We start from the raw sequence: 144,179 nt of genomic DNA, 5'->3' as shown, positions 1-144,179 counted from the left end.
GTTTGTGGGATCTTGTTTCAAGTTGGTTTGTGTTAGACCGTGAACTGTCACGTTATCGTTTTGTTGTGCTTATTATCACTGAAGATAATAAAGTTCAGTATGTTCGTCTGCAACGCTGCGCCTTGGTCTTCATCTCTGTTAGACGATCGTGACAATTGTGGAGGCCAGGTCATCTGCAGCACACCATCAATCTCCTTCTTGGTCAAATAGCCCTTATACAGCCTAGAGGTGTGTTGGGTCATTGTCCTGTTGAAAATCAAATGATAGTCCCACTAAGCCCAAACAGGATGGGATGGCGTATCGCTGCAGAATGCTGTGGTAGCCATGCTGGTTAAGTGTGCCTTGAATTTTAAATAAATCACAGACAGTGCCACCAGAAAAGCACCGCCACACCATAACACCTCCTCCTCCACACTTTGAGGTGGGAACTACACATGCGGAGATCATCCGTTTACCTACCCTGTGTCTCACAAAGACACAGCGGTTGGAACCAAAAATCTCAAATTTGGACTCTAGACCAAAGGACACATTTCCACCGGTCTAATGTCCATTGCTCATGTTTCTTGGCCCAAGCAGGTCTCTTCTTCTTATTGTGTCCTTTAGTAGTGGTTTCTTTGCAGCAATCGGACCATGAAGGCCTGATTCACACAGTCCCCTCTGAACAGCTGATGTTGAGATGTGTCTGTGAAGCATTTATTTGGGCTGCAATTTCTGAGGCTAATAACTCTAATGAACTTATCCTCTGCAGCAGAGGTAATTCTGGGACTTCCATTCCTGTGGCGGTCCTCATGAGAGACAGTTTCATCATAGCGCTTGATGGTTTTTGCGACTGCACTTGAAGAAACGTTCAAAGTTATTGAAATGTTCCGTATTGACTAACCTTCATGTCTTAAAGTAATGATGGGCTGTCTTTCTCTTTGCTTATTTGAGCTGTTCTTGCCATAATATGGACTTGGTCTTTTACCAAATAGGGCTATTGTCTGTATACCCCCGCCCCCCTACCTTGTCACAACACAACTGATTGGCTCAAATGCATTAAGAAGGAAACAAATTACACAAATTAACTTTTAAGAAGGCACACCTGTTAATTGAAATGCATTCCAGGTGACTACCTCATGAAGCTGGTTGAGAGAATGCCAAGAGTGTGCAAAGCTGTCATCAAGGCAAAGGGTGGCTATTTGAAGAATCTCAAATATAAAATATATTTTGATTTGTTTAACACTTTTGTGCTTACTACATGATTCCATATGTGTTATTTCATAGTTTTGATGTCTTAAGTGTTATTCTACAATGTAATTTTTTTTTTTAAATGAGTAGGTGTGTCCAAACTTTTGACTGGTAGTGTATATACTCACATAATATAAATGAATGTTTATTATGAACCATGAATCAGGCTGGGAACGAGACTACCATGTAATCAATATGTAAAAATAAAAGAATGCAACTGACTATTGGTAATTACATTTAAAAGGTGAGATAAACCTAAAGAGAAAATCAATTATGGAGTTACTGTATAACATATTCAAGTGTCAAGAAGAAATAAAACCACAATTCTGTTGTGAAATGAGGTGATGTTATGTCATTCCTGAATGAAAAAAATAAGAATCTATAAAACTCTGCAATATAGTGTTTATACCATCTCAACCTTTTTTGCACCCATTGAACTTAAACATTAAACCCAATCCAGCTGTGTTGTTCTCATCAGAGACTACAAGAGAAGAGATCTACAAGCAGTGTACCACACAGCTATGCCTTTTCATGTGGTAGAATGCTGCATTTGTAATGTGCTACAAGATGGTGCATCTAATTTATTAGCACATTACACATTCAAATCAGGTTTTCTACGCTGGAGTCATGGCAGTTAACCTGTTTGAAATCATCTCCAATAACCATGTTGTTTCATGTGGTTAATCTTCTATGTGGGTAGCCAAGCACAAGAGCAGTCTATTTGTTAAAGAGATAATTTATCCTATTGGTTAGACATCCAGTCTCTGGGGCAACAAAACGGCATCGTAGATGGTTTTATGTTGGTGTTCTCTGTTGTGTGTCCATGTAAATAGCCAGTTTTTTGTATTTTTCGTATATATTTCCCTATCACACTTTTCATCCTTCTACTAAATATACTTTCCTGCAACCCGCCTCACTCAATGTGGAATGGATTCTATTATTTACTCACCTTTATCTAGAATCTCCAGTTAAAACTAGCTAGCCAGCTAACTAGCTACTTGCTATTAGCCACCGTTAGCGGTTTTCACCCAGAACATCAGATTTTCTGCCGGAATAACTGAATCATGGACCTTAACACCGGATCGCAACTAGCTAGCCGCAACCGAATGGATGTTGCTGTAGGCTAATCACCACTGCCCCCGAAGCAAGCACCAGTTAGCCTTGAACTAGCCTCGAGCCAGGCCCATATCCCAGCTATCTACCTCTTTGTCTACTGGACGGGAGTAGCTAGCTAACTAGATACTTGCTATTAGCCACCGTTAGCGGTTTTTCACCATTGTCCGTGGCCTGCACTACCTACCAGCCAGCTCTAGCCTGGACTATTATCGGCCAGTCTGCACTGTCTGCACAGCGTGTTATCGACCCAGAACATATCAGATTTTCTGCCGGAATCACTAAATCACTGGACCTTTAACACTGGATCATCGCAACTAGCTAGCTGCAACCAAATGGATGTTGTTGTTGGATAATCATCATTGAGCTAGCCTTGAGCTAGCCTCGAGTCAGGCACATCTCCCGGCTATCTACCTCTCTGTCAACCGGATGGGACCTCCTAGAGTCGACACGGAGCCCCCGTCGATCCATCACGACTGGTCTGCCGACGTAATCGTCTGTGGTTTCAACAGGCTTCCTGTTGCAACGACTACGAAGATCCATCTGCTAGCCCCGGCCCGCTAGCACACGCAAACAACAGCCGTGCTTCCTGCTCGCTGTGCTGTAGCACCAATTCGAACTGCTCTCGGACTCACATATTGCTGTTCACTGGACCTTATGATCACTCAGCTGCACAGCTGATGCCTGCTGGACTGTTCCTTTACACAGTACCCTGTCCTGTTTATCTGTTTAGCCTCAGCCCAAACTTTCATCGACATTAGCAGTTGTTGTCTTAGCTCTCTCTAATAACACCTGTGATTGCTTTATGCCTCTCTCCCATGTCAATATGCCTTGCCTATTGCTGATCCAGTTAGTTCTTATTATACAATTTCACTGTAGAACCCCAAGTCCCTCTCAAACTGCCTCAAATAGTTCCTTTGATCCACCCCCCATACACGCCGAGACCGGCTCAATCGGTGCCTCCAGTGATGCTATCTCTTTCATTGTTACCTAACGCTTAGGTTTACCTCCACTACTCATATCCTTCCATATCCTTGTCTGTACATAATGCCCTGAATCTATTCTACAACGCCCGGAAATCTGCCCCCTTTATTTTCTGTACCCAACGCACTAGAATACCAGTTCTTAAAGCCTTTAGCCGTATCCTTATTCTAGTTCTCCTCTGTTCCTCTGGTGATGTAGAGGCTAACCCAGGCCCTGCAGCCCCCAGTATCACTCCTACTCCCCAGGAGCTATCATTTGTTGACTTTTGTAACCGTAAAAGCCTTGGTTTTCTGCACGTTAACATCAGAAGCCTCCTTCCTAAGTTTGAGTTATTCACTGCGTTAGCACACTCTGCCAACCCTGATGTTCTAGCAGTGTCTGAATCCTGGCCTAGGAAGACCACCAAAAATGCAGAAATGTCCATCCCCATCTACAACATTTTCCATCTAGATAGAACTGCCAACGGGGGTGGAGTTGCAATCTACTGTAGAGATAGCCTGCAGAGCTCTATCATACTATCCAGGTCTGTGCCCAAACAGTTTGAGCTCCTACTTCTAAAAATCCACCTTTCCAGAAATAAGTCTCTCACTGTTGCCGCTTGCTACAGACCCCCCTCAGCCTCCAGCTGTGCCCTGGACACCATATGTGAATTGATTGCCCCCCATCTATCCTCAGAGTTCGTACTGCTTGGTGACCTAAACTGGGATATGCTTAACACCCCGGCCATCCTACAATCCAAACTAGATGCCCTCAATCTCACACAAATTATCAAGGAACCTACCAGGTACAACCCTAAATCCGTAAACATGGGCACCCTCATAGATATCATCCTGACTAACTTACCCTCTAAATACACCTCTGCTGTCTTCAACCAGGATCTCAGCGATCACTGCCTTATTCCCTGCATCCGTAACAGGTCAGCGGTCAAACGACCACCCCTCATCACTGTCAAACGCTCCCTAAAACACTTTAGCGAGCAGGCCTTCCTGGATGGATATCGATCTCATTCCGTCAGTAGAGGATCCCTGGTTGTTCTTTAAAAGTGCTTTCCTCTCAATCTTAAATAAGCATGCCCCATTCAAAAAATGCAGAACTAAGAACAGATATAGCCCCTGGTTCTCCTCAGACTTGACTGCCCTTGACCAGCACAAAAACATCCTGTGGCGTACTGCATTAGCATCGAAAAGCCCCCGCGATATGCAACTTTTCAGGGAAGTTAGGAACCAATATACACAAGCAGTTAGGAAAGCAAAGGCTAGCTTTTTCAAACAGAAATTTGCATCCTGTAGCACTAACTCCAATAAGTTTTGGGACACTGTAAAGTCCATGGAGAATAAGAGCACCTCCTCCCAGCTGCCCACTGCACTGAGGCTAGGAAACACTATCACCACCGATAAATCTACAATAATCGAGAATTTCAACAAGCATTTTGCTACGGCTGGCCATGCTTTCCACCTGGCTACCACTACCCCGGCCACCAGCTCTGCACCCTCCGCTGCAACTTGCCCATGCCCCCCCTGCTTCTCCTTCACACAAATTCAGACAGCTGATGTTCTGAAAGAGCTGCAAAATCTGGACCCCTACAAATCATCTGGGCTAGACAATCTGGACCCTTTCTTTCTAAAAATAGCCGCTGAAATTGTCGCAACCCCTATTACTAGCCTGTTCAACCTCTCTTTCGTAACGTCTGAGATCCCCAGAGATTGGAAAGCTGCCGCGGTCATCCCCCTCTTCAAAGGGGGTGACACTCTAGATCCAAACTGTTACAGACCTATATCCATCCTGCCCTGCCTTTCGAAAGTTTTCGAAAGCCAAGTTAACAAACAGATCACCGACCATTTCGAATCCCACCGTACCTTCTCCGCTATGCAATCCGGTTTCCGAGCTGGTCATGGGTGCACCTCAGCCACGCTCAAGGTCCTAAACGATATTATAACCGTGATCGATAATAGACAGTACTGTGCAGCCGTCTTCATCGACCTGGCCAAGGCTTTCGACTCTGTCAACCACCGCATTCTTATTGGCAGATTAAATAGCCTTGGTTTCTCAAATGACTGCCTCGCCTGGTTCACCAACTACTTCTCAGATAGAGTTCAATGTGTCAAATCGGAGGGCCTGTTGTCTGGACCTATGGCAGTCTCTATGGGGGTGCCACAGGGTTCAATTCTTGGGCCGACTCTTTTCTCAGTGTATATCAATGATGTCGCTCTTGCTGCTGGTGACTCTCAGATCCACCTCTACGCAGACGACACCATTTTGTATACATCTGGCCCTTCATTGGACACTGTGTTAACAAACCTCCAAATGAGATTCAATGCCATACAACAGTCCTTCCGTAGCCTCCAACTGCTCTTAAACACTAGTAAAACTAAATGCATGCTCTTCAATCGAACGCTGCTGGACCCCTACAAATCATCTGGGCTAGACAATCTGGACCCTTTCTTTCTAAAAATAGCCGCTGAAATTGTCGCAATCCCTATTACTAGCCTGTTCAACCTCTCTTTCGTAACGTCTGAGATCCCCAGAGATTGGAAAGCTGCCGCGGTCATCCCCCTCTTCAAAGGGGGTGACACTCTAGATCCAAACTGTAACAGACCTATATCCATCCTGCCCTGCCTTTCGAAAGTTTTCGAAAGCCAAGTTAACAAACAGATCACCGACCATTTCGAATCCCACCGTACCTTCTCCGCTATGCAATCCGGTTTCCGAGCTGGTCATGGGTGCACCTCAGCCACGCTCAAGGTCCTAAACGATATTATAACTGTGATCGATAATAGACAGTACTGTGCAGCCGTCTTCATCGACCTGGCCAAGGCTTTCGACTCTGTCAACCACCGCATTCTTATTGGCAGATTAAATAGCCTTGGTTTCTCAAATGACTGCCTCGCCTGGTTCACCAACTACTTCTCAGATAGAGTTCAATGTGTCAAATCGGAGGGCCTGTTGTCTGGACCTATGGCAGTCTCTATGGGGGTGCCACAGGGTTCAATTCTTGGGCCGACTCTTTTCTCAGTGTATATCAATGATGTCGCTCTTGCTGCTGGTGACTCTCAGATCCACCTCTACGCAGACGACACCATTTTGTATACATCTGGCCCTTCATTGGACACTGTGTTAACAAACCTCCAAATGAGATTCAATGCCATACAACACTCCTTCCGTAGCCTCCAACTGCTCTTAAACACTAGTAAAACTAAATGCATGCTCTTCAATCGAACGCTGCTGGCACCCGCCCACCCGACTAGAATCAATACTCTCGACGGGTCTGACCTAGAGTATGTGGACAACTACAAATACCTAGGTGTCTGGTTAGACTGTAAACTCTCCTTACAGACTCACATTAAGCATCTCCAATCCTAAATTAAATCTAGAATCGGCTTCCTATTTCACAACAAAGCCTCCTTCACTCATGCTGCCAAACATGCCCTCGTAAAACTGTCTATCCTACCGATCCTTGACTTCGGCGATGTCATTTACAAAATAGCCTCCAACACTCAGCAAATTGGATATAGTCTATCACAGTGCCATCCGTTTTGTCACCAAATCCCCATTTACTATCCACCACTGTGACCTGTACGCTCTTGTTGGCTGGTCCTCACTACATATTCGTCGCCAAACCCACTGGCTCCAGGCCATCTATAAATCACTGCTAGGCAAATCTCCGCCTTATCTTAGCTCATTGGTCACCATAGCAACACCCACCCGTAGTATGCGCTCCAGCAGGTATATCTCACTGGTCATCCCCAAAGCCAACACCTCCTTTGGCCGCCATTCCTTCCAGTTCTCTGCTGCCAATGACTGGAACGAACTACAAAAATCTCTGAAGCTGGAGACTCTTATCTCCCTCACTAACTTTAAGCATCAGTTGTCAGAGCACCTTACCGATCACTGCACCTGTACACAGCCCTTCTGAAATTAGCCCACTCAACTACCTCATCCCCATATTGTTATTTATTTTGCTCATTTGCACCCCAGTATCTCTGTTTGCACATCATCTCTTGCACATCTATCATTCCAGTGTTAATACTAATTGTAATTATTTTGCATTATGGCCTATTTATTGCCTTACCTTCATAACTTGCTACATTTGCACACACTGTATATATATTTTCAGTTGTATTTTTGACTTAATGTTTTGTTTACCCCATATGTAACTCTGTGTTGTTGTTTTTATCGTACTGCTTTGCTTTATCTTGGCCAGGTCGCAGTTGTAAATGAGAACTTGTTCTCAACTGGCTTACCTGGTTAAATAAAGGTTAAATAAAAAAATTATAAAAATAAAAAAATAAGAGAGGTGGGTTTTATTTTTATGTTTTCTGAATGTTCCTGTCTGCTTTTGCCACAGTACCACCAATGAGGTGCTTTTATGGAGGCGTAGGTTAATGTTTAATGGCATTGTAATAGTTACACATTGAGAGCTATTGCCTACATGGTGCTATGTACTGCTCAACTTGCTCAGAGGACCGTGAGAAACCCACTGGCAACCAGTCTGTTCCAGAGGCCTGAGAGACACCAAGGTAAGAGAAGGATCTGATCTTGTACTATTTGGGTGATGGACAGCTCAAAAAAATGCTATAAAGTGTGAGGACATGGAATAATTCAGTCTGATTGGTTTGTGTATTTTCATCAACTGCACCTGTGCTGCATAAGCTAAATGAAGTGTCCAGAGATGTTACATGCATTGAACGCTGTTGCTTTGAAAGGCTGAGGAATTTGCATGGCAGTAAATACATAGCACTGAAGGAAGGTATTATCTTGCTGAGAAATTCCAGTCTTTTGTGTTGCTGGTTAAATTGTGTTGGCCGCAGGCAGCACAAGCTTCACAGAGAGATGTGCTGCATTATGGTGTGCTCACGTATATTGTAGCTACAGTTCTGCAGTGAGGTAGGGTTTGATGCAGGCAACACATCAGCGCTTTGTAACAATGAACAGGTCTCTCTGTTACTGGGGAACAGTCAAGTCAATAAATTCTTCAGTGTCAATATATTTACCAAATGTCCTTAACTAAATTGCTAATAGTGGCAGTCAGTCCTTGTAAAAATTCTGCATCTCAAAGTGGAAATATTCTTCCTTAACAATGATGGGTAATTAGTAGCTTGTGATATGACATTTGTAAAATTAAATGTGTGTGGAAACATAATGTGTTACTATGTTATGTAAAGCATTGTAGATTACAATATTTAACTATGGGGATTGTGTATGTGAGTTGTGAGCATGTGCAATGGTGATAGTTATGGTCAGCTAGAACGGGTCAGATCTTTTGGCAACACTAGATGGGCAGGTTTGTGCGTGGGTGACTGTGCAGTGTTGCCCACTGTAACTGAGATGTGTCTGTATGTGAATTTATCATTCTAGATTCAACAGTAACTCACCTACACCTGGTGCTAGTATCTACTGATGAATGTGACACACTGGGGTGTTAATACACTGGGGTGTTAATTCAGTGATAAAGAGCATATCATTTTCATCGACTGTTGTTGTTAAAGTATCAAATCTGCTCTGTTATTCAACACAGACACAGACATGCGCCATAAATGTTGTTTATTGCATGTTGCTTATAAAATCTTAATTAAGAAAAATGCTTATCACATGTTGCTTATTATATGCTGCTGATTGAAATGATATAAATCAATCAAAATAATATAATTTATTCGCAATTCAAAAGTAATGCTGACCAATGTTCTTCAAAGAGAAACACAGTAAACCACACAAAAAACAACACATGTTACAGAATGGGCACAGAACAAAATTATTCTTAGTTTTTTTTATCTAATCTCTTGTTGGTCAGCCTTGGATAGTATGGGTTATGACTGGTGGATTTGTAAAAGTCACACTTGGAGAGTGCCTGTTTTTTCTCATCTTACTTTGGCCTACTTATTCTCTCTGCTATTATTACTTATACTAAGTGTACAAAACACCTTCCTAATATTGAGTTGCACCCCCTTTTACCCTCAGAATAGCCTCGATTTGTCATGGCATGGACTCTACAAGGTGTCAAAAGTGTTCCACAGGGATGCTGGCCTATGTTGACTCCAATACTTCCCACAGTTGTGTCAAGTTGGCTGGATGTCCTTTGGGTGGTGGACCATTCTTGATGCACACGGAAAACTGTTGAGCGTGAAAACCCCAGCAGCGTTGCAGTTCTTGACACACTCAAACCGGTGTGCCTGGCACCTACTACCATACCCTGTTCAAAGGTGCTTACATATTTTTCACCCTCTGAATGGGACACATACACAATCCATGTCTCAATTGTCTCAAGGCTTAACCTGTCTCGTCCCTTCATCTACAATCTTTGATGTGAATTTAAAAAGTGACATCAATAAGGGATCATAGCTTTCACCTAGATTCACCTGGTCAGTCTATGTCATGCAAAGAGCATCAAGGGGGGGACTGTAAGATTTAGACTTATGGAATACCAGGAAATACATTTGGAGATAGTTTTGGATACTAAAGTAAAGATTCCTAAAATCAAGAAGTTGCTGCCGTCAAGAAATTGTTGCAGCTCTATACAGTACTGTATGTCCAATATCTGTACAGAACAGTGCAAGCTCTGGAACATTCTCATTAAGGACATCAAAAGGCTCTTATCTGAATTGAAATTGCCAAACAGCTAGATAAAAAACAAACAACAAAAAAACACATGCAGATCTCCTTTTCAAAAGGTAGAGACTACCCTCTCACCCCATGGCACATCTGTGTGACTGTACAATACAGTATATATATATTTAACTTTCTTATCGCAACATGTCAAAGCTTGCTATTAGCGTTACTCCAAGGTCAGAATCAAACGTTATTAAACATTCTGCTGACTGGTATCAGTAATAAATATGCCTGTTTTTATTACATGTTTTAGTAAAGTGAACCTTGCCCTCAGTAGGTGGACCTCTAAGGTTACGTTTACACAGGCAGCCAAATTCAGATCTTTTGTCAATAATAGGTCTTCTGACCAATCAGATCAGATCTTTAGAAAATAATTGGGCAAGGAAATCAGAGTTGGGATGCCTGCGTAAACCCAGTCTCAGATTTCAACAAAATAAACTATACTGAACAAAAATATAAACGCAACATGCAACAATATCAACGATTTTACTGAGTTACAGTTCATACAATGAAATCAGCCAATTGAAATAAATTCATTAGTCCCTAATTTATGGATTTCACATAAATGGGCAGGGGCACAGCCAGTAAGAATTAGTTTTTTTCAGACAAAAGGGCTTTATTACAGACAGAAATAGTCCTCAGGTTCATCAGCTGTCCAGGTGGCTGGTCTCAGACGATCCTGCAGGCGAAGAAGCCGGATTAGGAGGTCCTGAGCTGGCGTGGTTTCATGTGATCTGCGGTTGTGAGACCGTTTGGACGTACTGCCAAATTCTCTAAAACGACGTTGGAGGTGGCTTATGGTAGAGAAATTCAACATTCAATTCTCTGACAACAGATCTGGTGGACATTCCTGCAGTCAGCATGCCAATTACAAGCTCCCTCAAAACTTGAGAAATCTGTGGCATTGTGTTGTGTGACAAAACTGCACATTTTAGAGTTGCCTTTTATTGTCCCCAGCACAAGGTGCACCTGTGTAATGATCATGCTGTTTAATAAGCTTCTTGATATACCACATCTGTCAGGTGGATGGATTATCTTGGCAAAGGAGAAATGCTCACTAACAGGGATGTAAACAAATTTGTGCATATGGAACATTTATGGCATCTTTTATTTCACCTCATGAAACATGGGACCAACACTTTACATGCTGCGTTTATACTTTTGTTCAGTGTAGTTAGGAGAAAAGTGTATCTTGTTGGGTTGATATACTGAAAGGAGTACTATTGCGTTTACTCTCTAGATAAGGTTAGGACACACTGTTGAATAGTAGTAGTATTAGTATTTATTAGGATCCCCAATTAGCTGCTGCCGAGGAAAACAGAACTCAAAACACAACAAATAAAATACATAATATACTGTACATTGCACTACTTTTACATAATTTAGCAGATGCTCCCGTCTATAGCGACCCACAGCTAGTGCATTCATCTCAAGATATCCAGGCGAGACAACCAAGTATCACATATCATTACATAGTACAATACATAATAGAATACAAAATACATAAAGGTATCTGTGTCTCTTCACAGTCCCCGTCATGCCGTAAGGAGTTATTTTATCTGGTTTTGAATCTGGTTTTATTGCTAGCTTGAGTTACCTGGGGTGACAGAGTTTCATGTAGTCATGGCTCTATTTAATACTGTGCGTTTCCCAGCCTCTGTTCTGGACCTGGGGACTGTGAAAAGACCGCTGGTTGCATATTTTGTGTGGTACAGATGAGTGTCCAAACTGTGTGCCAACTTCTTCAACAGACAGATAGGTACCTTCAACACATCAACACGTCTCACAAAGAGCAATAGTGATGCAGTCAATCTCTCCTCAACTTTGAGCCAGGAGTTATTGACATGCATGTTACTGACATTCGCCCTCCGTGTACATCTAAGTGCAATAGATGCTGCTTTGTTCTGCATCAACTGCAGTTTGCCTATGTCCTTCTTTGCCACACTTGACCACACAGCTGGGCAGTAGTCCAGGTGTGACAAAAATAAGGCCTGTAGGACCTGTCTGGTTGACTGAGATGTGAAGAAAGCAGAGCAACGCCTTATCATGGACATACCTCTTCTCATTTTAGCAACCATTGAGTCTATATGACATCTTGCCATCTAGGGTTACACCCAGCAGTTTAGTCTCCTCAACTTGCTCAATCATCACATTATTCAATAATAGACCTAGATGAGGTTTAGGGTTGAGTGAGTGATTTGTTCCAAAAACGCTTTTAGGTTTTGAGATATTTAGCACCAGCCTATTGCTAGTTACCCATTCTAAAACTGACTGGAGCTCTATGTTAAGGGTGTCAGTTATATATTTTACACAGGTCAGTGGAAGGTCATTAGTAAAAACAGAAAACAATAATGGCCCAAGCCTTCTGCCCTGCGGTACACCACACTCAACCAAATTTGCATTAGATGGACTTCCATTAAATAAAACCCTATGTGCTCTATTAGCTAGTTAACTCTCAATCTATGATAAGGCAGAGGATGTAAATCCATAACACTTAAGTTTTGTTAACAATAGGTTATTATCAATGATATCAAAAGCCGCACTGAAGTCTAACAAAACAGCTCCCACAATCTTATTATTATAAATTTCTTTTAGCCAATCAACAGTCATTTGTGACAGTGAGGAGTGAGGTGAGTAGTAATGGCATGGTTTCATATCTGAACAGAATGTAAGAATTCATCAACAACTCACATTGTATAGTTGTGATGCACTGTCTTTTGTCTTTGCTCATGTGTTTTGCGATTTTGAGAGTACATTTGTGTGGGGGTGTTTCTATGTGTTTATACTTGTCTAACTCCCTTCAATTGAGATTGACTGTAATATGATGTCCTGTGTTTCCCTGACAGAAAGATGGTCCATAAGTCCATAGTTGTGGGTCTGGTGGTGCTGCTGGTGGCAGCCGTAAGCACGTTTGTGGGTGTCTTCTTTGGGCTGGGGAGCAGGTCGACCTCAAATAACCATTCCTACTCCAGGGCTGCCGTGGCAGCCGATGCTGGCCCATGCTCAGAAATCGGCAGGTAAAAACTCACACAAACACATACAGTATATGCAGTACTAGTCTCAAACATTGCCACACCAAGGAATTACTCATTTAAATGTTTTTGTAGACATCCAGATACAATGATCCCTGTTTCAAGGCATGCTGTTCCAAACAGGCCTAATAGCAGAAACCAAGTTTTTCTTGGTCAGAACATACAAATATGCTCCTGCTTCTGAGTCTATTTATGTTCATCCATCATCTCAAATCCTTCCCATTTTGTCATCATAATTCATTCTGTCTGTGTAAACTTCCTGCTGTCTCTTTATGAACTAGTGCATTTGTATGCAAATCAGGGCCACTGAATATAAACTTTTGTCTGCGTGGGTGTGTCTGTAAATTTCAGAGACACATTGCAGAAAGGTGGCTCTGCAGTGGATGCATCTATTGCTGCCTTGCTGTGTGTGGGGCTGATGAACGCCCACAGCATGGGCATTGGAGGAGGACTCTTCTTCACTATCTATGATGCTAAAACTGGTACAGTCTGAGCCCTAATCATTGTATTAAACCTGTAACATATTTATTGATGTCAACAAATCCAACAATGACACCTGAACTAAAAACAGGAAATGTAAAAACTTGGTGTGATGTTGTAAAGTTGATTTTGACTTCCTTCAAAGGAAAGGTAGAGACCATTAATTCCAGGGAGACGGCTCCCGCCAACGCAACAGAGGACATGTTTGGGAATAGCACCCAGTTAGCTAAGAAAGGTAATGTTTTACCAGTTACCTAACACCAGAAAATGGATGAAAGATGTACGTTTACGACGAGAGATGGCCTTGCGATAGAGTCAAAAGATACAGAGATAAGAGCGGTACAGTAACGTTTGGCAGTAGGGTTTGGCAGGAGGGTTTGGCAGTAACATTTGGCAGTAACGTTTGGCAGGAGGGTTGTCCATCGCCATACCAGGGGAGATCCGTGGGTACGAGCTGGCACACCATCGCCATGGAAATTTGCCATGGAGAGAGCTGTTCCAGCCTGCAATCCAGTTGGCACGGAAGGGCTTTCCTTTGGGCAGGGCTTTGGCCACTGCTATCTCCAAGAACAGAGAAACCATCACTGGTGACACAGCTTTATGGTGAGAATGCCAAGAAGGGAGACATGATATGGAGTGGTGATCTGAGTTACTGTACAGAGGGTCAAGTTTTCACATGAGGAGATACTTTACCTCCCCTTTTAAGATTATTTTCGCCCTTATTCCCAAACATGAGAGCTCAGTGTCTCATATGTTGTCTCTGACATCTCTGTTTTTGGTCTCTCTTTCAGTGAGGTGTTTTGTGACAAAAATGGTGCCATCCTGAAGGAAAACGACATCATCACCTTTACTAAACTCGCTGACACCTATGAAACAATAGCAAATGAGGGGCCTAATGCTTTTTACGAAGGCCCACTGGCAGAGAACCTTGTGAGGGACATTCAGTCAGCAGGTTGGCATCGCCCTTATTTCTACCAAATATTAACAAACTGCAATTTTGATTGAATTTCATTCAGGGTCTGCTGGCTGTACATGTTAACAGAAACAGTGCCTTATTGTCTGTTTACCGGTATGTGTTTCAGATGGTATCATCACACTTGATGACCTAAAGAACTACAAGCCTTTTTTGGATGAGAGTCCTCTCAATGCTAGTGTGGGGGAGTACATAATGTATGTGCCCAATGCCCCAGCCAGTGGCCCTGTCCTGTCCCTCATACTCAACATCCTGGATGGTAAGCCTTCAGCCTGATGACACAGAGTTGCATTCAAGATCAAACTGTGGCCGTTTTTTTTAAGGAGTTTTGGAAAACTATTTGAGTCACATTTGGTCACCCTGTCACTCTCGTGCTATGGTACAAGTGTATAAGAGAGGTGGCAGCTGCTCCAGATAGAACTAATTAAGAACCAAAGATAATCGTTTTCCCAGCCATCACACCCGAGGCGCCCTGCTCTGCAGGCCTGGTACCTCGTCAGCACTGTTAACTTCGGAAAATGATGCTGAACTGTTCATTTACATTATAGCAGCCCTGGTCTATCTCATCCAATTACTGTATGCACCATATCTCTCTCTTGACAATGCATATTCAGATAGATAACCACCTTCTGTTCGGTGGTGGTGGTGCAGCTGACTGACCAGTAGTTGGGGTGTACATCTCCTCTTCTCATCCCCAGCTCTGTTTCAGCTTCACATTAATGCCTGGGGGTCTATTGGATATCTAGTCCATAGAGTTTCTCCTCCAGACTTCCTCTCTCTGCTTGTTCCCAGTACAGTAGCTATATAATATGACAGTGTCTGTCAGGGGATTAGATGGAAACTTTATTCCAGAGTATTTAAACTCCCTAATTAAACTAAACCATCGCTTCCTGTGGCTCCTCTGCCTGGCCACCCCACTTACTGTGTCTCTCTGCCTCTACTGCAAACACTAATCTGACCGATTTACCTCTAATTGGACACAGACGAGTGGTGGGGGAATCACATAACACTAGCATGCCAGGGCCCGCTCAAGCCCTTCATCCTGACAGTTCACCATGACTTCTGCTACTGCCTGTCAGCTGAAATTCATCAAACAATTCCATTCAGTTACAGTTCTCTCTCGTTTCTCCCATCCTCTACAGCTGTGAACTAAAACAGTTCTAACACTGATAGTCTGGACCTGGGAAACAGAATGAACAGAACTTTTAAATTGATAGTAAAACCCTTTGAATGTCCACTTCACCTGATCAAATTGAATGTACTGTATTATTGTTTAATAACTGTAATGATGGTGGCTATGGCTACCCTGTTTTCAGGATACAACTTCACCTCAGACAGTGTCTCCAGCACTGAGAAGAAGGTCCTCACGTACCACCGCATGGTCGAGGCCTTCCGATTCGCTTATGCCAAGCGAAGCATGCTGGGAGATCCAAGCTTCCTCAGCATCTCTGATGTAAGTCTCACCCCCATCTTCCCCAGAGTTTATATTCAATAGTTCTCTCAATCACTTACTAATCATATTCAATCAACGGCTCATAGTACTGTATGTATTAGAATGTCATGGGTCAATAAGTTCATGTTCATTGGAGACAGAGTAAATATGGATATGAGTTCAGGTAGGCCTCCGAGCTACAGCAAAAAAATAAAAAGGTAAGAGGGATGCTCGACAACAATGACAAAAAAAATCAAACAAAAGGGCTTGCCAAGAAAAACTTCAAAAAGGACTCATTCGAAGTAGAAAGGAGTTTGAGCACTCAACAAAAAAGGAATTCATTTATTTTTCTCAGCATTAATCCATTGGATGAGCAGTTACAGGTGACTGACGTTTCAACGTCAAGCTAACGTCTTCTTTAGAGTGACCCGACAATTGCACTCAACTCCTATTTATAGCCTAGTGGCCTATTGAGACACAACAATGTGAAATTAAACATAAGTGTCAATGGCTAATAATAGCACAAAATAATAATAACAAATATCAGGTGTCTCGTCGATTAATAGGCCATACCAAAATAAACAAAGTATTTACATAGGTGATATTTGTTATGGGGATGTAGCTCAGTTGGTAGAGCATGGCGTTTGCAACGCCAGGGTTGTGGGTTCGATAAAATAATGTATGTGCTAACTGTAAGTCGCTCTGGATAAGAGCGTCTGCTAAATGACTAAAATGTAAATGTAATATTTGGGTGTCTGTGAAAATGGCAGCAGAGAGACCCAAGAAATCATGGCAACATTCTAGAAACGAGGACAATGAAAAATCATAGTTTAGCCCCTATTCCTGCACCACAGGAAATGCAGATGAGCGTCGTGATTTACATAGATTCACTGAAAACCCACACTAACACACGGTTATATTAAAAGTTTTGCACTTTTAAAGTAGCCTACATTTGGCCAGCTAATAGCCTAACCACCGATCAAGCAACATTACGTACTTAATGTTCAAATCCTGTTTTCTTGGTAAGCCATTTTATTAAATATGGATATGCTCAGATAAGAGTTGATTGGATTATTGATTGAAATGGACTTCAGTCTTCCAAGAAACACTATTTGTACAGCTGCTATGTTGACATTTCTGTAAACCAGTACAGCTTCATCATTCTAGACTGTTCTAAATGGTTGCTTTTATTAATGGGCATTCATTTGAATGGCAGAGACTCATTTTCCTGTCCCCTCTTCTCTTCAGCTCATCCACAACATGACCTCAGATTACTTTGCCGATTCCCTCCGTCAGAAGATAACAGACGATACCACCCATCACATGAACTACTATGAGGCAGAGTACTTTGTCCCCGAGAACCACGGGACAGCACATCTGTCTGTGGTGGCAGAGGACGGGAGTGCAGTGGCAGCCACCAGCACCATCAACCAACTGTAGGAATCAAGTTCCAGTTAAACATTTGATTAGAAAAATGAACTGGAGCTAGTCCTCATTGTCATTATTTCCTATTTCCTTGCTAGTTTTGGCTCCAAAGTCATGTCGCGCTCTACAGGAATCCTCCTCAACAATCAGATGGATGACTTCAGCTCACCCCTCATCACAAATGGCTTTGGAGTGCCTCCTTCACCAAACAACTTCATCAGACCAGGTGAGGGCTACATCTGACTACAGACGCCACACTTTTCAGTTCACCACCCGGCTCTGATAGCCAGAAATTGGTACTTGATGGTGGGTATGGATGGGCCTAACTCCCTTGTTATCTCTCCCCAGGTAAGAGGCCCTTGTCTTCTATGTGTCCAGCCATTCTCTTTGACAAGGGGAGCAAGGAAGTCAAGATGGTGGTGGGGGGCTCAGGAGGAACAAAGATCACCACGGCAACTGCCACGGTAAACCAGGCTGCAATGCCCTTTCGTTGCTGTGTGAAAATACTCATACTTTTGTCATCTGTGACTGAATTGTTGGCTGTTTATTCTGCAGGTGATTCTCAACACGCTGTTCTTTAACTATGACCTGAAGAAAGCTGTGGCAGATCCTAGAATCCACAACCAGCTGAGTCCCAACACCACACTGGGAGAGCCTGGGTTTGACGAGGTAGGTTAGATGATTGATGACAGTGAATTCACATACCCTACAGTGCATAAAAAGGAGTGTCACAATGAGTATGCTTTCCTTACAGAGGGTGATGGCAGGTCTGGCTTTGAAGAACCATGAGACAGAGTTCCTGACAGCCACAGGGGCTGTGGTTCAGGTAGTGGTGCGCCAGGGGGACCAGCTCCATGCTGAATCCGACCCCAGGAAATGGGGCTACGCTGCTGGGTACTGAGACCAACCACAGACCCCTGCTCCCACGAACTGAGGCCAACCACACACCTCTGCTCCCACAGACAGGCTGGCTGATTGGGCTTCTGATTCAGATGAAAGCCACCTCTACAATAGGGCTGTGACAATACCAGTTTCGCAATATTCACAAAGAAGACCTCTCTTTGGTCCTTTAAAAACCTGTTGTATGTAAAATATTGTGTGCTGTAGCTTGGAAAATATATACGTGACTTTGGATGACAACATAGCCCTAATGTTGGAAACAAACATGATTGTTTTTCTAAAGAAGTTAATCCGCTTCGTGTTTTGTTTTCTTGCCACAATACTAACAAGTATTGCGATACTGGTATAGTCCTGGCCCTACTCTACAGACTATATTTCAAACCAGGAGAAACACATTCAGATTCCTGTCATCGCAGCAATGACCTACGACCTACAGTATGACCTTAGTCCTCTCTGGTAAACCAGGGTCACCTTTCTCCCCTCATTGGTGTCATAAGAAAGTGGAGAGAAGCTACCATCCAACGTCTCCCATCTCATCCTGTTTTTGATGACCAAGTGCCTCAGTCTGAGATCCAGATGCTGAGATAGAGCTATTCATTCTCCACTCTGCTTTACTTAGATTATTATGCAGTACCGTCTGTACCATCTCAATATTTCTTATTCAAAGTACCTCTATTCAATGTTTTACCTTTCACTGCAATGGATTTTCAGTCAGAATAGGAAGGTAATTTGACTGGTGCTTTCATTGAGATAGATTATTAAAAACACAGTTTGCCTTAAACCAAATGTTATTTTCTGTAAAATTATTATTATTTGTGTTGCTTTTGAGAAGACTTGCTATTCAAGATCAATAATTCACAAGCCATACCCAAAGAACAGTTGTATGATGTAATTTTTACATGACCGCAACAATCTTATAAACATTGACCAACAATGAAAACACAGGAAGACAGAAACAAAGTTTCAAATAATAAAAAGAGGGCTTACTTCAGGGTTCAATTGTTCTCATGACACGACTGCAAAGTGCAATGTTTGTTTGCATTTGTTAATTTATGTTGGTCAAATACACCATGTAGGCTATACAAATAAATAGAAAGTATTCAGACCCCTTCCCTTTTTCCACATTGTTACGTTAAAGCCTTATACTAAAATTGATTAAATAAAACATTTTCCTCAATCTACACACAATACCCCATAATAACAAAGCGAAAAACAGGTTTGTGTAAATGTTTGAAAATGTTTTTGTTTTTTTAACAAACAGAAATACCATATTTACATAAGTATTCAGACCCTTTGCTATGAGACTAGAAATTGAGCTCAGGTGCATCCTGTTTCCATTGATCATCCTTGAGATGTTTCTACAACCTGATTGGGAGTCCACCTGTGGTAAATTCAATTGATTGGACATGATTTGGAAAGGCACACACCTGTCTATATAAAGGTCCCACAGTTGACAGTGCATGTCAGAGCAAAAACCCAGTCATGAGGTCGAAGGAATTGTCCGTAGAGCTCCGAGACAGGATTGTGTTGAGGCACAGATCTGGGGATGGGTACCAAAACATTTCTGCAGCATTGAAGGTCCCCAAGAACAGTGGCCTCCATCATTCTTAAATGGAAGAAGTTTGGATCCACCAAGACTCTCCCTAGAGCTGAGATGGGAGAACCTTCCAGAAGGACAACAATCTCTGCACCACTCCACCAATCAGGCCTTTATGGTAGAGTGGCCAGATGGAAGCCACTCCTCAGTAAAAGGCACATGACAGCCCACTTGGAATTAGCCAAAAGTCACCAAAGGACTCTGACCATGAGAAACAAGATTCTCTGGTCTGATGAAAACAAGAAGAAACTATTTGGTGTGAATACCAAGGGTCACATCTGGAGGAAACCTGTCACCACCCCTACGGTGAAGCATGGTGGTGGCAGCATCATGCTGTGGGGATGTTTTTCAGCGGCAGGGACTGGGAGACTAGTCAGGTTTGAGGGAAAGATCAATGTTTCGGCATCACATTGCCTATACCATGTCAACATATTTATTGATGATAATCTTTTACCTTGTAAGTCTGAGTGTTACAACTTTTTTTACACAATTGTTTTTTAAAAATATATACAGTGCTATGAAAAGGTATTTGCCCCCTTTCTAATTGTCTCTACTTTTGCATATTTGTGATACTGAATGCTATCAGATCTTCAACCAAAACCTAATATTAAAGAAAGGGAACATAAGTGGACAAATAACAATTACATATTTATTTCATAAACAAAGTTATGCAACACCCAATTCCCCTGTGTGAAAAAGTAATTGCCCCCTTACTCAATAACTGGTTGTGCCACCTTTAGCTGCAATGACTCCAACCAAATGCTTCCTGTAGTTGTTGATCAGTCTCTCACGTCGCTGTGGAGGAATTTTGGCCCACTCTTCCATGCAGAACTGCTTTAACTCAGTGACGTGTGAGTTTTCAAGCATGAACTGCTAGTTTCAAGTCCTGCCACAACATCTCAATTGGGATTAGGTCTGGACTTTGACTAGGCCATTCCAAAAACATCCAATTTGATTATTTTTAGCAATTTTCATGTAGACTTGATTGTGTGTTTTGGATCATTGTCTTGCTGCATGATCCAGCTGCGCTTCAGCTTCAGCTCACAGACGGATGGTCTGACATTCTCCTGTAGAATTCTCTGATACAGAGCAGAATTCATGGTTCCTTCTATTAAGGCAAGTCGTCCAGGTCCTGAGGCAGCAAAGCATCCCCAAACCATCACACCACCACCACCATGCTTGACCTTTGGTATGATGTTCTTACTGTGGAATGCAAAGTTTGGTTTTCGCCAGGCATTACTGGAACCATGTCCTCCAAAAAGTTATACTTTTGAATCATCTGTCCATAGAACGTTCTTCCAAGAGTCTTGATGATCATCCAGGTGCTTTTTGGCAAACTTGAGTCAACTTTTTGGACAAGATGGGTCCCATTATGCCTGGCGAAAACCAAACACTGCATTCCACAGTAAGAACATCATACCAAAGGTCAAGTATGGTGGTGGTGTGATGGTTTGGGGATGCTTTGCTGCCTCAGGACCTGGACGACTTGCCTTAATAGAAGGAACCATGAATTCTGCTCTGTATCAGAATTCTACAGGAGAATGTCAGACCATCCGTCTGTGAGCTGAAGCGCATCTGGGTCATGCAGCAAGACAATGATCCAAAACACACAATCAAGTCTACATGAAAATTGCTAAAAAGCAACACATTTGAAGTTTTGGAATGGTCTAGTCAAAGTCCAGACCTAATCCCAATTGAGATGTTGTGGCAGGACTTGAAACTAGCAGTTCATGCTTGAAAACCCACACGTCACTGAGTTAAAGCAGTTCTGCATGGAAGAGTGGGCCAAAATTCCTCCACAGCGACGTGAGAGACTGATCAACAACTACAGGAAGCATTTGGTTGGAGTCATTGCAGCTAAAGGTGGCACAACCAGTTAGAGTGTAAGGGGGCAATTACTTTTCACACAGGGGAATTGGGTGTTGCATAACTCTGCATTACTGTTCATTAAATAAATGAAATAAATATGTAATTGTTGTGTTATTTGTTCACTTATGTTCCCTTTATCTAATATTAGGTTTTGGTTGAAGATCTGATAACATTCAGTATCACAAATATGCAAAAGTAGAGAAAATTAGAAAGGGGGCAAATACTTTTCCATAGCACTGTATTGTATGTGTTTACTTGATGCATGTTATTTGGACAGTAAACATGAAACCTTGATTTATATTCTACAAAATGATATTTGGAAATTATGTCATAGAGGATAACAAGAAAACTATTCTCAGTGACACTCAGGGGTATAGTGAATGCGTAACAGACCATATACTCTATAACCAAATATAGCAAACAAAAAGGGACAAGGTCTGTTAGAAAATATTGAACCTGTGTCTATTGTCTTTGGCGTCACGTTTTGGACATAGTACGTCAGACTATGGGCAAAGTGAAAATGGGAACAGCATGTGCTGCAGAGCTACACTATTGGACTCTAAAAATCATTTCCCACCAACAGAGTTCAGCAAAAGCGCATGACGTCAACAATACTGTCTCTTCTGACAGGATCATACCACATCTCTCACTGTATTATTAGAGGGAAAGGAACACAAAGCACTTAAACCTTTGGAAAGCAGGATACAAAACAGAGACAAAACTAATAGGCAAAGCTTTTAACAACTATTTTACAGCAACTATTTTACAGCTTTGGCATGCCCTGGACAGAGAACATGCTGTATTGGAGAGTTGATTAACTAAATTAAGCATTTCCACGAGTGTTCGAGATGGTCTGATTCACGAGAGCCTTACTATCATTCAGCTAAACCTGATGAAACACTCCGCCACATACCAAAGACTGAGCTCCTTTACGCCAAATGATCCCACATGAACACCAGACACCAGCACCTAACACTGGCTAGCAGATTTGCATGTTTTCATAATTCACATCTAGTGCCTTGGAGGATCCACTTCGGAGAATATTAATCTTTCATAAGCTCCACTATTGAAACACATCTCATTACTATTGCCTTTGTCTCCATCGGGGGGAAAAAGCTGTTCTCACTTCTTTTAGGGCAAACAGAATAAGTAGAACTAATTAGTATTAATCTCAGATACAACATGCTGAAAGTTAACACAGGTTGAAGTTTTAATAGACCTGGAGGGGGACCAATATAAATCTGTACATTTGTGACAACAGGCCCTGGTGAGGTCAATTAAATACATAAAAAGCTAACACAATACTCTCACTGCATCGACATCAGTGTACATTACTTTTCACATTTTGGTCATATGGGTCATTATAGCATTTGTAAGATTGCACACTATCACTATCTCACCAGTATTCATTCAGACCCTCTAACCAATTTACTTGCTATTTCAGATGTTGATTCTATTACAATGTACTGTGAAGGGGGCTGCAAAAAGCCTGTTTTATCTTAATTAATGTGTGAGTCAGAGTATTGCTACTACACTCCACAGAACGACTAATAAATTAACTCGGAGGATTGTGTTGTTACATGTTCTGCATGAATCTGACAGGTTCTTGTGGTCACAGCATGAGCCCCATGTTACCACAGGCTGACAGGCTGTACTAACCTTCTGTTCCCATGTCAGTTCCTTCAGGACCTCACTTGTGCTATATTGTATGTGTACTGTATGCGTCCTCAAGAACAAACATGTACTGTATGTACTTGGTTAAATTTGAAACTCCATCCATTTGAGTGCCAAAGTCAGAGGCCCCAAAAAAGCCCAAACTCTTTTGTCAAGAGGCACATTTGATTCTTCTTAAGGCTCATGGACTGTTGGTTTAGAAAAATAGTTAATATATAAAGATAACTATAAAAATAAATCTCACTAAAATGATGATGATCCCCTTGGACCCACTGCAGTGACCTGAGGCCTACTATTTGTCTGTAGACCTGAGTAAGGGCATACCTGGTCTTGGTAACCTCTTAGTGTCCTGGTTTTCTATTGGTCAGTAGCCAGCAGCTTTGCCCTGCTTCCTGCCGTCTGACACGGCTGTGATACATCTGTCCTCCTTGGCCACAGCATTGACCACATTAAAGAAGTATGGGTAGTCCATCACTCTGTGTCCAATTACCTTAAGGGCCTCTATCACAGACTGAAAGCACAGACAGACAGTTAGTCAGGGTGAAAATAAGCACCACTCGCAGTCCCTTACTCATCCCACTTCATGATTTGATTGCGATGAAGCAACACTTATTCAGTGTACATTTCTCAAATGGTCACTGCTCTCAGGCAGTCAATTGCAGTGACCTTTGCTGTCATTTTCATTGGTTAAGAACAGGGGAGAATTACCTTATCAAAGCCAGGCTCAAACGTCACGTTGTTGTTGCCGTCGACAAACACTACAGGAGCAGCAATGGCATCTTTCAAACTCATCCCCAACCAAAGGTGGTTCATGATTGACTGAAAGGAGAGTGAGAGAAAGAGAGCGAGATACGCATTTGATGAGGCCCTATGGATCCCTTTCTCAGTTTTTCAGATGGTGATGGGTTGAGAAGGAACGGTCAGACTTGTGAAATTGGTAGAAATTGAATCTAGACTCACCAGGGCCATGGCGGTGGTGATCATGCTGCCCCCTGATCCCCCAATTACAAGGGTATTTTTCCCAGAGCTGGAGCTCAGTATAGCTGGAGCCATTGAAGAGGGAGGTTGTTCACCTGTGAGAAATTAGATATAATCATTACACAGATATCACCCATAGACATATATAATAGGATATCACCCCATGAATACCAGTTAGAGGTTAGACCTAAGTGATACATTCATTTAATCTACCTGCACTGACTCCCTCTGCTCTAAAACAGAAGTCAGCCAGCTCGTTGTTAAGGATGATGCCTGTTCTAGGAGAGTAAATTGCTGCACCAAAACTGCAAGGAGAGAAAGGAAGACCGTTTTGTTAGCCGAGTCAGGAGTATACAACTCCAAAAGCTGCAGTGTTAGCTGGTTTGTTTGCCGTCAGGACTGTCGTCATATTCATATTTAGAAGGAGATTGTGTTCTAATACAGTAAACAGTGTTCTATTTAGAGGGATGTAGCTACTGTTCTGCAATGTTCTCTATCTAAGTGAGGGTAGAGATTCACATTTGGTTGATGGTGCTTGTGACAGAGACTGCAGATCCATCTTCAGCCAGGACTGACACGTGTGTGGTCCCAAAGCGGTCAGGGGAAGGTGTGATGTTGTAGTAGGAGTCGTTATATGTACGGTTTTTACTGATCATTACCCTGATCCGATCAGCAAAATCTGAGTCCACCATATACGATGCATCCTATATATAAAAATAAAAAAATCACCTATTAGTGAGTGAAAGTACAGAATACACTTAAAGAAAGGCAGTTCTCTCAGATCCTTACTTTTTTAGTGTTGAAGACAGGATCGCGGACGCGTCTCCTCTGTCCGTTAGCAAATTTAGCTGCCTCTATGTAGCGGTGATAGGTCAGGACTTTCTGGTCCCCCTCCATGGACCTGGAGGTGAAATGGAACCCTGGGAAAGGTCACAAACAGCCATTCAAATCTCTACTACCTGGTGAAGAGACATTTTGGAAAAGTTCAATGACTGTGAGCTACCACGATGACTTGAGAAAGTATTTTATTATGCACCTTTAATGATGTTGAGAATAAAGGCAAGCATGGCTCCCCCTGCTGGAGGTGGAGGGATGTGCATCTGGTAATCTCCCAGAGGAACAGTCCAGGCATCTTCCACTCTGACTCGGAATGACTTCAGATCCTCCATGGTTAGAGTCCCACCTAAAACATAATGGGGAGCAAAATATGTCTAACCAAGTTAGCACAGACAAGAAAATATAACAAGCTGGCGTTTTCATATACATTTTTGAGTCTCTCTCTCTCTCACACACACACAAACCTCACCCACCTGCTGCTTTTACATCTTGGATCAAGTCAAGTCCAATTTGGCCATTGTAAAAGGCATCCGCTCCTTGTTCTGCAATGGTTTCCATGGTTTCCGCCAGCTTAGGGAACTTCAATGTGTCCCCCATGCCCAGCACCGTTTTGTTCTTGTTGCAGAACACCTCACTGGAAGAGGGGAATGCATTAATTATACCATAGCAACCATAAACAGGGAAAAGACCAGAGAACAAACATAAACATGCACATGTAGCCAATGCCATAGCCTATTATATGGATGTAATGCGACTTCACTGGATTACAGGGATAGAACAGAGAATTAGCTACCGTCAACAAACAAACATTAGATCTCTGTTTACGACCTAATTTCATAAAAATCTCCCTTCCTAAGCAGCGTGTGCAAACCCATTAGCATCTCAAATGATCCCTGAGTATATGTGAATCCCCCTCTCCATCTGCTGGGGTGCCAAGGGCACTTTCTCTATGCAGATCCTGTGCTACTGCTTACACTTCTGTTCTGTAAGAGGAGGAGAGAGGGGAGGAGAGCGGGAGGGAGAGGAGCTAAGGGGAGACGACCCCCTTTGATGTTAATCCCAGGGCTGGGCTTTAGGAAAGCCTCTGCAGTCTGTCTGTGTATAATATCACACAACCATACGGATGAGAACTTGGTCTGAGCCAACGGATAAAGCAGAACGAGCTTATTATTAGCTTCATTGCTAGTGTAAAAGGACTGGATATCTGGACTTTTCTGACAGATACTTTGAAACAACTTTGCTGACTTTTCATTTGGACAAATGCCTGTTTGAGGTAGGAGTATGGTTAGAATGAAAACAAAATCGAACACATTTGAGTTCCTGTGTGTAAGTGTGAGATGTTGTACTACCAGAGTGATGTTGCTTTCACCCGGTTTTCTATGATTGGGATGTTAAGGAGGCGTCCCAGGTAGGGCGGCAGAGGGAATCCCTCTCTGGCCAGTCTAATGGTGGGCTCAAACAGCTTGGCCCAGGGCAGCTTCCCATACTGTCTGTGAACCACCTCATACCCACGCAACTCTCCAGGAACGCCAATCCATTGACTACCTACCAGGGGCCACAGAGACAGAAGAGGCGTAAAACACAAGCAAAAAGAGACGTGATGCCACAATCCAGGACAGAGAGCAAGAGTAGAAATGAAAGGGATACCGAAATGGGCTTGTGGTTTGTTCACATTTGATGTTAGAAAGGCTAAAAGACATTACTATTTTAGTGGTCTTGGAGTTATTTGAATCAGTTATTGTTGTCATGCAATGTTTACACATTCATACTGTATATTGATCCATCCATCAATCCATTCATTCATTAATTCCTCCATCGATTGGCAAGTCTACCTACCTGTGATAAATGTGAAAGATGTGGGACAGCCCTTCAGCAGGTCAGCTTTGAATAACTGTGGGACAGTCTCTCTCGAACTGAAGGTTTTCACCTTACCTGAGAATAGATAGATAGAGATGTAGAGGATACACAATTCCACCAAACATTATTGGCTGAACCCTGCACAGTACAGTAACACAGAAGCAAAAAACAGTAAAGAACATACTCACCAATTTCGTCCCTAACAGTGAATATAGAGCCTCCTCCCAGGCCCATGCTCTGAGGATTGACCAGTGAGGTGCACAACAGAGCTGCAATGGCGCCATCTACTGCCGACCCTCCTTGTAGCAGTATGTCTCTGGAAACACAGCACACATTGCACTCAGTATAACTTAAATGCTCCACTATAAAACAATACTTGACAGTATAACACTGACTGTGCGTGCATAGGCTACACACACACTTCAGTTTCCTGTAGTTGAGTAATTTTACTGTTGACCTGAGACTTATTTTAAGTTCTAGGGAAAGTCAGAATGACAAATCACATGCCAAGAGGCAAGTTTGGGCCATGCACAATGTCTCACCCCCAGAGTTCAGCCAACAGAGGAAACCGACTATTTCTGACTACCACTCATTATATCTAACACGTTACTTTTATATGGATCCCTGTTTTCACTTTGGTCGCTGGAGGATTTTCTTTTTTGACAAACAGAAGTTGTTTGATCAGGGTTACAATAAAGATGGTCATAATCACTGAGGATGACAAACATTTGCCAACTGATGAATTTGCCTGGGGGTCATTGAATGAAAAGAACAAGTTACTCTTTCAGATAGAAAGCAAAGAGGACCCAGTCAAATAATCTAATATACCTATATAACCTCTCTCTATGGGAGCAAAATTCAAAACACAATACTTTTCTCCTCAGTCTAAGAACACAAGTTCAAGTGAAGTATTCACTGGAATTCTGTTTCTACTGTTGTCTCGCCATTTCCTGTTAATGGAACAGTATTATTGGCATGGGCTCACTGGTGAAACAGATCCTACATCTACACAAGCAAACAAAACAATAAGAACACCGGCTCTTCCCATGATAAATACTGACTAAGTGAATCCAGGTGAAAGCCAGGACCCCTTATTGACATCTGGCAGGACATTTCCGGGTCATTAAAATAGGGTCACACAAATATTATGATACAGCTATTAAAAGCCTTGTGTCCTTTCTCCTTTCCTGTCTTTGTTAAACAACAATATAGGGGACAGTAGAGGGGATCTGCCATGGTGCCAACACACAGCTTGTTTGGTTTGTACATGTACACTCAGCGGGAATGTCCCGCCAGACAGAAGTATGTCCAACTATAAATGTCCTTAGATCCTCTCTCCTCCAGTCAGGTGGTGCATGTTGGGTAATCTGGACCCCTTGAGTGTCTTCATGCCTCATTGATTGCTAAAGATAAAGATAGTTTCACATGACTGAAGAAGGAAATGGATTGCTGAAGAGTGACAATTTTTGCAGCCGATAGTATTAGTATCTAGCTGCAGCACCGCAGCAACTTGTCACTAAAACCTATAATATCACCATTTACTGGCTGTGGTTAATCCTTACCACATACATGTGAACTCATTTATCCAGAGCAATTTAAAGCAGGGGTTCCCAAACTTTTTTTCTTCCAACTTACCTACCTCCCTTCCTTCTCTCTCTTTCCTTATCTCATTTCCTAGCTTCCTTTTCCTCCCTACCTCCCTTTCCTGTCCTGTCCTAGCTCCCTTTAACTGCTTCCTTACCTCCTTTTCTTTCCTATAATTATTTACTCACTCCCTCTCTTTTCCAACTTTCCTAGCTTCCTTTCCTCCTTTCCTAGGATTAACCACAGCCAGAGGAAAGGAAAGGATGAAAGGAAGTTAGGAAAGTGAGCTAGGAAAGGAGATATGGAAGGAGGAAAGGAAAGGAAGGTAGGGAAGGAGGAGAAGGGAGGTAGGGAAGGAAAGGAAGCGAGGTAAGGATGGAAAAGAAAGGGAGCTAGAAAGTGAGGAAAGGAAAAAAGGAAAGGAATCTAGGAAAGACATGGAAGAGTTCACATGTATGTGGTAGGGATTAACCATGGCCAGTAGATGGCGATAGTATTGGTTTTAGTGACAGGCTGGTTTTAGTCACATGTTGCTGCGTGCCTGCAGCTGGATGCATCTCGCCAAAAGGGGAAATATTATGACCTATAACACAGAAAAGCAAGGTGTGTGTGCTACCGCTACCTGCTCAGCTAACAAAGCTGCATGTTTTCTGTTGCTGGGGAGCTAACTTCAAGCTTGATTTCATGCTACTTATTTAGGGTCATGGTAGCCATCGCCCTCATTAACAAAATGGTAATGCCAAGTTGGGAATTATTTACATTTTAGTCATTTCAGACGCTCTTATCCAGAGCGACTTACAGTTAGTGCATACATTTTTCATACTGACCCCGGTGGGAATCGAACCCACAACCCTGGCGTTACAAGCGCCATGCTCTACCAACTGAGCTACAGGAGGCCTAGATTATATCAAAGGAATATAAAGCTCAAGCCACTGAGTACACGAAAAATGTCAGCGTGTTTAAAATACATGGGGAAAAGTCACCTGATAAAAAAACATGAATGTTTATTATAGGCATAAATGTTCTGAATTTACAGACATTGCCGTTGACTGGCACACTTGATTTTTTTTTTTGTAATACAAGTAAAGCTATAGTCTATAGATCATTTACAGTTGAAGTCACTTGGGTTCAAAGCAATGAATAGTTCTACAGCACATAATCTCCATGACAGCCTATGAAATCTCTTAATCTGCTTACTGTTCACAAGTCTACATTTTATATCTCACAGCACCTTGGCTACCGGTTGAAAATAAATAGTTTACACAGATTATAATCACTGCATTAAAGATTGAGTATCCCTGCTAAAATGAAATTTCAATTTATGTTGTACAGTACAGGATATTGAAGCTATAGAGATCAGTTGAGCCATTTTACCAAACACCTATTGATAAGTGAAAACTTCAAATAAGATGTTTAAAAGAAATCACAAACTGTACCTTCTTAGAAAAAAAGGTGCTATCTAGAACCTAAACGGGTTCTTCAGCTGTCCCAATAGGAGAACCCTTTGAATAACTATTCTTGGTTTCTGGTAGAACCCTTTTCGGTTCCATGTAAAACTCTGTTAAGGGTTCTACCTGGAACCAAAATGGGTTCTAACTGGAACCAAAAAGTATTATCCAATGGGGACAGCTGAAGAACCCCGTTGGAACCCTTTTTTCTAAGAGTGTATCTAAGCAAAGCGACCGTACTCTACTTTACCTGCCAATGTCTGAGCAAAGTTGAGAGTCCGTAGAAACCGCCGCGTTCTTGAAGGTGTCCTCGGAGCATCCTCGGTCGATAAATACATCGAAGACTATGCAGAGACAAATGGAAATTATAGCACCCAATAAACCGATACAGAGACAGCAACCAACCTGCCAGGGCTTATATTTGGCCATGCTTTCAGGAGAAAAACTTTTCTAAGAACAATTGTCCCAAAGAGCGCGTGGTACAGTAGCCATGCGCCCTCCTATTTATACACCAAATCCCCCCACATGAAAAAAAAAAAAATCAGTGCTCAAGAAGTTAAAGTGAACGTGGTTCTCTCTTGAGCCATGCCAGATACTAGATGACATTGTAGGGAATGTGGCATATTATACATTTAATAGGCTTATCATCCATGTTTTAAACCAGGGTGTTCAACCGGGGGTCCGCAGACGGAGGAGGGTCCTTGAAAAATATAAAAATATATATGAATATCGCTAGCAACAACAGAATAAACAACATTTGAATTACATATCTACAATAGAAAAGAGGAGAATATCTGATGTCAACTATTTCTTAACTACTAATATTGCGCAAATTACAGTAGGGTGGCTTGGGGCCAAACGCCCCCCTCCTCCTCCTCCTGTTATTCTCACATAATTGTTTCCTGTGTGTCACTACTCTTGCTCAACAAAAAATCTGTCTCATCTGAACTTTTTAAGTCACTACAACAAAATGATTTTGAGGTACATCCAACAAAACGATTTTGAGGTACATAGATCTAATATTTTGTCATTTAGAATAAGTTATATATACAGAACCAGTCAAAAGTTTGGACACATGTCACGGATACCCCCGGTACTGCTGCTCATTCCGTTCACCAGCTCCGGAGTTCTACGTCACCAGCCTTCTAGGCATCACTGACCTGGTTCATTACCACCCACCCCAGACTGTCTCATTACGCACACCTGGTTCCCATTCCCCCTGATTAGTAGGCGTGTGCCCTCTGTTCCCCATTGCCCTTCTCAATTATTGTAAATTATTGTATAATGTCCGTTGGTCTCGTGAGTACCGTGTATTGTGCTCTAGTTATTACGGGTCTCCTCCGGTGTATTGTTTAGAGGTTTACACCTCGCTTGGGTGGAGTAATAAAAAACCCTAATACGTCTTCCTGCGCCTGTCTTCTAATCATTATACAACTTGACAACACAGCTACTCATTCAAGGGTTTTCTTATTTTTTAAAAACTATTTTCTACATTGTAAAATAATAGTGAAGACATCAAAACTATGAAATAACACATATGGAATGACGTAGTAACCAAGAAAGTATTAAACAAATCAAAATATATTTTGGATTCTTCAAAGTAGCCACCCTTTGCCTTGATGACATCTTTGCACACTCTTGGCATTCTCTCAACCAGCTTCACCTGGAATGCTTTTCCAACAGTCTTAAAGGAGTTCCCACATATGCTGTTGGCTGCTTTTCCTTCACTCTGCGGTCCAACTCATCCCAAACCATCTCAATTGGGTTAAGATCGGGTGATTGTGGAGGCCAGGTCATCTGATGCAGCACTCCAGCACTCCATCACAAATTATAGTCCCACTAAACGCAAACCAGATGGGATGGCGTATCGCTGCAGAATGCTGTGGTAGCCATGCTGGTTAAGTGTGCCTTGAATTCTAAATAAATCACTGACAGTGTCCCCAGCAAAGCACCATCACACCTCCTCCTCCATTCTTCACGGTGGGAACCACACATGCGGAGATCATCTGTTTACCTACCCTGTGTCTCACAAAGACACAGCATTTGGAACCATAAATCTCCAATTTGGACTCCAGACCAAAGGACACATTTCCACCGGTCTAATGTCCATTGCTTGTGTTTCTTGGCTAAAGCACATCTCTTCTTCTTATTGGTGTCCTTTAGTAGTGGTTTCTTTGCAGCAATTCGACCATGAAGGCCTGATTCACACAGTTTCCTCTGAACAGTTGATGTTGAGATGTGTCTGTTACTTGAACTCTGTGAAGCATTTATTTGGGCTGCAACTTCTGAGGCTGGTAACTCTAATGAACTTATCCTCTACAGCAGAGGTAACTCTGGGTCTTTCATTCCTGTGGCGGTCCTCATGAGAGCCAGTTTCATCATAGCGCTTGATGGTTTTTGCGACTGCCTTGATAAGTTCCTTTCCTGAGGATGACTCACCCCTCACAGTTCTGGGGAATTTCAACCTCCCTACGTCTACATTTGACTAATTTCTCTCTTCCTCCTTCTTTCCACTCCTCTCCTCTTTTGACCTCACCCTCTCACCGTCCCCCCCTACTCACAAGGCAGGCAATACGCTTGACCTCATCTTTACTAGATGCTGTTCTTCTACTAATCTCACTGCAACTCCCCTCCAAGTCTCCGACCACTACTTTGTATCCTTTTCTCTCTCCCTCTCCTCCAACACTACTCACTCTGCCCCTACACAGATGGTAATGCGCCGTCGCAACCTTCGCTCTCTCTCTCCCACTACTCTCTCCTCTTCCATCCTATCATCTCTTCCCTCTGCTCAATCCTTCTCCCTCCAATCTCCTGATTCTGCCTCCTCAACCCTCCTCTCCTCCCTTTCTGCATGATTTGACTCTCTATGTCCCCTATCCTCCCGGCCGGCTCGGTCCTCCCCTCCAGCTCCGTGGCTTGATGACTCATTGCGAGCTCACAGAACAGAGCTCCGGGCAGCTGAGCGGAAATGGAAGAAAACTAGACTCCCTGCTGACCTGGCATCTTTTCACTCCCTCCTCTCTACATTTTCTTCATCTGTTTCTGCTGCTAAGGCCACTTTCTACCACTCTAAATTCCAAGCATCTGCCTCTAACCCTAGGAAGCTCTTTGCCACATTCTCCTCCCTGCTGAATTCCCCCCCCTCTGTGGATGACTTCGTCAACCATTTTGAAAAGAAGGTTGACGACATCCGATCCTCGTTTGTTAAGTCAAATGACACTGCTGGTCCTGCTCACACTGCCCTACCCTATGCTTTGACTTCTTTCTCCCCTCTCTCTCCAGATAAAATCTTGCGACTTGTGACGGCAGGCCGCCCAACAACCTGCCCGCTTGACCCTATCCCCTCCTCTCTTCTCCAGACCATCTCCGGTGACCTTCTCCCTTACCTCACCTCGCTGATCAACTCATCCTTGACCGCTGGCTATGTCCCTTCCGTCTTCAAGAGAGCGAGAGTTGCACCCCTTCTCAAAAAAACAACACTCGATCCCTCTGATGTCAACAACTACAGACCAGTATCCCTTCTTTCTTTTCTCTCCAAAACTATTGAGCGTGCCGTCTTTAGCCAACTCTCTTGCTATCTCTCTCAGAATGACCTTCTTGATCCAAACCAGTCAGGTTTCAAGACTGGTCATTCAACTGAGACTGCTCTTCTCTGTGTCACAGAGGCTCTCCGCACTGCTAAAGCTAACTCTCTCTCCTCTGCTCTTGTCCTTCTAGACCTGTCTGCTGCCTTTGATACTGTGAACCATCAGATCCTCCTCTCCACCCTCTCCGAGCTGGGCATCTCCGGCGCGGCTCACTCTTGGATTGCGTCCTACCTGACTGGTCGCTCCTACCAAGTGGCGTGGCGAGAAGCTGTCTCCGCACCACGTGCTCTCACCACTGGTGTCCCCCAGGGCTCAGTTCTAGGCCCTCTCCTATTCTCGCTATACACCAAGTCACTTGGCTCTGTCATATCCTCACATGGCCTCTCCTATCATTGCTACGCTGACGACACACAACTAATCTTCTCCTTTCCCCCTTCTGATAACCAGGTGGCGAATCGCATCTCTGCATGTCTGGCAGACATATCAGTATGGATGACGGATCACCACCTCAAGCTGAACCTCTGCAAGACGGAGCTGCTCTTCCTCCCGGGGAAGGACTGCCCGTTCCATGATCTCGCCATCACGGTTGACAACTCCATTGTGTCCTCCTCCCAGAGTGCGAAGAGCCTTGGCGTGACCCTGGACAACACCTTGTCGTTCTCCGCTAACATCAAGGCGGTGACCCGATCCTGTAGGTTCATGCTCTACAACATTCGGAGAGTACGACCCTGCCTTACACAGGAAGCGGCACAGGTCCTAATCCAGGCACTTGTCATCTCCCGTCTGGATTACTGCAACTCGCTGTTGGCTGGGCTCCCTGCCTGTGCCATTAAACCCCTACAACTCATCCAGAATGACGCAGCCCGTCTGGTGTTCAACCTTCCCAAGTTCTCTCACGTCACCCCGCTCCTCCGCACACTCCACTGGCTTCCAGTTGAAGCTTCGCATCTGCTACAAGTCCATGGTGCTTGCCTACGGAGCTGTGAGGGGAACGGCACCTCCGTACCTTCAGACTCTGATCAGTCCCTACACCCAAACGAGGGCACTGCGTTCATCCACCTCTGGCCTGCTGGCTCCCTACCTCTGCGGAAGCATAGTTCCCGCTCAGCCCAGTCAAAACTGTTCGCTGCTCTGGCACCCCAATGGTGGAACAAGCTCCCTCACGACGCCAGGACAGTGGTGTCACTCACCACCTTCCGGAGACATTTGAAACCCCACCTCTTTAAGGAATACCTGGGATAGGATAAAGTAATCCTTCAACCCCCCCCTTTACTCCAACCCCCCCAAAAAAAAATTACAAAAAAATTGTAAAGTGGTTGTCCCACTGGCTATAAGGTGAATGCACCTATTTGTAAGTCGCTCTGGATAAGAGCGTCTGCTAAATGACGTAAATGTAAATGTAAAAATGTATATTTCATAGTTTTGATGTCTTCACTATTATTCTACAATATAGAAAATAGTAAAAATAAAGAACAACCCTTGAATGAGTAGGTGTGTCCAAACTTTGACTGGTACTGAATGTAATCTAATGAAGTTAGAGCTATAAACCTTTTTATATATACCAGTAGGGGCGCCTTAAGATAAATTATCCACTTGGTTAGAGAGAATACATTTAATCAGTTTTTAATAAAGTAGTACAATTTAAAGTGAATATGTTTGGGGCAAAATGCTTTTACCTTTCTAGCTAATAGGCTATGTCTCTCAAATCTATTCATTTGAAAAATTACTTCACCTTGCCATTATCACTCACCTGATGATAAACTATTATTTTTGCTAATGTATGATAGGTGTCCCTGGGACGCCCGGTTTGCCTGCGAGGGGGTCCCTTGTCAAGAAAAGGTTGAAGAGCCCTGTTTCAAACATTTGAACTAGGCCTAATTGAAATAGTTGTAGTAAATAACTTAATGTAAAGAATAAATACAAAATAATTCTGCATTTTAGCAACTTTTTAAAGTTTCATTCATTGGTTGCTGAGTGCAACAAGTGCTCTCCAATTGCTATCTACATTTGTAATATGCTTACTATTGCTAGGCATCAGTTAGCCTCTGTTTGCTATTTTGTTCAGCAAGCAGTATATTATGTATGTACTTCGTATGTGCTGTACGTGCTTTGTGTGAACAGACTAAGAGAGTATATATATATACAGTGGGGAAAAAAGTATTTAGTCAGCCACCAATTGTGCAAGTTCTCCCACTTAAAAAGATGAGAGAGGCCTGTCATTTTCATCATAGGTACACGTCAACTATGACAGACAAATTGAGATTTTTTTTCTCCAGAAAATCACATTGTAGGATTTTTTATGAATTTATTTGCAAATTATGGTGGAAAATAAGTATTTGGTCACCTACAAACAAGCAAGATTTCTGGCTCTCACAGACCTGTAACTTCTACTTTAAGAGGCTCCTCTGTCCTCCACTCGTTACCTGTATTAATGGCACATGTTTGAACTTGTTATCAGTATAAAAGACACCTGTCCACAACCTCAAACCGTCACACTCCAAACTCCACTATGGTCAAGACCAAAGAGCTGTCAAGGGACAGCAGAAACAAAATTGTAGACCTGCACCAGGCTGGGAAGACTGAATCTGCAATAGGTAAGCAGCTTGGTTTGAAGAAATCAACTGTGGGAGCAATTATTAGGAAATGGAAGACATACAAGACCACTGATAATCTCCCTCGATCTGGGGCTCCACGCAAGATCTCACCCCGTGGGGTCAAAATGATCACAAGAACGGTGAGCAAAAATCCCAGAACCACACGGGGGGACCTAGTGAATGACCTGCAGAGAGCTGGGACCAAAGTAACAAAGCCTACCATCAGTAACACACTACGCCGCCAGGGACTCAAATCCTGCATTGCCAGACGTGTCCCCCTGCTTAAGCCAGTACATGTCCAGGCCCGTCTGAAGTTTGCTAGAGTGCATTTGGATGATCCAGAAGAGGATTGGGAGAATGTCATATGGTCAGATGAAACCAAAATAGAACTTTTTGGTAAAAACTCAACTCATCGTGTTTGGAGGACAAAAAATGCTGAGTTGCATCCAAAGAACACCATACCTACTGTGAAGCATGGGGGTGGAAACTTCATACTTTGGGGCTGTTTTTCTGCAAAGGGACCAGGACAACTGATCCGTGTAAAGGAAAGAATGAATGGGGCCATGTATCGTGAGATTTTGAGTGAAAACCTCCTTCCATCAGCAAGGGCATTGAAGATGAAACGTGGCTGGGTCTTTCAGCATGACAATGATCCCAAACACACCGCCCGGGCAACGAAGGAGTGGCTTCGTAGAAGCATTTCAAGGTCCTGGAGTGGCCTAGCCAGTCTCCAGATCTCAACCCCATAGAAAATCTTTGGAGGGAGTTGAAAGTCCGTGTTACCCAGCGACAGCCCCAAAACATCACTGCTCTAGAGGAGATCTGCATGGAGGAATGGGCCAAAATACCAGCAACAGTGTGTGAAAACCTTGTGAAGACTTACAGAAAACGTTTGACCTGTGTCATTGCCAACAAAGGGTATATAACAAAGTATTGAGAAACTTTTGTTATTGACCAAATACTTATTTTCCACCATAATTTGCAAATAAATTCATAAAAAATCCTACAATGTGATTTTCTGGAGAAAAAAAATCTCATTTTGTCTGTCATAGTTGACGTGTACCTATGATGAAAATTACAGGCCTCTCTCATCTTTTTAAGTGGGAGAACTTGCACAATTGGTGGCTGACTAAATACTTTTTTTCCCCACTGTATATATATTCCACACTATGAGGTTGGAATAATACAGTGAAATTGGGAGAATTGTCATAATGCACTTTTAGTGTAAGAGCTGTTTGAAAAGACCGCCTGACATTTCAGCTTGTTTGGCTGGGTGGGGTTTTGTATAAGTTAATAGACCACCTCTCTGCCAATAAAAGCTAGTTTTCAGGTTACATATCCCTTCCATTAGGCTCCTCCAATTAAGCCCCTGTCTCAGACCACTCCCAGACAGTCCTAGAAAAATTATTGCTTGAGAAATTGCATTTTGCTAAGAAGCTATTTTTGTTTCTTTTTGACCATTTTAATTAAAAAACAATAATTGTAAGGTACTTAATTGTTACCCAGAAATGATTTGATTGTAAGGTTCTGTATTCGTTTTCTTAGTTTTGATTGTAAGGTTCTGTATTCGTTTTCTTAGTTCACCTTTTGTTCTTGTACGTAGCCCTGTTTCTTTGTGTTCTTGTACATAGCCATGTTTCTTTGTGTTCTTGAACGTAGCCCTGTCTTTCATTTTTGTTCATTGATTTCACCTGTGTTAGTTACACACCTGGTCTCATCAGCTCCTTATTTAGTTCAATTCTTTCTGTTTGTGCCTTGTGAGGCATTGTTTGTTTTGACTCTACTAAGCCTTTTTATAGCTTGTTTGTGAGAACCAGTTATAGCTTTCAGTCCTAGTTTTTGATTCTCCTGCCTGTGACCACGATTCCTTCCTTTTGCGATGACGAATAAACACCTGCCACGCTCTGCGCGTGAATCTACACCTTTTTTCTCCCCGAGTATTCATTACATTGATATTGAGATACAAATGTCTGCATTGGACCTTTAATAGGACGTTGGGCCACCACTAGCCAGAACAACTTCAATGCACCTTGGCATAGATTCTACAATTGTCCGGGACTCTATTGGAGGGATGCGACACCATTCTTCCATGAGAAATTCATTTGGTGTTTTGTTGATGGTGGTGGAAAACGCTGTCTTAGAATCTCCCGTAAGGGTTCAATTGGGTTGAGATCTGGTGACTGAGACGGCCTTGACATATGATTTACATATTTTCATGCTCATCAAACCATTCAGTGACCACTCGTGCCCTGTGGATGGGTGCATTGTCATCCTATGGGGGCGTAGCCAAAGTAATGGCCTGCCCAGCATTTTTATTCATTACCCTAAGCGGATGTTAATTGCTTAATTAACTCAGGAATCGCACCTGCTTTCAATATACTTTGAATCCTTCATTTATGCAAGTGTTTCCATTATTTGGGCGGTTACCTGTGCTGTATTTCTCTGTTGGACGGCTCTTAATGGGATCTGGACAGCAGGGGGAGATGGTGTGTAGCTTTTTAATTGGAACATCCACAAGATGGTGATCTGCACCTTACAATTTAAGGCTGACATTTGTACATTGTGATTGTAGGAATTAGTTCAACAAAAATCACCCAATTGAAGTTAATATTGTAATTAATCTCCTACAATAGTATAATTACAAAGTGAATTGCCCCTGTGTTAACCTTGTATCATTAAAACCAGGGCATCTGCAAGCCCAATGCATTATTTATCATTCAAAAGAACACCCAGAGACTGGGTAGGAGTATGTGTTTTAGCAGAGAGACAAAGGTCTTTGTGATTCTATAAATAACGCTAGTTATTATTCTGTTCTCTTTGCGTCATTCCAAATCTCCACCAACCCCCCTTTCTTTCCCACCTCTCTTTCAGTTTTCAGGATTCAGTCCCCTTTCACGTCTTCCATTAATCGTAAATAATATACCACCTTCTCCTCTCTTCAACACTTCAAAATGTTGTTTGCTCTTTTGTTTTTCTGGGCATTTTGGATTTTAAAAAAAACGAGATGCCAACAAGCATTACTTTAGAGTGTACTTGGAAGCAGATAAACAGCCAAACAGATAAGTGAGCAAAAATCTGCTTTTTGTCCATTGAGGCAGAAATATAGTTCCGAAAGAAACCAATTGAGTCACTCCTGGAAAGAAAGAGAGAGAGGGGGAAAGATTAGAACACATGGCAGGGGAGAAACAGAGTACACAAAACAGAGTGAAATAAGTAACAAGCTATTGGAGGACTAAAAATGATTTTAAGTCGAAGTAAAAGTGAATGGTTCATTAAATTATAACTCATAATACTCTACAAAAGCAACTAAAACCCTCTAAGCTAATATGTAAATTATATTGCAGTGTTTATTATTTGTGAGCACATGCAGGCACTTAGTAATAATGTCACTTTCAGTTACAGTGTCTTTCCAACCCGTAGATATTTGCCTCTACCTGAGAAGCAGAGTATCAGATAAGAGTATTCATTCACTGTCTGTCCTCATTAAGTATGCCATCAGCTGCTGTTTGGTTAATTATTAAAGCAACTGATAAATTTTTCAGGGGTACCAAACTGTGCCAGGGCACCGGGTTAATGGGGGTGCAAGATGTGGTCAGAGATAAGAGACAGACAGCAGTGAGAGGGTTACATGGACAACAACGAACACCATTTCACACACCATCCACCACACATATCTCTATGTCCAATAACACACATACAGTGAGCTCCAAAAGTATTTGGAAAGTGACAATGTTGTTGTTTTGGCTCTGTACTCCAGCACTGAAATTATACAATGACTATAAGGTTAAAGTGCAGACTGTCATCTTTAATTTGAAGGTATTTTTATCCATATTGTGTGGATCGTTTAGAAATTACAACACTTTTTGTACATAGTCCTCCCATTTTAGGGGACCAAAAGTATTGGAACAAATAGAAATGAATGGTAAATAATGTATTGTGTCATTTTGGAGTTGCCAAATAAGAATATAATATGTTTCTAAACACGTCTACATTAATGTGGATGCTACTATGATTACGGATAATCCTGAATGAATCGTGAACAGTGCTGACTGAGAGTTTTGCAGACACACAAATATCATAACCCTAAAACATGCCATTACAATAACAGGGGAGGTTAGCATTTTTGGGGGGTTATGATAGTTGTGCGTCTGTAACTTTCTCACTCATCATTATTCACAATTCATTCAGGATTATCCGTAATCATAGTAGCATCCACATTAATGTAGAAGAGTTTAGAAACATACTTTATTGGGACCAAATACTTAACTTTTACTACTTCAATACACATATACTGTATTAATATTATTATTATTATACTTAGTGGAAATGTCTTAACAAATCTTTTTCTCAGAGTTTAAGTCCAACATAAAACATTTAAACTATAAATAGAAAGTCTCAATAATCCTATATAAACTTGTAAGCATCAAGCTAATCTGATAGGAAGCATGCTGTACTTGCCATTCCAAAAGAAAACACATGAAAAAAATAACGTGAAAAGAAAGCATGAAAAGATACAGTGGGGAGAACAAGTATTTGATACACTGCCGATTTTGCAGGTTTTCCTACTTACAAAGCATGTAGAGGTCTGTAATTTTTATCATAGGTACACTTCAACTGTGAGAGACGGAATCTAAAACAAACATCCAGAAAATCACATTGTATGATTTTTAAGTAATTAATTAGCATTTTATTGCATGACATAAGTATTTGATACATCAGAAAAGCAGAACTTAATATTTGGTACAGAAACCTTTGTTTGCAATTACAGAGATCATACGTTTCCTGTAGGTCTTGACCAGGTTTGCACACACTGCAGCAGGGATTTTGGCCCACTCCTCCATACAGACCTTCTCCAGATCCTTCAGGTTTCGGGGCTGTCGCTGGGCAATACAGACTTTCAGCTCTCTCCAAAGATTTTATATTGGGTTCAGGTCTAGAGACTGGCTAGGCCACTCCAGGACCTTGAGATGCTTCTTACGGAGCCACTCCTTAGTTGCCCTGGCTGTGTGTTTCGGGTCGTTGTCATGCTGCAAGACCCAGCCACGACCCATCTTCAATGCTCTTACTGAGGGAAGGAGGTTGTTGGCCAAGATCTCGCGATACATGGCCCCATCCATCCTCCCCTCAATACGGTGCAGTCGTCCTGTCCCCTTTGCAGAAAAGCATCCCCAAAGAATGATGTTTCCACCTCCATGCTTCACAGTTGGGATGGTGTTCTTGGGGTTGTACTCATCCTTCTTCTTCCTCCAAACACGGCGAGTGGAGTTTAGACCAAAAAGCTCTATCTTTGTCTCATCAGACCACATGACCTTCTCCCATTCCTCCTCTGGATCATCCAGATGGTCATTGGCAAACTTCAGACGGGCCTGGACATGCGCTGGCTTGAGCAGGGGGACCTTGCGTGCGCTGCAGGATTTTAATCCATGACGGCATAGTGTGTTACTAATGGTTTTCTTTGAGACTGTGGTCCCAGCTCTCTTCAGGTCATTGACCAGGTCCTGCCGTGTAGTTCTGGGCTGATCCCTCACCTTCCTCATGATCATTGATGCCCCACGAGGTGAGATCTTGCATGGAGCCCCAGACCGAGGGTGATTGACCGTCAACTTGAACTTCTTCCATTTTCTAATAATTGCGCCAACAGTTGTTGCCTTCTCACCAAGCTGCTTGCCTATTGTCCTGTAGCCCATCCCAGCCTTGTGCAGGTCTACAATTTTATCCCTGATGTCCTTACACAGCTCTCTGGTCTTGGCCATTGTGGAGAGGTTGGAGTCTGTTTGATTGAGTGTGTGGACAGGTGTCTTTTATACAGGTAACGAGTTCAAACAGGTGCAGTTAATACAGGTAATGAGTGGAGAACAGGAGGGCTTCTTAAAGAAAAACTAACAGGTCTTTGAGAGCTGGAATTCTTACTGGTTGGTAGGTGATCAAATACTTACAGTGGGGAAAAAAAGTATTTAGTCAGCCACCAATTGTGCAAGTTCTCCCATTTAAAAAGATGAGAGAGGCCTGTAATTTTCATCGTAGGTACACGTCAACTATGACAGACAAAATGAGAAAAGAAAATCCAGAAAATCACATTGTAGGATTTTTAATGAATTTATTTGCAAATTATGGTGGAAAATAAGTATTTGGTCAATAACAACAGTTTCTCAATACTTTGTTATATACCCTTTGTTGGCAATGACACAGGTCAAACGTTTTCTGTAAGTCTTCACAAGGTTTTCACACACTGTTGCTGGTATTTTGGCCCATTCCTCCATGCAGATCTCCTCTAGAGCAGTGATGTTTTGGGGCTGTCGCTGGGCAACACAGACTTTCAATTCCCTCCAAAGATTTTCTATGGGGTTGAGATCTGGGGGCTGGCTAGGCCACTCCAGGACCTTGAAATGCTTCTTACGAAGCCACTCCTTCGTTGCCCGGGCGGTGTGTTTGGGATCATTGTCATGCTGAAAGACCCAGCCACGTTTCATCTTCAATGCCCTTGCTGATGGAAGGAGGTTTTCACTCAAAATCTCATGATACATGGCCCCATTCATTATTTCCTTTATACGGATCAGTCGTCCTGGTCCCTTTGCAGAAAAACAGCCCCAAAGCATGATGTTTCCACCCCGATGCTTCACAGTAGGTATGGTGTTCTTTGGATGCAACTCAGCATTCTTTGTCCTCCAAACACGACGAGTTGAGTTTTTACCAAAAAGTTCTATTTTGGTTTCATCTGACCATATGACATTCTCCCAATCCTCTTCTGGATCATCCAAATGCACTCTAGCAAACTTCAGACGGGCCTGGACATGTACTGGCTTAAGCAAGGGGACACGTCTAGCACTGCAGGATTTGAGTCCCTGGCGGCGTAGTGTGTTACTGATGGTAGGCTTTGTTACTTTGGTCCCAGCTCTCTGCAGGTCATTCACTAGGTCCCCCTGTGTGGTTCTGGGATTTTTGCTCACCATTCTTGTGATAATTTTGACCCCCACGGGGTGAGATCTTGCGTGGAGCCCCAGATAGAGGGAGATTATCAGTGGTCTTGTATGTCTTCCATTTCCTAATAATTGCTCCCACAGTTGATTTCTTCAAACCAAGCTGCTTACCTATTGCAGATTCAGTCTTCCCAGCCTGGTGCAGGTCTACAATTTTGTTTCTGGTGTTCTTTGACAGCTCTTTGGTCTTGGCCATAGTGGAGTTTGGAGTGTGACTGTTTGAGGTTGTGGACAGGTGTCTTTTATACTGATAACAAGTTCAAACAGGTGCCATTAATACAGGTAACAAGTGGAGGACAGAGGAGCCTCTTAAAGAAGAAGTTACAGGTCTGTGAGAGCCAGAAATCTTGCTTGTTTGTAGGTGACCAAATACTTATTTTCCACCATAATTTGCAAATAAATTCATTAAAAATCCTACAATGTGATTTTCTGATTTTTTTTTCTCAATTTGTCTGTCATAGTTGACGTGTACCTATGATGAAAATTACAGGCCTCTCTCATCTTTTTAAGTGGGAGAACTTGCACAATTGGTGGCTGACTAAATACTTTTTTCCCCACTGTATGTCATGCAATAAAATGCTAATGAATTACTTAAAAATCATACAATGTGTTTTTCTGGATTTTTGTTTTAGATTCAGTCTCTCAGTTGAAGTGTACCTATGATAAAAATTACAGACCTCTACATGCTTTGTAAGTAGGAAAACCTGCAAAATCGGCAGTGTATCAAATACTTGTTCTCCCCACTGTATGTGTGAACACCTGGGAACAAATCCCGTGAAAAATGTAAAAAAAAACGTTCTATTTTCACGAGTCAGACACAGGGTTTTCAGACACATTTGTGACGTTTCACATGAATTTTTCAAATGTGAACAAATCACATGTGAAAAATACAGACATGAGTTTTTGAACATTTCACATGTAATATTATACATTTCACATGTGCTTTTGTAACTGGCAGGATTAGAACCTGGTTGTCCAATGGGAGAAGCTAATGGCTTGACCATTCGACCAAGAGGGGCAAAACTAATTTTGAAGTCGAAAATGGCCCTACCTATTCACGTGACCATGAGCAACCAAGTCCACTACACTTTCACATGTGTATTTTCACATTTTAATGTCAACTAGGGCTGTCAAACGATAACAAATGTAATCGAGGATATCGCAGGATTTGCTGTGATTAATCACGCTTAATTGCAAATTCATAATTTGCTAAAATGTAGCTGTAATTTACAATTGATTTTATACAAAAAGCATTACAAGGATATTGCCATTTTGATTTTGTCCAAAGTAACTGTTAGCAAAATCTGGTTAAAAAAACATCTGGTAAATTGTGCACTAAAATTACAAAATCTTAACTTGAGTTAACTCTGAGTTAACTCCGACGGCGCTAATTTGATCATGTTAAAAAGGGTAAATAAGGAGACAGAGGGCTAGCTTCTCTGTTCTTTTCACTGGGCTTCTTCCAACAGTCGCTGACAAACGTATGAAGAAGAGAGGTGTGTGCCTGCAGCAGTAACACTCGGAATGGCTCAGAAATGATTATTTTTAACGCACTTTAATTATTATACTCCGGTAGGCTGAATTACCTTTATACAGAATGGCATTACAGAATTTGCAATTCCATATGTGGAAACATTGCTACTGCAACATGTGAACTTGCAATTTCACGTGTGAAGTTGAGATTTTCACATGGAGTTTTCTTACATGTGAAACTGCAAATTTGATTTTTACATGTGATTGATTTTCACATGTGAACTTGCAATTCCACATGTGAAGGTGAGATTTTCATATGAGAAAGTATTTCACATGTGAAATCGCAGATCCGATTTTCACGTGGAAGTTTTAACATGTGAAACCACAAATTTCCCATGTGCAACTGCAATTCACATGTGAGAAAACATGTTTTTCTTCTCACATGTGAAAAGGTGGTGTTAACATGTGAACACTAAATGAAATAGGATGTAGGGCGGCAGGTAGCTTAGTAGGTAAGAGCGTTGTGCCAGTAACCGAAAGGTCGCTGGTTCTAGTCCCTGAGCCGACTAGGTGAAAAATCTGTCGATGTGCCCTTAAGCAAGGCACTTAACCCTAATTGCTCCTGTAAGTTGCTCTGGATAAGAGTGTCTGCTAAAATGTAATACTTGCAAAAATATGGTTTCACGTTAAATTTAAGGTCAACATGTGAAAATTAGATTTCACATGTGAAAATGCGATTTCACTTGTGAAATAACAAATGTGATGTGTTTTTTTGTAAGGGTGAACATGTCACGCCATAGGGAGATACAGCGAGCTCCAAAAGTATTGTCAGCTTTAAAAGACTGTCAGCTTTAATTTGAGGGTATTTTCATCCATAACAATGCTTCCAACAGTTGTGTCAAGTTGGCTGGATGTCCTTTGGGTGGTGGACCATTCTTGATGAACACAGGAAACTGTTGAGCGTGAAAAACCCAGCAGCATTGCAGTTCTTGACACAAGCCAGTGCGCCTGGCACCTACTACCATACCCCGTTCAAAGGCACTTAAATATTTTGTCGTGCCCATTCACCCTCTGAATGGCACACATACACAATCCATGTCTCAATTGTCTCAAGGCTTTAAAATCCTTCTTTAACCTGTCTTCTCCATCTACACTGATTGAAGTCATGGAAAGAGCAGGTGTTCATAATGTTTTGTACACTCAGTGTAGATTAACACAGTGGATAAAACAGACTGTTCTAAAATAAACTTGGATGTTTACTGAGCTGGAGACAGTTTCACGTTATTCAGTTTCTCTGTGTGTGGAATGTAAATGGGCCATATTGCAGCCTCAGGCTCATGTCCCCTGCTGCTGGAGCCCAACATTTTATTTAGTTATATTTTCGAGAGAGAGAGAGAGCGAGAACAGATTTGATTAAAATTACAATGTCTAAACATGTTATTATATTAAGTTTGAATACCTATAACTGCTCCTCCACAAAAATATCAGGCCTACATGCAATGCCTATAGAAAGTCTACAACCCCTTGAACTTTTTTCACATTTTGTTGCATTACAAAGTGTCTCAATCCACCGCATCAGCCGATGTCACACTTCCGCATCTGTGGTGAAAGGTGACAGAGCTAGAGCGGTGTTTGTCAGACCATGAGACATCCCGAAAATCGGTCTTCTCACAAAATTGTCTGTAGCGTCCAAATGGTTTGGCCTACAAACTATTATGAGAGACTCTAAAGATGAGACTCTCACGAACACGATGGTGTTCTTGTTTTGCTCTACGACCCCCACAACCGTCTTGGGACTCGTCTGAAGTCGGTAGAGCCGATCTGCCAACTTCTGTCTGTAACGTCCAAACAGTTTGGGCTACACACTAATATGTGTGTAGCCCAAACTCTGTGGCAAGGTGAGACTCTCCTGAACAGGTACGTGTCGGTTGTTTTGAAAAAATGAATGGAAGTATACTGTGCATTCAGAAAGTATTCAGACCCCTTGACTTTTTCCACATTTGTTACGTTACAACCTTACACTAAAATGGATTAAAATATTTTTTTCCTCATCAATCTGCACACAATACCCCATAATGACAAAGCGAAAACAGGTTTTTACAAATATTGGCTTATTTATAATGAAAAAAACAAAACAGAAATACCTTATTCACATAAGTATTCAGACCCTTTGCTATGAGACTCGAAATTGAGCTTAGGTGCATCCTGTTTCCATTGATCATCCTTGAGATGTTTCTCTAACTTGATTGGAGTCCACCTGTGGTAAATTCAATTGATTGGACATGATTTGGAAAGGCACACACCTGTCTATATAAGGTCCCACAGTTGACAGTGCATGTCAGAGCAAAAACAAAGCCATGAGGTCGAAGGAATTGTCCATAGAGCTCTGAGACAGGATTGTGTCGAGGCACAGATCTGGAAAGGGTACCAGAAAATGAATGCAGCATTAAAGGTCCCCAAGAACACAGTGGCCTCCATCATTCTTAAATGGAAGACTTTTGGAACCACCAAGACTCTTCCTAGAGCTAGCCGCCCGGCCAAACTGAGCAATCGGGGGAGAAGGGCCTTGGTCAGGGAGGTGACCAAGAACCCGATGGTCACTCTGACCCGATGGTCACTCTGACAGAGATGGGAAAACCTTCCAGAAGGACTATCATCTCTGCAGCGCTCCACCAATCAGGCCTTTATGGTAGAGTGGCAAGATGGAAGCCACTCCTCAGTAAAAGGCACATGACAGCCCGCTTGGGGTTTGCTAAAAGGTACCTAAAGGACTCTCAGACCATAAGAAACAAGTTTCTCTGGTTTGATGAAACCAAGATTGAACTCTTTGGCCTGAATGCCAGGAAACCTGGTACCATCCCTAGGGTGAAGCATGGTGGTGGCAGCATCATGCTGTGGGGATGTTTTTCAGCGGCAGGGACTGGGAGACTAGTAAGGATCAAGGGAAAGATTAATGGAGCAATGTACAAAGAGATCCTTGATGAAAACCAGCTCCAGAGCTCTCAGGACCTCAGACTGGGGCAAAGGTTCACCTTCCAACAGGACAACGACCATAAGCACACAGCCAAGACAACACAGGAGTGGCTTCAGGACAAGTCACTGTATGTCCTTGAGTGGCCCAGCCAGAGCCCGGACTTGAACCCGATCGAACATCTCTGGAGTGACATGAAAATAGCTGTGCAGCTGACAGAGCTTGAGAGGCTCTGCAGAGAAGAATGGGAGAAACTCTGCATATACAGGTGTGCCAAGCTTGTAGCATCATACCCAAGAAGACTCTAGGCTAGTATCGCTGCCAAAGGTGCTTCAACAAAGTAATGAGTAAAGGGTCTGAATACTTATGTAAATGTAATATTTCCGTTTTTTTATTTACTTTTTTTGCAAAAGTTTCTAAAAACCTATTTTTGCTTTGTCATTATGGGGTATTGTGTGTAGATTGATGAGAGAAAAAAACTATTTAATCAATTTTAGAATAAGGCTGTAACGTAACATAATGTGGAAAAAGTCAAGGGGTCTGAATGCAAAAATAAGTGGCAAAAATAAGGGGTTAAATACATGTCATTTTTTTTCTTCTGATCTTTCTTATATCTCTCAGATATAGGACAAACACTTCGGAACAAACTTCCTTTAGATTTGTTCTGTTGTTCCATGTAGTGAACCTGTTATTCAATGCGTTTGTATGGGCTAATAGCAGTAAGGCCAAATAAATTTCTTCATCAAACATTTTTATTATATATATTTTTTTACTGCCACCCCCGTGCTTCACGGTTGGGATGGTGTTCTTCGGCTTGCAAGTCGCTCCCTTTTCCTCCAAACATAACGATGGTCATTATGGCCAAACAGTTCTATTTTTCTTTCATCAGACCAGAGGACATTTCTCCAAAAAGTAAGATCTTTGTCCCTATGTGCAGTTGCAAACCGTAGTCTGTCTTTTTTATGGCCGTTTTGGAGCAGTGGCTTCTTCCTTGCTGAGCGGCCTTTCAGGTTATGTCGATATAGGACTCGTTTTACTGTGGATATAGATACTTTTGTACCTGTTTCCTCCAGCATCTTCACAAGGTCCTTTGCTGTTGTTCTGGGATTGATTTGCACTTTTCGCAACAAAGTGCGTTCATCTCTAGGAGACAGAACGCGTCTCCTTCCTGAGCGGTATGATGGCTGCGTTGTCCCATGGTGTTTATACTTGCGTACTATTGTTTGTACAGATGAACGTGGTACCTTCAGGCGTTTGGAAATTGCTCCCAAGGATGAACCAGACAGAAAAAAAAATCTGAGGTCTTGGCTGATTTCTTTTGATTTTTCCATGATGTCAAGCAAAGAGGCACTGAATTTGAAGGTAGGCCATGAAATACGTCCACAGGTACACCTCCAATTGACTCAAATGATGTCAATTAGCCTATCAGAAGTTTCTAAAGCCATGACATAATTTTCTGGAATTTTCCAAGCTGTTTAAAGGCACAGTCAACTTAGTGTATGTAAACTTCTGACCCTCTGGAATTGTGATATAGTCAATTATAAGTGAAATAATCTGTCTGTTAACAATTGTTGGAAAAATGACTTGTGTCATGCACAAAGTTGACGTCCTAAACGACTTGCCAAAACTATAGTTCATTAACAAGAAATTTGTGGAGTGGTTGAAAAACGATTTTTAATAACTCCAACCTACTTTCGTAGGCAAGAACCATGGTCTTGTCGTGGATGCAAGCTTCGACTGGAAGCCAGTGGAGTGTGCGGAGGAGCGGGGTGACATGGGAGAACTTGGGAAGTTTGAACACCAGGTGGGCTGCAGTGTTCTGGATAAGTTACAGGGGTTTGATGGCACAAGCGGGGAGCCCAGCTAACAGAGAGTTGCAGTAGTCTAGATGGGAGATGACAAGAGCCTGGATTAGGACTGCACACTCAAACACAGTTAGGAGGGAGAGGTTGTATGTCTAATTGGGTCTATATATAAAAATCCTTCACATATGTACTTCTGCCCTGAATCCCTGGACATCTGCTCTGAGAGTAAAGACCACGGGCATGCAGATGGGTCTGCAAGACTGTCACGTTTTACTGCAACTATCTGGCTACACTTTCAGCACTTACTATCACTAACATAGTTTTTCTTTCATTATGTAATGATGCAAACATAAACAGAAATAGGTTATACGTTTCTTATCTGAAGAACTGCTATTGATAAAGAGCTTCAGATCTACTGTCCCCCACCTATTGTATCTTCTGGTCTTAAATACTTATGGTCAAGAATGTATAGTGAATTCCATCATTTTCATCATTTTTACACACTCATACTGAGTAAATGGTGCTGTTCAAATGCACTTTACATTAAGGTGGCCTTTATAAAGGCTTTGCAAAAGTTGCAGACAGATAGTTTATAGAGTGTGTATTAATCAGTAATAAACAGTTATAACTCATTGATTGAATTATAACAGCCACATATAACTCCATTATTTTCAGCAAGCATAAACAATAACACAATATCAACCAATGATACACAAACCCTTCATAAAAGGTGAAGTGCTAAGTCATTTTACATATTGTATGCACTGTAAAAAAGATTCAGTCAAAATTGAGATTCAGTCAAAATTACTCGTTTTATCTAGCCAAGTCAACTAAATCTGTTGAGTTTACATTTTTTTAAGTTGAGTTGACTTCAACTCACTCAAAATGTCAAAACATATTAAATCAAGTTGAGTTACCAAAAAACGGTGTTTACCATGAAGTAAAATCAACTGAAGAAACATAACAGTTGTGGTGACAAAAGATGTCAAGTTAAGATAACTGCAACATATAAAATAGTCTTAACTTTTAAAATCAAGTTGCGTTAGCGAAAAACTAGGTGTTCACTCAACTTAGAAATTCAAAACCAAGAAGTCAAATCAACTGAAGCAACGAACAGCTGTATTGACAAGAAACTTCAAATTCAGATTACCAAAATTTACATTTAGGAAATTTAGCAGGCACTTTTATCCAGAGCGACGTCAACATTCAACGAAGTTAGATAAACAACCATGTTAAAAGGAACAAGTTAAACGTTTCTGTAATGGTTACAGAGCATGTCGTTGTAGTTAAAGTGGTCTGTTGGTTAGTTGACATTACTGAGTGCACTGCCAGTTTTGAAACTGCAGAAAATGCTCACACATGAGCAAAAGACATATGGGAGCATAATGTTCCCTACTGAAATCTCTATTATATTATTTCAAAGATTTCAGCCCAGTTCAGAAATGTGTAATTTTCAATGTAGTTGTTTTGGATGTTGACACAACTTAAAATTTGAAGGCAGCATTGTAACAAACTTTGGTAAGTTGAAACAACTAATAGTTTTGTTTTTCTGATGAGCAAATACTTGTCCTTTCCACTAAATAATTTGTCAAAACAACTTAAGTAGCTTTGTTAGCACAACTAAAACAATCAGTTGAAGCACATTGATTTGACTAAAAGTATCATGTTCACTCAACAAGCTATTAAATCCAAATGTGTCAGTTCCACTTACAGGTTGAAGTAACTTTAGATTAAGCTAACTCAACATGAAGTCCTGATTGGACTTGCCATTACATTTAAGGCAGCATTGTAACAAACTTTTGTAAGTTGAATCAACAAATATGTTTTTACAGTGTGGAGATTGGGTGAAGGTACAATGTTACATAAGACTTTCAGCTTGAGAGCATCTGTTTACCCTAGAGAGAAAGTAGAGGCAGGGGGAGCACACAGGGGGAGAGGCCAGCGAATGACAGAGGCAACTGTAAAAAGAGCAATCTGCCAACAGGAGAGGTAATAGCCTATTTAGACATTGTGAATGAAAATTAATATACAGTATATATATTTTTTTGGGGAGGCCATTGAGCAATAGGGTTTCACCAGCTCGATCATTTGAAAATGTTTAGTGTAGGCTAGGCTATACAGAATGTATGGAAAGCTGGGATATGGTTAGATAGGACTGGGGAGGGGGAGTTTGGCTCGGAATTTCATACAGGCTGTCAACTTTCTACTGTGGTAGGCTACAATGGCAATTCCCAATGGTCCTCGGAGAGATACTAGACAAAAGATGGAGCGGAGAGAAGAGACAATTCCTTCCCTGCAGTATGACTCATTTTGAAATTGAGAATATTGTGATGATATTAATGTATACTGAACAAAAAGACATTCCTGCAGTCAGCATGCCATCAAAACTGTGTTGTGTGACAAAACTGCACTTTTTAGAGTGTCCTGCACATTTTAGAGTGTTCTTTTATTGCCCCCAGCACAAGGTGCACCTGTGTAATGCTCATGCTGTTTAATCAGTTTCTTCATATGCCAGACCTGTCAGGTGGATGGATTATCTTGGCAAATGAGAAATGCTCACTAACATGGATGTAAACAAATTTGTGCACAACATTTGAGAGAAATAAGCTTTTTGGGCAAATGAAAAATTTCTGGGATTTTTTATTTCAGCTCATGATACTAGGGACCAACACTTTACATGTTGCGTTTATATTTTTGTTCAGTATATTTCACTTTGACATTAATAGGCCTTATGTATTTGTCCAAGAGATGCAGTCCCACTTAGGTCGCCTATAATCAATAACTGACCAAAATACTTGTACAGTGATTGTTCAGTGTTCTGCCAAGTCAGTGGAATAAAACCGATTTCGTACCCCTCTCACCTTTTATCTTGCCTCACATCATTTGATGGTCAACCTCACGGCTCCCCTGGTCGGGATGAATGATTAAGGCAGTGACAAATGTTGATGATATGCGGCTCTTTTACTGTTCATTATAATCTGTGGTGACGCGGAATTTAAAGATTTTTGCGCGAGGACAGTGCGCAGCACGGTTTATAGCAGGCAACTATAAATCCCCCTCCTAAGGCACTCAAATTCACTGATGCCTTATGCGCGTGTATACTATAGAAGCGACTGATTCGTCACTTTGCCTGACACGTAAGGACATCTTTATAATTGCGCGAGCAGGTGGCATTCAGAACTTTATAATTTCACAAGTGAGAGTGTGGGTGTGTGTTCTTAGTTTGCATTGTAGCCTAGGCTAGAGACACGCGAATAGGCTACTCAGAGGTGATCCAACAGGCTGCCCTGACTACACACTGGCTAAATGCTCAGCACCAGCACACAGGTGCATCTGTCTTCACAAGACCTTCAGTCTAGTCCTGGTATCTGCACACAGTAATACATTAAGGTAAAGGGAACGGCATCCGGCAATGAGCTCCTCTCTTCCCAAGAGCGAATCTACCACATCTCTGCTGAGAGCTTCGGCCGTGCCAGTGAGTCGGAGGTCCGAACATTCTGAGCATCATGGGTCGCGCAGCCACCGCAGTCACATTCATCAACCCGACGGAGGTAAAGATGTACCTGACGAGCCGTGTTGGACCGATGAGCGCGAGGCAAGAGCGCACAGACCCCTTTGTCAACCGAGGCATGCCGGTGGCAGGACAGACAGGAATGGCTATGATAAACGTGGACATTCCCACCAACAAAGCAGCCACTACGATGACGGCTACAGCCAGGAAGAAATTAGAGAGCGGATGGATCGGAGTGGGAAAGACCGCAGTAAGTCGTCTAGACACCCACACCACCACCACCACAACACCTCAAGAGGTGACCTGCCGCCGGCGCATCACCACGGCAACGCACGTCCGGGCCGGAGGTCCTCGCCAACTCCATCCTATACAAAAAAATCCGACGATACTGCGTACTTTTTTGAATCAAAGGACATAATATATACTGGGTCGTCCACGAGTTTAAACTGTGACCCACCGGCAACGTCCACGCCAGTGCCTGGCCACGTTACCAGCCGCACCTCCAAAAGACTCAGCACAGCTCCATCCGAACATGACTCCAATCTGCACCCGATAGTGAAATCAGTCTTCGGGCAGGTACGTAGTAGCCCCGTGTCTAGACAGAACTACAACACATGATTACTCTCGAACAAACATTCAAAGTCAGCACAAGGATTCAACAAGTAGACGGGATTAATAGTCAGTATGAATACATTTACCCGCATTGACAAAAAACGGCGCACGACAGAAGTTCCCTTTTTATTCAATATGAATTTATGTATTATTTTAATTCAAGGGTCATTTCGAATTGTCATTTTAGACAACCTTTATAGGCTACACTGTCACTATACTGTAAAACTGACTGTCTCTAACAAAATGCAAAAATATTCAACTTAATTTTTACCGTTGTCCCGCTAATACATTGGCTTAAACCGCACTCTTATGCACGAATAAACGGGTAGGTGTTTTGTTGTGTAACAAAAATATGGGGAAAAACACGTTTAAAGGTCCAATGCAGCTGTTAATTAAAAAAAAAAATCCATATAAAATAATTTCTGGGTAACAATTAAGTACATTACTGTGATTGTTTTCAATTAAAATGGTCAAAAATAAACAAAAATAGCTTCTTAGCAAAGAGCAATTTCTCAAGTAATAATTTTGCTAGGACTGTCTGGGAGTGGTCTGAGTTGGGAGGGAAAAATTGAAAATGAGCTGTTATTGGCAGAGAGGTTTGGAACTCTCTTTCTTATTGGTCTTTTGACAAATTTACAGCCAGTCACTAGGCAGGCCAAAACTGCATCCCACCAAAACAGGCTGAAATTTCAGGTGGTCTTTTCTCTTACACTAAAAAGGCATTATCATCATTTTCACAATTTCACAGTATTGTTCCAACCTCATAGTGTGGAAATATATATAAAACACAGGAAAATCACGTTTTTGACTGCACTGCACCTTTAACAGTAATTCATAACACAGAAATGTAGAATGTGTGACAACAGAGAAGGTATTATGGATTTTTCCAACTGCACAGTGCACTACACAATGTCTCAAACTTGTCCCCAAGATTCCAATGCCTTATTGTATTTGAAACAAAACAGTTTGAGACATATGAATAGTAGCCTATAAGTTAGATGATATAGCTCAGACAGCTCAGACGTGTGATATACACACCTAGAGAACATTTGAATTCTTCACGGTGTCAGGTTGGTCTGGTAGGGTCAAAGGTGAGGGACAGGTAGAGCAGCAACCCAAGCCAAAATGTGACCGGACACCCATTCACCCCTGTTGACCATATAAAAAATGTATGTGCGTTTTGAGTCCAAATGTAACTTCTGTGTATCTGATAATTAGTTGGATGGAGGGGTTGGCAGACTATCATGCATAGCGATATGAATATGGATACTCTCATCATGTCTGTTACCTGCAAAGGCAGGTGGATAAACTTTCCAATTCTGTGGAAATTGTAGCTGTGCTGAACACTCACATGCGCACACACACACACACACACACACACACACACACACACACACACACACACACACACACACACACACACACACACACACACACACACACACACACACACACACACACACAGCTATTTGTGGTAAGTCACACTCACATCAAGTGTAAAAAAGAAAGTGACACTGAACAGTTACCAACAGATGGAGAGGTGAGGGTGGATTATAAAAGAAGGGTGCTTCTCCATCTCTTCATTCCTGCATTCCATCTCCTCTACCATCTATTAATACGAAAGCCATCCTCAAAGTCCTCATAAAATAGCCTCATTCCTATTCCTCTGTTGCTCTTCAAATAGGCTATCCAGTTTTTCTTTCTGTGGCTTTGAGATATTTGTCTCAGTGCTGAAGGAGATATAAAGCTCAGGAGGCAATACTTTCCCCATGTGTTAATGTGTGCCAGAAATAACTTCACTCAATCCAGGCCAGAGCTCTAATCAGTCACAGGAGTTCCAGGCAGCAAACCCCAATTTATACAGCACTGCTGTGCTCTATACTGCCTATCTCAATCTGCTCCACAGTGAGACAGTAGCCCTCTATCACTCTATCCAATCATTATGCTTTGAAATGGGATTACAGAAGGACCTCTAATGACAATATCTGTTAACACTTGCTTGCCTGTGAAATTGCTCAGCTGGAGGAGTTTTCATGTAGAAAAAGTGTGCAAGGTGACTGTGTCATTTGATGCTAGTTACTGTAAATCAGAGACTAGTCACAAAGCTCTCAGACTATTTCAATAGTATCAGATCTATAACTGGATATGCAGTATGGTTGTGTCCAATTAAGTAATAGCAAAATTTCAATGCAACTGAGAGTTGTGTTGTGGTGCCTAGATATTGCAAGATGTTCTGTTTGTCTGATACAAAGGTGTGTGTGTGTGTTTGCACAAAGGTGCATGTTTAGATCTTTGGTTGTGATACTCTATTAGGTGACACTGCCTTTCACATTTACATGTCATATACTTTGAATAAATGTTTTGATATGTGTGTGAGTGAGAATATACCCACTGACATTCTATATTTCATATTTTCATCAAGGTCTGCATTCAATCCCTACAGAACCTATTCTCTGCCAGTGGAAGCTAAATATAGCGTTCCCAAGACCTGATTATAAGAGAGTTAAGGAGAGCAGCCTTTTGTGTGGTGGTAGAAACATTTAAATCCTTTGGCTAATGCGCTACCTGACAAAGCCAGTTTGCAAATTGGTGACTAAAGCAGGGATTCCTGCATAAGCAAAAATATTATCTCAAGCATCTATATAAATAGCATGCTTTCATTTTCATCAGAAGGAATTACTGAAATAGAGGGGCTATGAGGAAAGGTGGGGGGGGGGGGTCATGAGAATAATAAGTGTGTAATGATTCATGATTCCTATCAATAAAGGAACATCTTGATCTAAATACAATATCCCTGTCTAGACTTATGAATAAATAAAACAACACACATTTTGGTCAGTTATGATAACATCATCATTACACTCATACTCTCAATTCATGGGGAACATAATTATCACAAACATTACTGCTTTCATATTTTCAATTAATTCCTATTGTACTTAGCAGACTGTATGTCGATGTAGTCATACATGAATTATATGTAGTCTAAATTATCCAGCTCTATCCATTTATAGACCAATCCCAGGTAACAGCAGCACCTTGGTCAAGGACAGAACAGCAGTGGGTCTGTGTCCCACCTGGAATTATCACCAGTGACCTTCTGCCTGGTTTCTTAGTCACTATTGGGTCAAACTCTTCTTTTAGTCTATTCACAGCTTTCACTGTGGTATGGAGTACTTTATTTGACCTAAAGATACCTGTTCTGAGGAAGGGAAAATATTATTTGGAAGTCTGGGAAGAGCAGTAAATAGATGATAGTCTCTCACCAATGAAAAATCACCTCTGAGATGACACCACCAGATGGAGGTGGCTGCTCACAATATGTTAGTCAGAGAGTGTGCGTCTGTTTGTAAGATTTGTGTCAAGCATTTGTATTACTATAAACCATGGATACAAACACAAACCATTTTCAATGTATTCAAAGTGGTGTATCTGTGTGTGCATCAGTGTTTGATAACAGGTTCTGCAGTTTACCCAGCTTGAGTTAATAAGTTACACTCATTATTAAACTGTGTTGTGTGTTATTGATTTTGACAATCACACATTGGCAAATCCACAGTTCTCAGGTACAGGAGTGAGAGGGATAAATAGGAGGAAGGATCCGAGGCAGGTGGGTAGGCAGGCATGCTAACAGACCTAGGTTATGTAAGGAAAACACAGGACTCTTATTTTTCCTCGTCAGCTCCCTGTTCTCACAGCATCTGACAGCTCTCTGGTAAAATCACAGCTGAGACTTCCTTTTCCCTTGCTCCCTTTTCCTGCTATTGGTCTCCCTCCCTGCTCACTACATTCCCTTGTCACTCTTCCGCTAAATCATTTCCTCTTTCCCTCTATGGACCTCTCTCTCTCTCTCTCTCCTTTGTCAGTCTCATTCCTTTCCCTTTTTTATTGGTTCTCTGACCCTCTTTCCATCCCTCCCACCCTTCCTCTCCATCCCTCCCTCCTTCCCTCTCTCATGCCAGGGTCATACTGACCTTGATGAGGTCTGAAAGGGAAAGAGGAAAGAGGGGGGCAGAGAAAATGGAGAGAGAGCATGGATGACAGAAAATAGAGAGAGAAATGCAAGGCCTGGGTGGTAAAGGGAATGGAAAAGGAGGTGTGGATAAGCTGCTATGATGTAGGTATTGTCGTATGAACCACGTCATTTCTGTTTTCAATAGGTTTATAGCCCAAATACTATTTATAGCCACGGATGGGTATTTATACAGTCCATTAACGGATGGTTGTGAAGGAGCTAGATGTTTTCACTATTCAGTTAAATCCTCATTGAAATTTGAAGGATTAGACCGTGAAATCCAAGAGACTGTGTGTAATGACATGTGTGTCTGTGCGCATGTGCGTGCATGCGTGTGTTTGTGTGTGCGTATTAATAATTAATATTCATGGAAAACCTAAGGCTGTCCGTAGCCACTGAAAGAGGAAATCAGAGAGAGAGAGAGAGAGAGAGATTGAGAGAGAGAGAGAGAGAGAGAGAGAGAGAGAGAGAGAGAGAGAGAGAGAGAGAGAGAGAGAGAGAGAGAGAGAGAGAGAGAGAGAAAGAGGTTAGAGCAGACGAGAGGCAGAAGAAAAAGAGAAGAGGAATATTGGCTGGGGTTGTCTAAAATACTTGAAATGTTGACAGCAAACTACTCCCCCTCCATTCTCCTTTAAAAAATGGAAAATGTTAATGAGCTTCTCTCTTCACTATCCCTATCACGGAATAAATTAGTTTCAAATGAAAGATGATAGTTTCATTGCCATAAAATAACAACCATTTCAACCTAATAAATTATTCAGACTTTAATTAAAACGACTGTTATATTTTACCTCAGGAGATGACATGTCACCATAGCCTCTCTCTGCCTGGGGTGCTTTTACAGGTCACTGACTGAATCCTCCTCTGGTGATCTTCACATACAGAGCTGTGAAGCTGTGAACATGCTACAAGGTCATCATCCCAATTCAACTGGTTTCTCAGGCTCAGCTCTCTTCCATAAGGAGACAGACATAAGGGTTATCCATTCTTCAATATTTACCCCCAGATTAAATTTAAATACAAAGTATAAAGTACATTATTAATCTAATTTATCAGAAGAACATCTGTATCTGAAATGTGAATATTGATGTGAGTCAATGTAGCATTATAATATACAGTAATAACTATAGGTAATTGGATGAGGCACAACATTTTTACTGTGAGACTAATATCTTCATCGTTGTACGGAGGTTACAGAATGAGCCCAAACTTACATACAGTACTGTAGTATAGTACATGGGGTATGGTACATGGGGTAAAGTACATGGGGTATGGTACATGGGGTAAGTACATACATGGAATGAGAAAAGACATGCCATGACGGAATCATGAGAGATTATGTTATCAGCCCTCCCAGTCCCAGTCCCCTCTAGCGTGTGTGCATGTGTGTGAATGTGTGCTGCTTGAGGAAATACTAATGCATGCTTTCCTTTGTGTGATGACTTTGGGTGTCCATGGACTTGTTATTAGAACACATTATAGAGGGATTTTTGCATGCATTGATGAGTGTATATCAGGATGTGTGTGAATGCAGTGAGCATGATTGTTTATGTGAATTTGCACCATTATGTAGGTTTAGTGAGCTGTGTGTGTGTTGTGCCTTTGCACACACTGGGCTGGCATTATGAGAGCCGACGGCTCCTGATTCTGATTTCTGATGTGTTCTGATGTTCACAATGAGCCTCCGGTGAGGGGAAACCGAGAGGCAGAGTGAGAATAAATGAATGGAAGAGAGAGGATAGACGAGAGATAGGACCTTGGTGGGTAACTATGGGAAACAATTGACAAAGTCAAACAGGAAATTATGATGTTGATTATGTGAACAGTGGCAGCCACTGCAGGTGATTGCAGGGATTGCTATCAGCATCAGCATCCCTGTGACGTTTGCTGCCTAAAAGCTGAGACCCCTGTGGCTATCTAGCAAGTACAGTGGGGCAAAAAAGTATTTAGTCAGCCACCAATTGTGCAAGTTCTCCCACTTAAAAAGATGAGAGAGGCCTGTAATTTTCATCATAGGTACACGTCAACTATGACAGACAAATTGAGAAAAAAAAATCCAGAAAATCCCATTGTAGGATTTTTAATGAATTTATTTGCAAATTATGGTGGAAATTAAGTATTTGGTCACCTACAAACAAGCAAGATTTCTGGCTCTCACAGACCTGTAACTTCTTCTTTAAGAGGCTCCTCTGTCCTCCACTCGTTACCTGTATTAATGGCACCTGTTTGAACTTGTTATCAGTATAAAAGACACCTGTCCACAACCTCAAACAGTCACACTCCAAACTTCACAATGGCCAAGACCAAAGAGCTGTCAAAGGACACCAAAAACAAAATTGTAGACCTGCACCAGGCTGGGAAGACTGAATCTGCAACAGGTAAGCAGCTTGGTTTGAAGAAATCAACTGTGGGAGCAATTATTAGGAAATGGAAGACATACAAGACCACTGATAATCTCCCTCGATCTGGGGCTCCATGCAAGATCTCACCCCGTGGGGTCAAAATGATCACAAGAACAGTGAGCAAAAATCCCAGAACCACACGGGGGGACCTAGTGAATGACCTGCTGAGAGCTGGGACCAAAGTAACAAAGCCAACCATCAGTAACACACTACGCCGCCAGGGACTCAAATCCTGCAGTGCGAGACGTGTCCCCCTGCTTAAGCCAGTACATGTCCAGGCCCGTCTGAAGTGCATTTGGATGATCCAGAAGAGGATTGGGAGAATGTCATATGGTCAGATGAAACCAAAATATAACTTTTTTGGTAAAAACTCAACTCGTCATGTTTGGAGGACAAAGAATGCTGAGTTGCATCCAAAGAACACCATACCTACTGTGAAGCATGGGGTTGGAAACATCATGCTTTGGGGCTGTTTTTCTGCAAAGGGACCAGGACGACTGATCCGTGTAAAGGAAAGAATGAATGGGGCCATGTATCGTGAGATTTTGAGTGAAACCCTCCTTCCATCAGCAAGGGCATTGAAGATGAAACGTGGCTGGGTCTTTCAGCATGACAATGATCCCAAACACACCGCCCGGGCAACGAATGAGTGGCTTCGTAAGAAGCATTTCAAGGTCCTGGAGTGGCCTAGCCAGTCTCCAGATCTCAACCCCATAGAAAATATTTGGAGGGAGTTGAAAGTCTGTGTTGCCCAGCGACAGCCCCAAAACATCACTGCTCTAGAGGAGATCTGCATGGAGGAATGGGCCAAAATACCAGCAACAGTGTGTGAAAACCTTGTGAAGACTTACAGAAAACGTTTGACCTGTGTCATTGCCAACAAAGGGTATATAACAAAGTATTGAGAAACTTTTGTTATTGACCAAATACTTATTTTCCACCATCATATGCCAATAAATTCATTAAAAATCCTACAATGTGATTTTCTGGATTTTTTTTTCTATTTTTGTCTGTCATAGTTGACGTTTACCTATGATGAAAATTACAGGCCTCTCTCATCTTTTTAAGTGGGAGAACTTGCACAATTGGTGGCTGACTAAATACTTTTTTTCCCCACTGTATATGCAGTGATTTGTGGTGTGTGTTTGCGTGTGTGTGTGGTCCATCATTCACATGCCTTTTATGTTCATTTGGTGCATATTTTGTAGAGCTTTGACTTTGATCTCAATACTGTCCCTTCTAGCTTAGCATGACTTTATGATGAGCGAACTTTTCTGTGTGTGTACATGTGTGTGTAAGAGAGAGGGGGAGGAAGGTAGCCTATCAGTTAAGAGTGTTGGGTCAGTAACTGAAAGGTCGCTGGTTAGAATCCCCGAGCCGACTAGGTGAAAGATCAGTCGATGTGCTCTTGAGCAAGGCACTTAACCTTATTGCTCCTGTAAGTTGCTCTGGAAAAGAGCATCTGCAAAATGACTAAAATGTAAATGAGGAGAGAGAGGGGAGGGAGAGGGCGAGAGAGAGGAGAGAGGAGAGAGGTTGAGGAGAAAAAGAGAGGGGGAAGAGAGAGCGTGTGTTATATTTTTAGCTCTGCAGCCCCACATCTGTGTGTGTTTAATCGAGTGTATGCGTGTGTTTGTGTATTTGGATTAGTGTCTCCAGTGTCTTGCTCGGGGGAAGGTAATATGTTAATGAGCTTCTTTACCACTGTCTTTTTGCAGAGATGGTTTAAATCTGTGCAACAGAGTGAGGGATAGAGATGGGAGAGGGAGGGGAAAAAAGAGAGAGAGACTGAGGGAGAGAGAGAGAGGATGGTGAGCGAATGAATAAGCAATCTTGCATTTTGTGCTTTGAGCGCTTGCATCTCTCTAAGACATGCCTGCCTCCTCTCCCTCTCATGTCTTTGTCACTTTGATCTTTCATTCTTTGTTGTATTTCTTTGCTTTCCTCCATTTAAGATTACCTCTCCTCTTCCCTCTCACCCCGTGACTCCCAGTGTCATTCCCTCTAGGTCCTCTGTTGATCCTGTGCAACCTCACTCTCCCGCTCTTTCTCTCTGCGTGTCTCTCTCTCCCTAAATTCCCTCGTCTTAGCTTGTGACCCACTGAACCCCCTTTCCTTTAACCCCCTTTCTCTTGATCCCATGCATGCATAGAAACACATGCACATGCAAACACACACGCAAACACGTGCACACACACCACACAGGCATACTAACACAGACACGTGCACACACACCACATACCGAGAGGGACTTCACCATGGGGAACTCAGTCAAATCTCACTTCTCCAAGAAGGTAAGGTTTTCTGTACTGTGTTCTGGCTGTGGTCCACCTGAACCCCTGACTCTCTGTGGTGCATGTCTGTCTCACTATGTGTCCTTAATTTAGCTGGAGGCAATTGGACCACACTGGACCTTTTTGACCCTGGGATTGTGTCACAGGTTGGTGGCACCTAAATTGGGGAGAACGGGCTCGTGGAATGGAGTAGGTGACTGGAGTGGAGTAGGTGGAATGGTATCAAATACATCAAACACATGGTTTCCAGGTGTTTGATGCCATTCCATTTGCTCTGTTCCGGCCATTATTATGAGCCGTTCTCCCCTCAGCAGCCTCCACTGGATTGTGTACAGTAGTATTGGACTGTGAGAGACTTGGTTTTGGAGCACACTGCTGTACTGACTGTGGGGCATCTCAGTCAGTCTTCTGGTCTGAGGAGCAGTGCTCTCGCTCTTACAGGCTAGTTGTGAATATTAGAGGAGACAGGACAACCTAGTGTCTCATGCTGTTGTCTCATCCACCCCACTGAACCACTGTAACTAAAATAGTCCGCTGACCAGTCTAGAATACCGACTGTGATGCTTGAAATAATTTGTGGACTGGATGGCGACAATACCACTCTACCGTGCATTAGGACTGTATTGTGTCTGTTTTTCCAGATTTCTTTGTCATAGATATATACCAGATGGACATATAACTGTTATTCCCTACTGAATGTCAGTTGTGCTGGAGTGACTGTGTTGGAGTCCTCAGTGTAGCCAACGATGCTCAACCGTCACTCAGCTGGAGTTGACAGTGTCTAGTTGTGTCCTGGAACCTGCCAACTGGGATGAGTGGTGTCAATGAGCAGGCTCATGTCAAGATCAACCACATGAGTCAAACTGGCGTCACCACTTCACCTCTTTAGAGGGGATTCAGTGGCGCAGACAAACCAACAGGTAGCGCTATCCTGTTTAACCCTGCCTGCAGAAGCGCCATGAACCGTAACCTGATTTTAGCAGACACTTTGTGTACACAGGTTGTTTTTGCAAACGGTTGATGTTCATTGTTCTATACATGGACTACAAACTGGATTTGACTGAGCGGCGTATATCTATAGAATGGATATATTGGGTTTAGTTTTAAGGTATCTGCCAGCGCTACATGCTTAGTCTGTGTACAACAATGACAGCCACAGCTCTTTAGCTATCTAGTACAAAGATAACTGCACAATAAAGACATGATTTCATGTTCAGTGGGAGCACTGGTTCACCATGCATCAGGGATATAAATCCCCTTCAGCAGCTGTACATCCTTGAGCGTCTACAGTACAATACGACAAGCAACTGTTGAAGCCATCTGGTAGATAGGGAGGTTACTGCTTGACCGCGTCTCACACTCAAATATTGCTTTAGCTGCCATTTCAATGTAATAATGTTTTTACATATGTCTCTGCATTAGTAGTGATTTTGGTGACACACTGGACCTTCAGATAATCAGCACTGCTTTGTGCATCACTTTGTGCACTGTAGCAGGGCAGGAGCTGGCACTAGAAATTCCACAGCAACAGATGGAGTATGAAGGTCATCCAAAAAATCCCACCAAGCGAATTAAAACCCAACCAAGGGAGGGAAGGAAGGATAATGGGCAGGGATAGAGAGAGAGCTCTCTCGCTGCTGAGAAAGGCTAATTTTGGGGGAAACAAACAATGGAGGGAAATAGAGTTATGTCCTTAATTTGCCTGCTCAGTGTTCCTTGTATAGTGACACTTTTGCCATAAGCCTGTCAGCATTCCAGTCTCTGAACACAGCTCAGCTCTGCCCACTGAAGGCACTCTTTTCTGTTTGTCATTAGACTGCAGAAAGTTTGGCCCTTATTTGCCTTGGTGCAGATTAATATTTGTAAAGGTTTCTAATGGTGGCCGATGTTCCCCTCCTCTTTAATTAACCTGTGGCTCTGTCTGTAATTGGGGCTGTGCCTTGTGTGGCCTGCCGCTGCCCCCTGGTCCACAGACTAATTGGTCATTATAATGTAATGGCTGGATGGATTTGATTCCTTCCATCATTGGGACAATGGCTAATTGGAACGAGCACGAATAAGCCATCCATCTCTTTTATATGCAAGTGGCTTTCCTGTGATTAATAAAACCCTGGATTTAAAGAGTAAATGGACTTTAGACAAAATTATGCATTGACAACCCTACATTTTAACCAGTAATGAGTGTGACCATTGTTGGGGTAGCTGTCACAGGGAACACTGTACCACTACTACACTGTGCCTATGTCAAAAGCAGAATGGCTTGCAGATATTTATTTGGGTCTTCCTGCGTGCCCTCTCTTGGATTGGTCTGATTGTCTTAGTTAGCTGTTGTGTCTCTTTGATTATATAAATCTGTCAGTGTTCTGAGTCAAATAAGTGTCCTCAGCTGCACAGAGAGCATCTTTGGGACGGATGGATGGGTGGCATCCATTGCCCCATTCACTGAACCCAACCCCTGACTGTGTTCCTTTCACATGACTGACACCCTGACCAACCCCATTACCATCCTGACCTCTGACCTCACAGGGTCTAACAGACCTCAGCCTCTCTACCTCCACCTCCATCCACCCACCCTCATGCCAGCTAGCCTCTTGTTGTTGTCTGACTCCATGTTGTCCATCCACAAGCTGAGTCACAGTCTGTGTCCCTGTCTCTGCCCCTGCGCCTGCGCCTCTATCTCCTGGCCCCACACCCTGGATATCTGTGGCCCCAGGACCAGAAGAAGAACTACAGAGCAGTGCAGTCCTGTGAGGAGGGGACTGGGGGTGCCTATCTTGAGCCACTAGTGGCTATGGCCCAGAATGGAGGCAACATGCACAACATACTGGGGCCTGCCTGCATCTTTCTACGCAAGGGCTTCGCTGAGAGCCGGCAGGCTGTACGTAAGTCCAGACACAAACAGACACATGCCTATTATGCATGCAGAGACACATTTACAGTATGTAGCTGCACGTAATAAAACAGCTATGTTCACAAAAGCACACAATCATACAGACATTCTGTCTTTGTCTGCTTCCTTTTCACCCACGTTGACCAATACACTCCTTATGGACTGAAAGAAGAAGGTAATGGACTCAAAATATTTGCAGTAACCTACGTATAGAATGCCTGCCAGTTGGTGTGAAGATAAGTGTATGTGTATGTGACTGTGTGTGTATGTGATGGCACTCATTGCCATTTGTGTAACGCTGATAGATTGTAAGTCCTTGTGGTACACCTAGTATTACTCTGACAGAATGCTATACTGAGTACTAAAGTCTGCGTGGATGTCTTCATCTGTCTCACTCTCACTGTGATCAGTGTCAAGGCCTTGTCGTTAAGGGAAATGTGCACTGACCTCTCCTTGGTAGACTAGCATCGTTCATAGCCTGTCCTGATTATGTGCTCTGTTCTGGGGATGTAGGGGTGGAGGCGGGGCCTAGACTTTCAACTTGAGAGAGAACAAAAGGAACTCCTTCAGTCCATGTTCCCCCACAACTCACCACCAACCTTCAAAGGTGGCATAAGTAGATAGGCTACTCAGACAAGCATCAAACAAATTCTCTAAACTAAGTTGCATTTGGGTAGCCTGACGACTCACACTAAATTCTTCCGCTGTTCTGTCGTTCGCTACATACTTTAGTCTGAGACTGCCATCATTGAAGTAATTTGTCACGAGGGGCGTTGTACAAAACAAAGAGTCTCTAACCAATCAGAGTAGCAAAGCCAATGACGCGTTTTCAAACCGTTGCTTTACCCACGTGTGTTCTGGCCCAACCAATCGGTTTCTGGACCAATCCGACGGCTCCGAATGTGTTCGCACTCGGTGAAGGGTTGGGGAGCTACTCAGATCCAGACTTATTGCGGAGAAGGAACTAACGTCGGTGGGCGTGGTGTAGCATTTGTCCGGAGCAAGGAGTCTGGGTAGCCAGGCAAGCGTTTGGGTTCATCATTACATGATTTAAAACAAGAAAGGGGTTGCACACATGACGAAGGTACTCTATGATATATTATACTGAACAAAAATATAAACGCAACATGTAAAGTGTTGGTCCCATGTTTCATGAGCTGAAATAAAAGATCCCAGAAATGTTCCATACGCACAAAAAGCTTATTTCTCTCAAACTTTGTGCACACATTTGTTTACATCCCTGTTAGTGAGCATTTCTCCTTTGCCAAGATAATCCATACCCCTGACAGGTGTGGCATATCAAGAAGCTGATTAAACAGCATGATCATTTCACAGGTGCATCTTGTGCTGGGGACAATAAAAGGCCACTCTAAAATGTCCAGTTTTGTCACTCAACACAATGCCACAGATTGCAATTGGCATACTGACTGCAGGAATGTCCACCAGAGCTGTTGCCAGATAATTTAATGTTAATTTCTCTACCATAAGCCGCCTCCAACGTCGTTTCAGAGAATTTGGCAATTTGGCAGTACGTCCAACTGGCCTCACAACCGCAGACCATGCCAGCCCAGGACCTCCACATCCGGCTTCTTCAGCTGCGGGATCGTCTGAGACCAGCCACCTGGAAAGCTGAAGAATATGAGGAGTATTTCTGTCTGAAATAAAGCCATTTTGTGGGGAAAAACGAATTCTGATTGGCTGGGACTGGCTCCTCAGTGGGTTGGCCTGGCTCCCAAGTGGGTGGGCCTATGCCCTCCCAGGCCCTCCCAGGCCCACCCATGGCTGTGCCCCTGCCCAGTCATGTGAAATCCATAGACTAAGGCCTAATGAATTTATTTATATTGACTGATTTCCTTATATGAACTGTAACTCAGTAAAGTATTTGAACTTGTCACGTTGTGTTTACATTTTTGTTGAATTTATAATATCTGACAAGAGTTTTGTAGCATTATGAGTCATCACTTGTAGAATGACACTTGCTGAATCCTAACCCTGTCTTGTGATTCTTTACAGGATAGAGAGCTGAGGCCGGAGGAAATGGATGGTAAGTCTCATTATACAGGAGCATACAGCTTAAATTACAAAGAGCCTTCATATTGCATGGTATTACATAGTCCAGATCGGGCTGTAGCATTCCTCACTGGTTTAGATGCATATAAACAAAGGGTCTGCCTGACCTTGGTAAACTTTCATTCTCATATTGAATGCCTTTAAGTGCCTTTCCATGGACTCATTGTGAAATATTTTCTGCCAAAAATCATCATTGATCATGCGTACTGTTCCAAGCTTACACAAGCTTACCTCTCACTCTCATGTTCATTATAACACTACACTCATTGTAGTAGTAACAATAAAACAACAATGATTTTGATAATGTGGTTGAAAAACCCAATTGATATTTCCCTATTTGTGCCTCTCTCTCAGAGTTGCGTGAGGCTTTTAAAGAGTTTGACAAAGACAAAGATGGCTTCATCGGCTGCAAAGACCTGGGCAACTGCATGAGAACCATGGGCTACATGCCTACTGAGATGGAGCTGATAGAACTGAGCCAACAGATCAATATGAACTGTGAGTAACTCTGTGTGTGTGTCTAGTAAGATAGGGAGAATGTCGTGAGCGTAAATGTCCGCTCCTGCATCTGTCTCTAGCCTTTTCCTTTTTTAACTCTCTTTTATTATTCTCCCTCTCTCTCTCTCTCTCTCTCTCTATCTCTCTCTCTCTCTCTCTCTCTCTCTCTCTCTCTCTCTCTCTCTCTCTCTCTCTCTCTCTCTCTCTCTCTCTCTCTCTCTCTCTCTCTCTCTCTCTCTCTCTCTCTCTCTCTCTCTCTCTCTTTCTCTCTCTCTCTACCTCTCTCTACCTCTCTCTACCTCTCTCTCTCTACCTCTCTCTCTACCTCTCTCTCTCTCTCTCTACCTCTCTCTCTCTCACCTCTCTCTCTCTCTCCCTCTCTCTCTCTCTCTCTCTACCTCTCTCTCTCTACCTCTCTCTCTCTCTCTCTCTCTCTCTCACTCTTCCCTCCGCTAACACACACTCAAAGACTTTCACTCACCATTACACACAGGCCTCTGAACATTCAAGGTCCAATATCTCTGACATAGATCCCTTTAACAATTAACCCTGAAAGGAACATAAAATCACATCCGTTCTATAAATACTCTATGGGCTTTGGGAACATTGATGGCTTAATATGATGCTGTAGATATGACAGTAGCTTAAATCTTGCCAGCCTTGTCTTTCTGTCCTCTTTTGCATGTTTCTGTCATTGTGCAAATGTCCCTGTAGATGTATTCTGTATAAATGAATGATTCCTCTATCTCACAAAGTGGGAGGACATGTTGACTTTGAGGACTTTGTGGAGCTGATGGGGCCAAAACTTCTGGCTGAAACAGCAGATATGATCGGGGTCAAGGAGCTGAGGGATGCTTTTAAAGAGGTAAGAATAAGGGATGGAGAGAAAGAAGGGTGGGTTGGAATGAGAAAAGAATAAGAGAGAGAGAAAGTGATGGGAATAGAGTGAGAGGGAAAGGAAGATAATTAAAATAGAAATGAGATAATAGAGAAAGAAATAACCAAATCCAAAGGGGTTGAAAGAAAGCTAGAAAGATTTAAGGTAAAATAAAGTTGATTAAATGAGGAGAAGCACTACTTACACGGGGAACTCAATAGTCATTTGGGAGAGATGACGGTATTGGGAAAGGGCAGAATACAATATTGCATGATTAACTAGTTCATTATTAATTACTCTTTCAGTTTGACACCAATGGTGATGACAAGATCAGCACATCAGAACTCAGAGAAGCAATGAAAAAACTTCTGGGTCAACAGGTAAGAAAAGTAGTTTTTGTGAGTTTTTCCATCTTTCACTCAACCTGTCCACGCACCTGTCTGATCCTGTCACTGTAGCCTACATCTGAGTAGTGTTATTTCTTGGTTCTTTCCCTGTTCTGCTAGGTTGGTCACAGAGACCTAGAGGACATCCTGCGGGACATTGACCTGAATGGAGACGGCCACGTAGACTTTGAAGGTGAGCTATCTAAGTGGGTTCTAAGATACCTCCTTGTAGGATGTTATTTGACAGGTATTATCTTTGTTATTTTTTGTTGTATGAAACATCCCAGTGGGAGCCTACCAGTTGAATCAACGTTGTGTCCACGTCATTTCAACGTGGATTTGCAAAAAGTCATCAATGTAAAGGAATTTCGGGAATGTCTTTTTTTCACCCAACTTTTAACCTAAATCCAATGACATGGTTCAAATTGTTGTTGATTTCACGTTGAATTGAGAACTAAATCAAATGTAAATCAAAACTAGACATTGAACTGACGTCTGTGCCCAGTAGGATGATATTGCAGCACCTGAGAAATCCCTCTCATGGTCCACTGTTCATATCCAACCAACCCCTTCGGGATTGCCGATATTGCTCAAAGTGAGCTACCTCATACTGTGTTCAATAAAGCAAGCTAGAAAATCTTGTGGAGACTATTCCCTTCGGACACTTTCACACACTCAAATACAAACACAGTGCACAAACACTCTCTGTCTCCCTACCGCTCACACACTCTCTCCATCACACACACACTCTCTCTCCAACTGCACACTCACATTATCTCTCACACACACATACAAGCACATACACATGCATAGACACGCTGCCTCAGTGCCAATCCCCCCACACACACAGTTTGAGTCAGGATACTCCAGCACCATGCTGAGAGTGAGGTGGGAGGAAGAAGGGAGTCGGGCTATCTATCAGATTATCTCCACACCAAAGGATTATGTCACCTCATAGATGACCAAGAGAACAAGGAAAACATACTTCCCGTGGGACAAAAATAGCAATGTGCTGCTATTCTTACTAGAACCATTACACACTAAATCCATCAATGTTTATGATCCCCAGTGCTCATTTAGAAATATAATTGTTGCTATGAAAATATATATTTATTTTTATTGGCTGATTGCAGCACATACAGTTCTTCAAAGCGCCATGATCTTCAGTACCATGCATTTAGGGGATCAGCCGCTACACTTGATGTAAATCATGTTTGTTCTCTATCTCTGTGGTTTTATTCATCTTACCCCTCAGAGTTTGTACGGATGATGTCTCGCTGAGTGACAGGTTAAGCACCTGTAGGTCATGATACTGACTGGCCCCTTTCCTGGTAAGAGAGGAAGAGAAGGAGAAGAGATGCCAGAGCCCTTACCAACGGACCACTTACCTCTGACTTCTGAACAACAGAAGGGGAAAACGACATATCAACCCTGCCCTGCTACTGCCACATCCGAAGAGAGCACAGAAGCTGACGGAACAACATCAGCGATCATTATGATGTATGCTGCTGTCTCTAAGAGCAAAACAGAACAACGGCCAGCCTCCCACAATTTTACATTGTACATTTGCTATATTAGAGAAAACATTTGTAGGTGTTTACAGGGGCTAAAGAGCAATGTGATGTTTGAGCTACTTACACTCATTGCCATGGTTGGTTAAGGCTGTAGCAAAGTAAAGGAGACATATTGACATTTTTAACACTTTCTTATGCCAGCGTCTCCCATAACTAGCCTAAAGCAGTATATTCCCCTCTGGGGCTTTGTAATCCTAAGATAAACTTTTTAATGGCAATATTATTTCAATGTATCTACTGTCAAAATATTTATTGTTCGTGTGTGTACGTGTTTGTTTGAGTGTACCTCAATTCTCCCATATTGTAAGATTCCATATGTCTTAAGCTACTGTAGAGTTAGTGTCAAACCCATGGTATATGCTAGCCAACTGTCTCTATCTTGAATTACATCTCATGTATTAGCACTGATGCACTTCTTTAGATTTTATTATTATCAAACACATATCGAGTTACATTATACAAGCTTTGAACATAGATGGGCAACTGCTTTGATAAAGGAAAGAGCAGTTTCATGAAAACTGAAGACTCTGGGGAATGGGGTAACAATCATAATTAAACTGTTTACGTCTGGCCAACCCAATACCCAATAATTTGCACATTGTTTTGCATGAATACTGAGAATGCATGCTCCACTTTTGATTTAACCAGACACACTGTCACACTGTCACTCCATACAAATCAACAATGTGCACCACAGACAAACATACACCCTGTAATTTATTGTGGTGATCAACATAACACTGAAACCTATGTCTCTCTATGTGTGTGTGAGATCAGTGTGTATCTCTGTACTGATGAGAGTGTGTTTCTGTTTGAGTGTAGAACTTGTGAGTTTTTGTGTGTCTCCCTTATGCAGTCTTATTTGTGACTTTGAATTTGTCTTGTGCGATTCTATGCATGCCAAATACTAAAACAATGTGTAGCGTAGTAGATGAAAATAAAGAGCTTTATTGCAATTATACACTGTGTGTGTGACCTTGTCTATCTGCATTCAGAGCAGAGAGCAATCAGACTGGACCTGGGATATACACTGAGTGTACAAAATATGATGAACACCTGCTCTTTCCATGACATAGACTGACCAGGTGAATCCAGGATGTTTAAGCCTTGAGACGATTAAGACATGGATTGTGTGTGTGCCATTCAGATGGTGAATGGGCAAGACAAAATATTTAAGTGTACGGTGTATGGTAGTAGGTGCCAGGCGCACCGGTTTGTTTCAAGAACTGCAATGCTGCTGGATTTTTCACGCGCAACAGTTTTCCGTGTGTATCAAGAATGGTACCAACCAAAGGACATCCAGCCAACTTAACACAACTGTGGGAAGCATTGGAGTCAACATGGGCCAGCATCCCTGTGGAACGCTTTCAACACCTTGTAGAGTCCATGCCCTGACGAATTGAGTCTGTTCTGAGGGAAAAGGGGGTGCAACACAAGGTGTTCTTAATGTTTTGTACACTCAGTGTACTTCCATTAGCCTATAGGTTGCAAAAACCTGTCAGATACAGAAATAATGTCATTGATGACAAAATATTTAGAGAAATAGCATATGCAAAGACCCAGTTTGCTTTACAAAAGGAGGGAGAGAGAGAGAGCGTAAGAGAGAGAGAGAGAGAGAGGAAGGAAGGAAGGAAGGAAGGACATAGTGTATTAAGAGGGAGACATAACAGAGAAAAGGATAGAGAAAATGCAGGAGCGGTATCACAGAAAAAAGACACTCACAAAATGTTCCCTTTAAACACACATACCATACATATGGTTAGGCCTACTCACAGTTCATGTTGATCTGCTGGCTCATCTCTATCAGCTCCATCTTAGTAGGCATCACTCTGAATATTGATTAATTGACACCAAGGCGAATGTAGTTTAACCAATTTATATTGCATAAATTATTTTATTTTATTTTGGGAAGTTCATACTTGTGGCACTCGCTTGGAGGGCTGTAAGAAAACTCAAAATCAGTCACCAAAGATATGGGATAAAAGGCAAGAATTCAGTTGGTGAGGGATGAATATTGCACCGATCCTGCTAGTAGAGACCTTGAAGAGTAAGAATATGTAAATAAATAGTTAAAATGTAAAAAGGTTAAAAAATATCAAATATTTTGTAAAACTGTGCTCAACCAGGCAGTTGATATGTCCGTAAAAGGTAGACTATTGTGGACTAAGAATCTGGTAAATAAATGTTTTATTAAAAATACTTATTTTGGTGAAACATTTTATTGAATTGTTGTCAACACACTATTATGCAATATAAATTGGTTAAACTACATTCGCCTTGGTGTCAATTAATCAATATTCAGACTACAGATAATCTATAAAATAATGCTTATAATAGTAATAGAAAAACTGCACTTTGTCACATATTATCTCAAAATGTAGTCTGAACATGTGGAAAACATGATGGAAGAACATGGATCATTTGAAATTGAAGGACATTGAACTATATACACCATCCGAAAATGCCTTAATTTCAATGTAATTGAATATTCATGTTTGGACCCAAAATAAATCCATAATTTGTTCAAATTTGACATCAGTCCTCATTTAACAATCCTTAACTAGGCCTAACTATAAAAGCTGATGTAAAGTAATTTATGTAATATTGTTGAGATGAGTAAAAATGCTATGCAAATTGCCATTCTAATATGGCATTGTGTCACGTTCGTTGTATAAATGGTCGGACCAAGGTGCAGCGTAGTATGCGTACATGTTTAATTTATTAAACAAACACTTGACAAAATAACAAAAGCAACAGAACGTGAAGTTCTAAAGGCTAACAGCAACAAGCCTAAACAGAAACAAGATCCCACAACATAGGTAGGCAAAATGGCTGCCTAAGTATGAACCCCAATCAGAGAGACCAAACTAACTAGAGAATAACAGGGTTCTCAAGGTCAGGGTCGTGACAGTACCCCCCCCAAAAGTGCGGACTCCGGCCACAAAAACCTGACTCAATAGGGGAGGGTCCGGGTAGGCATCTAGCCTCAGTGGTGGCTCCGGCTTCGGACGCAGTACACTCCTCTCCTTTCCTGCCTCCCCGTAGCACACCTGGTCCGGTCTGGACCCCGGCGCGATGCCTCCCTCTCAGTCCTCCCATGATGCACCAAGCCCTGTCTGGACCCTGGTGTGGGAGGCCCCGACCCTGGAGAGGGGTTGACGTCTGGCTCCGGCTCAGACCCCGGTGGAGCAGATGGCTCCGGCATGGGGGAAGAGTAGACGACCGGACCCGGACTAGGCACCGGTGAAGCGGACTGCCCCGGCTCTGGTAGGGAGCAGATAACCGGAGCAGGACTGGGCACCGGTGGAGCGGATTGCTCTGGCACTGGACTGGAGCCGCTGACCGGAGCTGAACTGTACCCCGGTGGAGCGGACTGTCTGGCACTGGACTGGAGCAGCTGACCGGAGCTGGACTAGGCACCGGTGGAGCGGACTGCTCTGGCACTGGGGTGGAGCAGCTGACCGGAACTGGACTGGGCACCGGTTGAGCGGACTGCTCTGGCACTGGTGGAGCAGCCGACCGGAGCTGGACCAGGCACCGGTGGAGCGGACTGCTCTGGCACTGGTGGAGCAGCCGACCGGAGCTGGCCAGGCACCGGTGGAGCGGACTGCTCTGGCACTGGAACGGGCCGTACCGGGCTGGGGACACGCACCACTGGTCTGGTGCGAGGAGCAGGCACGGGGCGCACCGGGCTGGGGACACGCACCACTGGTTTGGTGCGAGGAGCATGTACGGGGCGTACTGGGTTGGCGACACACACCACTGGTTTAGTGCGAGGAGCAGGCACGGGCAGTACCGAGCTGGCGACACGCACCACTGGTTTGGTGCGAGGAGCAGGTACGGGCTGTACAGGACTGGAGACACGCACCACTGGTTTGGTGCGAGGAGCAAGCACGGGCCGTACCGATCTGTGAAGGCGCACTGGTGGCACAGTGCGTAAAGCCGGCGCATAGCCTGGTGCCTGCACGGTCACATGCTCCTCAAAGCGAGTGCGGGGAGTTGGCTCTGCTAAACCTGGCTCCGCCAGCCTCTGCTCTAAGGCCCGAGCTCTCTGATGCTGGAGGGTTAACTCCTCTCTCAACTCCTCCTGTTGCCTGGCCAGCTCCTCTCTCTGTGCATCCACTGACTCCTTCTCCCTGTGGGCCTCCTGCAGCGCCTCCTTCTGAAGGGAGAGCTCCTGCTCCCTCTTATCTATCAGCCCCCGTAAGGTGGTGGTCTCCTCTCTCAGAGTGCTGAGCTGCAGGTCTTTCAGGGCCTTCTGCTGCTTTGTCCACTACCCCGTGTGCCCCCCAACATTTTTTCTTGGGGCTGCCTCTCGGGCTTCCTTAGTGATCGGGACCTTTTGAGTCACCGTTTTTTCTCCCTCGCTGTCTCCGTCTTCTCCCAAGGAAGGCGATCCATACCTGCCTGGATCTCCTCCCACGTCCATGATCCTTTTCCATCTAATATCTCCTCCCATGTCCATGATGTCTGCTCCTCCTGTTCACGCTGCTTGGTCCGTTGGTGGTGGGATCTTCTGTCACGTTCGTTGTATAAATGGTCGGACCAAGGTGCAGCGTGGTAAGCGTACATTTTTTATTTATTAAACAAACACTTGACAAAATAACAAAAGCAACAGAACGTGAAGTTCTAAAGGCTAACCGCAACAAGCCTAAACAGAAACAAGATCCCACAACATAGGTAGGCAAAATGGCTGCCTAAGTATGAACCCCAATCAGAGACAACGAATGACAGCTGCCTCTGATTGGGAACCACACCCAGCCAACATAGAAATATATAACATAGATATGTCAACATGCACACCCTGACCAAACTAACTAGAGAATAACAGGGTTCTCAAGGTCAGGGCGTGACACATTGCTGGCATACCCACATTCAGTTGCCAAACGTTTTCGAACGTTGCAGATAGAAATACCATGAATGGAGCTGTGATTCCTTATTCTACATGTCAGAGAGGCATGTTTGTTCTACATAACATATTTCTATCTGAACGTTCCAAAACATTGCATACTGCTGAATACGTCCCCTCTTTTGACTTGGTAGACCTCTGTAATTTCCAAAATAAACATCAAGTTGAAAAAACTATTGGAAGTTCTTATTTTAGTTCTTAGTAGTAGGAGTTGAAGGTTAAATATTTTTTTCTACGTTTTTCAAGAAGAGAGAGTTAAAGGGTTAAGGAAAGGGAGAGAGAAAGAGAGAGATAGAGGTCGCACTCCCCTGCTCAGACGTTGCATGCATCAACCAATGGTTGTGTGCCACGTCATCGGCTGTGCAGTCAGGCACCAGAGTGGTGGAAAAAGTACAATACTTGAGTAAAAGTAAAGATACCTTGATCGAAAATGACTCAAATAAAAGTGAAAGTCAACGAGTAAAATACTACTTGAGTAAAAGTCTAAAAGTATTAGATTTTAAATATACTTAAGTATCAAAAGTAAATGTAATTGCTCAAATATACTTTAGTATCAAAACTGAAAGTATGAATAATTTAACATTCCCAATATTAAGCAAACCAGACAGCACAATGTTCTTTATTTTTATTTTTATGGATAGCCAGGGGCACACTCCAACACTCAGACATCATTTACAAATGAAGCATTTGTGTTTAATGAGTCCGCCAGATCAGAGGCAGTAGGGATGACCAGGGTTGTTCTCTTGATAAGTGTGTGAATTGGACAATTTTCTGCACATTCAAAATGTAACAAGTACTTTTGGTGTGTCAGGGAAAATGTATGGAGTAAAAAGTACATTATTTTTGTTTAGGAATGTAGTGAAGTAAAATTAGTCAAAAATTGAAATAGTAAAGTAAAGTACACATACCCAAAAAAAGTACTTTTCACCACTATGTGGTTATCTGATGTGTAAAATACCTATCCAGGCGTTGTAAGATCTGGCAGACGTCAGCAGGGTTGGGTAGGTTACTTTCTAAATGTAATCCATTACAGTTACAAGTTACTTATCCAAAATTGTAATCAGTAACACAACTGTTGGATTAGCCAAACTCTGTAAAGTCATTTGATTACTTTCAGTTACTTTTGGATTACTTTCCCCTTAAGAGGCATTAGAAGAAGACAAAAAGGACCCGTCAAACGCATTTGGTGTGTCATACCCTCGTATTGCTAGCAGCATTTTAGCCAAAGACTGTTATATACTAGCTGTCTAGTGTTTTATAGATGTGCTATAAGATATAAAACACAATTATATAAGGAATTGGCAACTCGTTCTCGTTCTGAGAAATAAGGTAGGCCACTTGATTTCAATATCTGAACCTAAGTGGACAGGCTAACATGCTTTTCAAACAGTTGGAAACAGACAGAAGGGTATGTTCATAACAATTCAACTGTTCAACCTTGTTAACTAGCAAATAGATCCAAGTTGGCTAAACTTGAAATACAAAGATTAGCTGGCTAATCACTAGCACGTAGGCTTGAGAGATTGTTGATGAGACCTGTGTTCATTTTCTGTAGCCTAATGCCTGCCTCAAGAAGTTAGTCATTATTAGTGAATGTGCATTATGCATGGTTCTAGTTAAATTTGTAACAAAAAATGTCATTTTCATAGACAGACTTGAAAGCCAGATCAGTGATTATTGCAAAAAAAGCCTGTTGAACTATTTTAATAAACTGATTGTGGAAGGCTTATATTTAGCCTATGTGTAATTTAACAATCCCGGAATTCATTAGATTATTGCTGACTGTTTGAAATGAAGTGTATTTGACCTTTAATTGTAAAACAATGCTTATTTAGAGAAAACATTTAAAAAATTGAGATATATATTGTGAATCGCCCATAAGTTTAAAAAAATCGAGATATGATTTTTAGGTCATATCGCCCAGCCCTAGGTGGAGCCAGATAGGATGGGACGTTGAGCAAGAGCCACATAGAGATGCAATTAAATTACTGTAGTATTTTAGCTAATCCACCTGGACTCAGGGGTAGACATAACATAGTACATGTAAATTCGGGACACTATGATACAGTGCCTTCAGAAAGTATTCATACACCTTGACTTATTCCACATTTTGTTGTGTTAAAGCCTGAATTCAAAATTGATTAAATATTTTTTTCTCACCTATCTACACACAATAACTCCTAATGACAAAGTGAAAACATGTTTTTTAAATTGTTAGCAAATTTATTGAAAATGAAATAAAGAAATATCTCATTTACATAAATATTCACATCCCTGAGTCAATACGTTAGAATCACCTTTAGCAGTGATTACAGCTGTGAGTCTTTTTGGGTAAGTCTCTAAGAGCTTTCCACATCTGGATTGTACAATATTTGCCCATGATCATTTTCAAAATTATTCAAGCTCTGTCAAGTTGGTTGTTGATCATTGCTAAAATCTTGTTATAGATTTTCAAGCAGATTTAAGTCAAAACTGTAACTCGGTCACTCAAGAACATTCACCGTCTTCTTGGTAAGTAACTCCAGTGTAGATTTGGCCTTGTGTTTTAGGTTATTGTCCTGCTGAAAGGTGAATTCATCTCCCAATGTCTGGTGGAAAGCAGACTGAAACAGTGTTTCCTCTAGGATTTTGCCTGTGCTTAGCTCCATTCCGTTTATTTTTTATCCTGAAAAACTCCCCAGTCTTAATGATTACAAGCATACCCATAACATGATGCAGCCACCACTATGCTTGAAAATATGGAGAGTCATACTCAGTAATGTGTTGTATTGGATTTGCCCCAAACATAACACTTTGTGTTCAGGAAAAAAAGTTAATTGCTTTGCCATATTCTTTTGCAGTATTACTTGATGCAAAAAGGATACATGTTTTGAAATATTTGTATTCTCTACAGGCTTCATTCTTTTCACTCTGTCAATTAGGTTAGTATTGTGGAGAATCTACAATGTTAGTTAAGTACGCCTGTATCTTTGTAGTGACTGGGTGTATTGATACACCATCCAAAGTGTACAGTAATGCTCAAAGGGATATTCTGCTTTTTTAGTTTTTACCCATTTACCGAACAGTGACGTGTACTCATGGATGCCAAGGGAAGCCAGGCTGTGTTTCATAATTTTCCTTCAATTCGCAAGAGGCTGAATGTATCTCACCGGAGAAAGCATCCAAGCGAGCAAAACAGCACCCCTCTTTCTCAGTATGTGTAGCCCATCTATCTGATGCTGTCTGGTCAAAAAGAGAATTACATTGTTGTCGCCCGTAGCATTGAATGCAAGGGAAGCCAGCGAGCATTTGGCTTACCCTGATATTTAAAAAATATATAGCCAATCAGCGTTGAGCTAAACTGAGTGAGCTCAACTGTGAATGATCCTGCTCACCAAACAAAAGTGTCAAGGGAAGCCAGTTTGGATTTGGCTTAACACCAACCACATCACATCAAAAGCAGAATGTAATTTACAGAAAAAACTGGCCGGCGTGGTTACACGTGGTCTGCGGTTGTGAGCCCGATTGGACGTACTGCCAAATTCTATAAAACGACATTATGGTAGAGAAATTAATATTCAATTCTCTGGTAACAGCTCTGGTGACATTTCTGCAGTCAGTATGCCAATTGCATGCTCCCTCAAAACTTGAGACATCTGTGTCATTGTGCTGTGTGACAAAACTGCACATTTTAGAGTGGCCTTTTATTGTCCCCAGCACAAGGTGCACCTGTGTAATGATAATGCTGTTTAATCAGCTTCTTGATATGCCACACCTGTCAGGTGGATGGATTATCTTGGCGAAGGAGAAATGTTCATTAACAGGGATGTAAACAAATTTGTGCACAAAACAATTCTGGGATCATTTATTTCAGCTCATGAAACATGGGACCAACACTTTACATGTTGCGTTTATATTTTTGTTCAGTTAGCTGGCTAATCATTGCCCATGAAAGGAAGTTAGGCTAGCGAGCAAGCATTTCAGCCAGGTAGCCTAGGACAACAAAAACTAAAAGTGTGTACTATATGACAGAGTCATAGACCGTTTCGGCAACATGAAAGAGAAGAGGATGTCATTGGCGTTTCTCTACAAGTAGGGTGAGTCAACATGTATTCTACTTGAACGCAGTCACACACACACAAATCACCATGGACAGCCACATCATATTTAGCTTATGTTGATTGGACTAAATTGTTTTTGGTGTCTTTTAGTTGTCACTGTATTAAACTAAGCATAGGTGATTTGATGATGTTGAAATGTTGAAGTTGAAATGGTTCTGGAATAGTGGAGGCAGCTCCTGTTTTCTTTTTGACTTAGTGGAAGCTGTAACACAACAAAATGTGGAAAAGGTCAAGGGGTGTGAATACTTTCTGAAGGCACTGTATGTTACGTTCCGGGATACTCCAATTCCTATGGTATGTTACGTTTTGTATAGTATGTATTAATTTGTGGATGTCCATCATCCATTTCGCATGATATGTTACAAATTACAATTTGTATGAAACAATATTTTACAAATTGCAATTTGTACAATATGTTACGACTTACAATTCGTACAATATGTTATGAATGACAAATCGTACAATATGTAATGAATTAGCAAAACGTATGATATATTACGAATTACAATTTGTTGTAGCTAATGTTAGCTAGGTTGCTAACGCTAACGTTAGCTAGGTACCTAACGTTAGCAAGGCTAGGGGTTAAGGTTAGTGGTTAGGGTTAAGGTTAGTGTTAAGGTTAGGAGTTAGGTTTAAGAGTTAAGGTTAGGGTTAGGGTAATGGTTAGCTTAAAGTTTTTTCTTAAATTTTCTGTGATGAGATTCGAACACGCAACCTTTGGGTTGCTAGGCTTTAGTGTTATACACCTACCCATCCATGTTACATCTTATGTAACCATACCAAAAGTAACATATCATACTAATTTGGGAGTGTCGGATTTACATTTACTATGTTACGTCTAGTTTATGAGACCAGGCTGCCAGGGCAGGGGTCTCTCGGGTTCAGACAAGATGCAGGCTCAAAGAGATGTGGTTGGGAGGGGGCAATATGGTAATAGTGAACTTTTACAACCCGTTTAAGAGAGTTGATGGCCCTTGGGAATGTAGAAGGTCAAGATAGGAGACGGTAATGATTTTAATACTCATAGTACGCTCTGGGGAGGGTTACGGACTGATGTAAATGGACAAGTGTTGGAGGAACAGGGGTAGTGATCACTATCCTATCATGTGTACTGTAGGATTGAGGGTGGAAGAATCAGTAGGAAATGATTGAGGAGATGGATAATTGGGAAAGCGGAGTGGGGTCAGTTTCAGGAGCTGTCTCAGGTTGATCTCAATTCAGATATAGAAACAGTGAATGATGGAGTAAGAGGAGCAATAGTAGGGGCTGGAAGGCAGGTGATTCCTATGGGGACAGGGGGGGAGAAAGAGTAATGCAGTTCCCTGCTGGACTGGAGTGTAGAGAAACGGTGAAGAGTAGGAACAGGGCTTTCAGAATGTTGAAAAGGTCCCATAATTACCAGCACCTGATTCAGTATAAACAAGCACAAGCAGTAGTAAGGAGGATCATTAGGACAGCTAAGATGGAGTATTGGCGCCGGTTCTGTGGAAACATAGGCAGGACCACTCCTGTGAGAGAGGTATGAGGGATGATTAAGAGGATGAGTGGGGTCGGACAAGATTGGGATCTCTTTGTGCTGAAAAGTGGGGAGATTGTTGCAGTGAGAGATATGGAGAAGGCAGAGATGTTAGCCCAGGCATTTGTCAAGGTTCACAGCTCAAATAATCGGACAGAAGAGGGGCAACGTGGGAGAGAGAGGGTCAGAGGAGAACATCCGGGGTCCTGGATTAGAGAGAGATGGTGGGGGATGCATTGAATGCCCCTTTTACCTTGGCTGAGATGAAGAGAGCATTAGTTAAAGGTGGGGTAACATCTCCTGGGAAGGATGAGATGTGTTACATCATGATGGCTCATCTCAGTGACACTGCAATGGGGAAAGTATTGGGCCTTTACAATAAGGTGTGGCAGGAAGGGTAACTGCCTGGAAGTTGGAAACAGGCTGTAGTGGTGCCGATACGGAAACCAGGGAAAGACCCTACTAGTCCTTCAAGCTATAGGCCTATAGCATTGACATCTCATGTATGTAAACTTATGGAAATTGTGATAACAGAAAGGCTGACTTACTTTTTGGAGAGTAGAGGACTAATGTCACCAGATCAAAGTGGGTTCAGGAAAGGCAGGGGAACGATGGATCCTGTACTGTGCCTTGAGTCAGTCATACGGAAGGCACAGGCAAATAAGGAGGTGGTGGTAGCCGTTTTCTTTGATGTAGAGAAGGCTTATGATAAAAAACTAGCCGCAGAAATTTTCGCAACCCCTATTACTAGCCTGTTCAACCTCTCTTTCGTAACGTCTGAGATCCCCAGAGATTGGAAAGCTGCCGCGGTCATCCCCCTCTTCAAAGGGGGTGACACTCTAGATCCAAACTGTTACAGACCTATATCCATCCTGCCCTGCCTTTCGAAAGTTTTTGAAAGCCAAGTTAACAAACAGATCACCGACCATTTCGAATCACACCGTACCTTCTCCGCTATGCAATCCGGTTTCCGAGCTGGTCATGGGTGCACTTCAGCCACGCTCAAGGTCCTAAACAATATTATAACCGCGATCGATAATAGACAGTACTGTGCAGCTGTCTTCATCGACCTGGCCAAGGCTTTCGACTCTGTCAACCACCGCATTCTTATTGGCAGACTAAATAGCCTTGGTTTCTCAAATGACTGCCTCGCCTGGTTCACCAACTACTTCTCAGATAGAGTTCAATGTGTCAAATCAGAGGGCCTGTTGTCTGGACCTATGGCAGTCTCTATGGGGGTGCCACAGGGTTCAATTCTTGGGCCGACTCTTTTTTCTGTGTATATCAATGATGTCGCTCTTGCTGCTGGTGACTCTCAGATCCACCTCTACGCAGACGACACCATTTTGTATACATCTGGCCCTTCATTGGACACTGTGTTAACAAACCTCCAAACGAGCTTCAATGCCATACAACACTCCTTCAGTAGCCTCCAACTGCTCTTAAACACTAGTAAAACTAAATGCATGCTCTTCAATCGAACGCTGCTGGCCCCCGCCCACCTGACTAGAATCACTACTCTCGACGGATCTGACCTAGAGTATGTGGACAACTACAAATACATAGGTGTCTGGTTAGACTGTAAACTCTCCTTCCAGACTCACATTAAGAATCTCCAATCCAAAGTTAAATCTAGAATCGGCTTCCTATTTCGCAACAAAGCCTCCTTCACTCATGCTGCCAAACATGCCCTCGTAAAACTGACTATCCTACCGATCCTTGACTTCGGCGATGTCATTTACAAAATAGCCTCCAACACTCTACTCAGCAAATTGGATGTAGTCTATCACAGTGCCATCCGTTTTGTCTCCAAAGCCCCATACACTACCCACCACTGTGACCTGTACGCTCTTGTTGGGTGGTCCTCACTACATGTTCGTCGTCAAACCCACTGGCTCCAGGCCATCTATAAATCACTGCTAGGCAAATCCCCGCCTTATCTTAGCTCATTGGTCACCATAGCAGCACCCACCCGTAGTCTGCGCTCCAGCAAGTATATCTCACTGGTCATCCCCAAAGCCAACACCTCCTTTGGCCGCCATTCCTTCCAGTTCTCTGCTGCCAATGACTGGAACGAATTGCAAAAATCTCTGAAGCTGGAGACTCTCCCTCACTAACTTTAAGCATCAGTTGTCAGAGCACCTTACCGATCACTGCACCTGTACACAGCCCATCTGAAATTAGCCCACCCAACTACTTCATCCCTATATTGTTATTTATTTTGCTCTTTTGCACCCCAGTATCTCTATTTGCACATAATCTCTTGCACATCTAGCATTCCAGTGTTAATACTAATTGTAATTATTTTGCACTATAGCCTATTTATTGCCTTACTTCCATAACTTGCTACATTTGCACACACTGTATATATATTTTATGTTGTATTTTTTGACTTTATGTTTTTTTACCCCATATGTAACTCTGTGTTGTTGTTTTTGTCGCACTGCTTTGCTTTATCTTGGCCAGGTCGCAGTTGTAAATGAGAACTTGTTCTCAACTGGCTTACCTGGTTAAATAAAGGTGAAATAAAATAAAATAAATAGGAAGGCCTACTTATCAAGTTGGATAACATGGGGGTTGGAGGAAAGGTTTTTAACTGGATAAAGGATTTTCTTTTTGGGCGATCAATACAAGTGAGGGTGGGGAGCTATATGTCAGAAAGCTATGAGGTAGATAATGGTACCCCCCAGGGAAGTGTCATTAGTCCTTTGTTGTTCTCCATTATGATTGATGATGTATTCTCCCAGGTGAGAACTGATATTGGGAGGTAATTGTTTGCGGATGATGGAGCGCTGTGGAAGAGAGGGAGAAATATTCCCCATACAGCCAGGAGAGTTCAGGAAGCGATCAGTGAAGTTGAGCAGTGGTCCCTCAGCTGGGGCTTGAACTTTTCAGTTGAGAAAACACAGACTGTGTAATTTTCTAGAAGGAAGATTAGGGAGGAAATATACTTGATGTTGTATGGAAGGAATCTGAAGAGGGTGGGAGGGTTTATGTTCCTGGGGGTCTGGTTTGACTATCGAATGACATGGGCAGAGCATATTAACAGAGTAGTTGTCAAAGGAAAGAAAATATTGAATGTGATTGATTGATTGCTTGTCAGGAATGGAGTGGGGAGCAGATAGAATGGCATTTAAAATGATATATATAGCGCTGCTAATTGGATAATGGAAGTATAGCATATGGATCAGCAGCTCAGACATCTTTTAAAAAGCTAGATGTAATCCAGGCCCAAGCCCTAAGAATATGTTGTGGAGCACTCAGGACCTCCCCAGTGGCAGCGATGCAGGTAGAGTTGGGAGAGATGCCTTTAAAGTTAAGAAGACAACAGCTAGCCATGACATATTGGGTAAATCTAGAAGGAGATAAGGTTCACATCCTACAAAAAGGTGCTCCTAGAGTGCTGGAAACATGAACAAAATCTGAATACAAGTTTTGGGTGGATAGGCAATGGCATGGCAATATAGATGGGGTTGTTTGGGAGGGAGTTTAGCCCCTCTGTGGATCTTCCTGCTATCCCACCTTGGTTTCTCCCTCAACCAGTGATAGAACTGGGATTGCTTGAGAGGGTAAGAAATGTTGAGGAAGGAGTGGATTCAGTTGTAAGTGAACATTTAAGAACACAATATTATGCTTTCTTGAATATATTCACAGATGGATCTAAGGACCCTAAAACAGAGAGAACGGGGGCAGCTTTTAGTGTTCCTGAGTTTAAGGTGGCAGTGACGAAAAGAGCAACAGATCATTTATCTGTTTACACAATGGAGTTGTTGGCCATACTATTGGCTGCAGAGTGGGTGGAGGAGGTAAGGCCAGACAGGGTAGTCATCTGCTCTGACTCCTGTGCAGCACTGATGAGCTTAAATTAATTTGTGTCTCAGAGCAGACAGGATGTATTGTATGAGGTTTTGCAGTGCTTGTATAGGGTGAAACAGATGGGGGTATTTGTGATGTTCCTCTTGGTACCAGCTCATGTGGGAGTAGAGGGGAATGAGGAGGTGGATGCTATCACCAAACAGGCTCTTAAACATCCTAATGTTGAGATGGAATTCTCAATCAGTAAAGCAGATGAACGGTGGTTAAAAACAAATGGCAAGGGTTGTGGAACAGGGAGAGAAAGGGAAGACACCTGTATAAGATCCAGGAAAAGGTGGGGGCAGGGAGGTCCTCAGGCCGAGAGAGAAGGGAGGAAAGTGTAGTCACAAGGCTGAGACTGGGACACACAAGGCTAAATAGTACATTGAAAGTGGTGGCTAAACATCCGACTGGGAGGTGTGATCATTGTCAGGACGAGATGGAGACAGTGGAACATGTTTTATTTCAGCGGCAGAAATATGTGAGGGAAAGGGAGCGATTGTTATTAGATTTGAAGAGTAATGGGGTTGAAGAACTAGGATTACGTGAACTTCAGGGGATGTAGTATTTAATTATGTATTTTGTTTCCTTAGAGACACAAGAATATTGGGTAATATTTAGACCGTCACTGGCTCTGTTCCACATTCCAGTCCAGTTAATGCACCTTAAAGTTGGTTGCCAACCGCCATATAAAATCAGAAGAAGAAGAAGAAGTCTCGCAGACAGTAATAAACAGTCGACGATGATAAGAGACAGAGAGGGACTGGAGTCAGATTATGATTAATATGTTTATCATAGAATTGTTCCTTGTTGGAGCTCGCCCAAGTCAAAAAGATATGAGTAAACACAGTCTGTAGCGGTCATTGACATATTTTGTGAGTAGAATCGTTTGGACGTCATCACTGTTTGCTAAATGACACATTTGCCATAACGTTATAGCTAGCAATCTGTGTTCTGCATCTACACTACATGACCAAAAGTATGTTGAAACCTGCTCGTCGAACATCTCATTCCAAAATCATAGGCATTAATATGGAGTTGCCCCCCCTTTTGCTGCTATAACAGCCTCCACTTTTCTGGGAAGGCTTTCTACTAGACGTTGGAACATTGCTGCGGGGACTTGATTCCATTCAGCCACGAACATTAGTCAGATCGGGCACTGATGTTGGGCGATTAGGCCTGGCTCGCGGTCGACGTTCCAATTCATCCCAAAGGTGTTCAATGGGGTTGAGGTCAGGGCTCTGTGCAGGCCAGTCAAGTTCTTCCACACCGATGTCGACAAACCATTTCTGCATGGACCTTGCTTTGTGCATGGGGGCATTGTCATGCTGAAACAGGAAAGGGCCTTCCCCAAACTGTTGCCACAAAGTTGGAAGCATAGAATCGTCTGTCATTGTATGCTGTAGCGTTAAGATTTCCCTTCACTGGAACTAAGGGGCCTAGCCCGGACCATGAAAAACTGCCCCAGATCATTAATCCTCCTCCACCAAACTTTACAGTTGGCACTGCATTTGGGCAGGTAGCGTTCTCCAGGCATCCGCCAAACCCAGATTCGTCTGTTGGACTGCCAGATGGTGAAGCGTGATTCATCAATCCAGAGAACGTGTTTCCACTGCTCCACAGTCCAATGGCGGCAAGCTTTACACCACTCCATCTAACGCTTGGCATTGCGCATGGTGATCTTAGGCTTGTGTGCGGCTGATCGGCCATGGACACCCATTTCATGAAGCTCCCGACGAACAGTTCTTGTGCTGAAGTTGCTTCCAGAGGCAGTTTGAACTCGGTAGTGAGTGTTGCAATCGAGAACAGACTATTTTTACGTGCTTCAGCACTCGGCAGTTCCGTTCTGTGAGCTTGTGTGGCCTACCACTTCGCGGCTGAGCCGTTGTTGCTCCTAGACGTTTCCACTTCACAATAACAGCAGTTACAGTTGATGGGCAGCTCTAGCAGGGCAGAAATTTGACGAACTGACTTGTTGGAAAGGTGGCACTTTGAAAGTCGCTGAGCTATTCCGTAAGGCCATTCTAATGTTTGTCTATGGAGATTGCATGCCTGTGTGCTTGATTTTATACACCTGTCAGCAACGGGTGTGGCTGAAATAGCCAAATCCACTCATTTGAAGGGGTGTCCACATACCTTTATATATATAGTGTAGCTGTTGTGTTCCTATTCTCTGTGGACCCGCTTACTTAGCTCTGACTGCTTGTCAGTTGTACCATGTGATGTAGTCTTGCTAGGTCAGGCTAACATAATCATGTGGGAGATGCCGAGTCTGGCCCCCGAGACTACGTGATGCAACTTCAGGCTTATAAATGATGATATCATGCCACAGAGGAATGATTGCTTCACATCAAATGATAAGAATTATGAATATAAAGGTCATGAATTTAAATGTCATAAGCTTTAGAATATGGCTTAAAATACCTTGGGATACAATTAATGGTTTTAAAAAAGTTAATATATGACTAATATATGATACCCCCCTCTTTTTAGTGGGCTACTGTGCGGATGGAAAGAGGCGCAAAGGAGAATAATCAACATCTTTATAAACCCTATAGCAATGATACGACCTTTTGATGTGCATTTCTCACTTATGGGAATGGCAATGTCTCTGTTGTTGCATTAACTCTCTCTATCCCTCTCCCTCCCTCTCGCTGTCTCAGGTATCATATCTAAAGAGCTGTCCTCACTGGAGCAGGAGCTCCAAGCCAGCGGCACCACTCTGCGTTTGAGATGCCGGACAAAATGTCTTTCTGCCGGCGGGGGGTGGAGATCATTGTGGATGACGAGGTGACCATGCGCTTCTCTGCTCAGGAGCTGGAGTCCTGGAACCTGCTGACCCGCAGCAACTACAACTTCCACCACATCAGCCTGCGGCTCAGCGTGCTCTGGTTAATGGGTCTCCTCATCCGCTACGGCTTCCTAGAAGTCTACAAATTACATTCATTACAATTGTGGTTATTTAGCATGAAATCATCTTTTTGCACATCGCAACGTGTTGTCAACCAAATTGATGTTTGGTGGATTGACTGAAATTCTGTTTTTTGTTCTATAGGGTTACTCTGGCAGCTACTGGTATCTGTCTGCTTGTGGTCTTGACTACCATAGTGGACTTCTTACCAAGCGGCTGGTACGTTTCCACCAACATAACCTCAGAATACACACATTTACAGTACCTCGTACACAAGAAGATTATGTGTGGGTGAAAGGCTTATTGTCATTGTGTTGATCTCCTCAGGTTAAGGACGTACCTCAGTGAGAAGGTTAATCTAATGTGTTGTCGCATCTCTGTCCGATCCCTCACTGCCATCATCACCTACCACAATTGGTACTGTAGAACAACCAATTACTCACTGGCTAGTAGCTATCCACAACATCAGCTCAGACAACAGAAACACACATCCTATTGTATTAAATGACAGCTTTCTGCCTGTTTAGTGACCCACCACCGTAGCCTGTACTGAGCTCAAATCCAGTTTTATGTGAATTAGTGGCACACACTGGTTGTTGGTAGTTTTATGAGAAAGGCAGTTTTGTTAATGTGTCTCATTGTCGTTTCTTTGCTCTGCCCACAGTGAGAACAAACCAAAGAAAGGAGAGATCTGTGTGGCCAATCACACAACTCCCATTGCCATCATCATCCTGGCCAATGATGGCTGCTTTTCTATGGTATGTAAATTCCAGTGTGTAACTGTGAGCATTGTGTGTGTATGTGAGTCTGTCTCTGTGGTGTATGTGTGCAAGTTCGGAACATGTGGGGCATTTGGTTGGCAGATGTATAACCCATTGTTTGCCAAGATGATTAGTTGATCAATGTTGCCACTCAGTCTTCATGTCCTCTCTCAGGTTGGCCAGATCCATGGTGATCTGATTGGGGTTGTCCAGAGAACCATGGTGAAATCCAGCCCCCACATCTGGTTTGTGAGATCCAAAGTCAAAGACTGACACCTTGTGGTCAAAAGGTAATACTGCAGAGGCGTGTTGAGAAACGACTGTATATTTTCCTTCAATTTTTTTTTTTTGTCATTTAGCAGACACTCTTATCCAGAGCGACTTATAGTTAGTGAGTGCATACATTTTTTCATACTGGCCCCCCGTGGGAATCGAACCCACAACCCTGGCATTGCAAACGCCATGTTCTACCAACTGAGCTACACAGAGCCATTTCTCATCCTCAGACTGTTGCCTAGGGGCATTAAAAAGCAGAAAATAAATTCTGTCACAATCTTATAACGTGGTGAAAACAGTTATATTATTAGCATGTTATCAACATACATTTCTTTATTATATTTTCCAGGCTTAACAACCATGTTGTAGACAACTAAACACCCCATCGTCATCTTCCCAGAGGGTTAGTATGGAAACTTTTCTGATGGATTGAGATTGATTGCTGCTCAAATAGAGATGAGTTAAGACACCTAATGAAGGCTGTAATAATGACTATAAAGATTCACGCTGTGTTGGATCTGTGTGAGTGTGTAATGCCATGGCGTGACAATGTGTTTCCCACTCAGGCACCTGCATCAACAATACCTCAGTGATGATGTTCAAAAAGGGCAGCTTTGAGATCGACTGCACTGTACCCTGTGGCCATTAAGGTAGTCTCTCCCTTTCTCTATATCTCTACCACTGCTTTATTTATCATTCTCTCTCAACTACCTAATCCCGCTCCCTCGCCCTCTCTCTCCCTTTTACCTCTTTCCTTTGTCTCTGTGACAGTATGACCCTAGGTTTGGCGATGCGTTCTGGAACAACAGTACGTTTGGGATGGTCTGAGGGTGATGAGCAGCTGGGCCGTCGTCTGCAGAGTCTGATACTTGCCACTTATGAGCAGAGAGGTGAGGCCTTCGCTCACATGACCTTACTTTGGGTTTAGCCCAGTAACGAACGTTGTAGTTATTGCTTTTTCTAATGCAGTTATGAACAAGGCTAGACCTAAATCATCATGACAGTTATAAGTCCAAAACTCCATCCTGGTATGGAGGACTACATGTTCACTCTCTGACTGAACCCTCTCTGTGGCTATGTCTATGTAGGAGGGAGAGGACGTGGTGCAGTTTGCCAACAGAGTCAAAGGAGCCTGGTGGACCTGCTCTGGTGAGTTAAAGTGAAGACACGTCACACACACAGAGAGAGATTCTGTCTAGCACGATGCCTAGCTGTGTGTTTATCATGTAGTGTACATTTGTGCAAGTGTTCATGTGCCTAGGGTTGTACAAGACAGTGTTTATTTATTTATCTGTCTGATCTAAGGGATGGAGGGCTGACGCGAGGGAAGGTGAAAATCACCAAAGAGGAGCAGCAGAAGCTGTACAGTAAGGTGCTAGTTGGAGACCAGGAGGACCAAGGTGAAGACAGACCACTGGAAGACTGCACTCACAGACCACAGGAAGCTGTAGAAGAAGAGGGGGACCAAAATGAAGACCGACCACTTGAAGATTACACACTCAGACTACTTGAAGACTGTTCTCTGAGACTACAGGAAGACTACACACATAGACCACAAACAGAGCAAGAGGGGGTGTTATGTGAATTATTTAACAAACTATTTCAGTGTCTCTGTGCGTCTCCCAAAATCAAGAAACGGACAGAGTCCCGGTCTGCATAGTCATCACAATTTCAGAGTCCATCTTTTATACTCATACGTCATACAAAAATCCCTCCTCTCTGTAGGCAGGCTATAGTTTTCCACTTTATAATTGCTCTCCTGACCATCAGTTCACACACACACACACACATACACACATACATACACAGACACATGCATACACACACACATGCATTTTCTTATCATAGTCTCTCTCCTCCCTAAATTCCTCAGTTATCTTGGTTTCTCAGTTGCCTGTAGACAGTTCTCCTTGTCCTTTGTTGTCTGGCCTATCTCTTACTCACATTGCTAAATAGTAGCACAATGTCATAATCTTTACTGGTCCTACACTCACACATTACCAGGTAGTAGATTCTAACATATCTCACACAGTTTCAGAGTGTAATAATTAGTCACTACTAAGAAAGTACTAATCATACTTAAAACAAGAACATTTCACAACTATATTTAAGGGTGGAACATTTAGTCATTACTTTTAACCTGTATATAGAATTCATTTCTATATCAATCCACCCTTTGACTAAATTATCCACACTTCAATACACAGAAAATCATTACAATTACTTTTAAACTAGAGATTTATAGTTCTAGGAAAACATCCAGTCTCAAACTATCTGAATCGTCGTCGTCCTCCACCAAGCCTGGTGGGTCATATTCTTCATTCCTTAGGTCGGAGTCCGGGATTGGGCCGTATCTCACCATCTGCTGTGATACTGCATTCTCCAATGCCTTGCTCACCAACCCTCGGACACAGGGAATAAGACAACATCCACAAAGAACAAGTATACCCATAGAAGCTATAGCTGCACCCAGAATAGTTACAACAATAGTTTTCCATTTACCAAACATGTTATCAAACCAACCATTTAGGGAGCTATCAATACCAGAGTTCTCGGCCAGTTCGTTCGCCAGCGTGGTGAGTCCCTGAAAAGCTTTGGTCACGGACCCGTCCGGTGCTGTATTGTTGGGGATGAAAGTACAGCACATAGATCCAAACAGAACACAAACTCCGCCCCGCTCAGCTAAAAGCATTTCGAGAACCAAACTATTCTGCAGGTCATGAGTGAGGTGGCGGATAGTTGGCCTGAGATTCTCTTCACTGCATCCCTTGTCTAATTAACAAACCTTTGTAGATGTAATTAATCCAGTCAACATTTTTATCAATTGTAACCCACCAGAAAAACGTTGTTGTAAACCCTTCTCCAATTTGATCTATGATTCGCATTACTTTGGTGTCTATAACATTGATAATCTCTGGGGTTCATGGTGAATTGGGGTGCCTTAGTATTATCCTTTTTAAGAGTGGTTATTTTAATATCAGAACAATTAGGTGAGGTTTGGTTTGATCCAAAAAATCTATCACACAAGTGAACATGGTCTGAGGCATAGGTGCAGTTACAAGGGTTGGCCTACCTGTTGAACAGGCATAACAATTAGTTTGACCCAACGCCCTAGCTGTGTAGTTCATCCACCTTACCCAGAAGTTCTCATTTGAAATTCCTTCTACTTCTCCTTGGTTCATTTCCTGCAAGAGGAAATATTCTACCCTTGGTGGTTTAGTGCTATTTAGGATTCCTTCTGAGGGCCTTCCAAGGGGTATTAGACTATTTGTTGATACCTCTGGTGATAACATTAGATCTACCTGCTGTTCTGTCTCGGGGGTGGAAGATTCATTTCTCTCCTGAAAAATGAACCTCAAACATATATCTGCCCCGAAATCATCAACACAGGCCCAATAGTTCCTTGCTATGTCATCTTGCATAATTTACTTTACCGTTATCACCAGTTCCATTTTACATTTATCATGGGTTTGTTTAATTGCCCATCGGTGTACTGCGTCCATTCCATTCTCATAGTATGTTCCCCAGGTATGTTTAAACACCCTTGCCCAAGGACATGAGCGTTCCCCAGAGCAAATGTATTTACCATACCTTCTAGGACCTAACTTTTTTGTACACGCCCCCTTCTTACCAAAGCCCCCAAAACCTCCTCTCTCTTCATGGGAGAAGTCGAATGGTATCTTGAATCCCCCATCTTGTCCTAAACTGACTTTAACTATTAAAATAATCATTCCCCCAATAGTCTTTCTTGGTTTCAGTATTTCTACGAGATCGAATCAGTGCATCATTTCCCTGTGTAGGTTGACCTGGATTAATCCATAATATGGTTAACATGATGATGCAGCTCAGAGTCCCCCAAAATCCCCAAAACCGCCATCCCAATCCTGTCCCTGACCCACCTGCCTGGTACTTTCCCATACCCACACCTCTATAAACACCCCACAGTGATGAAAGGTCGGGGTAGGGTTTCTTCGTTAACAGAGTTTACCCCCGAACCCTAGTGGTGCAGTTCTTCTCTTTAACTCTGTGTGTTCGACGGTGTTGGTATGTGGGCCTACCTTTTTGCAGTGGGTAACATGGACCCAAGTGGCTCTCTCAGCTATTCTTATAGCGAAGGCAGTTACCAATAGGACTTGGTATGGTCCCTCCCAGCGTGATTACTTTCAATCCTTTTTCCTCAACGATTGGATCCACACCCAGTCTTCAGGTTATATACTATGAATCACCTTCTCCTTTAATTCTCCTGTAGAACACAAATTCTTAGACATACGGTTAATGAACAATTTTCTGCTAGTGTATTCTCTAGTTCTGTGTCTGCCTGTTCTGGTCCTGCCAACTGTGGCATTCTGTAAGGTCTTCCAAACACTTTCTCAAAGGGGGATAACCCATCTTTATCTGGGGTTACTCTAAATTTCTTCCCTTCACTCCGTGATAACTCTATAAAATCAATTTCCAATTGCTGGAAGGGGTACTTAGCCGGAGGATACTCACCCTGAGGTGCCCTTTGTCTGGCCTGGTGATTCTTTTGAGCACAGATAACACATCTTGAACAAACGTTTTTTTATTTTTTATAATTAGTAATCCCATATGCAACAAAGTGTTGTCTAATCTGCTCTACCATCCATCCCTCTGTTGACACATGGCTCTGCCCGTGAGTCAATATTGCAGCATATCTAAACAGTAATTTCGGGAGAATTGGTAAGCTGTCTTTGACCCATATTCCTTCCTTATTTACTGCGCCTTGCTTCACCCATCTGTGAACTTCCTTAATTGGGGCCCTACTGTAGCTCTCTATAAGTAGATCTCTATCTATCGAAACTTCCTCTTTTGAAAGCTGACTGGGACCAGAGAAGTGTTTTAACCCTGCTGACAACATTTGATAATACCTCAACTTACTTCTATCCCGTAAAAGTAATCCAAGATTAGTACAATTTACTAGCAACAGGTATCCCTCATTCAGGGAAAGCTCTCTCTCTCTTCTGTTATTTTATGGTTCGAATCATATATATTATTACCAAATTATAAATTTCTTCACACTTTTCACAGTACTATAACTTACCCTCAACTTGATAAAATAAACTATCTTAAAGTCCTCCTCTCATGCCTTTAGAATTTACCAGTGTGGATGATCAATTAATACCAGAAAGTCAAAACAGAGTTCAGAGGCAATTGAAATTATTCAACGAACCGTTCCATCCCATAGTATACTAAACATTACCATCATTCTAAATATTTCATAAATGTTACTCATCCCAAGTGTTCATTAAGTCCTCATGACATTGTGACGTCACGAGAGGCTACACAGCTTTCAGCGGGATTGCTCAAGTAGTGCAAGGAGACAAGGTTCAAACAAAACAAGGATTTTATTATAGGTCTTGGGAAATTAACGAAAATATAACAAAATTCTGTTCTCGTGGCTCTTTAAGGGTTAACAGTTCAGGGATGTCTCTTCCACATCCAGAATCATAATTCTCACTCGCTCAGATAACTTTTCCCCAGCCTTACTGTAGTCCACGTTGCAGCTAGTGGCCAACCCAGCAAAAAGTCCTTCCAAATGTCTCTCACGTATTTCCACAGGTGCATATATCCAAAGGTGAGTATTTCCCAAAGGTAAGTATCTCCAAATCCTTATATTCCTCATGGAAGTGGACGTGCAGCACTCTTGTCCTCCAGAGAGCCCAGGTTGGAGACTGTGTCTCTTCACCCCCCACACACTCCCTCAGTGTGTCTCTTCCCTTCCCAACCCTTCAGCTCATCAGCTCCTCATTTGTTTCAGCTGCGTGGGAAGATTGGCCATAGAGGGGTGGAGTTCCCGACCATACCAGCAGATGGAGCCATAGCTGTCTGGGTTTGCAGCCACCTCAGGGGGATGTAACGTCCCTCCAGGACACAGCCTCTCGTGACATCACACATCCCCCTCCTCGGGACCGACGTCCTCGTCGGGGTAAAGGCAGCGAAGAAGGCATCACGCCGGGAGAGGGCGTCCGCATTGCCGTGGTGCTTGCCAGACTGCTCTCTCTTCAACTCCTCCAACTCTAGGACCAGGGACTCAGCCTCCTGTTGTCTCTCCTTGAGTTTCTTACTGAACGCATCAGCCTTGGTTTTAGCAGAGTTTAGCTTCTGTTGAGCAGCTTTCAGTTCCTTCTCTCTCTCTGCCTCCGCATTCTTCATCTTGTTCTCCAACACCTTGTACTTCTCCTCTGCCTTCTTCTGGACCTCCTTACTACTGCGCAGGGTCTCCTCACACTCCTCGATGGTCCTGCGCAGCCTCTCCAGCTCCCCCTGTTGCTTAGGGAAGGAGCTCTGTTGGAGTTTAGCCTGGAGGATATCTAACTCTTCTGTCTTCATGTCTAACTGTTGCTTTAACAAACGATACCTCTCAGCGGTCCCCTTCAGACCAGACAGTTCTTTGTCCAGATTCTGTAGCTCCGTCTCTGTGTCGGTCTGGGCACCTGCCATCCCTATCAGAGCCCGGGCGGGAGTGAGTAACTCGGAGGATTGCACCGGAGCCTTCCCAGGATGAGTCTTGCCTCTCCGTTTCCGAGGTACTCGGGTTATCCTCTCCTGAGACTCTCTCCAGAGTGGGTAAAAGGCTGGGCAGTCTCGTCCAATTAGGACAGGGACGGGGAGGGAATCAACCACCCCCGCCGTCGTGTGTATGGTTCCCCGTGTGCTGGTCATTGTAAGTTCAGTAATGGGGTATTCTCTGGTGTCCCCATGGACACAGGAAACTGGGAGGACTTTCCCCGGGGGTCAGACACGTTGGGCCCACCAAATCCTTACGCACCAGGGTGGCCCGGCTACCAGAATCCAGTAAGGCCTCCACATCATGGTGATTCACAGTTACCGGGCAGGTGGGGGGTCGATCTGGGCCGCCATCTACGACTCCCAAGAGCGAGGCAAACGGTGTGTGGGTGCTGAGCTGGAGGACTCCGCAGTGGGCATAGGTTCATCGGCTGGTTTCCCACACTGCCAGGAGATATGTCCCATCTCCCCACACCGGTAACACTGTCGAGTTTCCCCCCTCCTGGTGTACTCTTCTTGGACCCGCCTGGTTTCTGGCTCCCCCCTGGAGCCGGGATAAGTCCTGACGTGGCTGGGTTCGAGACCTTGGGGTCCTTTGGACGGGTTCTTCCCATTTGTGGTGGGGCCGCACTCCTGGGGTCTTTTCGGGAAGCATTCAGCATCTCCGCTGTGGCCTGGTACTTTTCCACAGCTTCCACGGTCAGATCAGCCGTGGTCAAGGCCTGTTGACTGATGAACCGTTTTGCCTCATAAGGCAGGGCGCGTAGGTAACGATCCACCACAACGGCCTCCACCACCGCTGCTGCTGTATTCCTCTGCGGATCCAGCCATTTCCTTGCGATTCGGACAAGTTCATGCATCTGCGCCCGAGGAGGTTGGTCTGGTTGGAAGGTCCAGCTGTGAAAGCGCTGGGCCATACCAAACTTTGTGAGTCCATATCTGCTGAGGATCTCAGACTTCAGGGCATCATAGTCAGTAACCTGGTCAGGGCCCAGGTCCCGGACAGCATTCAGCGATTCCCCGGTTAGAAAGGGGGCTAACAGACCAACCCACTGTTGCTTGGGCCAGGCTTCCCTAGTGGCCGTGGCCTCAAATGCATGCAGGTATGCCTCAATGTCATCGGTAGCTCCCATCTTAGATATAAAGTCACTTGCCTTTATTGGGCGGGTATTTTGGACAACCCTCTGTCTCTGCAACTGCAATTCCTCTGCCTTCAGAAGGTTGGCTTTCTTTTGCTCCTCCAAGAGAGCCACGTTTACTTGCATCTGGGCTTGCTGGCCAGCAACAAGGGCTTTCAATATGTCCTCCATTTCAGTCGGCGGGGAGCCTACGGCCAACTTGGAAAACTGGGTGATCAAACCTTCGGTATCCTCCTCTGACATGCACTATTAACGCTTGAGCGTGCCCGTATTCTCCACCATCTGTGACGTCACGAGAGGCTACACAGCTTTCAGCGGGATTGCTCAAGTAGTGCAAGGAGACAAGGTTCAAACAAAACAAGGATTTTATTATAGGTCTTGGGAAATTAACGAAAATATAACAAAATTCTGTTCTCGTGGCTCTTTAAGGGTTAACAGTTCAGGGATGTCTCTTCCACATCCAGAATCATAATTCTCACTCGCTCAGATAACTTTTCCCCAGCCTTACTGTAGTCCACGTTGCAGCTAGTGGCCAACCCAGCAAAAAGTCCTTCCAAATGTCTCTCACGTATTTCCACAGGTGCATATATCCAAAGGTGAGTATTTCCCAAAGGTAAGTATCTCCAAATCCTTATATTCCTCATGGAAGTGGACGTGCAGCACTCTTGTCCTCCAGAGAGCCCAGGTTGGAGACTGTGTCTCTTCACCCCCCACACACTCCCTCAGTGTGTCTCTTCCCTTCCCAACCCTTCAGCTCATCAGCTCCTCATTTGTTTCAGCTGCGTGGGAAGATTGGCCATAGAGGGGTGGAGTTCCCGACCATACCAGCAGATGGAGCCATAGCTGTCTGGGTTTGCAGCCACCTCAGGGGGATGTAACGTCCCTCCAGGACACAGCCTCTCGTGACATCACAACATGTATTCTCATAAGAAATCATGTATACCCTAAACTCAGTCAAAACAGAAAAACTCCATAAAATTCACTGTGTGTGCTCCTTTAAGACTTATCACATTTGACCTGTTGAAAAACCCCTAAAATCAAAATAACAAGGCTTTATAAACATCATAATAGGTGTGTTGTTTTTTATTTGAAAACCCCAATTAAAAAACAACAACCAAAAATAGCCAGGCCCCACTTAATTTGGTAGCTCACTTTTACGACCTAAATACTGCCTAACTCCACTAAACTGCTCCCCCTATCCCTGGGCAACATTCCAATTAGATAAGCGAATCTCTTTCTCCTGGAAGAGAAATTATTCATTTAGTTAACCTTCAATTACCATCAGTAATCTAAAGATGGTAAGTACACACAAAACATGATACAGATATCCCCAGTCCTAACTCATCAATAATCGTTTGTATCAATCTAATTCCTCATAACTAATCGATAAAACCACTCAAAATTCCTCGAGTATACAGTGGGAAAAAAAGTATTTAGTCAGCCGCCAATTGTGCAAGTTCTCCCACCTAAAAAGATGAGAGAGGCCTGTAATTTTCATCATAGGTACACGTCAACTATGACAGACAAAATGAGAAGAAAAAAATCCAGTAATCACATTGTAGGATTTTTAATGAATTTATTTGCTAATTATGGTGGAAAATAAGTATTTGGTCAATAACAAAAGTTTCTCAATACTTTGTTATATACCCTTTGTTGGCAATGACACAGGTCAAACGTTTTCTGTAAGTCTTCACAAGGTTTTCACACACTGTTGCTGGTATTTTGGCCCATTCCTCCATGCAGATCTCCTCTAGAGCAGTGATGTTTTGGGGCTGTCGCTGGGCAACACAGACTTTCAACTCCCTCCAAAGATTTTCTATGGGGTTGAGATCTGGAGACTGGCTAGGCCACTCCAGGACCTTGAAATGCTTCTTACGAAGCCACTCCTTCGTTGCCCGGGCGATGTGTTTGGGATCATTGTCATGCTGAAAGACCCAGCCACATTTCATCTTCAATGCCCTTGCTGATGGAAGGAGGTTTTCACTCAAAATCTCACGATACATGGCCCCATTCATTCTTTCCTTTACACAGATCAGTCGTCCTGGTCCCTTTGCAGAAAAACAGCCCCAAAGCATGATGTTTCCACCCCCATGCTTCACAGTAGGTATGGTGTTCTTTGGATGCAACTCAGCATTCTTTGTCCTCCAAACACGACGAGTTGAGTTTTTACCAAAAAGTTCTATTTTGGTTTCATCTGACCATATGACATTTTCCCAATCCTCTTCTGGATCATCCAAATGCACTCTAGCAAACTTCAGACGGGCCTGGACATGTACTGGCTTAAGCAGGGGGACACGTCTGGCACTGCAGGATTTGAGTCCCTGGCGGCGTAGTGTGTTACTGATGGTAGGCTTTGTTACTTTGGTCCCAGCTCTCTGCAGGTCATTCACTAGGTCCCCCCGTGTGGTTCTGGGATTTTTGCTCAACGTTCTTGTGATCATTTTGACCCCACGGGGTGAGATCTTGCGTGGAGCCCCAGATCGAGGGAGATTATCAGTGGTCTTGTATGTCTTCCATTTCCTAATAATTGCTCCCACAGTTGATTTCTTCAAACCAAGCTGCTTACCTATTGCAGATTCAGTCTTCCCAGCCTGGTGCAGGTCTACAATTTTGTTTCTGCTGTCCTTTGACAGCTCTTTGGTCTTGGCCATAGTGGAGTTTGGAGTGTGACTGTTTGAGGTTGTGGACAGGTGTCTTTTATACTGATAACAAGTTCAAACAGGTGCCATTAATACAGGTAACGAGTGGAGGACAGAGGAGCCTCTTAAAGAAGAAGTTACAGGTCTGTGAGAGCCAGAAATCTTGCTTGTTTGTAGGTGACCAAATACTTATTTTCCACCATAATTTGCAAATACATTCATTAAAAATCCTACAATGTGATTTTTTTCCCTCAATTTGTCTGTCATAGTTGACGTGTACCTATGATGAAAATTACAGGCCTCTCTCATATTTTTAAGTGGGAGAACTTGCACAATTGGTGGCTGACTAAATACTTTTTCCCCCACTGTAATTGATTAAAACACACTGTTTTGCAATGAAGGGCTATAATAACTTCAACAGCACTCTCTGGGGTAGCACCATGGTGTAGTGGGAGGACAGCTAGTTTCTGTCCTCCACTGGGTACATTGACTTCAATACAAAACCTAGGAGGCTCGTAGGCCTCACACACTTCCATAGACCTACATGGTAATTATGAGCACTTCCAGAGGACATCCTCCAACCAATCAAGTGTTCAATGTGTTGAGAAGCTTGGTGAGTTGGTGACATTATTGGATAGAGATTGAAAAGTGATAGGTGAGCATTTTTAAAAATATTATTCAATTCAAATTAGTTAATTCAAATTACAGGAGATGGAGGTAGGTTATAAATTGTTTTCTTGGTTTTATAACTTTATTTTTGTGTCCAGTTTTTTTTTTTTTCAATTTGCCTTGCTAACTTCCGTAGCAAGTAGCAGTAGCTAGCTACCAGCAGCTAGCTACCAGCTCGAGTGTGCACCTTTCGCTGCCAAAGCAAATGTTGTTGACTTTTTGTTTCATTCTCTGGGGTACACGGAACAGGTGCGAGTTAAAACCGAGGGTCGACCTCTGCCTGAGATCAGTTTCATTAAGAAGGATGAAAAGGTGAGGGCGTTCAATACCAACTGGTATCAAAAGTATAGCTGGTTAACAGGGAGCCTTTCATCAAGCCGCCTGTATTGCTGGCTTAGCTTTTTTTTTGTCTGAGCCTTGGGGGAAAGAGGGGTACAGTGACGTGAAGAACATCGATCGTTAAACTAAATGGCAAAACAAAAGCAGGGAGCATATAAATGCCAACATCAGATTCAAGCTTCTGGGAAAAAGCTGCATCGATCATGACGAAGGTCTGCGTATTCAAACTGCGCAACACAACGAGAAAGTAAGAAGAAACAGGGATTTTTGGGCATGCAATAATTGGCTTTTAGAGGACACCAGTGTTGCCAACTCCTCAGTAAGGAAAGTAGCTATAGGCTCTATGCACGCATCACTTCCGCATTGGCGTAAGGATGCTTGGGCATTTCCGGTTACCGGAAAAAAACATTAGACAGTGACAGTAGACCGTTATGATGGCAGAGATGAAGTTTACAAGGTGTTTGCTGGAGTTGCCTAAAGTATCTGTTAATGATACACGGAGGGTTGTCCAGACATCCAGTACGACACCACGTAATTTGTTTGTTCCACTAGAGAGTACTCTTGTGTCATGGAGCAACTGCCTTTTATTTATCACCCTAATAATATAATGTTGTCCAATAAAAATACATGATATTATTAGGGTGATAAATAAAATCCAGTTGCTCCATGACACATATGTTTTGAGGGAAACGCACTGTCTATTATTTAATTTGATCAGGGCAGGGCAGGGCAGCACATACAAACTGCATTTAGTCCAATAAAAATACATGATATTATTAGGGTGATAAATAAAAGGCAGTTGCTCCATGACACATATATTTTGAGGGAAACGCACTGTCTATTATTTATTTTGATCAGGGCAGGGCAGGGCAGCACATACAAACTGCATTTAGTCCAATAAAAATACATTATATTATTAGGGTGATAAATAAATGGCAGTTGCTCCATGACACAAGAGCACTCTCTAGTGGAACAAAAAGCTTACAGCACCTAGTATTCCCAGGCAGTCTCCCATCTAAGTACTAACCAGGCCCGGTCCTGCTTAACTTCCGAGATCAGACGAGATCAGGCATGTTCAGGCTGGTATGGCCGTAAGCGCAGGAAAAACTCTTGAAACACTATATAAAGAAATGAACAAAATGTATCAGTGATTCGTATTTCCATGCAACTTAATGTACCGACTAAAAACAAAGGCTGAATGTACTGCCTATATTTTCAGGGGAACGCACTCTCTATTATTTAATTTGATCAGGGCAGGGCAGGGCAGCACATACAAACTGCATTTAGTCCAATAATAATACATGATATTATTAGGGTGATAAATAAAATCCAGTTGCTCCATGACACATATATTTTGAGGGAAACGCACTGTCTATTATTTAATTTGATCAGGGCAGGGCAGGGCAGCACATACAAACTGCATTTAGTCCAATAAAAATACATGATATTATTAGGGTGATAAATAAAAGGCAGTTGCTCCATGACACATATATTTTGAGGGAAACGCACTGTCTATTATTTATTTTGATCAGGGCAGGGCAGGGCAGCACATACAAACTGCATTTAGTCCAATAAAAATACATGATATTATTAGGGTGATAAATAAAAGGCAGTTGCTCCATGACACAAGAGTACTCTCTAATGGAACAAAATCTTACAGCACCTGGTATTCCCAGGCAGTCTTCCCATCCAAGTACTAACCAGGCCCAATCCTGCTTAGCTTCCGAGATCAGACGAGATCGGGTGTATTCAGGCTGGTATGGCCTTAAGCAAGTGAGCAACTCTTGGTACACTATATAAAGACATGAACAAAATGTATCAGCGATTCGAATTTCCGTGCAACTTAACGAACTGACTAAAAACAAAGGCTGAATGTACTGCCTATATTTTCAGGGAAACGCACTGTCTATTATTTAATTTGATCAGGTTAGGACAGCACATACAAACTGCATTTAGTCCAATAAAAATACAGGATATTATTAGGGTGATAAATAAAAGGCAGTTGCTCCATGACACATATATTTTGAGGGAAACGCACTGTCTATTATTTAATTTTATCAGGGCAGGGCAGGGCAGGGCAGCACATACAATCTGCATTTAGTCCAATAAAAATACATGATATTATTAGGGTGATAAATAAAATGCAGTTGCTCCATGACACAAGAGTACTCTCTAGTGGAACAAAATGCTTACAGCACCTGGTATTCCCAGGCAGTCTCCCATTCAAGTACTAACCAGGCCCAATTCTGCTTAGCTTTCGAGATCAGACGAGATCAGGTGTATTCAGGCTGGTATGGCCGTAAGAATGGGAACAAATCTTGGTACACTATATAAAGACATGAACAAAATGTATCAGTGATTCGTATTTCCGTGCAACTTAATGAACAGACTAAAAACAAAGGCTGAATGTACTGCCTATATTTTCAGGGGAACGCACTGTCTATTATTTAATTTGATCAGGTTAGGGCAGCACATACAAACTGCATTTAGTCCAATAAAAATACAGGATATTATTAGGGAGATAAATAAAAGGCAGTTGCTCCATGACACATATATTTTGAGGGAAACGCACTGTCTATTAATTAATTTGATCAGGGCAGGGCAGCACATACAAACTGCATTTAGTCCAATAAAAATACATGATATTATTTGGGTGATAAATAAATGGCAGTTGCTCCATGACACAAGAGCACTCTCTAGTGGAACAAAAAGCTTACAGCACCTGGTATTCCCAAGCAGTCTCCCATCCAAGTACTATCCAGGCCCGATCCTGCTTAGCTTCCGAGATCTGACGCGATCAGGCGTATTCAGGCTGGTATGGCCATAAGCACAGGAGCAACTCTTGGTACACTATATAAAGAAATGAACAAAATGTATCAGTGATTCGTATTTCCATGCAACTTAATGAACCGACTAAAAACAAAGGCTGAATGTACTGTCTATATTTTGAGGGAAACGCACTGTGTATTATATAATTTGATCAGGGCAGGGCAGGGCAGCACATACAAACTGCATTTAGTCCAATAAAAAGACATGATATTATTAGGGTGATAAATAAAAGCCAGTTGCGCCATGACACATATATTTTGAGGGAAACGCACTGTCTATTATTTAATTTGATCAGGGCAGGGCAGGGCAGCACATACAAACTGCATTTAGTCCAATAAAAATACATGATATTATTAGGGTGATAAATAAAAGGCAGTTGCTCCATGACACAAGAGTACTCTCTATTGGAACAAAAAGCTTACAGCAACTGGTATTCCCAGGCTGTCTCCCATCCAAGTACTAACCAGGCCCGATCCTGCTTAGCTTCCAAGATCGGATGAGATCGGGCGTATTCAGGCTGGTATGGCCGTAAGCAAGTGAACAACTCTTGGTACACTATATAAAGACATGAACAAAATGTATCAGTGATTCGAATTTCCGTGCAACTTAATGAACCGAATAAAAACAAAGGCTGAATGTACTGCCTATATTTTGAGGGAAACGCTTTGTCTATTATTTAATTTGATCAGGTTAGGACAGCACATACAAACTGCATTTAGTCCAATAAAAACACATGATATTATTAGGGTGATAAATAAAAGGCAGTTGCTCCATGACACAAGAGTACTCTCTAGTGGAACAAAAAGCTTACAGCACCTGGTATTCCCAGGCGGTCTCCCATCCAAGTACTAACCAGGCCCGATCCTGCTTAGCTTCCGAGATCGGACTAGATCAGGCATATTCCGGCTGGTATAGAAGTATGCGAAGGAATAACTCTTGGAACACTATATAAAGAAATGAACAAAATGTATCAGTGATTCGAATTTCCATGCAACTTAATGAACCGACTAAAAACAAAGGCTGAATGTACTGCCTATATTTTCTGGGAAACGCACTGTTAGGACAGCACATACAAACTGCATTTAGTCCAATAAAAATACATGATATTATTAGGGTGATAAATAAAAGGCAGTTGCTCCATGCATTCACTAACTGTAAGTCGCTCTGGATAAGAGCGTCTGCTAAATGACTAAAATGTAAATGATGGCAGCTGGTCCTTTTGTGGCAGGGCTGAAATGCAGTGTAAATGTTTTTTGGGGATTAAGTTCATTTTCATGGCAAAGAGGGACTTTGCAATTAATTGCAATTCATCTGATCGCTCTTCATGACATTCTGGAGTATATGCAAATTGCCATCATCAAAACTGAGGCAGCAGACTTTGTGAAAATTAGTATTTGTGTCATTCTCAAAACTTTTGACCACGACTGTATGTACTGACATGTATGTGTAACTGATAGATGCACACACACGACATGTTCATGTTTCTAAATGTATGTCAATTGTATTTTGTCTGTAATGTCTTGTTCGTTATGTGTCGGACCCCAGTAAGACTAGCTGTCACCATTGATGTCAGCTAATGGGGATCCTAATAAATCAAATCAAATCAAGAGAGGATAGGCTGTGCTCAGTAAACTGACTACAGTGTGCAAGCCCACCTCCTGTCCTGACTGAGCAATTGATTTCTCCAGTCTCTGAAAACTGCATTAGCCAAAACACATTGGTCGAGAGAAGGTCAGTGCCATCATGATGATGGAACGACAAGTTCACTAAACCCAGCACTCAATCACACAGGCATATGCATGCACGTACACACACACACAAACACAGGCAGATAGGCAGGAATGCATGCACGCACATACACATATATTTGTGTATTGATTCTGATATTACAACACCTTGCACTATTCACTGAGATAACACCACTAGACCAGAGTCCCAAGGTACAGTATATGATTCCCCGTCCTACCTAGTTCTGCTTGGTTTAATGTTTGAAGTTAAAATGTTTATCCTGTAAATGTATAATAGACTTCATGCCGGCTGTGACCACAGTGGTGGAGGTCATAACACAGAGACATGGCTTCCTTTATTTGTTTAGCTACTGGCCCTCACTAAAAGGAATCCAATAAGCCATCAAGATGCACCCTGTGGCCATACAAGTGTCTAGGGGTCTGAAAGGAAGACTAGGTAGAGTGCATAAACACACTGACAGACACACATAGAAGAAAACACACATCGTCCCTCTATAGAACACTTACTACCAACACACCCACATGTACATTAACCCTCTGAAACACATACACACACCCTGCATTTATCTGGCCACTAATGGTCTTGGCTGGAGGATGAAGGCATTTGTTATCGTCTTCAGGAGAGGCCAAGGTTTGTTCATCATCACTACCCAGGAGGCACCACTCTGATCTCTCTGTGCCAGTCTTTGTGTGCGGCTCTCTGTGGATTCACCCAGGCTCACTGGCCTGTAAAGCAATCTAATCTTCACTGGACTGCAAGAGCCTTACTGCCTTTACAGAGAGCTGCAGGGCTAAACTGTAGCCAAACACTGAACTGACAGTTTTTTATCGTTTTCAAATTAATGGCAACATTAATGATCTTTACTATCATTGGATAAAAAAACATATTACACATGTAACAGTCTTGGGAGGATAAAAGAGAGCGAGAGAGAGAGAGAGAGAGAGAGAGAGAGAGAGAGAGAGAGAGAGAGAGAGAGAGAGAGAGAGAGAGAGAGAAACAGGAGGATTCATTGGATAAATGGACTAACATTTTTGAAGGGAATCAATTCAGTTACCCCACTGAAACTTGCACTTGTGTGTAGCCTATGTTATGATGTGTAGACTATTTTATGATATGTGTTGTACTAAACAGTATATTAGAAAACCATTCATGATTGCTTTACATACAACATTTGGTCATTGACATACTGTAAGTAGTCATTTTATGCTCTCTGGTGGCCTTTTAAGGCATAGCAGCACAGCACTGCCTCCCCATGCTCTCCCATACAGATGACAAAGATGGTGAATAATGAAGGTGTCGCATAAAGGCTGTTTACCTATCTCTTATGCTACATGTGGCGGCGATCTGGTTTTAATAGTGCAGACATAGAGGAGGTGTGAATATAGATGTGTTGCCATGACTCTTGCCCGCTGGCCTGCATGTATTCACTGAGTAGACTCTTGGACTACAACAAGTATGTATTCTGATTGCCAACAGTAGTAATATGTTGAGTGTGGCACTTGATAATCAACTGTATAATCATTCTCAATGTGGAGTGATTGACCTGTGCTCAGCCACCCTCTCCTTGCAACATGATGCAGGCAGGCAATAGATGAGAAAACAAAGTGCTTCAATAGGGTGAAGGCAGAGGTTGAATATGAGTACAGGCAGAGAGAGAGATGGAGAGAGAAGGAAAGAGAGAGACAGACATACAGATGTAGGATCTTAATTTGAGCCAGTTTGCTACAGCAGGAAAATAATTTTGCAGCAACAGGAAATGTGAATTATGATGTGGATTATAATTAATGGACATTTTTTGTAGGGGTTGATACATTTTCTGTTTGGGCAAATCAAGTCTGACATTTTAAAATGGAAATGACAAACTTTAGAAGCCTTTTGTAATACAATACAAGATTGCATTTCTTGCTCTGCAGTACAAATCTCAGCAACAAAAGAGTGATCAAATTAAGATCCTACATCTGTACAGACAGACAGACATACAGACATACAGGCAGACTAGGTCTATAGTAATAGGCTGCTCCAGTGTTCTGGAACTTGATGATGTCACAATGTCACTTTACCAGGGATGGAGTACTAGTTATTATAAGGGAACATTATGAGGTAACGTTGCCACGGAAACACACTTCTAACAGAATCCCAGACCACATTAAAATTGTTAGACAAGCTCAGGAAGAGCGTGTTAGCTACATCTCTCAACCTATAACTGATTTGATTGATTACAACAGTACACTACCCTAGCGTGTTATGGGTCAGACACTTAGTGACCCTGTCCCTCTGGTCTCCCCTAGGGAGCAACCAAAGGAGACCCATAAACATAAAAATAAACCCAAGGAGAAGAGCATCCCTCCAGCCCTGACCTTTCTTCAGCTGTTTACACTGCTGAGCTGCGTCAGGATGAAGAAGACACCATTTGATCCCTCCCAGAGTGGTGAGGGGAGAAAGGCAACAACGATACACGATACGAACAACAATAATGACTCTGATACTGGTGAGTGTGAGGAGGTGTCTATTGACTAGTGCTGCTACATAGTACAATTATTTAGGCTTCACTTGGAGGAAATGTTTCACTTACAGGCTCTGACTATTCTGCAGGTGATGTGAAAAGGATCAAGGACAAGAGTAAAGGAAAGGTTCGGAAAGAGAAAGTTTGGTTTGAAGTTCAGAAATTTCAGGACCACAAACGCAGAACGACACCGGAAACAGAAAAAGACATTAAACAAAGATCTAACTCGGTAAGACATCCAAACCTGCTTATCAATGAGGATTTGCCAATGCATTTGATAATTGATAATGACCACAATAAGGAAAACACAGTATATTGTGTTGAATTTGATACTTTGACACTGCTTGACAAATGTGATAATGTCACAATGCCCCTTCGGATGGGGTAGGCCCTACTAGTTAAAAAGTCTTAACGGAATCCATGGAACGTCCCAACTCTGACCTTACCCCCATTGAAGTTGAAATTGAAATGGTTAAGGTAAGGGTTAAGGTTAGAGTTAGGGTAAGGGTAGAGGTACGGTTAGGGTTTAGGGTAGGGATGTCTCAAGGATCTCGGATAGCACTAACCCTAGTTATTATTGGGTAACATTTTGCCATGGAAACACACTAGAGCTCATTGGCTATTGATATTGTAGTTTGAAATATCAGTAGATTTCTAACTGATGTACTGATTGTGACCCTGAGGTCTCCCCTGTGGAGAAAGCAAAGGAGACCCAGCAGAAAGAGAAGAAGCAGAGCATCTATCCAGCTGTGGCGGCCCTGCAGCTGTTCACTCTCTTCTGCTGTGGAGGGAAAGTCAAGCTGAAGAAAACTCGTCCCCTCTCAGCACAGACAGAGTAAAAAGGACCAGGACGAAGATAATGCATCTGATACTGGTGAGTGTTATGGGTTGTCTGTTGATTAGATATAGAATGATATTGCTCCACTTGGAAAGATGTGTCTTCAAAATCAAAATGTCTAATCTAAACAGGCTCAGACTGGTCTGGAGGAGATGTTACAACCAAAAAGGTCAAGGACAAGAGTAATGGAAAGGTAGGGAGGGAGAAAGACTGGACTGAAGTCCAGCTATTGAAATCATCTCAAGACCACGAACCCAGAAGTACAAAACCAGAAACAGACAAGGGAACTAATTTGGGACAAAGACCAAACTCTGTGAGACAAGCAAACATGCTGTATCATATTTTATTGTGAGCAAAATATCTTTCCCATAATGTTTTATCATTGGGTATTGCAATTGTCTTATGCAGGCAAATCAAAGGACACCCCGGCAAGTGAAGACCCATGTGGAGAAAATTTACATAAGTCCTGACTCTCCGACTCTACCACGTGCCCACGTAAGTTACTGAAACCTGACTTACTATACGGACAGACAGAGATTCACACATCCAGGCAGTTTCCCCTCTGACCTCAACCTAACCCCCCTTACCTCCGGGTAGAGCTCCCTCTCCCAGTTCTCCCTGGCTAGGAACCTGGCCATCCTCCCGCTGGAGTGGCAGCTACCTGGAGTCCCTCTGACCACCTCGTCTATGGCAACTAGGACAGAGAGAAAGCCATCCACTACCAACACTTCGACACAGGCGCAGACAGAAACACAGACAACAGATATGAACACACACACACAGACCACTGCCACCTCTCAGAGACAGATCTCCATGGTGACCACCCAGTCATCAGAGACCATGACAGAGGTTCACACATCAGACTCAAGCACCCAGAACTCCACTCCTGACATGGCACTGACCCCTGAGAGCACTAAGGACATGATCGCTACTGATGAGGATGTGAAGGATGACTCTGCTGAAGATTTGATCTCCACCCTAACAGACACCTCTATGGAGAAATTCGTCAGTGAGACCAGCCTGAAAGCCCTGGATGAGGAAGATAACAATGAGATGAAGGATATGGCTGCCTCCGCTAGCCCTGCTACTGATAATGCCAATGAGGATGCAAAGCTACTGGAGCTACTTTATTATTATTATTATTATTACTTTATGACTACATGTTGACAGTGGAGACCGAGCTGTAGGCCTAATGAACATTTCAATATAGCAAAAGCTATGCTATGATCAATTAATAAAAACAGTTAATATTTCTGCAGCAAATGTTCACTACTGTTGATATTTGAAGCAGCCTGCTTAGGTTAGGCACATGTGTTTGAATTCACCAAATCTAATACATAAACAAAAAATATATCAAACCACTACAGGTAGGGAAGAGTGAATACATCAGCATTGAGTTAATTTGGTCAATAATGATCCATGGACATATTACATTCTGTAATATATGAAATAACAATCACCCACAGTGAATACAAAGCAGACATGTTCTATGTACCTCATGTTCATTGTACCTCATGTTTTCACACATCATGATGTAGTCCATGTAAGATAACTCTGGAGCGTGATCTTGTCGTTTTATCATCTTGAAGGGTGACAGAATAGTGAGCTTTATCCATGACTTTGAGAATGTAGTTATTTTATGAATTCTCACAGGTACAATTTCTGTCAAACTGCACTTTTCTGTCTCTGTCATGCCTGCGGTCACCAGATGTACAGCCTCCCCAGAGCTGCATATTCCAGTGGCCTACATGCATGGATAATGAGCTGAGAGAAGTAGTTGCAGCACATCGTTTTAGGCTACAGCCAAGCTCTATCTTTAACCTGAGAAACATCTTAGTCCTACATGAGTGCACTCTCCACAACAAAGACCAGCCTGACATCAACATACTGTTGATAAAGTAGACATTGAATTAAATCAACATAACATAGACACTGTACATGTATTTTTGATGATTGTTAATCCAGAAAAGACGCAGAACATATTAACTCTGAAAGGGGAGAGAGAGAAGAGAGAGGGGGATGAATGGGTGGATAGAGGAGAGACAGTACAAGGGATGGTGAGATGTGTCCATTTATGAATTCAAATATTCAACTCCCCAATAAGAGGATCAAAGGTTCTCTCACCCAGGTGTACAAACAAACAGACATGCATGTACATACAGACATGCACGGACACACACCTACACACACAAAAATACCCACGCACACACCCACTGCCTCTATCCACATGAAGTGGTCAGGGCATCACAGTGATCTAGCTACAAGGACATTGAGAGAAGCCATTTCTCTGCTCTAGAGACTGTAACATTGATGAGGTTCACTGGACGCTCAAACACACCTCCAACATGTCCGTGAAATAAAAGATTACATCATCATTTTAATCCAAGTACTTTTCATATGACTGCACAGTTAGATAAGTATTACTACAGTGAGGACAATTAATAGAAATCCACACTCTTTTCACACTTCGGTAGGCTATCTATACATATCTTGTTGTGGCCCCGGACATGCACACCTGATTGTACTTGTCAACTAATCATCAAGCCCTTGACATCTGAATCAGGTGTTTTTGTCCAGGGCTACAATACAAATGTGTACTGGAGGACTGGAGTTGGGAAAAACTGTGATAATATAATACTATATGATACAGATTCTCTCTCTCTCTCTCTCTCTCTCTCTCTCTCTCTCTCTCTCTCTCTCTCTCTCTCTCTCTCTCTCTCTCTCTCTCTCTCTCTCTTTCAATTTCAATTTAAGGGCTTTATTGGCATGGGAAACGTGTGTTAACATTGCCAAAGCAAGTGAAGTAGATAGTAAACAAAAGTGAAATAAACAATAAATATTAACAGTAAACATTACACTCATAAGTTTCAAAAGAATAAAGACATTTCAAATGTCATATTATGTATATATACAGTGTTGTAACAATGTGCAAATAGTTAAAGTACAAATGGGAAAATAAATAAACATAAATATGGGTTGTATTTACAATGGTGTTTGTTCTTCACTGGTTGCCCTTTTCTTGTGGCAACAGGTCACAAATATTGCAGCTGTGATGGCACACTGTGGCTTTTCACCCAGTAGATAAGGGAGTTTATCAAAATTGGGTTTGTTTTCGAATTCTTTGTGGATCGCTGTAATCTGAGGGAAATATGTGTCTCTAATATGGTCATACATTTGGCAGGAGGTTAGGAAGTGCAGCTCAGTTTCCACCTCATTTTGTGGGCAGTGTGCACATAGCCTGTCTTCTCTTGAGAGCCAGGTCTGCCTACGGCGGCCTTTCTCAATAGCAAGGCTATGCTCACTGAGTCTGTACATAGTCAAAGCTTTCCTTAAGTTTGGGTCAGTCACAGTGGTCAGGTATTCTGCCACTGTGTACTCTCTGTTTAGGGCCAAATAGCATTATAGTTTGCTCTGTTTTTTTGCTTGTTCTTTCCAATGTGTCAAGTAATTCTCTTTTTGTTTTCTCATGATTTGGTTGGGTCTAGTTGTGTTGTTGTTGTTGTTGTCCTGGGGCTGTGTGGGGTGTGCTCCTGAGTGGCGCAGTGGTCTAAGGCACTGCATCGCAGTGCTAACTGTGCCACTAGAGATCCTGGTTCGAATCCAGGCTCTGTCGCAGCCGGCCGTGACCGGGAGACTCATGGGCGGCGCACAATTGGCCCAGCGTCGTCCAGGGTAGGGGAGGGAATGGCTGGCAGGGATGTAGCTCAGTTGATAGAGCATGGCGTTTGCAACGACTAACTGTAAGTCGCTCTGGATAAGAGCGTCTGCTAAATGACTAAAAATGTAAAATGTCTGTTTGTGTTTGTGAACAGAGCCCCAGGACAAGCTTACTTAGGGGACTCTTCTCCAAGTTCATCTCTCTGTAGGTGATGGCTTTGTTATGGAAGGTTTGGGAATCGCTTCCTTTTAAGTGGTTATAGAATTTAACGGCTCTTTTCTGGATTTTGATAATTAGCGGGTATTGGCCTAATTCTGCTCTGCATGCATTATTTGGTGTTTTACGTTGTACACGGAGGATGTTTTTGCAGAATTCTGCATGCAGAGTCTCAATTTGGTGTTTGTCCCATTTTGTGAATTCTTGGTTGGTGAGCGGACCCCAGACCTCAGAACCATAAAGGGCAATGGGTTCTATAACTGATTCAAGTATTTTTAGCCAGATCCTAATTGGTATGTCAAATTTTATGTTCCTTTTGATGGCATAGAAGGCCCTTCTTGCCTTGTCTCTCAGATCGTTCACAGCTTTGTGGAAGTTACCTGTGGCGCTGGTGTTTAGGCCGAGGTATGTATAGTTTTTTGTGTGCTCTAGGGCAACGGTGTCTAGATGGAATTTGTATTTGTGGTCCTGGCAACTGGACCTTTTTTGGAACACCATTATTTTTGTCTTACTGAGATTTACTGTCAGGGCCCAGGTCTGACAGAATCTGTGCAGAAGATCTAGGTGCTGCTGTAGGCCCTCCTTGGTTGGTGACAGAAGCACCAGATCGTCAGCAAACAGAAGACATTTGACTTCAGATTCTAGTAGGGTGAGGCCGGGTGCTGCAGACTGTTCTAGTGCCCTCGCCAATTCGTTGATATATATGTTGAAGAGGGTGGGGCTTAAACTGCATCCCTGTCTCACCCCACGGCCCTGTGGAAAGAAATGTGTGTTTTTTTGCCAATTTTAACCGCACACTTGTTGTTTGTGTACATGGATTTTATAATGTCGTATGTTTTTCCCCCAACCCCACTTTCCATCAATTTGTATAGCAGACCCTCATGCCAAATTGAGTCAAAAGCTTTTTTTGAAATCAACAAAGCATGAGAAGACTTTGCCTTTGTTTTGGTTTGTTTGTTTGTCAATTAGGGTGTGCAGGGTGAATACGTGGTCTGTCGTACGGTAATTTGGTAAAAAGCCAATTTGACATTTGCTCAGTACATTGTTTTCACTGAGGAAATGAACTAGTCTGCTGTTAATGATAATGCAGAGGATTTTCCCAAGGTTGCTGTTGACGCATATCCCACGGTAGTTATTGGGGTCAAGTTTGTCTCCACTTTTGTGGATTGGGGTGATCAGTCCTTGGTTCCAGATATTGGGGAAGATGCCAGAGCTAAGGATGATGTTAAAGAGTTTAAGTATAGCTAATTGAAATTTGTGGTCTGTATATTTTATCATTTCATTGAGGATACCATCAACACCACAGGACTTTTTGGGTTGGAGGGTTTGTATTTTGTCCTGTAGTTCATTCAATGTAATTGGAGAATCCAGTGGGTTCTGTTAGTCTTTAATAGTTGATTCTAAGATTTGCAGTTGATCATGTATATTTTTTTGCTGTTTGTTCTCTGTTATAGGGCCAAAAAGATTGGAGAAGTGGTTTACCCATACATCTCCGTTTTGGATAGATAGCTCTTCATGTTGTTGTTTGTTTAGTGTTTTCCAATTTTCCCAGAAGTGGTTAGAGTCTATGGATTCTTCAATTACATTGAGCTGATTTCTGACATGCTGTTCCTTCTTTTTCCGTAGTGTATTTCTGTATTGTTTTAGTGATTCACCACAGTGAAGGCGTAGGCTCAGGTTTTCTGGGTCTCTATGTTTTTGGTTGGATAGGTTTCTCAATTTCTTTCTTAGGTTTTTGCATTCTTCATCAAACCATGTATCACTGTTATTACTTTTCTTTGGTTTTCTGTTAGAGATTTTTAGATTTGATAGGGAAGCTGAGAGGTCAAATATACTGTTTAGGTTTTCTACTGCCAAGTTTACACCTTCACTATTACAGTGGAACGTTTTGTCCAGGAAGTTGTCTAGAATGGATTGAATTTGTTGTTTCCTAATTGTTTTTTGGTAGGTTTCAACACTACTTTCCTTCCATCTATAGCATTTCTTAATATTATTCAGTTATTTTGGCTTTGATGCCTCGTGTTTGAGTATTGCTCTGTTCAAGTAGACTATGATTTTGCTGTGGTCTGATAGGGGTGTCAGTGGGCTGACTGTGAACGCTCTGAGAGACTCTGGGTTGAGGTCAGTGATAAAGTAGTCTACAGTACTACTGCCAAGAGATGAGCTATAGGTGTACCTACCATAGGAGTCCCCTCGAAGCCTACCATTGACTATGTACATACCCAGTGTGCGACAGAGCTGCAGGAGTCGTGACCCATTTTTGTTGGTTATGTTGTCGTAGTTGTGCCTAGGGGGGCATATGGGGGAGGGAATGCTGTCACCTCCAGGGAGGTGTTTGTCCCCCTGTGTGCTGAGGGTGTCAGGTTCTTGTCCAAGTAATCTCTCTCTCTCTCTCTCTCTCTCTCTCTCTCTCTCTCTCTCTCTCTCTCTCTCTCTCTCTCTCTCTCTCTCTCTCTCCCTTCCTCTGAACCGTAGAGTTGTATTGTTAATTCCACAGACATCGCTCTGTCAGTGAGACCCCATGGAACAGACATAGCATCTCTTGTGTCACCCTAATAATAAATGATATATATTTTGAGGGAAACGCACTGTCTATTATTTAATTTGACAAGGGCAGGGCAGCACATACAAACTGCATTTAGTCCAATAAAAATACATGATATTATTAGGGTGATAAATAAAAGGCAGTTGCTCCATGACACAAGAGTACTCTGTAGTGGAACAAGAAGCTTACAGCACCAGATATTCCCAGCCGGTGTCCCATCCAATTACTATCCAGGCCCGACTCTGCTTAGCTTCCGAGATCAGGTGTATTCAGGCTGGTATGGCCATAAGCGAGTGAACAACTCTTGGTACACTATATAAAGACATGAACAAAATTGATCAGTGATTCGAATTTCCGTGCAACTTAATGAACCGACTAAAAACAAAGGCTGAATGTACTGCCTATATTTTTAGGGAAACGCTTTGTCTATTATTTAATATGACCAGGGCAGGACAGCACATACAAACTGCATTTAGTCCAATAAAAATACAGGATATTATTAGGGTGATAAATAAAAGGCAGTTGCTCCATGACACATATATTTTGAGGGAAACGCACTGTCTATTATTTAATTTGATCAGGGCAGGTTAGGGCAGCACATACAAACCTCATTCAGTCCAATAAAAATACATGATATTATTAGGGTGATAAATAAAAGGCAGTTGCTCCATGACACAAGAGTACTCTCTAGTGGAACAAAAAGCTTAAAGCACCTGGTATTCCCAGGCGGTCTCCCATCCAAGTACTAACCAGGCCCGATCCTGCTTAGCTTCCAAGATCGGACAAGATCAGGCATATTCAGGCTGGTATGGCCGAAAGCGAGAGAACAACTCTTGGTACACTATATAAAGACATGAACAAAATGTATCAGTGATTCGTATTTCCATGCAACTTAATGAACCGACTAAAAACAAAGGCTGAATGAACTGCCTATATTTTCAGGGAAACGCACTGTCTATTATTTAATTTGATCAGGGCAGGGCAGGGCAGCACATACAAACTGCATTTAGTCCAATAAAAATACATGATTTTATTAGGGTGATAAATAAAAGGCAGTTGCTCCATGACATATATATTTTGAGGGAAACGCACTGTCTATTATTTAATTTGATCAGGGCAGGGCAGCACATCCAAACTGCATTTAGTCCAATAAAAATACATGATATTATTAGGGTGATAAATAAAAGGCAGTTGCTCCATGACACAAGAGCACTCTCTAGTGGAACAAAATGCTTACAGCACATGGTATTCCCAGGGGGTCTCCCATCCAAGTACTAACAAGGCCCAACCCTGCTTAGCTTCCGAGATCAGACGAGATCGGGTGTATTCAGGCTGGTATGGCCGTAAGCTACGGATCAACTCTTGGTACACTATATAAAGACATGAACAAAATGTATCAGTGATTTGTATTTCCGTGCAGCTTAATGAACCGACTAAAAACAAAGGCTGAATGTACTGCCTATATTTTGAGGAAACGCACTGTCTATTATTTAATTTGATCAGGGCAGGGCAGGGCAGCACATACAAACTGCATTTAGTCCAATAAAAATACATGATATTATTAGAGTGATAAATAAAAGGCAGTTGCTCCATGACACAAGAGTACTCTCTAGTGGAACAAAAAGCTTACAGCACCTGGTATTCCCAGGAGGTTTCCCATTCAAGTACTAACCAGGCCCAATCCTGCTTAGCTTCCGAGATCAGACAAGAGCAGGCGTATTCCGGCTGGTATGGCCGTAAACAAGTCAACAACTCTTGGTACACTATATAAAGACATGAACAAAATGTACCAGTGATTCGAATTTCTGTGCAACTTAATGAACCGACTAAATACAAAGGCTGAATGTACTGCCTATATTTTGAGGGAAACGCTTTGTCTATTATTTAATTTGACCAGTGCAGGGCAGCACATACAAACTGCATTTAGTCCAATAAAAATACATGATATTATTAGGGTGATAAATAAAAGGCAGTTGCTCCATGACACATATATTTTGAGAGAAACGCACTCACTATTATTTAAATTGATCAGGGCAGGGCAGGGCAGCACATACAAACTGCATTTAGTCCAATAAAAATACATGATATTATTAGGGTGACAGTTTTGGATGTTTTTGACGACAAGCATTCAATGCTAGCATGCGGTAGCACAGCATTCTACGATAACCGGAAGTTTACATCCATCCTGAGATTTAACCGGAAATACGTCATGCTCGTTGTGAAGAGTAAGAACGATTCGTGCTTTCACGTCAGTCTCCAATAACACCAGAAAAGTCACTAGATTTGTCGCTATTTGCTTTTTTGAAAATGTGTCGCTAGAGGGGTCTGAATACTCGCTAAATATAGCGACAAAGTCACTAAATTGGCAACACTGGAGGACACGACGAGAGGGAAAGTTCTGCTAACAAGTGCAACTACAAGGAGCTTGCAGCAGTAATTGCACGTTACGATGTTTTACTTGCTGAACATATGGAACTTTCTACTGTCTTTTCTGGGATGTCGAAATCAATTCAGTATGATTTGATAGCTTCCATCGCATCATCCATTAAAAGTTAGATTAAAGAGAGAGGTTGAAATGCGCTTTGCGCTTTCCTCCACCTATTTATTTAGCAAAGATGATAACACATAATCACTCCGGACAGACACAAGCAAAACTCATTACATAAATGTTGCAGCAGCCTAGGCTACACCTAAACATTAGAGATCTGACATGCTGTATGGGATGAAAACAAGATAATTTTTTGGTCTGATCAACTGTAGGCTACTAATAGCAGATACACACAGCCTATGTGCGCTGTCCATCTGGTCAGGGTCAGCTAATTGGTAACGTTATGTATTTATAGCCCATTTGTGTGTCAGGAGAAAATGTGAATGTGATCAAATTTGGTTTATATTCAAAATTGGGCTAGGTAGGCTGCCTATACATTTTCAATCCAAAATGATTAACTGGAATTAATCAACATAATAGTGATGACAGATGTGAAGTAATTTTTTATAAGGCCTACAGTTGCATAGGCCTGCAACCCCCCCCAATTCCTGACATTTAATCCTAGTAAATATTCCCTGTCTTAGGTCAGTTAGGATCACAACTTTATTTTAAGAATGTGAAATGTCAGAATAATAGTAGAGAGAATGTTTATTTCAGCTTTTATTTATTTAATCACATTCCCAGTGGGTCAGAAGTTTACATACACTCAATTAGTATTTGGTAGCATTGCCTTTAAATTGTTTAACTTGGGTCAAACGTTTTGGGTAGCCTTCCACAAGCTTCCCGCAATAAGTTGGTGAATTTTGGCCCATTCCTCCTGACATAGTGGTGTAACTGAGTCAGGTTTGTAGGCCTCCTTGCTCGCACACGCTTTTTCAGTTCTGCCCACAAATGTTCTATAGGATTGAGGTCAGGGCTTTGTGATGGCCACTCCAATACCTTGACTTTGTTGTCCTTAAGCCATTTTGCAACAACTTTGGTAGTATGCTTGGGGTCATTGTCCATTTGGAAGACCCATTTGCGACCAAGCTTTAACTTCTTGACTGATGTCTTGAGATGTTGCTTCAATATATCCACATAATTTTCCTTCCTCATGATGCCATCTATTTTGGCCCTCTGTAGCTCAGCTGGTAGAGCACGGCGCTTGTAACGCCAAGGTAGTGGGTTCGATCCCCGGGACCACCCATACACAAATTAAATGTATGCACGCATGACTGTAAGTCGCTTTGGATAAAAGTGTCTGCTAAATGGCATATTATTATTATTTTGTGAAGTGCACCAGTCCCTCCTGCAGCAAAGCACACCCACAGCATGATGCTGCCACCCCCGTGCTACACGGTCTTTCAGGATATGTCGATATAGGACTCGTTTTACTGTGGATATAGACTCTTTTGTACCTGTTTCCTCCAGCATCTTCACAAGGTCCTTTGCTGTTGTTCTGGGATTGATTAGCACTTTTCGCACCAAAGTACGTTTATCTCTAGGAGACAATGGTTCGCCCAATGGTTCGCTCAATGGTGACTACTTGTTTTATTCAGGTTTGAAAAATGGAGAACATGTTGTAGACGCACCAAGAGGCCTCTTATAACCAGAGGCATGCACACACCCACTCCACCATTGAGCGAACCATTGGTATTCTGAAGGGACGCTGGATGTGTTTGGACACAGCAGGTGGTAAGCTGCTTTACAAGCCAGAGAAGGTTTGAAAAATGGAGAACATGTTGTAGAATAATCTAATTCCAACAATTCATTTTATTTAGTTTTTCTAGCTTTTGATCATCTTTACACCGTTTTTAGGTTTGCAGAATAATCATGGCCTGTTGTGTGCTACACAACATGCTATGAAGCGTGGTGTTCCACTTCCACTTCAGCCACCACACCAGGATGTGCGTCCTGAACCAGTGCTGGGACCAGACAACCGACTTGCCGTAATTTCTTGTTTTTGATTTGTTTTGTCCTTTAAATACCACAAATTAAACACATGAAATGACACAGGTTTCAGTGCGCTTTCTTTATATTTTTAAATGTGTGTTTATGTCTTTGAGTGTTTCTGATATTGTGGCCAGAGTAGAAGCGATTTCACAGATCTGCTCCTGGTTATCCAAGACCGCATCGAAGATGACACGTGCAGTTGGACGGGACCTGGGGGCACGTACAGAGGCAGGCCTATTGCAGGAAGGCCGAATGGCGTCAGGTTCCTCTTCACAGAGGGGTTGCCTGGATTGGAGATCTGTAAATAACAAAAATGATACTGAAAGTAAAACAGTCACAGTGCACTGATTATTTTTATTTTTTTATGTTTCAGTTTGTTCAATATAGGCATACTGCAACAGCAATAGGATTTCAAACTGAATAAACTAGGAATTCAGGTGAGGACTCATTCACAGTCACATAGGCCCACATTTGGTTTGACAAACTGGTGTAAAATTCCTTTCCAATGGTGAGTTGCTTTCAGTTAAATTATGGCATGAAATTGTATAAATTCAGAAAGACTTGCTGATTCACTGGTGGGAGATGGCCTTGAAGGATATGAAGCTGTTGATATAGGGCCCTGGTCAGTGTCCAGTTGCTCCGCTGATGGCACACCTGAGAGTGCCGTCTCACCAATAATGGCCCCGATGCGTAAATAGTAAATAGTTATGCATGCTCAAGTTTTCAGTTTTTTTGTCTTAGTTCTTGTTTGTTTCACAATAAAAAAATATTTTGCATCTTCAAAGTGGTAGGCATGTTAAAATCAATTTTAATTCCAGGTTGTAAGGCAACAAAATAGGAAAAATGCCAAGGGGGGTGAATACTTTCGCAAGCCACTGTAGGCATAATGGTGAATCCCCCAAAATAAGTAAAAGCCAATTTATGCTGGATCCGAAAATGTGGTCGGAGGCAGCCAAATGGATGGTGTGACGCAATTGCCAAATTGAGCTCTGTACCGCATCGCAGTGCAGCTCCAAATGTTGAAATAATGCGGAGGGCTCCGTATAGCTCCGCATTGACATGATTGGTTGACGGTAGGTGAGGGCGGGAGGTCCTGTATAAACACAAACTCACTTCCTTGACAACTTCCTTCACAACAGCTCTGTGCTGCTCGGCGAAGCGCAAGAAGTATGAAGATTGTGTGTGCAAAGCACCTGAAGCTTTAAGCTTGTTTCCACACAATTCATTCAGTATATTTATAAGCTACTTGTGTTATCGTACAGTCTGCAATGTTTACCTGATGAAGGAATGTTGTTAATTAACACCAGTGTTACTGTTATAACCGTAACAAAAAGAAAAGTGCACCTGCACTTTGTTTCATTATCAGTGGTCTACATGGTCTGGGAATGTCGTGGTCAGATCAACAAATACAAGTAATAAAGATTTACTTTACTGTAATTGAAATATTTTTTACAAATCTTTATTCATAACTACGCACCCCACACACACTTGACATGCCATAGCAATAAGGTGTATGCCCAACTACAACTTGGTCAGGGATTGTCCAAGAGAAACGTAGTTATTTCAAGCTCCTCTTGTGTCTCATTGTAAGTAAATTGAGCTCCTTGACCGAGAGTGACAGTCAGTCAGGTAGATGTATGGGTTGGAACTGAGGAGTTGAGACAGCCTTACAATGCTTGCACAGCAAAAGGTGGATTCTTTGGCCGTCATAGTTAGGGTCCAGTGGTCTGTCATAATCCCCATGCGCTTCAGGGGTAACACCACAGGCTTCCCCACTCTGCTCCCAGCAGCCCCCTAGTGTAGACACAGAATGGGACACACTCCGCTTCCTCCTCCACTTAGGTTCTGGAACCACACCTGATGGGAGAAGAGAAGTGTTAGTGTGCACTGTAGTTTGTGTCAACAGCTGGACTGACCACTACTTGAACAACATTTTGTCTGTGCCATGCAAGAAACTACTTTCCGTAGGTTCTGTAACCATTTCTGAGGATAAAATTAGTGTGTGACAGACTAAATTACGTTGGGCCATGAAGCAAACAGATTTACTTGAACTGAAGCTGTCTCAATTTACAGGAAATCAGTACTTATGATTTCATATCACTAAAGTAATCTGATGTTTTATGGATCTATTGTCACTCTTGTTGATTGGTTAAGACAGTCATGCTGTATGACTGTGAGTAAATTTGAAACCGAAAGGGATGTTGGAATATAATTTATTAATGACTCTGTAAGTGTTGATGCCGTCTGGCTGTGTGTCATGTTCAGTGTGTGAGCCAGCTTGGCTCTTTCATCATAAGACTGGTACTTATTTGGTTGAATGGTTTTCTCCAGGTTCAAGATTTGATTGGTCTGGTGTGTTTAACTTTGCTGTCTGTATTGCCTCAGTCTCAGATTAGAGAAAAGTACACAGTAAACACATAATGGCCCTTCACAGCTCCATTTCAATTCTGTATCACCCTATTGAACAATTCAAGTTTTATGAATATCCTGTCGTTTTTCAGATTTCACAGCTGTTTTAGTTTTAGGTATGCTGATTGGACTGGTATTTTAAAAAGTAAATTGCAGTTAACACATCCCTTAACATTTTACATTTTAGTCATTTAGCAGACGCTCTTATCCAGAGCGACTTACATGAGCAATTAGGGTTAAGTGCCTTGCTCAAGGGCACATCGACAGATTCTTCACCTAGTCGGCTCTGGGGATTAGAACCAGCAACCTTTCGGTTACTGGCACAACGCTCTTAACCACTAAGCTACCTGCCTTAACTCACCTTTGTTCTTCTCTTTTCCACTGCAGCTGCCTCGAGTCCATCTAGTGTGTCCCCTGAACTCCAGGCTGTGGCCCTGAGATGATACCTCCACCTTGGGCATGGAGAGGGCAACAGGCAGGGGTAGGATGCATGCTGAGTATGCACAGTCCTGCAGTCGATGCTGGGACAGAATGGCTCCAAAGCTGGCCAACTCGGAGAGTAGGGCACCAGACCTGATGCCTCAATATCATGTTTGACCTCTGGGGTTCAATGTTGTACTGGTCTTGACCTGACTGATGCCTGGACAGCCTGATCTGAGCTTGTAGAGGGTGGTCTGTGCTGTAGACTGGTGCATGATGGGTCGCATGTGGTCCAGAGAAAAGTGGTCCAGACAGCCACTGGGCAGCCAAACCCTGGATTGTTGGGATTCATCTTGAACCCATGTCCTCTCTGTTGATCATAAGTTGTTGTTTCCCTTCCTTTACAAAGGGTTGTCATTGATGTCTGTGCTGTAACTCTCTTTCTTATTCAGTAACCACATTTCCATCCACAGTTTCTATGTAAGTAAAGTCATTTCATATACACTACCAGTCACAAGTTTGGGGACACCTACTCATTCAAGGGTTTTTCTTTATTTTTACTATTTTTTACATTGTAGAATAATAGTGAAGACATCAAAACTATGAAATAACACATATGGAATCATGTAGTAACCAAAAAAGTGTTAAACAAATCAATACATATTTTATATTTGAGATTCTTCAAATAGCCACCCTTTGCCTTGATGACAGCTTTGCACACTCTTGGCATTCTCTCAACCAGCTTCTTGAGGTAGTCACCTGGAATGCATTTCAATTAACAGGTGTGCCTTCTTAAAAGTTAATTTGTGGAACTCTTCCAAGTCAAGGTAAGCTTTTGGTTTGACTAATTTATTGCCACTTGGGCAGGCCGGTGTAAGTGATTACTGACTGTACACTGTAACATTACATTGTAGCGGGTTTACTAACGTGCTCTTTTAGCTATGTTGACTATGACATTACTTTAGCTAATATGGTGACAACGATGTAGGCCGTGTGTAGTGGTTAGGATATGGTTTGGCTTGGAAAGTTTTTTTTCGCCTTGTCACATACAGCGGATGTGTTATGCATTGAAGTCCACAAGCCAATGGAAAAGGTAAGAGGAGGAATACAACGTGGCTGCTATAAAAGTGAATTGTGTTTACGAGTGATCAGGGGTGTATTCATTCTGCCGATTCTGTTGAAAAATGTTTCTTAATCAGAAGCAAACAGAACGAAATGGGGATAAACATACCTGAATTTGTCCAATAGAAACTCTTGTTTGAAACTGTTGGACTAATGATTACACGCTAGATCAGCTAGATACAGGCAAGGCGTGTGCAAGGCGGTATTGAATGTGCCACTGTCTGTCACCTCAAATTTTTCTCTCGACTTGTGTGCACCTAAGTTGTAAACTTTCATTAATAGGCTAGGTTGTAGCAACCTCATGATGGGTATAGGGAACATTTTTATATCATGTTGTAGCCTAAACCTATTGCTGTTACATTGAACTGGGTGAATGCACACCCGTCACTATGGGCGGGCCATAGGGGGCCGGACCCGCCCCCAAAAATGCTTGTGCCCCCCCCACTTGAGGCACAGATCTCTTAAAAAGATTACTTTAATTTTATATTATAATAGTTGCTAATTTTGTGTTGCATTAATGTTGCATTCTTTATCATTAAAACATTAAAAATATAAAGAAACAATGGTGTGATTTTGTTTGATTGATGGGAATCTACACTGCAACAGCCTATCACAGCCTTAATAAAAAGAAAGTTAGGCTACGTACGTGACGTAGCCTACGTCAGTGTAGCCGCTTAACAGTTACCGCGCATTTTTTAAAGCTGGATGAGTTTTCGCTGGCTTACTCGCTTCAGTTCGTCATGGATATCCTTAAGTGGTTAAAAAGCCCACCAACAGTCTTCTCTGCCAAATTGGATATGACACCGACGCCTCCTGATGTTGTAGTTGGAGAAGGAGACCCTGGACGACAGTCTGAGCCTGATGCTAGTAGCTCCGTGGAGTCCGACCCTGGACCTGGCAGGACCTGCAGGTCAAGTGCAACTGGGGCAGCATTTGGGCCACAACTGCCTGTTGAATCAGTGGGTGTGAGTGACCTCGGCATGGACAAACCCAAACAGGTTGTGTTGAGGAAATATCCAGTCAAAATGTTTGGTTAAAAAAAACGATCATTTTCCTCTAGCTGGTATTTGAACAGGGACTGGCTTGAGTACTCGGTGGAAAAGGACTACGCATTTTGTTATGCGTGCAGGAAATTCAAATCTGTATCATCGGACGCGACCTTCTCCATTAAGGGGTTTAATGATTGGAAAAATGCAATTGGAACAGGCAAGGGCTTAAATAAGCATGCATCTTCAAAAGAACATTTAGCCTGTGAAGCAATGTGGAGAGATTCAGAAAAACATAGAGAGACAGGAAAAGAGATTTCCACTCTCTTAAATTCAGAGCAACTGGCTCGCAACAGATACTACATGTCAGCTGTAATTGATATGCTGGAGTTTTTAGTGGTGAATCAATTGCCGTTACGTGGAGATAATGCTGGTTTTGCCAGTGTGCTAGATGATAATAGCTCAATGGGGCTGTTTTTGTCTCTCTTTGAGCACACCATGCGCAAAGATCCCGAACTGACACGGATTACAAAAACAATCCCACAGAATGCACGCTATACCAGCCCACAGATACAAAACAAGATTATCGAAATGATGAGCAAACTCGTGACAGAGGAGATAGTGAGACAAGTCGGCGATAGCTGGTATTCAATTAAAGTGGATGGCACACGGGATCCTTTAGGCCAAGAAAACATATCTGTAGTTGTGCGTTTTGTTGACAAACTATGGTCTGTGTGAGCACCTCTTGGTAATGGCCACATCTGAGAAAGGTGATGCAGAGGCTCTGACAGGTGTCATCATTGATGAGCTCACCAGCGCCGGACTCAGCACGGACAAAATCCTGAGTCAAGTTTATGATGGCGCATCACTCATGTCTGGCAGGCATGGTGGTGTGCAGAAATTGCTCCAAATCAAGCTGGATCGTAACATACCATATATTCACTGCTTTAATCACCAACTTCATCTGGTTGTGATTCATGCCATGTCCAGTGAAGCAGCTGTCAATGATTTTTTTGGAGTATACAACATGCTGTACAACTTCATCAGGAAGCCAACCGTGGCTATTCTGTACAAAGGCAATACCCTGAAACCACTTGGCAACGGTCAAAGTTGTGGTGAAGAGTTTTCACGACATATCCACATTACTGACCGAGGTGGAAAACACACGAGGCCTTGGAGCGGAGGTGCGCGTCGAGGCTACGGGGTTGCTTCGTGCCATTACGCAGCGCAGTTTTCTTTTCATTGCGCACCTTGTTATGAAACTTTTGTCACTTTTCGAGCCGCCTAACAGACTACTACCGGCCGAAGATATGGACTTGTTCACTGCGGTGACACTTGTGAACAGCGCTTCTGACTGCGTGAAGACACTGCGCGCAGAAAACGAGTTTTCTGCACTGTGGGATCTCTGCGCTCCTCCAGCATCGGCCACCGAGGCTGTGCCGGTGACCGACCCTGGTCCAAGCAAGAGAAGACGCACAATTAATAAGAACCTCCGCGGATTTGCAGTTGAAGAAACAGTTGGTCAGCCACAAAGTGACATAGATGAAAAGACTGAGTTCATGAGATTGTTTTACAGTGTTATCGATGCTGTGCAAGGAGAGATGAATGCGCGTTTTGGAGAGCGCAGTAGCGAGCTCATTGGCGCACTGGCTGCTTTGAACCCAGAGGCCGAGGATAATTTCCTGGACCCATCAAAGGTAACCCCTCTCCTGGTATTAGCTGGAACTGATGTGGTTGAATCTGAATATACTGTGGCTCGTGAGTTCCTGGTGAAGAAAATGACTGACACCCCGGTTCCCCCCGAAGATGGAAAATGGACAATAGCCAACATCCTCAGCACATTCAACTGTGCACTCCAGGCTATGCCGACTGTTCTCACAGCCTACACACTTGCCCTAACTTTAGGAGCGTCCACAGCAATGTGTGAAAACTCATTTTCCACGCTCAAAAGCGTCTTCTCAGAGCATCGGCGCAGTATGCTGCACAGAAGCAAGGCCCAGCTGATTCAGCTTGCTTTTGAAAAGGACCTCATTCACAAGTTTAAGTCCAAGTGGAAGGATACTTTGATGAGGAGGTTCTGCTCGGAGAAACGCCGCCTCCCGCTGTACTGACAGGAGGGACTGGAGAGAGGACAGCGCTGCCTCCACTCAAAGTACTGGTAGGTTAAAAGTCTCTGTGTGTGTGTGTGTGTGTGTGTGTGTGTGTGTGTGTGTGTATGCGTGCGTGTGTGTGTCTCATGGCAATGCATATCCCTCTGTTGACTGCTGTAAAATGCAATGTTTGAGAGATGCTTCTGGTGTTACATCTAATATGTTGTATAGTCAAGTGTTTTATGGATATTCATAACATTGCTTCTATGTAATGTGGTGTAGGCTATAGGCTACCTGGTCATATTGCTGTTGGTTATGTTTAATGTGATGATTACGTGCTGCGCAAATAGAGTATAAGATTATTATAAATACAGTGGGGGAAAAAAGTATTTAGTCAGCCACCAATTGTGCAAGTTCTCCCACTTAAAAAGATGAGAGAGGCCTGTAATTTTCATCATAGGTACACGTCAACTATGACAGACAAATTGAGGAAAAAAAATCCAGAAAATCACATTGTAGGATTTTTTATGAATTTATTTGCAAATTATGGTGGAAAATAAGTATTTGGTCACCTACAAACAAGCAAGATTTCTGGCTCTCACAGACCTGTAACTTCTTCTTTAAGAGGCTCCTCTGTCCTCCACTCGTTACTTGTATTAATGGCACCTGTTTGAACTTGTTATCAGTATAAAAGACACCTGTCCACAACCTCAAACAGTCACATTCCAAACTCCACTATGGCCAAGACCAAAGAGCTGTCAAAGGACACCAGAAACAAAATTGTGGACCTGCACCAGGCTGGGAAGACTGAATCTGCAATAGGTAAGCAGCTTGGTTTGAAGAAATCAATTGTGGGAGCAATTATTAGGAAATGGAAGACATACAAGACCACTGATAATCTCCCTCGATCTGGGGCTCCACGCAAGATCTCACCCCGTGGGGTCAAAATGATCACAAGAACGGTGAGCAAAAATCCCAGAACCACACGGGGGGACCTAGTGAATGACTTGCAGAGAGCTGGGACCAAAGTAACCGTAACACACTACGCCGCCAGGGACTCAAATCCTGCAGTGCCAGACGTGTCCCCCGGCTTAAGCCAGTACATGTCCAGGCCCATCTGAAGTTTGCTAGAGTGCATTTGGATGATCCAGAAGAGGATTGGGAGAATGTCATATGGTCAGATGAAACCAAAATAGAACTTTTTGGTAAAAACTCAACTCGTCGTGTTTGGAGGACAAAGAATGCTGAGTTGCATCCAAAGAACACCATACCTACTGTGAAGCATGGGGGTGGAAACATCATGCTTTGGGGCTGTTTTTCTGCAAAGGGACCAGGACGACTGATCCGTGTAAAGGAAAGAATGAATGGGGCCATGTATCGTGAGATTTTGAGTGAAAACCTCCTTCCATCAGCAAGGGCATTGAAGATGAAACGTGGCTGGGTCTTTCAGCATGACAATGACCCCAAACACACCGCCCGGGCAACGAAGGAGTGGCTTCGTAAGAAGCATTTCAAGGTCCTGGAGTGGCCTAGCCAGTCTCCAGATATCAACCCCATAGAAAATCTTTGGAGGGAGTTGAAAGTCCGTGTTGCCCAGCGACAGCCCCAAAACATCACTGCTCTAGAGGAGATCTGCATGGAGGAATGGGCCAAAATACCAGCAACAGTGTGTGAAAACCTTGTGAAGACTTACAGAAAACGTTTGACCTGTGTCATTGCCAACAAAGGGTATATAACAAAGTATTGAGAAACTTTTGTTATTGACCAAATACTTATTTTCCAAATAAATTTGCAAATAAATTCATTAAAAATCCTACAAAGTGATTTTCTGGATTTCTTTCTCTCATTTTGTCTGTCATAGTTGACGTGTACCTATGATAAATTACAGGCCTCTCTCATCTTTTTAAGTGGGAGAACTTGCACAATTGGTGGCTGACTAAATACCCCCCACTGTATAAGTACTGTAGGCTAATAATAATTGTGCCCTGCCCTCCCATGCATTTCATATGCCCCCCTTATGACTGAGGTCTGACGACGGGTCTGGGTGAATGGCATATGAATGTCAGTCATCCAATATGCTGTAATATAAATAAATCCATGCTCATGAAAATAATGTTCGTCCTCTCTCATTTTAAACGGCATCGACCGCCACTGCACACGATGATATGATGAGTGGTCATCCCACTAAGAGTCGGAAACCGTGTAGTTTATTAGGCTACAGATTAAATACATTATGATGAACTTCACAGGGTGGTGAGAGTGCAAGGTGAAGAGCTTGATGCTCCTTTCCAATAAATATCGAAGGTCTTAATCTGGTTACATGATCATCCATGCTTGGCTACCGTTTGACAAATACAAATAATATCGCTCTTTTGTCCATAATAATCTCATAATGTAGGCTATACTTGCTCTCTCGCCACAATCTGCGCGCTGTTGGCTAGAGCGCACGAGCCAATACCAAAGTGGACACACTCGCTATACAACATTTTTTGTGAGAAAACCCTCAGTAGGGTTGAAAATGCGATGGAAACCCATTTATCTTGTATTTGTTATTCAGTACATTGGAATTTAAAGGTAAAAGTCATTTTTATAAAACAGTAAAAGTAGAAATATTGCCAAATAATTTTGCTAAGCAAAGACAACGTGATAAGAGGAAGGGTTGGGGGGAAGTGTGGGTAGGTGAGGCTGTGTTTTTATGCCACGCCCCCAACCTTTAACTGAAGAGGTTCTGGCGTCTCAAATCAAAACTATACACGTCACACTTAGAAGAGCCAACGTCACTGCTGCCTTGCTACTGTATCAGTCCAGTTTGAAGACTCCATGGGGAAGAAGCACACTTCAAGACAGGCAAACCTGAAGAGGATGGAGATCAGTAGGAGCATTGGTAAGAATACAATATTAATATTATGCACATTCTGATGTGTTCATTAACAGATGTCTAGACAGATATAACACATACATAAATGAAATTAATTAGAAATGTAGATATAATTAGACATTCGAAAGTAAAAATGTATATATCTACCGTTCATGTTGCACAAAAATTATGTAGTTAACTCATATGCATGCTTTCTAGAGAGTGAAACTGAAGATCTGTACTCCTGAGTGGCGCAGTGGTCTAAGGTTCGAATCCAGGCTCGGCTGCGACAGGGAGACTCATGGGCGGCGCACAATTGGCCCAGGGTAGGGGAGGGAATGGCCGGCAGGGATGTAGCTCAGTTGATAGAGCATGGTGTTTGCAATGCCAGCGTTGTGGGTTCGATTCCCACGGGGGGCCAGTATAAAAAAAATAAAAAAAATGTATTCACTAACTGTAAGTTGCTCTGGATAAGAGCGTCTGCTTAAATGTAAATCTGATACTGGCGCTCGTTAGCCTTGTGTGTTTTTATGATGCCAGGTGTCTAAACATACGTGTAATACTTGGTTTGAGTTAATTTCGGAATGAGTCTATTTATTCTAAGCCATACAAAAAAAGATATGTAGACTATTTCCTGTAATTGAGTAAATAGCTGGGGTTTTCTAAATGGCTAGAAAATATAGAATAAGTACAACAATTAAAAACAATCAATTATACAGTTTTGATGAACGCATGCTTCATAACCAGAATGGGATCAAAGCATCCAAGCAAGTGCTGTGAATCATTTGAACTATTTGAAAGGTCTTGAAATAACCGGGTAAAAACTAAGAAAAAATGGCAACTATCAAATTAAATGGTAATTAGGTTAATAACAGGACAGATTTCCATTGTTGTTTGTGTGTAGATGGTGCAGGTAATGAAATGAACATCCAATTCTAAATTTAATAATTTAATAATAAGGGACCAATTATTAGCAAGTATCTAACAAATTATTTAATGAAAGCTGCTGTGAAATGCACCCAGGTAGATGATACCATACAAGCACATACAGTGGAATGTTTGTGGAGTCTTAATATGCAGTACACTATGTACAGAGTATAGAAAACTTGCTTCCCACGTGATCTTGTTAATCATGTACAGCAAGGTACCAAGAGGATGTTTCAGAGAAATGGCTTGCATTTACTCCTGAGTGGCGCAGTGGTCTAAGGCACTGCATCGCAGTGCTAACTGTGCCACTAGAGATCCTGGTTCGAATCCAGGCTCTGTCGCAGCCGGCCGCGACCGGGAGACTCATGGGCGGCGCACAATTGGCCCAGCGTCGTCCAGGGTAGGGGAGGGAATGGCCGGCAGGGATGTAGCTCAGTTGATAGAGCATGGTGTTTGCAACGCCAGGGTTGTGGGTTCGATTCCCACGGGGGGCCAGTATAAAAAAATATGTATTCACTAACTGTAAGTCGCTCTGGATAAGAGCGTCTGCTAAATGACTAAAATGTAAATATACAGTGAGGTAAAAAAGTATTTGATCCCCTGCTGATTTTGTACGTTTGCCCACTGACAAAGACATGATCAGTCTATAATTTTAATGGTGTCACGCCCTGGCTCTGGGGACACTTGTATGTTGAGCCAGGGTGTGTAAGTTCTATGTGTTTGTTCTATGTGTTGTATTTCTATGTCGGGAGTTCTAGTTGTGCTGTTTCTATGTTGGCCAGAGTGACTCCCAATCAGAGGCAACGAGTGTCAGCTGTGGCTGGTTGTCTCTGATTGGGAGCCATATTTAAACTGTCTGTTTTCCCTTTGTATTTGTGGGATCTTGTTTCTTGTTGGTCTGTGTTAGACCGTGAACTGTCACGTCATCGGTTTGTTGATTTTTGATCGTGTATTCACTAAATAAAGAGTATGTTTGCCTGCAACGCTACGCCTTGGTCCTCCTCTCTTACCGACGATCGTGACAGAAGATCCCACCAAGACTGGACCAAGCAGCAAGTCCAGGAGCCATCGCCTGAGAGATCTCTAGCGGATATCCTTCGCCTCCTCGACTGGGTCAAGCCATGTGAGGAAGAGAGGGGCTTGACGTGGAAGCAGAAGGGCGAAAGGCTGGCAAAAAGTATGGAGACCTGGTCCACGGGTAGGAGTGAAGCCCATAAAATTTTTAGGGGGGGGCTAACGTTGTGGACGACGGGGCAGCAGGAGACCGCGACAGAGCAGCCCAGCGGGTTGGCAGAGGAGGCCGCCAGGTTAAGGGGGCCACTGGTCACAGAGGAGAGGGAAAGTGTGGAGGCACGGCGAGAGGTACTGGGGTGTGTTACCAGTCCGGTCCGGCCCGTTACTGATCCCTGCATAGGGCCAGTGGTGTGTGTCCCCAGTACGGTCCGGCCTGTTCCTGTTCCTCGCATCGAGCCTGTGGTGCGCGTCGCCAGCCCGGCCCGGCCTGTTCCTGCTCCCCGCACCGAGCCTATGGTGCGCGTCGCCAGCCCGGCCCGGCCTGTTCCTTCTCCCCGCACCGAGCCTATGGTGCGCGTCGCCAGCCCGGTCCGGCCCGCTCCTGCTTCCCGCACCGAGCCTATGGTGCGCGTCGCCAGCCCGGTCCGGCCCGCTCCTGCCACTCGCTCCAAGCCTACGGTGCGCGTCGCCAGCCCGGCCCGGCCTGTTCCTGCCACTCGCACCAAGCCTACGGTGCGCGTCGCCAGCTCGGCCCGGCCTGTTCCTGCCACTCGCACCAAGCCTACGGTGCGCGTCGCCAGCCCGGCCCGGCCTGTTCCTGCCACTCGTACCAAGCCTACGGTGCGCGTCGCCAGCCTGGCCCGGCCTGTTCCTGCCACTCGCACCAAGCCAGGGGTGCGAGTCGTCAGCCTGGTAAGGCCCGTTCCTGCTCCACGCACCAAGCCAGGGGTGCGTATCGTCAGCCCGGTCCGGCCCACTCCTGCTCCCCACACCAAGCCAGTGGTGTGCGTCGTCAGTCCGGCACGGCCCGTGCCTGTTCCCCACACCAAGCCAGTGGTGTGCGTCGCCAGTCCGATCCGGCCCGCTCCTGCTCCCCGCACCAAGCCTATGGTACGCGTCGTCAGTCCGGCACGGCCCGTGCCTGTTCCACCGGTGCCTGGTCCGGCACCGGTCAGCGGCTTCACGCCGGAGCTAGAGCAATCCGCTCCACCAGTGTGCAGTCCAGCTCCAGTCAGCGGGGCCAGACCGGACCAGGGGTACTTTGGGGGGTTGGAGAGGGAGTGGGGATCAGGCCCGGAGCCGGATCCGCCGCCAAGGCGGAGTGCCCACTCGGTCCCTCCCCTGTGGTATTTAGTTGACGCGGTCGGAGTCCGCGCCTTTAGGGGGGGGTACTGTCACGCCCTGGCTCTGGGGACACTTGTATGTTGAGCCAGGGTGTGTAAGTTCTATGTGTTTGTTCTATGTGTCGTATTTCTATGTCGGGAGTTCTAGTTGTGCTGTTTCTATGTTGGCCAGAGTGACTCCCAATCAGAGGCAACAAGTGTCAGCTGTGGCTGGTTGTCTCTGATTGGGAGCCATATTTAAACTGTCTGTTTTCCCTTTGTATTTGTGGGATCTTGTTTCTTGTTGGTCTGTGTTAGACCGTGAACTGTCACGCCATCGTTTTGTTGTTTTTGATCGTGTATTCACTAAATAAAGAGTATGTTTGCCTGCAACGCTGCGCCTTGGTCCTCCTCTCTTACCGACGATCGTGACAAATGGTAGGTTTATTTGAACAGTGAGAGACAGAATAACAAAAAAAATCCAGAAAAACGCATGTCAAAAATGTTATAAATTGATTTGCATTTTAATGAGGGAAATAAGTATTTGACCCCTCTGCAAAACATTACTTAGTACTTGGTGGCAAAACCCTTGTTGGCAATCACAGAGGTCAGACGTTTTTTTGTAGTTGGCCACCAGGTTTGCACACATCTCAGGAGGGATTTTGTCCCACTCCTCTTTGCAGAGCTTCTCCAAGTCATTAAGGTTTCGAGGCTGACGTTTGGCAACTCAAACCTTCAGCTCCCTCCACAGATTTTCTATGGGATTAAGGTCTGGAGACTGGCTAGGCCACTCCAGGACCTTAATGTGCTTCTTCTTGAGCCACTTTTTTGTTGCCTTGGCCGTGTGTTTTGGGTCACTGTCATGCTGGAATACCCATCCACGACCCATTTTCAATGCCCCGGCTGAGGGAAGGAGGTTCTCACCCAAGATTTGACGGTACATGATGCCGTCCATCGTCCCTTTTGATGCGGTAAAGTTGTCCTGTCCCCTTAGCAGAAAAACACCCCCAAAGCATCATGTTTCCACCTCCATATTTGACGGTGGGGATGGTGTTCTTGGGGTCATAGGCAGCATTCCTCCTGAAGTTTGCCAAAGAGCTTGATTTTGGTCTCATCTGACCACAACACTTTCACCCAGTTCTCCTCTGAATCATTCACATGTTCATTGGCAAACTTCAGACGGCCCTGTATATGTGCTTTCTTGAGCAGGGGGACCTTGCGGGCGCTGCAGGATTTCAGTCCTTCACGGCGTAGTGTGTTACCAATTGTTTTCTTGGTGACTATGGTCCCAGCTGCCTTGAGATCATTGACAAGATCCTCCCGTGTAGTTCTGGACTGATTCCTCACCGTTCTCATGATCATTGCAACTCCACGAGGTGAGATCTTGCATGGAGCCCCAGGCCGAGGGAGATTGACAGTTATTTTGTGTTTCTTCCATTTGCAAATAATCGCACCAACTGTTGTCACCTTCTCACCAAGCTGCTTGGCGATGGTCTTGTAACCCATTCCAGCCTTGTGTAGGTCAATCTTGTCCCTGACATCCTTGGAGAGCTCTTTGGTCTTGGCCATGGTGGAGAGTTTGGAATCTGATTGATTGATTGCTTCTGTGGACAGGTGTCTTTTATACAGGTAACAAGCTGAGATTAGGAGCACTCCCTTTAAGAGTGTGCTCCTAATCTCAGCTCGTTACCTGTATAAAAGACACCTGGGAGCCAGAAATCTTTCTGATTGAGAGGGGGTCAAATACTTATTTCCCTCAATAAAATGCAAATCAATTGATAACATTTTTGCCATGTGTTTTTCTGGATTTTGTTGTTGTTATTCTGTCTCTCACTGTTCAAATAAACCTACCATTAAAATTATAGACTGATAATTTCTTTGTCAGTGGGCAAACGTACAAAATCAGCAGGGGATCAAATACTTTTTTCCCTCACTGTGTGTATATATTAGGGGTGTAACGATTCGTTTTAACAACAATTCGATTTGTATCACGATTCGTGGTTGTCGATACGATTCAAGGACGATATTGGTTCATTTAAACGATACGATCCGAAACGATTCAGTGACTTGAAATCGATTCAGTAACCTTTTAGCCAAAAATTCAACCAGTGTGACTGAAATAAATACCTGGATACTGGACAGTGCAGGTGAAGTTTCCTAGATTCCTGTTTCTTGTAAGGACCGCAATGGTGGCTTGATAATTTCTCGCTCGTCGGCTTCTCCTCTGTCGTCCGCCATGCTATGTTTTGTTGTCTTGGCGCCTTTGCGCTGCTGCTGGCGCGATGACGTCACGGATAGGCAGACTGAATCGAGTAATGTTTAAAGCCTTTATCATTAAAAGTGCTAAGAAAAAACATCCATATAAAGTCTGACGTGCTTAAATCCAATGGGTTGTTTCCTAGTATCGATACAATCGATTTATTACATTTTAAAACGATGTTAGATCGATATATGTTGTCCAAAAGGCCAACTCGCCGAGCACAGATCGATGTAGTTGGATCATAGGAATATAAATCGATACATCGATGTAGTAGATGGATCGTTACACCCCTAGTATATATGTATGTATGTATGTATGTGTATATGTATGTGTATATGTATGTGTATATGTATGTGTATATGTATATATGTGACACGTATTAATGCCAAAATAACATGTAAAATAACATGCAAAACAGGCAAGCCCCCCCCCCCAAAAAAAAAATGTATATATTTATTTGGGGGGGGCTTGCCTGTTTTGCGTGTTATTTTGGCATTAATACGTGTCACATATCAGTTTGCAAACTTTCTTGAGTAAGGCAGCTCCAAAATGCAGGTGTTTCAGCCTATCTCAGTGCTTTCTGTGGTGGTGGGGCAGCCAGCAGAAAATACGGAGCGTAGGTGTTGGTAATGTTCTCTAGTTGTTCCATGATTATCTCAGTGTTCTGTCACTCGTGGGGACAGTATGTCACCGCAAAGTCTGAGGGTAGAGCAAAAAAATTCAAGCCCCTTGGGTGCTGCCATAGAGTTACATTAGAAGTGCCCATCTAAGAAGGCTCAAGGTCATTGGCCACAGACAAAATGACGTCAAATCACTTTATATCTACAGTAGCTTTGATTGGACTAATCATGTAAACATCATACTTTCAAAATATTAGCTAGCAGTCATCGTGAATCAAGTCGACAATCTACTGGCAAATCCCTTTTAATCCTTGTCATATGAAGAGAAATAATGAAGGGAAATTATAGGAACAAGTATCGGTGCTCATTGGCCATTGGACATAAACATTACACAAGAAGTTGGAAATCACAAATTCAACAATGAGTGGTTTGGAAGGAATCAGTGACAGTGGCTAACTGCAAGCATTGCAAAGCAATCACTAGCCTGCTATTCGGTGGAGTGGCTGTGTGGTCCCAAATCTGGGATTAAGGGTCTCTTTTCCAAGTTTAAAACATTCAACATTGGTCATGCTGTCAATGAAGCATGATTTGTGCCATGCTCAAAACAACTTAACTCGGAACTGCGGAAACTTGACTTCAGTGAGTTCAAGACAACTGGGAACTTGGGGAAGAAATTAGCTCCGACTGGGAAAATACGTTTTGAACGGTCATCCAACTCGTAATTGTAAATCTGGAACTCGGGCCTCTTTCTAGAGCTATGACCTGAAGTTCAATGACGTCATCGTGATTCGACCTTGTTTTTTTTCCAGAGTTCCCAGTTGTCTTGAAAGAACCATAAATCCAGAGAATGCCAGACTTTGATTACAAAATTTGCCCACGAAGGACCGCCGCGCCACCTTCCTGTTCAAGTGAGCACAGCACAACAAGGTGAGTCCAAAAATGTATTGTATGCTGCTGCATAAATGATGTAATATGCCAGGGAGATATGTATACTGAAGAGAAGAAAGTAATACTAAGTGTATGTTGTATAGTAAGCTGTTAGTAGCCCATGTGCCTCACCCTAATAATTTGGTCCATTTTCCCATCATAACTTAGCGTACTGTTCTGACTTGGTGGTGCACATTTAGCCTATAACTGTTTTAGAGAAATGTCATAATCGAATATTGTAAGAGCTTTCATTGTCTGCTTATATGCCCCCTTTATTTATCCTACGGTTCTGACTTGATGTACAGGGAGAATACTGTAAGAATGACCCATGTTCTGAATCCTGTCACTGTACATTTCAAAAGTGCTAAACAAATAGTTATATTGACTACGTCCGTCCTAGCTCGGTCATTAATGTCTTAATCGAAATTACGGATTGCCTCTTATCCGCTTGTCGTCCCGTTATGCCATAGTTTGTACATCTCAATTGTCATTAGAAACCACATTTGTTTAAGCAAGTCAGCCATATCAGCTATGTTTTTTTTAAAGGCAGTAAATGAGGCTGAATGAACTGTTTCGCTGCCAGACAAGGCTCCGCTGATAGCCAGGTGTAGCAGTGGTAAGGTGTTGGGGCTGCTGTGGGGACTCTGCTGTTGGGACAGCTTTATGTAGGCCCTAACAGTTTGTGGGCACAGTTTGTCACCATTCTAGGGCAATTCATGTATTGTTTAGTGTTGTGATGTGTAGTGACTTTGCTGGCATGCATCCCACTTATTTACATGCTAAAATCGGCACTGCTACAAACACAGTTTCTATACTAGGCTACAGCAGAGATCTTGTGCAACTTCGGTGTGCACTGTGCAGTAGGTGCGCCGACTGTACCAGCCGGCGCAACGCACTATGCAGCAACAGTTGGGCGGGTTTACGGTGCCACTATGTTGAATACGAAGTACTAACAATGAAAGGTAACTTGCACATTACAGAGTAAATTGAAACATTTCTGTAACTGTGAACAAACATCGGTTTGCTAATCTCCCTTTTATTATATTACTTTTATTCACTTACGATACTTTGGCCCACGGAAAGTTTGTTCAAGACTCACAAGGGCCGGTGGAGCAGCCTTATTGGCTCAGGGCAGTCTCAGGGCTTGGATCTGGATACAGGTCGTGGTTCTCTATTAGTCTTCAACTGTCTCCAAGCTTATCTGTCTGGTAACTACATGACAAGGCAGGTGAGATTAATATTTTGTTGAATTTAATGCACTATCTATTCATATTTGTCAAATAAATAATGATTCGCTATTCCTGGCTATGACATATCTAATGTTGTTTATGCTACATGAGTTTTGTCCTTTTTGAGTATTTTGCTATAAACAAGAAGCATAAGCATTTGTAATTCATGTGGAAGGGAAGGCAGTGCAATAATACAAATAGTTTATTAGGCAGACATTGTAAAAGTAATGTCATATATCTGGGTTAAATTCCACAGACATAAGGCTTTAACTCTGTATTATATATTACTCTATTATAAACTGGGTGGTTCGAGCCCTGAATGCTGATTGGCTGACATCCATGGTATATCAGACCGTATACCACGGGTATGACAAAAAAACATGTTTTACTGCTCTAATTACGTTGGTAACTAGTTTATAATAGCAATAAGGTACCTCGGGGGTTTGTGGTAAATGGCCAATATACCATGGCTAAGGGCTGTATCCAGGCACTCTGTGTTGCGTCGTGCTTAACAGCTCTTAGCCGTGGTATATTGGAAATATACCACACCCCCTCGTGCCTTATTGCTTAAGTGTATACCAGTAAGTCTACTTACTGACAGAGATACAATCTTTGGGGAACGTTATGTACAGATGTTCTTGGGTGGAGGCTTCATATCTCATAAGTGCATGGGTGCTTGTAAGTCGCTCTGGTTAAGAGCGTCTGCTAAATGATGTAAATGTAATGTAAATGTGCTCAGCTGCCGTAACCACGCTCTTTGCTGTATCTGCGTTATATCACACAGTTAAAAAGACGCAAGCTCACTTGTCAGGTCACTGGATTTACTTAGCTTGCTCTGTTTCCTCTACCTCTGACCCTGATGACATCATGGTGACCCTGACTGGACCTCCTCTATGGGGCTTCCGCCTCTAACTGTCACCAAGGTAGCTGCAAACACAGACTGTACTGCCACACACACTACACAAATGAACAGATACAACATTCTTAATTTAGTAAAATGTCAGTGTCTTTTCTCACACAGTGTCTTTATCTACAACTTCAGGTGAATGGGTTAATCAAAGCTGAGCTGGCTAACTAGTGAGTGGGTGATATCATAGTGGAGATAAATGGAGAGAGTACTGCAGGGATGCTGCATGTGCAAGCTCAGAAAAACAGCAAGGAATCCAGACCCCCAGCTTACACTCCTCATAGACAGGTAGGCTGAGAAAGAGAGGAGTTATGTATTCACTTCATGAGCGTATTGTAAACGGATGACTGGGTTCTGTTCACTTTGTTTCTCTCTGTCCCTTCATGACAGACCTAAAACAGTATTTGGACTGACCAGAAGGGTGGCTTTTCCTCAGGACTTAGTCTGTCATAACCAGGTTGGTTCTTTTACTGTGTGTTTACTGTAAAGTGATTTATTGAAACAGATCTTTGTTATGTGCTGTATTTCTGATATGAATTTTATATAGATATGACTATACTCTATACAGATTGAAGCAGCTATAGGCAGTTTAGAAAGCATTCAAGTATATGTTTTTAATGATTTAATAATGTCTCTAGATTGCTGCATCAAATGTTTTAGAAGCAAGTCAACAGAGTAATACAGCAAAATAAAATATTCCATCACAGCGCCGCTACAGAAAGTTCTGCCCAGCTTGATTTCCGTACCTAACATACTTTCCATGATTCCTGTGGACAGGAAGATCATATCCCCAACAACAGCAAGAGGTGACTGATTCAGGACAGTAAATCGATGATCGTAGTCAACAGATTGTGATTTAAAGTAATTTGCTGCCCCCATGTGGCTACTCTTTAAAGTGTCCCTTGCAGGGAGAGGTGATGCTTCCAATTACTGTATGCATTTTTATTACCTAAAGGTAACGCATCTGTACATGGATGGTGTATAATGAGTGTCATAATTGCATCATTATTCGCCGCTCACTCCCATTTGTCACAGTTGTGATGTCCCCAGGCAGTGGTATCCTCTTCTGGACAGAAAATCCAGGGCAGGAGAGAGACACCCACAGCCCCTCAGCAGTCTTAACACTTTCCGCCTGAAAGAGGAGGTGCTGGAGGAAGACTGTAGAAGTGAGACAATTTATAGGTCAAACTTAGCATTCACTTCAGTCCTGTTTCTTCTACCTTTTTTGGACACACTAAGAGGTTATCTGTGAGAACAGATAGGGAGTTAATTGTAGTGTGAATGATTTCGGCAGAGGACTGATTTTCCTTTTGTCTGCGGTCTATGTGTGTGGTCAGATGCGGCTACCCAGCAACACCTCCCTGTTGAAAGTGTAGAGGTTCCGCAAAAGAGAAAGCTGTGGATCTCTCATCGTGTAAGAATATGACCCTGCTCTTGGTCTCCAGTAAAATAAAGCTGGTAGAGCACGGCGCTTGTAACGCTAAGGTAGTGGGTTCGATCCCCGGGACCACCCATACACAAAAAAATAAAAATAAATAAAAAATGTATGCACGCATGACTGTAAGTTGCTTTGGATAAAAGCGTCTGCTAAATGGCATATTATTATTATTATTATTATTATTATTATTATTATTATTATTATTATTATTATATACACTTTCTTCTCAGGGTGTGCCATGATATTTTTGCCAATTATTGTGTCACAAGTATTTTGAAATACCTTTTTTGAGCTTTTCTAGTAAAGCCTTCACACGGAGTAAATAGTCAGCTAACAAACTGTCCAAAGTACAAAGTTAGTGCATTCAGAAAGAATTCAGACCCCTTGACTTTTTCCACATTTTGTTACGTTACAGCTTTATTCTAAAATGGATTAAATCGTTTTCTTTCCCTCATCAATCTACACACAATACCCCATAATGACAAAGCAAAAACAGATTTTTAGAAGTTTTTAGAAATGTATACAAAATAAATAACGGAAATATTACATTTACATAAGTATTCAGACCCGATACTCAGTACTTTGTTGAAGCACCATTGGCAGCGATTACAGCCTCAAGTCTTCTTGGGTATGACGTTACAGGCTTGGCACACCTGTATTAGGGGAGTTTCTCCCATTCTTCTCTGCAGATCCTCTCAAGCTCTGTCAGGCTGGATGGGGAGCGTCGCTTCACAGCTATTTTCAGGTCTCTCCAGAGATATTCGATCAGGTTTAAGTTCGGGCTCTGGCTGGGCCACTCAAGGACATTCAGAGACTTGTCCCGAAGCCACTCCTGCGTTGTCTTGGCTGTGTGCTTAGGGTCGTTGTCCTGTTGGAAGGTGAACCTTCGCCCCAGTCTGAGGTCCTGAGCACTCTGGAGCAGGTTTTCATCAAGGATCTTTCTGTACTTTGCTCCGTTCATCTTTCCCTCGATCCTGACTAGTCTCCCAGTCCCTCCCGCTGAAAAACATCCCCATAGCATGATGCTGCCACCACCATGCTTCACCGTAGATGTGACGCTTGGTATTCAGGCCAAAGAGTTCAATCTTGGTTTCATCAGACCAGAGAATCTTGTTTCTCATGGTCTGAGAGTCTTGAGGTGCCATTTGGCAAACTCCAAGTGGGATGTTATGTGCCTTTTACCAAGGAGTGGCTTCCGTCTGGCCACTCTACCATAAATGCCTGATTGGTGGAGTGCTGCAAAGATGGTTGTCCTTCTGGAAGGTTCTCCCATCTCCACAGATAAACTCTGGAGCTCTGTCAGAGTGACCATCGGGTTCTTGGTCACCTCCCTGACCAAGGCCCTTCTCCCCCGATTGCTCAGTTTGGCCGGGCTGCCAGCTCTTGGAAGAGTATTGGCGCTTCCAAACTTCCATTTAAGAATGATTGAGGCCACTGTGTTCTTGGGGACCTTCAATGCTGCATACTTATTTTGGTACCTTTCCGCAGATCTCTGCCTCGACACAAACCTGTCTCGGAGCTCTATGGACAATTCCTTCGACCTCCTGGCTTGGTTTTTGCTCTGACATGCACTGTCAACTGTGGGACCTTATCTAGACAGGTGTGTGCCTTTCAAAATCAATGTCCAATTAATTGGATTGACCACAGGTGGACTCCAATCAAGTGGCAGAATCATCTCAAGGATGATCAATGGAAACAGGATGCAGCTAAGCTCAATTTCGATTCTCATAGCAAAAGGTCTGAATACTTATTTTTTACGGTATTTCAGTTTTTTATTTTTTATACATTTGCAAACATGTCTATAAACCTGTTTTTGCTTTGTCACTATGGTTTAGTGAGTGTAGATTGAGGACATTTTTTTATTTAATCAATTTTAGAATAAGGCTGTAACGTAACAAATGTGGGAAAAGTATAGCGGTTTGAATACTTTCTGAATGCACTGTACATACTGTAATGTATACCATTCTGAGATCCATGCAGCTGGGTTAATGTTTGATCCTCTGTGCCATTGACTGTGATGGTAATGGAGTTCCTCTCTGCAGTACTCTACTCGTCAGGACCAGAGAGAGGCGTCACAGACACCAGCAGTGTTACACCTGTAGGGACTGTGGGCTGAGCCTGCTCAAGAGGCGCCACCTCTGGGTGGATGAGGAGCTATACTGTGGGAATTATTTATGATACTCTTTGAAGAGGTAGGGTTTCAGATGTTTTTAGAAGATGGGCAGGGACTCTGCTGTCTTAGCTTCAGGGGAAAGCTGGTTCAACCATTGTGGTTCCAGGACAGAGAAGAGCTTGGACTGGGCTGAGAGGGCGCTGACCCATAGAGGTTTGACGGCCAGGATACCAGAGGTGGCAGAACGGAGTGCTCAGGTTGGGGTGTAGGGTTTGAGCATAGCCTGAAGGTAGGGAGGGGCAGTGCCTCTTGCTGTTCCATAGGCAAGTACCATGGTCTTGTAGTGGATGCATGCTTTGACTGGAAGCCAGTGGAGTTTGCGGAGGAGCGGGGTGACATGGGAGAACCAGGCGGGCTGCAGCATTCTGGATAAGTTTCACTAGTGCATGAACCTGCAGGAGCGAGCCACTGCTTTGATGTTTGCAGAGAACGACAGGATATTGTCCAGGGTCATGCCAAGGTTCTTTGCACTCTGGGAGGGGGAGACCATGGAGTTGTCAACCATGATGGAGAGGTCTTGGAGCGGGCAGGAAGAGCAGCTCAGTCTTGTCGAGGTTGAGCTTGAGGTGGTGGGCCGACATCCAAGTTGAGATATCTGCCAGGCATGTAGAGATGCATGTCGCCACCTGGGTGTCAGAAGGCAGGAAGGATAAAAGTAGTTGAGTGTCATCTGCATAGACCATGTGAGAATATGATGGATCCGAGTGACTTGGTGTATAGAGAGAAAAGGAGAGGGCCTAGAACCGAGCCCTGGGAGACACCAGTAGTGAGAGTACATGGTGCAGACACAGATCCTCTCCACGTCACCTGGTAGGAGCGGCCTGCCAGGTAGGATGCAATCCCTGAGAGGGTGGAAAGGAGGATTCTGGTGGTTCATGGTGTTGAAGGCAGCAGATGGATCTAGGAGGATGAGAACAGAGGAGAGAGAGTCAGCTTTGGCAGTGCAGAGAGCCTCCGTGACACAGAAGAGCAGTCTCAGTTGAGTAACCCGTCTTGAAGCATGACTGGTTAGGGTAAAAAAGATGTGAGTGAGATAGCGAGAGAGTTGGTCAGAGACAGCATACTCAGAAAGAAAAGAAAGAAGGGATACCGGTCTGTAGTTTAAGTCAAAGGAGTCAAGTGTTGGTTTCTTGAGGAGGGGAGCGACTCAGGCCATTTTGAAGTCAGTGGTCAAGGATGAGTTGATGAGGGAAGTAAGGAATGGGAGAAGGTCTCCAGAGATGGTCTGGAGAAGGGAGGAGGGGATGGAGTCGTGCAGGTTGTTGGGCGGCCAGACCTCACTAGTCGCAGGATTTCATCTGGAGAGAGAGGGGAGAAAGAGGTCAAGGCATAGGGAAGTTCTGTGTGAGCGGGACCAGTGGACTCAATAGGCTGAGTGAATGAGGAGCGTATGTCGTCAACCTTCTTTTCAAAGTGGTTGACAAAGTCATCCGCAGAGAGGGAGGAGGGGGTGGAGGATTAAGAAAAGAGGAGAAGGTAGAAAATAGTTTCCTAGGGTTAGAGGCAGGAGCTTGAACTTTAGAAAGTGGCTTTAGCAGTGGATACAGAGGAAGAGAATGATAGGTCTTCCGGAAGTTTAGTTTTCCTCCATTTTCGGAGCAGGAGGGGAGGGCCGAGCCGGCCGGGAGGAAAGGGGACAGTGCGAGTCATAGGATGCAGAAAGGGAGGAGTGTAGGGTCGAAGAGGCATAATCAGGAGACAGGAGGGAGAAGGATTTAGCAGAAGGGAGAGATGATAGGATAGAAGAGGAGAGAGTAGTGGGAGATAGAGAGCGAAGATTGCGACGGAGCTTGACCATCTGGGTAGGGGCTGAGTGGCTAGGGTTGGAGGAAAGGGAGACAGAAAAGGAAACAAAGTAGTGATCAGAGACCTGGAGTGGGGTTACAGTGAGAATAGTAGGCGAACAGGCTCTAGTAAAGATGAGGTCAAGCATATTGCCTGCCTTGTGAGTGGGAGAGGACTGGGAAAGGGTGAGGTCAAAAGAGGCAACGAGGGGAAAGAGAGAGTTGGAAAGAAATTAATCGAAGGCAGATGTCAGGAGGTTGAAGTCGCCAAGTACAAAGAACGGTGAGCCATCGTCAGGAAATGAGCTTATCAAGGTGTCAAGCTTATTGAGGAACTCTAAAGATACCTGGTGGGCGATAGATGACAACAATGTTAAGCTTGAGTGGACAAGTGACAGTGACGGCATGGAATTCAAATTAAGAAATGGACAGGTGAGAGAGGGAGAAAATAGAAAATCTCCACTGAGTAGCCCTGTGCTAACACCGTGGCGACCAGATGCTCTTGGACTATGAGAGAAAACATATTCAGATGAAGAGAGAGCAGCTGGAGTAGCAGTGTTCTCTGGGGTGATCCATGTCTCCGTCAGGGCCAAAAAGTAAAGGGACTGAAGAGCAGAATAGGCTGAGATGAACTCGTCGTTCTTGCCCACAGATCGGCAGTTCCAAATGCTGCCAGATACCAGGAATTCCACATGGGTTGTGCGCGCAGGGTACACTAAATTAGAAGGATTGCAGCCATGGGGTGGGG

At 43.0% G+C, this 144,179-nt stretch overlaps 4 protein-coding genes, 1 long non-coding RNA gene, 6 other non-coding genes and 6 pseudogenes across 17 annotated transcripts; 5 read left to right on the top strand and 12 right to left on the bottom strand.

Annotated features, from left to right (window-relative positions):
• Positions 1–11,054: 11,054 nt before the first annotated feature.
• On the top strand, positions 11,055–19,336 carry LOC121582379 (glutathione hydrolase 1 proenzyme-like). Its single transcript, XM_041898122.2, has 12 exons — positions 11,055–12,944; positions 13,311–13,441; positions 13,585–13,674; positions 13,850–14,042; positions 14,231–14,391; positions 14,522–14,671; positions 15,729–15,865; positions 17,093–17,280; positions 17,368–17,495; positions 17,618–17,733; positions 17,825–17,938; positions 18,024–19,336. The coding sequence occupies exons 1-12, from the start codon at positions 12,778–12,780 to the stop codon at positions 18,168–18,170; spliced, it is 1,722 nt and encodes a 573-aa protein (XP_041754056.1). The 5' UTR covers positions 11,055–12,777; the 3' UTR covers positions 18,171–19,336.
• A 3,485-nt stretch (positions 19,337–22,821) lies between these two features.
• Positions 22,822–30,478, bottom strand: LOC121582380 (glutathione hydrolase 5 proenzyme-like). The gene is made up of 12 exons (XM_041898123.2): positions 30,264–30,478; positions 27,170–27,297; positions 26,961–27,056; positions 26,474–26,669; positions 25,598–25,758; positions 25,324–25,470; positions 25,077–25,207; positions 24,807–24,991; positions 24,501–24,592; positions 24,270–24,382; positions 24,018–24,128; positions 22,822–23,820 (listed from the first exon to the last, which is right to left on the bottom strand). Exons 1-12 carry the CDS (start codon positions 30,440–30,442, stop codon positions 23,674–23,676), a joined length of 1,686 nt encoding a protein of 561 aa, XP_041754057.1. The 5' UTR covers positions 30,443–30,478; the 3' UTR covers positions 22,822–23,673.
• On the bottom strand, positions 29,389–29,463 carry trnat-ugu. Its single transcript has one exon. It is a non-coding gene; the product is annotated as a tRNA-Thr (tRNA).
• A 21,940-nt stretch (positions 30,479–52,418) lies between the features above and the next one.
• On the top strand, positions 52,419–71,508 carry LOC121582381 (calcium-binding protein 1-like). 7 transcript variants are annotated; one of them, XM_045225157.1, is made up of 9 exons: positions 52,419–53,507; positions 64,968–65,132; positions 65,314–65,319; positions 67,158–67,188; positions 67,569–67,712; positions 68,468–68,577; positions 68,895–68,969; positions 69,096–69,168; positions 70,231–71,508. In XM_045225157.1, the coding sequence occupies exons 1-9, from the start codon at positions 52,833–52,835 to the stop codon at positions 70,254–70,256; spliced, it is 1,305 nt and encodes a 434-aa protein (XP_045081092.1). In that variant the 5' UTR covers positions 52,419–52,832; the 3' UTR covers positions 70,257–71,508. The 7 variants fall into 7 exon arrangements, with proteins under 7 accessions (XP_045081092.1, XP_045081093.1, XP_045081094.1 ...); XM_045225161.1 differs by lacking the exon at positions 52,419–53,507 and adding an exon at positions 61,554–61,637; XM_045225160.1 differs by lacking the exon at positions 52,419–53,507 and adding an exon at positions 61,695–62,254.
• Positions 71,509–84,835: 13,327 nt separating this feature from the next.
• LOC121583470 lies at positions 84,836–105,507 on the top strand (annotated as a pseudogene).
• LOC121583762 lies at positions 101,167–101,285 on the bottom strand. The gene has a single exon (XR_006003618.1). It is a non-coding gene; the product is annotated as a 5S ribosomal RNA (ribosomal RNA).
• On the bottom strand, positions 101,840–101,959 carry LOC121583645 (annotated as a pseudogene).
• Positions 102,375–102,493, bottom strand: LOC121583779. Its single transcript, XR_006003633.1, has one exon. It is a non-coding gene; the product is annotated as a 5S ribosomal RNA (ribosomal RNA).
• On the bottom strand, positions 102,899–103,017 carry LOC121583753. The gene has a single exon (XR_006003609.1). It is a non-coding gene; the product is annotated as a 5S ribosomal RNA (ribosomal RNA).
• On the bottom strand, positions 103,433–103,551 carry LOC121583770. Its single transcript, XR_006003626.1, has one exon. It is a non-coding gene; the product is annotated as a 5S ribosomal RNA (ribosomal RNA).
• Positions 103,822–103,940, bottom strand: LOC121583672 (annotated as a pseudogene).
• A 1,354-nt stretch (positions 105,508–106,861) lies between the features above and the next one.
• Positions 106,862–109,291, top strand: LOC121583286. Its single transcript, XM_045225448.1, has 7 exons — positions 106,862–106,866; positions 107,055–107,194; positions 107,359–107,498; positions 108,095–108,143; positions 108,239–108,300; positions 108,516–108,602; positions 108,705–109,291. The coding sequence occupies exons 1-7, from the start codon at positions 106,862–106,864 to the stop codon at positions 109,272–109,274; spliced, it is 1,053 nt and encodes a 350-aa protein (XP_045081383.1). The 3' UTR covers positions 109,275–109,291.
• Positions 109,292–114,708: 5,417 nt separating this feature from the next.
• LOC121583684 lies at positions 114,709–114,817 on the bottom strand (annotated as a pseudogene).
• Positions 114,818–115,227: 410 nt separating this feature from the next.
• Positions 115,228–115,346, bottom strand: LOC121583660 (annotated as a pseudogene).
• A 410-nt stretch (positions 115,347–115,756) lies between these two features.
• Positions 115,757–115,875, bottom strand: LOC121583744. The gene has a single exon (XR_006003601.1). It is a non-coding gene; the product is annotated as a 5S ribosomal RNA (ribosomal RNA).
• Positions 115,876–116,149: 274 nt separating this feature from the next.
• On the bottom strand, positions 116,150–116,268 carry LOC121583659 (annotated as a pseudogene).
• A 21,388-nt stretch (positions 116,269–137,656) lies between these two features.
• On the top strand, positions 137,657–138,490 carry LOC121583288. Its single transcript, XR_006003486.1, has 3 exons — positions 137,657–138,052; positions 138,172–138,324; positions 138,427–138,490. It is a non-coding gene; the product is annotated as an uncharacterized LOC121583288 (long non-coding RNA).
• Positions 138,491–144,179: the final 5,689 nt, after the last annotated feature.

The sequence above is a fragment of the Coregonus clupeaformis genome, chromosome 15 (assembly GCF_020615455.1).
Source record: "Coregonus clupeaformis isolate EN_2021a chromosome 15, ASM2061545v1, whole genome shotgun sequence".
In the NCBI taxonomy this organism is placed as follows: domain Eukaryota; kingdom Metazoa; phylum Chordata; class Actinopteri; order Salmoniformes; family Salmonidae; genus Coregonus; species Coregonus clupeaformis.
Note: the sequence above shows the minus strand (reverse complement) of the source record. Positions and strands in the feature narration are given on the sequence as shown.

Coding starts and splice junctions, on each gene's coding strand:
- LOC121582379 (XM_041898122.2), top strand. CDS start 12,778: ATGGTCCATAAGTCCATAGTTGTGGGTCTGGTGGTGCTGCTGGTGGCA. Junction 12,945..13,310: donor CCATGCTCAGAAATCGGCAG/GTAAAAACTCAC, acceptor TGTAAATTTCAG/AGACACATTGCAGAAAGGTG. Junction 13,675..13,849: donor CACCCAGTTAGCTAAGAAAG/GTAATGTTTTAC, acceptor AACGTTTGGCAG/GAGGGTTGTCCATCGCCATA.
- LOC121582380 (XM_041898123.2), bottom strand. CDS start 30,442: ATGGCCAAATATAAGCCCTGGCAGGTTGGTTGCTGTCTCTGTATCGGT. Junction 27,298..30,263: donor CTTTGCTCAGACATTGGCAG/GTAAAGTAGAGT, acceptor CTGTGTTTCCAG/AGACATACTGCTACAAGGAG. Junction 27,057..27,169: donor CACTGTTAGGGACGAAATTG/GTGAGTATGTTC, acceptor ATCTATTCTCAG/GTAAGGTGAAAACCTTCAGT.
- LOC121582381 (XM_045225157.1), top strand. CDS start 52,833: ATGAGCTCCTCTCTTCCCAAGAGCGAATCTACCACATCTCTGCTGAGA. Junction 67,713..68,467: donor CCAACAGATCAATATGAACT/GTGAGTAACTCT, acceptor TATCTCACAAAG/TGGGAGGACATGTTGACTTT. Junction 68,970..69,095: donor AAAAACTTCTGGGTCAACAG/GTAAGAAAAGTA, acceptor CTGTTCTGCTAG/GTTGGTCACAGAGACCTAGA.
- LOC121583286 (XM_045225448.1), top strand. Junction 108,144..108,238: donor AGATAATGCATCTGATACTG/GTGAGTGTTATG, acceptor TAATCTAAACAG/GCTCAGACTGGTCTGGAGGA. Junction 108,301..108,515: donor AGGACAAGAGTAATGGAAAG/GTAGGGAGGGAG, acceptor TGTCTTATGCAG/GCAAATCAAAGGACACCCCG.